At 40.8% G+C, this 142658-nt stretch overlaps 10 protein-coding genes across 10 annotated transcripts; 3 read left to right on the top strand and 7 right to left on the bottom strand.

Annotated features, from left to right (window-relative positions):
• Positions 1–23426: 23426 nt before the first annotated feature.
• On the top strand, positions 23427–27319 carry s1pr5b (sphingosine-1-phosphate receptor 5b). The gene is made up of 2 exons (XM_085356041.1): positions 23427–23503; positions 24824–27319. Exon 2 carries the CDS (start codon positions 25091–25093, stop codon positions 26300–26302), a length of 1212 nt encoding a protein of 403 aa, XP_085212167.1. The 5' UTR covers positions 23427–23503; positions 24824–25090; the 3' UTR covers positions 26303–27319.
• A 2884-nt stretch (positions 27320–30203) lies between these two features.
• Positions 30204–45079, top strand: keap1b (kelch-like ECH-associated protein 1b). The gene is made up of 7 exons (XM_085354922.1): positions 30204–30270; positions 33900–35093; positions 37558–37803; positions 38847–39523; positions 40659–40864; positions 43774–43950; positions 44780–45079. The coding sequence occupies exons 2-7, from the start codon at positions 34788–34790 to the stop codon at positions 45019–45021; spliced, it is 1854 nt and encodes a 617-aa protein (XP_085211048.1). The 5' UTR covers positions 30204–30270; positions 33900–34787; the 3' UTR covers positions 45022–45079.
• Positions 45080–50428: 5349 nt separating this feature from the next.
• LOC146630706 (volume-regulated anion channel subunit LRRC8C) lies at positions 50429–54955 on the top strand. The gene is made up of 2 exons (XM_085356040.1): positions 50429–50569; positions 52673–54955. The coding sequence occupies exons 1-2, from the start codon at positions 50429–50431 to the stop codon at positions 54953–54955; spliced, it is 2424 nt and encodes an 807-aa protein (XP_085212166.1).
• A 6278-nt stretch (positions 54956–61233) lies between these two features.
• On the bottom strand, positions 61234–63138 carry cdkn2d (cyclin-dependent kinase inhibitor 2D (p19, inhibits CDK4)). The gene is made up of 3 exons (XM_085356039.1): positions 63089–63138; positions 62578–62736; positions 61234–61632 (listed from the first exon to the last, which is right to left on the bottom strand). Exons 2-3 carry the CDS (start codon positions 62716–62718, stop codon positions 61279–61281), a joined length of 495 nt encoding a protein of 164 aa, XP_085212165.1. The 5' UTR covers positions 62719–62736; positions 63089–63138; the 3' UTR covers positions 61234–61278.
• A 662-nt stretch (positions 63139–63800) lies between these two features.
• On the bottom strand, positions 63801–71176 carry ap1m2 (adaptor related protein complex 1 subunit mu 2). The gene is made up of 12 exons (XM_085356038.1): positions 70987–71176; positions 68418–68574; positions 68216–68283; positions 67891–68021; positions 67608–67755; positions 66456–66582; positions 66199–66341; positions 65780–65851; positions 65230–65388; positions 64999–65124; positions 64039–64114; positions 63801–63921 (listed from the first exon to the last, which is right to left on the bottom strand). The coding sequence occupies exons 1-12, from the start codon at positions 71026–71028 to the stop codon at positions 63896–63898; spliced, it is 1275 nt and encodes a 424-aa protein (XP_085212164.1). The 5' UTR covers positions 71029–71176; the 3' UTR covers positions 63801–63895.
• An 8586-nt stretch (positions 71177–79762) lies between these two features.
• LOC146630703 (low-density lipoprotein receptor-like) lies at positions 79763–90107 on the bottom strand. Its single transcript, XM_085354920.1, has 18 exons — positions 89869–90107; positions 85827–85952; positions 85392–85514; positions 84709–85077; positions 84396–84518; positions 84157–84273; positions 83861–83983; positions 83613–83741; positions 83330–83501; positions 82959–83186; positions 82189–82307; positions 81944–82083; positions 81484–81625; positions 81257–81394; positions 80999–81172; positions 80474–80551; positions 80179–80339; positions 79763–80071 (listed from the first exon to the last, which is right to left on the bottom strand). The coding sequence occupies exons 1-18, from the start codon at positions 89948–89950 to the stop codon at positions 80033–80035; spliced, it is 2583 nt and encodes an 860-aa protein (XP_085211046.1). The 5' UTR covers positions 89951–90107; the 3' UTR covers positions 79763–80032.
• A 6220-nt stretch (positions 90108–96327) lies between these two features.
• On the bottom strand, positions 96328–103520 carry LOC146630702 (low-density lipoprotein receptor-like; the record flags this gene model as incomplete). Its single annotated transcript, XM_085356597.1, has 14 exons — positions 96328–96608; positions 96746–96868; positions 97459–97596; positions 97685–97826; positions 100049–100188; positions 100294–100412; positions 100528–100755; positions 100899–101070; positions 101182–101310; positions 101430–101552; positions 101726–101842; positions 101965–102087; positions 102277–102645; positions 103157–103520. Coding segments are annotated over 14 exons (2421 nt in total), but the record flags the coding sequence as incomplete, so codon positions are not given.
• A 347-nt stretch (positions 103521–103867) lies between these two features.
• LOC146630701 (low-density lipoprotein receptor-like) lies at positions 103868–106501 on the bottom strand. Its single transcript, XM_085356596.1, has 4 exons — positions 106445–106501; positions 104983–105085; positions 104284–104409; positions 103868–104067 (listed from the first exon to the last, which is right to left on the bottom strand). The coding sequence occupies exons 2-4, from the start codon at positions 105062–105064 to the stop codon at positions 103868–103870; spliced, it is 408 nt and encodes a 135-aa protein (XP_085212722.1). The 5' UTR covers positions 105065–105085; positions 106445–106501.
• Positions 106502–109424: 2923 nt separating this feature from the next.
• Positions 109425–126509, bottom strand: smarca4b (SWI/SNF related BAF chromatin remodeling complex subunit ATPase 4b). The gene is made up of 34 exons (XM_085354921.1): positions 126376–126509; positions 125681–125937; positions 124781–124913; positions 123709–124251; positions 123410–123508; positions 122920–123178; positions 121817–121943; positions 121472–121645; positions 121203–121376; positions 120935–121108; positions 120774–120821; positions 120190–120320; positions 117979–118036; positions 117759–117868; positions 117497–117644; positions 116186–116349; positions 116004–116070; positions 115814–115924; positions 115004–115246; positions 114800–114913; positions 114533–114640; positions 114234–114320; positions 113961–114007; positions 113701–113867; positions 113412–113575; positions 112931–113158; positions 112737–112814; positions 112418–112636; positions 112019–112281; positions 111484–111592; positions 111233–111334; positions 110750–110882; positions 110437–110576; positions 109425–110218 (listed from the first exon to the last, which is right to left on the bottom strand). The coding sequence occupies exons 2-34, from the start codon at positions 125894–125896 to the stop codon at positions 110183–110185; spliced, it is 4974 nt and encodes a 1657-aa protein (XP_085211047.1). The 5' UTR covers positions 125897–125937; positions 126376–126509; the 3' UTR covers positions 109425–110182.
• A 1597-nt stretch (positions 126510–128106) lies between these two features.
• atg4da (autophagy related 4D, cysteine peptidase a) lies at positions 128107–137333 on the bottom strand. The gene is made up of 11 exons (XM_085356037.1): positions 137029–137333; positions 134201–134471; positions 134010–134093; positions 133487–133660; positions 132464–132815; positions 132295–132359; positions 130747–130898; positions 130580–130658; positions 129806–129882; positions 129507–129626; positions 128107–128742 (listed from the first exon to the last, which is right to left on the bottom strand). Exons 2-11 carry the CDS (start codon positions 134418–134420, stop codon positions 128563–128565), a joined length of 1503 nt encoding a protein of 500 aa, XP_085212163.1. The 5' UTR covers positions 134421–134471; positions 137029–137333; the 3' UTR covers positions 128107–128562.
• Between the last annotated feature and the right edge of the window lie 5325 nt (positions 137334–142658).

The raw sequence follows: 142658 nt of genomic DNA, 5'->3' as shown, positions 1-142658 counted from the left end.
ATGTTACATTCCTGACATTAATTCCATGTTGTTAAAACATCATCACACAGATCTGGGTCACTTGAAGGGCTCTTAATCTAAACAGTAGACTCTTTGATGCAATCACAACCAGCGTCATTCCCTTGTTTAGTGTCAGTCACGGTCAAAGGTCTTCAGTGGCCAACTTTCACTCCCAGCATACACTCTGTCTTGAAAACGTCTGAACTGGTGCAGAGAGTAAGAAACGGGGATTTGAAGCAGTGATGGAGGCTTATCGTCAGTCTCACTCAGTTTCTGTCTGCACTTCTCTGGGCAACAAAGTCTCTGCCACCTAGTCTACTAGTATTCAGTTTTACCGTCTTTAAAGAAGTGTGTAATAGATGTTTCTAAGCAGATGAAAATGTGTTGAAGCAATTTTAGAAGTAGAAGGATGATTATCTTAGAAAGCTGCGCTGTTTTCCTGTTTCACTTCTTGTTTAAGGCAGCGCAGTTAGTTCCATTTAACCGGTGCTACGCTCTATGCAAACTGACGTCAACCACATTAGTATCATTAGGAGCATAAGCAACCTTAATGACTGTCTCATTAAAACTCTACAGACACCAATTACTCTTTGCTCAAGCCGTGATGTGGCAAAATTCTCCTCTAGATTCAAGATCCACTTAAAATGTGAGATTTATAGTTGAGTTGGCTGCTCAAGGAGCATTTAGCTGAAGAGATCAGAGCCACATAAACCAATACCACAGAAGAACACAACCAGCATTAACTAAGCGCAGATGAAGAGATGAGCTTGTAAAACCCACATTGTTTGACGCAGAAGAAACCACCGCACCAGCGCTCAGTAAAAAAAAAGGCTCACTGGCCTACTTTAGGTTTAGATTTTAAATTTGTGTTAGGGCCTTCAGTATTTAAAGTTTAAGGGTTTAAATCTCAATTTTAAGCTGTTCTCACTCGTTTTTTGTTCTAAGCCTGACAAAATAATTATTTTGTGTTGAAATGCTATTTTCTACACATTTTCTTTTTATCTGCCATCAACAGGAAACTACTGACAATTAATCACACCACAGTTTTCAAAATTACTACAATAAAGTCCTACTTAAATATTGAAAAACCATATTCTTGTGTTCTGAGGGCCTCTGGATGTCTGGAGTTTTGATCTCCTCCATACCTGCTTCATGCCCTGGAGGACGGGGCTGTGGCCCCCCCACACCCTCTAGCACATGAAGGAACCTTCTAAATACAAGCGCGCTCATGCTCATGTGTACACACAGGGACTTACACACACAAACTACACCCTTATTGGCTCCTACCTCAAAGCACACAGTGCGCTGTCGATCTTACGTGCTGCACTATAATGTTTAATATTTAGTATTTACTGTTATATTCCCATAGATCATCGTGATGTTGTTTATTATGTTGCTCTTTTTTTTTTTTTCTTCTGCTTGTTTTCTCTTTTTTCTTTCTCAACAGGCATAGCTGGACTGGCCATCGGGCATACCGGTGGGCCGCTGGCGATTTTTTGTTTTTATGGGCCAATCGATTTGTTTTTTTTTTTTGTTTTGTTTTTTTTTTTGGAAGGGTATAAATAATGAAAGGTGTTGGATTGGCCAATTGGTCATGATCGACTCTGGGCTCGACCAATTACAGCCGAGGAGGTCGGATGCACCCTCCCTCTTGTTTAGCAATCTTAATAGATGAACTAAAGAAAATGGAGAACAAAAAAAGGAAAGGAGGTGCAGAAAAAATTAGGGCCAAAAAGAAACAAGCCCTTCAGGCAGACGCTGCCAAATGTGTAAAAATAACTGAATTGTTTGGCGGTAGCTATGGCATAGCTTCCACAGATTTAGCAACATCAGCAAGTGGTGGAGGCCAGCAGGTGGATAAGGGAAAGGGGAGGCAAGAGGAGTAGAGACCCGAGGCAGCTGCCGGTCATAGTGGCAGAGGAACTGAACTTCAGGTAAGAAGTTATGACCTGCTGTCTATCTGTGTCAGATATAAACCAAGTTTAGTTGGAGTTTGTTTTCGTTGTGCTGACTTTTTACAGTCGCTTAGAATAACTGGTACTGCGTACTAGCTAGCATGACGGAGTTTATATACTGCTGGGCGGGTGCTATGAAGTTACTGATAGTAAATTTTATTTTATGCTTAAGGTTAGTTTCTCAAACTCCTCAAAAATCTTAACAATTGTGCCAATCCTTACAGGTTGCACCAGGCTGATTTATCATCAAAAGTGGAGAAGTCTGTGACAGAGGAGACAGAAGAGCAGGAGAGAGAGATGGAGAGATGACTTTATGTCATCCATGAGGGATGCATTTGACATATGTTTCACATATTATAGTCCAACAAGTTACTTATAGCAATTTAAATACGAGCAATCAGTTTTTGGCAGACAATCGCTTTTTGGCACAACACCGGCTATTTTTTGTTTCTTTTTATCGCTGTGTAACTGAGTTCAATTGAAAGCCTGCATGCGCTAGTACCTCTTGCCACAAGTTCCCAGAATCCTTTGCGGTTTTACCCCTGAATGACATCACATTTTTGGTGGGCCGGTCTCTAGTCAAAATGCCCGGGCCGATTTTTTTGTCCCAGTCCAGCCCTGTCAACAGGTGATCCAGGTGATTGATAGATGTATTTTTTGTCTGCTTATTTTGTTGGTTTTTGTTTTTTGCCCTTTATCCACGTCCCTCTTCTTTCTCCCCTTTCTTTTCCCCAGTCTGTCCCGTAATTAACAAGTAAAAATAAAATAAAATAAACAATAAAAGGTGAATCAAATAGACCATTACAGAGAGGCTGGGATGGTCCATTTGGTAAAGTAAATCCGTTGGGCATCTTTCTTCGCCTTTAGACAATAATTCTGATGGCAAAAGAGCCAAACGGGACAGGAAAAAAGAAAAGATAAACCATATTCTGTTTTATTTGATCCCAGCATGAAATAGTGCAGATAACCTTACTTCCTTTTTCCTGAGAAAAAGTATGAATACATGAGTTTTGCTTCCAATGAAGTTTCTCTGTAGGCAGGTACAAAAATAAGGGACTAAAGTTTTCATTCCCATACATGACTTCCAAACAGGCTCTTTTTTATGGGAATTTCCTCCTCCGTGTATCGATTGTATAATTAATATCAATAGATTATAGATGTAAAACTGAACTTTAACAAAGAAAAATGAACTCCCCCTTGTATATCTAACAATAGGTTGGTCCACTTTCTTTACTTCTTTACTTTGCAAAGGTGAACTTAAAACAAAATGAGCATTGTGACTGCTCATTTACACAAACAAAACCAGACTACATTTTGTCCTGAGCATTGAGTCAGGAGCTCTCGCCACAATTAAAATAACTGCAGAGGTTCCAACCCATTTTTAAGCGGTTTAGTATTTAGATCAAATTTTCAGATTTCCCGTGCCTCTTGGAGACCTACCGGAAAGCAATTACTGATGTAAGCAATTTACTGAAAATGCAGACCACTGAAAGCAATGACAAGAGTTTAAACGACATGAATTCAATCGCTATGGCTTTAAAATCGCGATGTTTCCGATAACCTGTGTTTCTTAAATCACAATCTCAGCTGCCATGATAAAGTGAGTAAAATAAGAGTTTAATTAATTGATCATATTTAATATGCATAAATTATCTTGGCTGGAGGCTTAGATTTAATGAGCTCGAATATGAAATGCTTGACAGACGAAAAGGCGAAATCCTGAATGATGACAGAAAAGTTAAAAAAAAAAAAAAAGCTCCCAAACGTCTGTGTAAACTGACAGAGGAGAGCAACAACAATAATAACTTTCCCTTGAGAACGCAGCTGTCTGGTCTTGGAAAGGTTTCCTGGCAGCAAACCTTGAAACAGTAGTTTATATGCTAATAAGATGCCAATTTCTCTGCACGAAACAATAGAAATCTTTCTCACTGGCAGAAACAAACACCGTCATAAACACCTCAGGACACATCTGTGAAACAAGTACAAACAAAGATCCGCTTAACAATGAAGCAATAGAGAAACATAAGCAGAATTTTCCCAAATCTGCTCTGTTCTCGATATGTGACTCAATCGTTGCCTTTTTCCAAGCCAAAAATATGATAACAGAATCTCTGTGTCCTTATCATTTGGACAGCTAATGGGGCCACAATCTATTTTATGCCAAAGAAAGGCTGCATGATTAAATGAAGCCCTATAAGCTCAGAGCTGGTAAAAATAGATATCCTTTTAGGGTATTTAAAAATCAACAGGGAAGATTCTCATTTTTCTATTGCGACAGAAAACACATCTCCTCATCTCAACTGTTGTGTCCTGGGAGGCTTTTTTCAGCACTCTGAGGAACATCTGGAGCCAGTCACTCCGCCGCTGGCTTGCAAGTGCAGCTCCTAATGGAACATGTGAATGTGTTATAAGATCCGGTTTGAACAGCTGCTATTAGCTCAATTACATATTTGGCTTGAGAGCAGCAACGTGCTAAGTCTTCACGCATTCTGGTTTAATTGGGTAAATTGATGTTATTGCCGCCCTTAAAGAGCCAAATCGGCCAGATACAGAGGAAAACAAAGGCGGCACGGCGAGTGGAACAGGAATGGGTGGGAATGTGATTAATGTACAAAGTGGGAACACATTGTCACAGAATACTGTTCAAAGGTGTAAGGTGAAAGCTGACAGACACTGTTGCTAAATTGTGAATTCCAGAGAATTTGCTAGGGTTTTTTGAGCCATTAACTCTAGCTGTCTCTCTAGCTCTAGGCAGTATTATAGCTACTCTCACTCAGAGAAAAACATGCCTTAACATATTCAAACACACATGCCCATAAGTGTGCCAAAGGTTTCAGTAAACCCCCAACTTCCCCCAGCTCCACAATGACTTGTAAGGTCAGCAGTGGTAAAGTATAGAACTTTAAAAACCAGTTAAGAGCCATCGGAAAATCGCATCTGTACTTAGGGAGTAGTTGAACCCGAACCAAAGCAAACAAGTAGTCCCAATTGGAAAAATATACAAACACTGCCTGGAGAAGTCATCTGCTTTAATCGCTTAATTGCCCTTCTATGTTCTTCTGGTATGATATTTATGTGCAGAATAAAAGTAAGTAGTAATGCCTCATTAATGCATGCTGAGTCTATGTTTTTAACACAGTATATTGCGTCTCTCAAAGTCAACGGCTGCATAATCCAGCGTTTGAAGTGAGAAAGAAGAATAAACAGAGAGGCCAAAAGAGAAGACCAGAAATGGGCATGAAATTTCCAGCTGCCCTGAAAGAACTGAAGTTTTGGGCAAAAGCCTGGAAGGAGATTTGGCCTTCGTCTGCTCTCTGTTTCCATAAGAGTCACATCCACCCATTCACCCAATGGCATTTTCAGCTGAACTGGACAGAGTAGCATTAATCATGGAAAACTGGAATCCCTTCCTTTGAAAATTAATGAAACAGATAGCTCATAATGTTACTGAATTTCCTTTCATAAGGCTTCAGTTCCACAGAACATATCCAGTCTAGCTTTATCCCTAAATCTATTTATTTTATTGATGCATCCAATTCATTATGAATGACAGCTAATCTAAACTCCTGCGTTATCTCTGTCTGCAAAATAACACACTGACATAAGAAAAACAGAGAGAAGTGGATACAGTGATAAGGTGAAGTGAAGATGTGGAGCAAAGGTTAAAGCTTAAAATCAACTAGTCTGTCTTATCATGTGTGACTGTATCTGTAAGCAAAGGTGATGTTGATATTATAAAGAGCCATGCAGACAGGGTGAAAATTTCCTTGTCATAAAGATAGGAAAGACAAAATAAACAGTCACCCTCCGATTAGAAGCACTGAAAGCAACATCCTTGTCGGTACACAACAAAATAAAAACAGTTAAAATCATGCACCCATCAATTCAGTAACTTCTAGAACCACCATGAGCAGTGGTAAAGCGACCCAATAGTTTTGTGTGTGACTTTATCAGTCTCTGTTTTTGTTGTGGAGTAATTTTTCCCACTCTTCTTTAGGATTCTGCTTCGGTTTGGAGGCATTTGTTTATGCACAGATCTAAATGTCCCATCACAACGTTTCAATCAGTTGTGGACTGTTCTTTGACTGGGCCATTGCAACAACTCAATTCTTTTTTCTTTTTTTCCAGTCATTCTGTTGTAGATTTGCTGGTGTGCTTGATCCATTTCACAATCAAGCTTTAGCTGTTGGCCACACAGTCTCATATTTGACTCTAGAATTATTTGATGTACAGAGGAATTCACGATCAAGTCAATGATTGCAAGGTGTCCTTGTCCTGTGGCTTCAAAACAAGGCTAGATCATCTGCCCTCCACCATGGATGCTTGATGGTTGGTATGAAGTGTTTGTGCTGATATGCTGTGCTTGGTTTTCCCCAGATTTGTGACTTTGCAAAACAAAGCCATGCAGCCATGTTATTGCTAGAGAGATGAGGCTTTTGACAGGCAAACCCTCCAAAGAAGCAATTTAATATGCTGACTGGGGCCTGTAGATTCTTGGATGTGGCTCTGGGGTTTTTTGCAATTTCTCTAACCTTGGAATAAATTTTCTGGGAACTCTTTTCATATCCTGCATCCATGCTGCAGACCAGTAAGCTTGTGCTTTTATTCTGCTTTCATAGAGGTGCTCACACTTGCTGACGATCAGTTAATCAAGTGCCTTTGATTAAAAGTATGTGGCTGCTAGTTACCCTCTACACTCCAATGGAAAAGTAAAGTGTTCTGCACACAGTCCTGTAAAAAAGGTATTTTTCACATGATCGCACCTGGTTAAACACTGCATGAGATGATCATGTAGTCCCCACACTCCTTTTTTGCTTTTGCAATGTACAATGTACAAAGTGCTGATGCTGGCATGAGAACTCGTGACTAAACTGATGAGAAAGAATTTGTAAAGGGAAAAGATGAGCCTGATCTGACATCTGAAAGGAAAGGGGAAGCTGCAGGAAAGAGTGGGCTGAGGGGAAGGAGACGCAGGAGAGAAGGGGGCGAATTGGGTAAAGTGAGAGAGAAAGTGGGAGGAAAGGTTTAGTGAGAACGGAAGCACAAAATAGTGGACTCTACAGTAAATAAACATCCCCCACTCCTGGTGGGGAAATAGCCCTCCGGCATGTACAACCGAAGGGACGCACACAGTTTGTATTTCATACCGCATCTCCATCTTGTATGCTCCTCCTCCTCCTCAAAGTTTCAACGATAATGTCCCTCTGAACTAGCAGCAAAACAAACTGCTGCAGAACAAGTAAATACAGACTAAATCTCCTGATTTAAATCAAACAAAAAGCTCTTGTAAGAGCCTGCTCTGCACACAGTCTTTGTCGCCTCAGTGTTGCAGGGGATTTTGTGTTTTCCAGATTAAACAGGCGCACATGTGAAAAAACACACAATTCGCTCCTAAACTCTGTAGAGAGCAGCAGTCAGAGAAGAGGATGATCAGAAAGGTTCAGGTTGTAGAGGGAGACACCAGATGACAGCATGAGAAATTATGGACGATCTTTTTGCTCTCCAGTCTAAACAAGCTTTAAAGAAGAGTGCCATTTCTCTTCAGGCACTGGCATATTCCTGGCTTTTCACCGAGAGACACGATCACAGCTCTTTCCCATGTTTTCATTAAAGCCGCTTTATGGGTGACTCGGGGAAAAAAAGTAATGTGCTTCTGGCTTATGTTTAAATTTTTATGCCTTCATCTCTGTATGTGTTTACCTTTTCTTTCTTTTTCCAGATTTGTCTCCCTCTCTTCTTCAAAGTGACTTTCTTTTTAATTATCCCCCCCCCCCCCCCTTGCCCTCGTAACCCCGTAAATGCCTCCTGACATCCTACTTTTAGGAGGAAGGTCCCTCATGACAAATCCCAGTGGGAATGTCAGAGGCCCATCAGGAAACTTGTGAAATCCATCTCAACTGGCAGGTTTTGCAGCTAAAATGCTAAAATACCTCTGGCTCTATGAATCCTTTTCGATGCACACATTAAACACGGAGGACTTTGCAATGGCAGACTTAGCACTAAACAGTAAAATGGTTTATAGCAGCTAGCAACTTCCTTTTCACCAAGCCTCGAGCAGTTATATGGGGACCATAGGGACCTATTTGGGAACAGCATGTTGGGCAGTGACTCGAATAATTATGCTTCTCTAAACAGCAAGGCCTATCAGTCACTGGGAAAACTAAAATACCCTCCCTCCTGTAAAGCACCCAAACAAAACACCAAAATAAGACATGGGTCTGAAACTCACAGTGACCCTCTGATCTCTGCAGTCCCACAGAGCTGACTGGTACTGAAGCCCAACTATGTGCAGACAAAATAATAAATACGGGATTTCAACGGTATTGTTCCCAACATAACTGTCAAAATCTCCCTTGAACTGGTTGCAAGTGAGATAAGACAGATTTTTATTTTTTATTTTTTGCATCTTCTGGATCATGTTCTACTCATTCCTCTGTAATTCACCATGGCTTATTTCATAGGTTTGGAAACTTTGGAATCCTGACAGGAATTTATACGTTCTGTGGGTTTGAGCAAAACTTTTGACAGTCTTGCCAAAGTGTTTGAGTCATCTTTTCAAAGCCAGCAATGTTTAGTTCAGGCATGTGAACCCCAGGACTGATGCTTGATTTGAAACCCCTGCTCTGACCCAGCTTGACAACTTTGATTGCAGCTGACGAACTGCAAGAAACTGATTTATCTGGAGACAAAGCAGCAAGTAACTTGATAGGGTTCAGAAATAAATAAAAAACAGTTCAATAAGAAGTCAGAATAAGAAGTATTTATGGGTTAAAAGCAGTTAAATCCACAATGAATTCTCAGCAGAAGGAAGTTGGACAGGAAACTTTTTTCTCTAGAGATTTCTTCTGTCCCCTCTGAATGTCAGCAGAGTCTATTTCTGATCTACTAAAACATAAGCAAAGGAGATGAGTTGCCTAAAAGATGCAAAGTCAAACATGGCTATAGAAGAAGAAATTATGTATGTGCATGGCTATATATGTGAATGTGCTGGCCAGAGTAGGTATGGTTGTGTTGTTGCAATCACTCAAAGTGAAAAAGGAAAAACTGCAGTTCACATTTAGAGCTTTTCTAATAAATTCAAATTCCCTCACTTTTCACCGTAGAGCAATTTAGCTGCAGAGGCCAGCTGGTTTGTATTCGTGTGCAATCTGGGGTTTTACTCATGGCACCCCATTTACTGAAAGCTGTACTGAACTTGCACTGCACTGAAACAGGACCCAGCTGCTAGTGTGCTTGTGACCTGACATCTAATTGGTTGCAATGGAACAAGCAGCTTGGAAATGTGGTTTCTGGGGGGGGGGGAGTGAGAGTGGTTTAAAGGGGGTAAGGACACAAATGACTGGCACATAGACGTGGAGGCTCAGAAACCGAACAAGTTTTAGTATTTGAATTGATCTAAACCGCAGGTAATTGTTTGCAGGAGCCGAACGACATCAGAACATCGAATTTTACTAATGGGCTTACTGAAAGAGCCGTGATGTCTTTTAAAAGATGCCAGGCAATAAGAGAGCTCACATGAAGCTTTACGTACGATGCAATACAGCCTTCATGTGCATGAATATGAATTTGAGTTCTTTTATTATTATTTTCCCTTCACACTTTTATCTGACTAAAAGTCACGAGTGTAAGATGTGACAGATATATCAGAGGGGGAAATGTGTGCTGCTCCTCTGATAACACCTCCCACTATATATCTGAACAAGCCAAACTGTTGTGTGTGTGCAAAACAACACAATCAGAGGGCAAAATGCCAAATACATTAACAGCATCAGGCCTGGGACAAGCCTTAGGCTTGCTACTGCTTTTTGATGTTTTGCTTCCAGCAAATATGTCATACAACAATGCTTTGAATGAACATTTTGGCACAAGCACTTCAAGATGCGGACGCGTTTTTTGTTTTTGTTTGGTTTTTTTTGTTTTTTTTTTTTGTTTTAAGTTCAAAGTTACATAACGTGTAACTGTTGTTCTGTTTTAAACAGAAACATGACCGTGTGAATAACCGGGAATCAAACTCTTATACAAATCCCATCAGCAACTTAAATTTGTTAGTGAAAAAACAACTGGGCCAATGGACATGTTGTAAGTTGCCCTCTTAAGGAGAGTCCACAGATATAATGACAGAGAATGACATTTAGCAGTTAAGAAGAGGGTCAAACTTTGAGGGGGATGATTCATAGAACTACCAAAAAAAATAAAGAGTAGTGACTGATATTTGACAGGGTGGAAAGGAAAAGGTTGTTACGTATAGGAGCCTGAATGATCTGTTAACAATAATGTGTCAGCTACAATGCACTGCACAGTTATTTTTCTTAAGGTAGGGATATGATTTGAAAGAACTGAACACATCAATTGTGTTCAGTTCTTTCAAAAGTAAAGAATTTGAGCAGTCATTTTCTGGCAGTTAGACACAAATGATGTTACAGAGCAAAGTAAAGAATAACAATAGTAGGAAATAAGACAGGACTAGCCTTAGAGGGCTAAGGCTAAGGCTAGACACTGATGGTGGTAGAAATGAAGCAGCAGGAGACTTGGATAAAGTGAAAATGTGAAGGAGGTGAGTGTAGAAAGCAAAATGACAGATAAGCACTAAGATTTAAACACACAGAACAGAGGCGGATTGTTTAGCAGAAGTTGAAAATGGATTAGCCAGAGAGATGACACAAAAAGTAAGCTTAGCAGTGTGGGATGTGATAGACTAGCAGAAATTTAAGTAGATATTTAAACAAAGATCCTCTTGAACTTAAAGCACAACCGTCATCATTAGTTTCACTATTAGCTAATATTTTTCAGTCATTAAAAGATGCAGGGTGAATTATAATAATGCATTTTTTCCACTTCTTTGTGCGTTTCATCATGTCCATTCCAAGAAATGTATTAATAATCATAACATCCTTGTATTGAAGTTATGATTATTCATCTTTCTATTTAGGCGGTTATTGTTATTCTCTCACTGATATATTCAAAACCTGTGCCAAACAATTAACCAGAAATACAGAGGAGGAATGGATACAACATTGACGGGTTTCAGAGAAGTTTGCAGTTATTCCGTACCGACAGCATAGAATTCTTGTTGAAGCATAAATTAAATTCATTAATAATAATGAATTATATACTTTTTTTTTTTTTTTGGCCTGTCCCGTTTGGCTCTTTTACCATCAGAATTGTTGTCTAAAGGCAAAGAAAGATGCCCAACGGATTTACTTTACCAAATTGACCATCCCAGCCTTGCCGTAATGGTCCATTTGATTCACCTTTTATTGTTTATTTTATTTTCACTTACTGAATACGGGACAGACTTGACTGGGGGAAAGAAGGGGAGAAAGAAAGAGGGAAAGAGAAACAGCTGAGAAGAGGGACGGGGGAGAAGGGCAAAAGACAAAAACCAACAGAATGGGCAGAGAAAAAAAATGCATATATCAATCACCTGGGTCACCTGCTGAGAAAGAAAAAAGAAAGCAAGCAGAAGAGAGCAAGAGTAATAGAATAAACAACATCACAATGATATATGGGAATATGACAGTAAATACTAAATGTTAAACATTATTGTGCAGCACATAAGATCAACAGAACACAGTGTGCTTTGAGGTAGGAGCCAAAAAGGGTGTAGTTTGTGGGTGTGATCACCCGTGTGTACACCTGTGAGCATGGACGCGCTTGTTTTTTTAAAAGGTTCCTTCATGTAATGATCTGCTAGAGGGTGTGGGGGGGCCACAGCCCCGTCCTCCAGGGCATGAAGCAGGTGTGGAGGAGATCAAAACTCCAGACATCCAGAGGCCCCCAGAACACAAGAGACCAAGGAAGACCAACAGAGGGGCAGCCGCACCACTGTCCCAGAAAGAGCTGAGGAGAGTCCCAGATGAGGGCTCACTCAGCAGCCGCGGAGCAGAAGCCAGGGGGAGTTGCAGTGACGCGCCCGTGAGCTCCGCCGGCAGCCAGCCGTGCCTGAGTGACCGAGCCCCAGGCCGAGAGGCCGGGGGCACCCCACCTCCGAAGTGGCCCGAGCGAGCCCCAGGCTCCAGGCCCCGATAAGCGGCCGCCAAGGAGTGAGCTGGTGTGTACCTGGACGCCCATCCCCGGACACAAAGAACCACCAACGCACCGATGTCTGAGGGGGTCCGCCACTGGCAGGGGAAGTGGTGGTAGGGGGAGATAGGCCTCCAAACCTTGGAGGGCCTGAGATGTCCCCAGAGAGGTGGCATCTGACACCCAACCTGACATATAGACGCAGACATACAGGCACACACAGATACAAACATCCATTCCCACCCTCATGCTCTCATATGCACTTACTCCACACTCAACCAACGTGGAGACAGACATAAAGAGACGTTGTACACACGATCACACTCCCCAAGCGTACTCTACAAACCGGGTCTAGGTGCCCCCGCCCCTGGAGGGGGGAACTGCACCCAGACCCAGGTGGTGTTTCCCTTTTCCCTGCGGTGGGGGGAGGCAGACCGCCCCGACTCCGCAGCAGCAGGAAGGCTCCACACTCCAGACTGCAGTCGGACGGCCAACTCCTCCTCCTAGTCCTAGCCCCCCTGCTCCAGCAGGTCGCAGAGAATGGGGGTGAGAGAAGACTCCAAACCTCCCTCCACCCGCTCATTGTAGTGTTGATGCATGTGTGTTCTAAGGTGCATTTAAAACCCAGGAGGGCTTGGAGCTACCTGCCAGAGAGCAGCAGGTAAGAGCATGGTCCCTCCTGCTAGCCCTCAATGTCTACGTGTATTTAAAATTGAGAGGTGGGCAACGATGCCAGGGGTGGGGTGTACACCCTGATGGTACTTTGGACTCCGTGTATCGTGCCCACCCCCAAGATCCTATATGTATGTGTAATGAGAGTGTGAGTAATGTGAATGTCTAAGTTGTGGGATAAAATTGAGGCAGAGGCAGCCAGAAGGGGACAGAGGGGGGGGTAGCCTCCTCTGCACCCTGGTGACATACCCCTACTCCAAGGCCCTGCATGTGTGGGTGGTTGTGGTGGAGCGGGAAGAGGGAGGCAGCTGGAGATGGGGAGGGAAGGAAGGGAGTGGCAGGTGACCCCTCCCTGGGGCCAGCTCCCCCGCTGACCCCAGTAGGCACCCCCATACTCCGCGACCCGCCAGGGAAAGGGGGCCCAGGCCCATCCAGACCGGGGCCCAGTGCAGCAGCGCCGCCCGGCCCCACAGAGCCCGGGACAGTCCACCCAACCCCACCACAGAGAAAACTGCACCCACCCCACCATCCACTCATCTTCCAGACTACATAAGACAATAAACACCCAGGCTGAGATCTTCCTCCACCTCTCCTGTATCTCCCCCTCCTGCAGAGAGAGCTCCTGAGGAGAGGAAAGCTCCTGCAAGATGTGACAATCTCCCCCACCAGTTGAAGAGCCCCCCAGGTGGCTCGACGCACCGGCGGCACCCTGCTCCAGGGCTGGGCCCCCATGCACCCACCCGCCCACAACCCCGGCAACACACCAACCAGGACCCAAGCCCCCGAGGCCCGGTCCGGGTCCCAGCCCAGAGACGGAGCGCCCCCAGAACCTCACGCCCATCCCGGACCCACCCAGGGGCAGCCAGGCTACCAGGTCAGTAACCCACGTCCGTCAGCACAGACCCTCCCCTAGCCCCGCTGCACGCAGCCGCGAGGAAACAGTCACCTGAGAGCCAACAGAGCCCCTAACCGGACATGACCGCTACCCCGGGTTGAGCCCCCCAAGGAAGATGCCTCCGGGGAACCCCCCGACGCCCTAAGCCTGTCCCTACCCCCACACCAATCACAACAGTGAAGGCGGGACCAAACTATGACCCCCCACCCCCACTAGGTGATGGAGCTGATCAAAGGAGCCCAGAGCAATTGATCTGATGTGGTGGCAGAGGCTGTATCAAGACTAATGTAATCTAATAGATAATTTCTATATTGGTTAGAATTAAGATTATTTTTATTTTTCCAGTTCATGAGGACTGTTTTCTTGGCTATGCATAGGGCAGTGAAAATCATATGGGCTATATTCTTTTCTGAAGTGACATTATCTAAGCTGCCCAACAAACACACTAAGGGGGAAGTTGGAATGTTACATTTCAGACACTTCGATAAGTCTTCACATATCTCGCGCCAAAACTTCTGAACTGGTGGAGAGAACCAAAGAGCGTGGATATAATTGTCCGGTGAATTTGTTTGGCAGTGTGAGCAGTTGTTGGTAGACGTAAAGCCCATCTTGAACATCCGATGACCTGTATAGTGCACTCTATGTAATATTTTGTATTGAATTAATTGAAGACTGGGATTTCTAATTAGATGAAAGGTTTTTAAGCAAACCTGAGACCAGAAGTTTAGGTCTAAGTTAACTGATAAATCCGCTTCCCATTTTGCAATAGGAAGTGATATTGATTTATCTGTTTTAGAAAGCATTCTGTATATTTTGGATAGTAATTTGGGGGGTTTAAGAGTAAGAAATTGAACCACACTTGGTGGTGTTTGTAGTTCAACTTGACCCGGTTTAAATTTCTTTTTTACTATGGATTTAATTTGTTGATATTCTAAAAATCTTTTCTTGTTGATCCCATATTGTGTAACTAGTCCATCAAATGAAATAAATTCTGTTCCTTCTAGTATATGTTCTAAATATTTGATTCCTTTACCACTCCAATCTGAAAAGTTTATCATATTATTGTTTTGTAATATGTCAGGGTTGTTCCAGATAGGTGTACGTTTGCATGGGATTAATGAAGACGCCATCAATTTTAGAAACTCCCACCATGCTGTCAGAGAAGAGCTGATGTTGATGCTTTTAAAGCATTCATGTCGTTGGATGTCTGAGCTGATAAATGGTAGGTCTGAGATCTCTAGATTATTGCAGAGTGCTTGTTCTACATCTAGCCAAGGTTCATCTAAGAGGGTATGTTTTAGCCATCCTGAGATAAACTGAAGCCTGTTGGCTAAGAAGTAGTGCTGAAAGTTAGGCAGTTCTAGTCCTCCTTTATCCTTGGTCTTTTGTAGTGTTTTTAAGCTTATACGTGGGGGTTTATTTTTCCAAAGGAATTTGGACATACATGAATCTAGAGATCTGAACCAATCTTGTGGCGGTTTAGTTGGGATCATTGAGAATAAATAATTTATTTTTGGTAAGACCATCATTTTTATAGCGGCAACCCTTCCCATGAGTGATATGGGTAGACATTTCCATCTAGCCAGATCATCTTCTACCTTCTTTAAAAGTGGGATATGGTTTAATTTAGTTAGATCTGCAAGCTTGGGAGAAACATTAATACCTAAATATTTTATATTTCCCGATTGCAGTGGTGTAGAAGAGGAATTATGGAAGGAGCAATTAATCGGTAGGACTGTAGATTTTGACCAGTTAATTGAGTAATCTGATATTCTTGCAAAAGAGTTTATCAATTCAATCACCCCAGAGATATTGGTTTGTGAATTTTGGAGAAAGAGTAACACATCATCCGCATAAAGGCTGATTTTATGTTCCATGTTCTTGCATTTTATGCCCTTAATTACTGAATTCTGTCTAATTGCTGCTGCTAGTGGTTCAATAAAAATTGCAAATAGTGAAGGGGAGAGTGGGCATCCCTGCCTGGTGCCCCTCAAGAGACAGAAGCTGGAGGATGTCTGGTCATTTGTTCTAACACAAGCTGTTGGGGAATTATATAATATTTTTAACCAGTTTATGAAAGAGGATCCAAAACCAAATTTGTGTAAAGTTGCAAATAGAAATTTCCAGTTAACTCTGTCAAATGCTTTTTCTGCGTCTAAAGAGAATATTGTAGTTTCTAGGTTTTTACTGTATGAGTAGTCTATCAAATTAAGTAATCTACGTGTATTTGTTGATGAGTGCCTACCTTTTATGAAACCAGTTTGGTCAGGATGAATTAAGAGGGGGGTTATTTTCTCCAGTCTCTTTGAGAGAGCTTTGCAGATTATTTTAAGGTCTACGTTTATAAGGGATATTGGACGATAGCTTGAGGGATATACAGGGTCTTTGCCTGGTTTTAGCAGGAGATTAATGTTTGCAGAATTCATATTTGATGGAAGTCTGCCCTTTTCTTTAATTTCCAACAACGTTCTGTAGAAAACTGGTGCTAGAATCGACCAGAATTCTTTGTAGAATTCTGCAGGAAAGCCGTCTGGACCTGGAGCCTTATTATTGGGCATACTTATCAGGGCTTCCTGGAGTTCACCTGGTGTCAGTGGTGAATCCAGTGCCATTGCTTGAGTGTCCAATAATTTTGGAAGAGTTATGTTGTCCAAAAACTGATCAATTTCTTTTTTAGATGGGTTTATTTGTGGTGAATACAACGTTTTATAGAAATCCCTGAAAATGTTGTTTATTTGTATCGGATCATATATTGTGTTCCCAGATGAATCTTGAACAGCACATATAGTTGTTTTTTCTTTATTTATTTTTAGCTGGTTTGCTAGAAATTGACCGGATTTATTACCATGTTCATAATTTTGTAGGCGTAGTCTTTGTACTAAGAATTTTGTTTTTTTATCAATTATCTCATTTAATTCTAGTTTTGTTTTGCGTATTTTGTTCAATGTTTCCTGATCTTGGTGGGACGCGTAGGCTTCTTCTAGTGATTTGATGTTTTTTTCTAATTCCTGAATATTTTTGTTTTCTTTTTTCTTTTTATGTGATGAGAAAGAAATTATTTTACCTCTCATCACAGCTTTCCCTGCTTCCCATAGAACAGAAGCTGATGTTTCGGGAGTGTCATTATAGTCCAAATATGAAGTCCACTCTTTTTTAAAATATTTAATAAAGTCTTCATCTTTAAGTAGTGATATATTAAATCTCCAGTTTTTTCTTGGCGTAGTATTATTCTTGTGCATTAGTGTTAAAGATACAGGACCATGATCGCTGACAGCTATAGGGTGAATCTCAGTGTCTGAAATGTCGTTCAGCAGTGAGCTGCTGACCAAAAAATAATCCAGACGAGAGTAGGAGTGATGGAGATGTGAGAAAAAAGTATATTCCTTACTGGTGGGGTGAAGGGAGCGCCATGCATCGCAAAGACCAAAGTCGCTCATATACTGTTTGATTATATTTGTGGACTGCCAATTACGCTGAGTTCCCGCTGTATTGAGCCTATCCATGTCTTCATTTAGTCCAAAGAATTATATACTGACGCTTCATATTAGGTATCCAGAACAGAGAACGCAGACTTCACAAAGTGCAAAGTTATGAAAATGCAGATGCAAAAGTTCTCAAAGTTGTTTCATGGCACATAAATGTGGCTAGGCTATGATTAGATTAGCATAGCTAATGCTAAACAGGAGAAATCTATTAGTGTGGCTCAATCCCTGTTAAAAGTTTAAAATCACATTGATCTTTTTCTTTATTACAACAACAACAACAATCTTTATTTATAGAGCACATTTAAAAGCCAAGGGCATGCCAAAGTGCTTTACATAAAAGAATAAAAATTACATATTGTATGTTTACTATTTAAATGAAAATATGTTATTTTTAAAAATTATTTCTTAGTGCCTAGTAAAAGCAGGCCTTCCGGCCTTATTGGTAAGCTAAGCTAATGACTACCTGGTTCTAGCTTAGTTTTAGTGCACGGATTGTCATCACATTTATCACAAGCTTCTTTCTGATGATGAAAAAAAATATCCAGCAGAGGTAAGTTGAAATTTTTAGTTCCCCAAATTTTAAATTACTTCCGAGTAAGTAGAAATTTTGAGAATTTAACACAGATTTTTAAGTTATTTTATTGAAATTGCCTGCTGCTAAAACCATAAAACATTTCTTATTAGTGAATTTCATTTGTTTGAAGCCTGGTTGAAAGTTACTGTCATTGCCTGCACTGAACTTAATCAAAAACAAATATTTAACACTATTAATGCCGTCACCATAACTTTAGTTTGGTTTAGAGTTAGGGTTTAGTTTGGTTTTATGAACATATGAGGAGCTAGTTCTTTAGGTGAGCTGAATAGTATGTACTTTAGGAATAAACACAGGAGGGGGAAAAAAAGAAGAGGAAGGGAAATTTAATTTTAAATCACTTCCAGTCACACTAACTTTACATCTGGTTGACTTAGTTGGTACTGTGCCCATTTTGCCCGAGTCCTTCTCTTTGTAAAACACTTTTTGAATGGAGATTTTAAAAGAGCAGAAAGAGAACTGGTGTGAAAAGAATGTGTGTTGAAGTCAAGATCACTAAATAAAAAAGCAGATTAAAAGAGGAAGAAAGAAATAAAAAGGAAAAGCTTTCAGGTCCGAGCTTGTCTCTGAGCCCTTCTTGTTCTCACCTTATCTGCGCCTTGGCTCGGCATTCTTACAAATGATTTCAGGATACAGAGAGAGGCCAAAGCTTGGATATCTGGGATTCATTTACATTCTTACTGGTTTGTGCTTTCCCTGCTTTCTTTCTTTTTTTCCAAGAAGATGGAATTTCAAGGGGCCTAAAAGAAACAGAGCAGGAATCATTCAAGCAAAAAAAACCTAAGCGTGAGCGTCCCACAGGGATCCGTATGGCTGCCGTGCGGTTGTAATGTCTTTGTCCGCCCATCTCCTCTGATTACCATCAAGTCTCTGGAGATATCCATGAGGGCAGAATTCGTGTGCATTCATGTGTGTTTGGAAAGATGAGTTTGAGCGTGTTTCAAAAAAATGTTTGGAAGATAATTCCGCTGCAGTTTCAATATGTCAGGATACATTTTGCAAATTCAGTATGAACTTTAAAAACTTTCTGTGAAATACAAGGTGTTAAATGATGACCAGAAAGGCTGATATAGTTAGCACACAGCAGTACTTTATTTCCACATTTTTCAGGAAACTGAATATTTGTAGTATTTAAATTTTTTATCACATAGTGTATGTAAATCCAAAATTCAGTATCTTTCCAACTTTGCTTTAGTCTCTACCAACTCTGAAGGGAAATTTCCGTTTTTTTTATCAGCTAAATGCTCTACTATGACTATGCCTTCATGCATCTTGAGCAGGTCCAGCAGCTCCTCAGTTTCATAAGTGTGCAATGAATCCAAGAAGCTCTCAAAGCTGATATAGTCCTCCTCTAGCCTCCTTGTTTACTGAATTGTCTGTATGGAAATCAAATCAATAACAGAAACAGCATGAGTCACTTGAACTATACAGTAAATAAGCATTAAGGTCATAGTTGCATTTAATGGGAACTACACACATAGCTGTATTGTAACTACCACTTAGGCAGTGTGAAAAATATTTGAAACAACTGGAAAATGTTGGCTATTTATCTTCATTTAAAAAAATCACATTGTACAATGATCTTAGGTATTAACTTGTTTGTTACACTTTTCTTCCTCTTTTTGGTCTCTATCACTTATCATAATCTGAGCTTGTTAAAAGATTTCACACAAATGTATCTCGGTAGTTTCCGCTTTGGTTGAATACACATAATACCAGAAAGCTACGCAAACAAATAGAACACAGGGTCTTTAGTATGTCTGCTTTGATGCAGGGCAGATGGTCCAAAGGGATTTCTAAACTATTCCACTGAGAACAGCTGCTTAAGGGAAATAGAGCTGATCCGAGGAGTGACAGTGAACCCAAACAAAAGCTGATGATAACACACTCCCAGTGCTTAGTCAAACTGCATAGGTGGATGACTTGACTGGTTTTGTCATGGTGAGCACCTTTTTTTACATTACATGTTGTAATCATAATTTATGATTATTGCCACCTGAAGTTTAAGGTTTTATGTATATCTATCTATTGATCGATCGATCGATCGATGTATAAATATATATATATATGAGTAAAAACTGTGAATAAGCCAAGTTTATAATTTAACTGAGGGTTTGACAGTTACCACAAAACCTTTTATTTTATTTTCGTCAAATAAGACATGGGCGAATGAATGCGTGAAAGTGTGATCATGCAAAGTCTAACTGACACAAGGCTGAAACATTTCCATGTCGGGAAACAAACCACAGTTTGAACATTAACTCTGGCATTGCAGGAATTAACAAAGCATCTTGATGGTTGAGTGGTATGGTTGCAACCCTTTGGAGCCAAAAGGGTGTCAGTATCTCACTCTAAACCCGGAAAGCTCTCAAATCTGGATCTCATTAGGCCTGTAGTCGGCTGGTGCTGGACTGAATGCAACCAGAAAGCAGCCACACTCACCCAACAAAACTTCAGCACTGAAACACAGCCAAGCCGAGAGAAAAAATAATGGATCACCAAAAGAGCGCTCAGTGACCTGAACCACCCCTGTAGTCGAGGATGGAAACTGCTGTATAAAACCTGCAGATTGGTTTGGATGTCTGTTTCTGAAAACAGAAGTTTACTTGCATGCATTCACAAACACGTGCAGGGATCTGCACTGGTTTCTTTTTGTCTTTGAGATGTTATCTGGTGTTATCACTGTAATTGGAGCACTAGGTGGTCATTTCCTGCAAGACAGGATCGTAATTGTGATGACTCATTATTCCTCACTGCTGCTGTCAGAAGATGACCAGATCGCTTGCACTGTCTTTCCCACAGCCTCCCCCATTCCTCAACAAATCCCTCCTTCTTAAGCAACTGGGCCCTGCTGCCACTTCAAAAGAGCAGAGATCTTCCTCACCCTTCACTGGCCCCTTAACCACAGCAAGTTGGCTGGAAAATCCAAATAAACAATGCAGTGATGAGAAAGCTGAACTGTCTTATGTCATGCAATGAGGGCATCTTTTGACTGGGTATGGAAGTGTATTGGAAAATATATTGAACTGGAAATGGGGAAAGAAGAGAGACAGAGTGCTGCTGTGTACATCAGTATTGCAGGGACATAAAAGAGAAAGGGGCACAATAGCAACTAATGAGGAATGTTTTCCTAGGATTACAGACCTGATCTGGTTTGCCTGATTTGAAAAACTTATCAGTCGATTAGGACTGAGGCCTGAGTGGTGATAGATTGCAGGAGGGTCAGTTGTGCGATAGCCTCAGAGAGACCCTAGCTTCTTGGCAGGCAAAGACCATTTAGATAGTCCTCTAAAGCCCAGTATGCCATGCTCATATCTTTTCCTCTTAGGTAATCAAAACCCCGTTCTGAATGCCTGACAAGCAAAAGCTGAAGCAGTGAAATAACGTCTGGGATATTTTAAAGTTTTATTGCACTGCAAAGAAGTAGGGCTTAGGTTCATGTGTAGGCCAAATTTCACCTTTACAAAGTGAAATATGTACTATGGTGCCATAAGAGTTACAGTATTTTCCTAGCTCTCAGACTGTAGGTGGTCCTTGTTTCCTCGATTTTCCAAGTGTTCATTAACTTTTGACAGAGATGTCTGTCCACACAGGCTGCAAAACATCAGGGATTTTAGAATATTAACACTACAGCTGAAACATCATGCAGACAGCTTAGAGAAGCCATTACTCCTTCGATAGAATCAAATCAGCCGGTTGGCTGCGGCCCAGTGAAATAAACCTCCTTTACAGATCCTTGTGGTCACATAAGTCAACATTAAATCCACACCCAAGTAGACCTGGTTTAGCTGAAAGTGTGTGTGTGTGTGTGTGTAGCCAGACATATATGTCAAAAATACATGTCAAGAGGAAGAGGCATGCAGTGTATGTTTCAGTTGTTTAAAAACCACAGCATATATAAAATAAAAGATCTCAAAAAATATGTATGTCAGCATTCAAAACGAAATGAGACATGAGCATAAGTGTCCTACACCCACACCTCTCTTTGATGTGTTTTCACCCACATAGGATATTACCCTTAATGATCTCCTGATAGGAATCCCCCCCTACATGCAGCGGTGCAGACAGCAGGAAGTGTGAGTAAAGCATGTAACTTATACACCAACGCATAAAAACATTAAGACCAGATAAAGTTTTGTGTGTTACTTGCCCTACAAATAGATAAAAGGTGCAAACACACTGGAAATAATATCAACATTAACTGGATGGAACAGAGGAATGGAAACCTGCTGATTTTGCAGTAACTCAGATAGCTCACAGTCATCTTTGTGAAGAAGAAAGAAGTTTATGCTATACCTGGAATAAAGTCATGTTTCTACTGCTGAGTATGCTGCCCCCTTTTTTAACAGCTGCATTTGAGTGACCACTGGTTCATTAATGCATGTCAGCGTGTGAGCAGTCACATTTAACGGCCTTTATCAGGTGAGGCAACCCTTAATGCTATCAGTACACAAACACATATTGTTGTGTTATGCACTGCCCACATGCTGACACAGATATACACAAAGAAGCTTGCAAATCCTATAGCTAAACCAGTTATATTTGCCACACCAAACAGGTTCGGTAGAAGGTAGCCTCTGTTTGAATACAGTGGTGTAACGAATCAGAGGAACAGACGGATAAAGAGCAGGAATCTGAACTGTCAGAACCTATGGGCAGAGAAAGTTATTTGAGTTACACAGCTTTTTCACATGCATTCAATCACTTTCAGTGTTTCTCCTTCTACAGAGCAGTGTGTGCATTTGCACAACTCCAAGTGTCAGCTTTGAAACCCACAACAAACCAACAAAAGTTTTGTTTAACTTGCATTGCTTCACACTTACCTCTCCCCTGCTTTGTTTAGCTCTGATAAACGGTCTGCAAGCCCTGCAGGGGAGGTTTCACAGGTAACCTGCTGAAGCGTGTCAAAGCATGCTACAATCAGGTTCTGAGAACTGGGATGTCACTGTGGGCTTGAACCATGTGAATTAGATTCCTTTCACTTCCCTCACTGTAAAAGTAGAGTTTTTAGAACAGATAACATGAGACGGCTAAATCGAATTTCTGTGGAACTTGCCAGAAAAAAAAGCTCGATGTCCTTATTTCACTTGGCCCAGAGTGGGACTGTTGCTGCAGTGTTCAAAACTGGTTCTTCCAGTTTTTTTCCAAGTAGTTGCAAAGTTTCAGTGTACGAAATGTATCTGAAGAGTTGTAGCATAGCAGTTATTCATGGGAACACATAAATACTTAAAAATGATTCTAATTATGATTATGTATGTGTTAAGTCAGTGTTCTCCCTAGTTTTGGATTTTTTTCCCTTTATTTAACAGCACCTGTAATAATAGCGGTAACACTTAAAGGGAAATGAGGGCAGTTTAGATTTTAATCAGAGACCCAGAAACATTTCCTATGTTGTCATTATGTTTTCTATATTTAATGAGAGGGCAAGGCTTTGTGATGAAATAAGAAAAATTCAGTTGATATCATCCATTTATATTTGTTGGTTCATCACTAACACAACATGAACCTTGAACTATAATCACGACTACCGATGTCATATATTGAGATTCACAGAATACAATGAAATGTGATAAAGATCTCTGCACCAGCTCATCTGAAGCGGCACACATCTGCATGTATTCTGTATGTGTTCACGCGCACACACTATCTGTGCAAATGTGCAAGAGTGAGCAAGAGAGAAGAAGAGAGAGGGAATGTAAGGGGGAGAGACAGTTCAGGCTAAGACCAACCCCCGAAGCTGATGCATGTTTCAGCTAAGGTCGCACTTCACTCCCTCTGCCTCGTCAGTTTGACTGTGACTTACTTGGTGTGCTTGTCTGGATTCTGATGACTGAACAGCAAATGAAGTGCAGGATAAAAGTAATACTACAACATTTCCCAGGTAATTTCTTTCGTTCTTTCTTTGTGTTTCCCATGTCTGATTCAAAATTTGACAATATTGTTACCATTTTTTCTTTAGACACTTTGTTTTAGTTGAAGTTGAAGTTAAGGCTTGTTTATACAGTTTAGAACACAGGCTTTATATTTTCCTGATTTGCGTAAAAATGTATTTGTAACATCTTAACCTTGCTTTTTTTTTTTTTTTTTGTATTTTTTATCACTGTCATACCAGGGATAAGCAAGGATGCCAAAATATCTTAACTAACATTTATAGATATTTCTCTCTAAGTGATATACAGGGGAAAAAAAACATTTTTCCAGGAAGTTTGAAATCTTTGAAAGAAAAAAAGTGCTTTAGTTATCGCATACAAATGCTCATAGTGACATCATTTGACACAGAAATCCTGGTATGCTTTTATAATCTTCATTCATACTTTTCTACATTATGTAAATCATGACTGTACAATGGAGAGAGCCGACACACAGACACTATGCTCATGTTGCATTCATTTCCCAAATTCTTGCCAGTGAGCTAAATGAGTTCAAGCCTCCAGAACATTTGTTAAATGTTAACACATGACTCAAGAAAAAGGGGGGAAAAATCCTTCACACAAAAAGAGACTGAAAAGAATGTAAACTTAATCACCCCTGACTGTATCCAGCCTAATGGCTAAATCCATCAGTGTATTTATATTGGAATTGGCCAATGGCGTAAACTTCAGACGTGCTGTTTCTGTATTAAACTTTGAGGGTTTAAAGTAGATTTGCATATGTGAAGTTAGCTTCAAACACACGTCATGTACACAATGAAAATGAGCTGCATGTGTGTCAAATCAAACGCACACAGTGTGATGGTTCTTGTCTAACAACCTTAGAGTAACTGGCATTTAGTTTATACACAGCTGCAAAACCTAAATGTCCGTCTGACATTAAATTTACCCCTCTGCTCTCTGCATCTTATTCAGCCCAGCACACACAAACAGCAATAGTTACTTTCTCTCATCTGTTTTAGTGAATAACAAGAGGTCAAGCCTAAGTTAAATGAAATTGAATATGCATTCATACTTGCCTGTACATGTATCTGTCAGACGATGCAGCAATAGATTTCATATGTTCAGCCTACACTTTGGTTTCTTTGGATTCATCAGATTTGATGCGCTCAATCTTTTTGGGCCAAATGTCAGATTATGGAACCAGTAAATATCCACTTTAATATGTACATTTAAAACTGTGACAATTTTAAGCAGTTATTTTCAATTTCACTGATTCTGCATTTCATCTTGCCATCATTTTTATGCTCTATTCTCATGTCTTTTTGCAGTGCATGTCTAAGCTCTCTAACCAGGCAGAGCTCAAAACCACCCTCTGCTGGCAAAAAGGGGCAAAGAAAACATCTGAGGATCCTGGAGGATTACACTGTATATGCTGCATGTAATCCCTCTATGTATTGAAAGGGCTCTGGCATTTTCTGTGAGAGTGGGTATCCATTTGATAAATTCTTCACCACTCCTACTACTGAAAGCATATCATCAAAGATGACTTTGTAGCTACTGAGTGCACACAGAATAGAAGAAAAGCAACATCAGGCATGGAGGCTTTAAATTCTTCCAGTAGAGTGACTTCAGCTTCACCCCCCACCTCCACTACTCCCTCATGTTCATGCTACCTGCAGTTCTTCTGTGAATACCAGGACAAATCTGTCATTGAAAAGCATTACAACTACACTGAGAAGCTGAGCAACCGTGATAGGCTCAAACCTGAAAGCATTGCCTTACTGGTGGTGTGTGTCCTCATCATCCTGGAGAACACTGTGGTTCTGCTTGCCATTTGGAGGAATAAAAAGTTCCACCTGCCCATGTATTACCTGCTGGGAAACCTGACTCTGTCAGACTTGCTGGCTGGTATTGCCTACATGGTCAATATCCTCCTATCGGGAAAAAATACTTTAAAACTGACACCAGTGATGTGGTTCCTCCGGGAGGGAGGGGTCTTTATCACTCTGGCTGCCTCTATAATTAGTCTACTAGCCATTGCGATTGAACGCCATGTCACTATGGTGACCATGAGGCCGTATCATGGGGCAAAGCGGGGACGCATGTTGGCACTAATTGGTGCGAGCTGGGCCGTGGCAGGGTTTTTGGGAATCCTCCCAATATTGGGATGGAACTGCATCCGCAGACTGGACCAGTGTTCAACGGTGCTCCCGCTTTATGCCAAAAGCTACATTCTGTGCTGTGTGTCTGTTTTCAGCGCTGTGCTCTTGGCCATCGTGGTGCTTTATGTGCGTGTTTTCCGCATCGTCCGCACCAACACACAGCGCCAGCGGCTCGGCTTGTCAGGCAGCATAAGGAAGGGCTTAGCCAGGAAGTCAGAGAAGTACATTGCTCTCCTCAAGACAGTCACCATTGTCTTGGGAGTCTTCATCGCTTGTTGGCTGCCCCTTTTCATTCTCCTCCTGATAGATTTTTCCTGCCCCATCCGTGGATGCTCTGTGCTCTACAAGGCTGAGTACTTCCTGGGAGTAGCCATTATCAACTCGCTCCTCAACCCCATCATCTACACACTGACCAGTAAGGACATGAGGAGGGCCATTCTGAGGCTCCTCTGTCGGCCGTGTCTAATGACGTCGGATGGGCAGGTGAAGAAGATTGGGATGCCATTCCTGGAGTGCAGTTTCAGTAAAACTGAGGTGGCCTCCCAGAAGTTAGAACCGGGTCTGGAGACCACCATTTCGTCTGGAAATGTCATCACCACTCCATCTACAATTAAAGCCCTATACCCCAAACTTTTCAAGTCATAAAGACTTTGACTGACTGTGTCCAAAATGTGTAAATGGGTTTCCCGCTCAATAGAGGATATGTAGCACATACACTATTGAGAAACAGTTCTGTGGGTTTTTTTTTCAAAGAGACAAAGAAAGGGGGGCGTATGAAAGACGATGACTCACCTTTGACAGTGTGGCGCAGTTATGGCAATATAACTGAATCACCGAATTTCATTTTGATGAAGCATACCAAACCAGAGAGCAAAGGATGTATTTCAAATGTGAACACGCAATGGTTTTTATGTATATGATGCTAGCAATATGTCTCCTTTATTAATTTGCACTGACATATGCAACCTTGGACTCAATTATTTTCCTGGGCTTCTGTATTTTGTGTGAAGCTTAGAAGGATGCTTCTGTAAACTCAAAGAGTGAAAGACTGAAAACTATGTACTTGCTGGAATAATATGGAGGCTAACGTTTCTCCTCTTGCAGTTTCTTAAGTGCCTTAAAGTCAGAATTAAAACTCCTAACAGTTACAGTGTGTAATCTGCAGACACCTGGATTTCGCTGGTTCGAAGACTGATTGTGTGCTAGATTTGCACGCGTAGATGTTTGGTTACACATATCTGTGTATGTGATGCAAAGGAATTAAGTTGACAGGAAAGAGGTGGCACCCTTCTTGAAATTACTGAATGCTGAATGCAAATAAAGTATGTGGGAGAGGAGGTGCGGAATTAAAACCCCCTGACAGTTTTGAAATGACAGATGGTTAACCTATCTGCGGTAGACGTGGAAAGTTGTTGGGGTCGTGTCCAGTTTTTTTGAAATGTCAGCCTGACATCTGCAGTAAAAACTGCTGCATTTACAAAATGTCAGCATACTTAGCATGGGATTAACTGAAAGATAATGTTACAAGTAATGTTTACTTTCCACTGGCTGACAGCTTAACTCCAACTGAAACCAAATCAGCTGCAGTTGCATCATGTCAAGGCTTTACATTGCAGCTTGTGAAGAAGACAACCTTAGGAAAACGTTCATTCAGCTGCATCACAATTTTTATGGATTAAAATATTTCTGCCTTTGTAAGTTACAGATCATTCTAATCTGGTATAAATTTACCGAGCAATTGTTTCAGTGCTTCCTTTCATCGTTCATCAAGTTAACAGAACATTTCAGTTAAAGGTACTGAATGATTTTTTTTCTTACGTCATTCAAGACTTTAATTGATTAAATGAGGTTGTGGGTTTTTTGTACTAAAATGTATGTAGTGAACTTGATGTATTTGTGAGCATATTTTATATATCTCTATTGTAAATTATATATATATTTTGTAACAAGAAAACGTTAGCAAAATTTGTGTTTCTTTTCATAAAAGAAATAAAGTGTTTCTCTAAAACATTCCAATGGGTTTTCAATTTATTTTCACTGTTAGTACCCTGCAGCATTCTTAAGTGCATCAGTGTGTATTACTGTGTTAGTGTAGCTGTGGTTAAGCGAAGAAGTATCGCAGGAAGTCAGCCTCCCTCATTTCACATCTGGTAATGGCATTGACCTATATACTTCAACTTTAGCCCGTCTCAGTATGGCTTAACCTCCACACAATGCCTCTTTTAAATAAATACTTCTTAACCAGTGGTTAAGAGTTACTATCACCTCACACTAATCTGGCCTCCACATTGCCAGTCATAGTTAACAGCCGTGTAATCTCTCTACATGTTATGTATCCAGTTAAGCTACAATGGAAAGATACTGATTGATTTGCAGAAAACTAAAAGAAGCTGCTAAATGGTTTTTCAGTTGTTGTTGTTGTTGTTGTTGTTGTTGTTTTGTCAGGCCACTGTTAAAAAAAAAGTCAATAATGCAAAGCACGTCTAGTGTGACAGACAGCAGATTTTTTTCATGTGATTTTAACTGTCTTTGCCCTAAAGGCATTCTGCAGTCAACCATAAACCCGTCTTCCAGGGGTTTGCTGTATCCACTGTGCCTGCTGGCAGAGGTCATCAAGTCAGGGAATCTTTCCTGTCCTCCAGCTTGATTTTTACTGCAGCAGACTCAACTGTTCGAAGTCATGACCACCAGTGACTTATAAATAAAAGAAGTTGGTATGTGGTTTTTCAGGGTTTTTTTTAAATGTCACACCACTGTTAGAAATAAGCTGTCAATAACGCCCAGCACACCAAGTGTAATAGTGCACCCAATGTAACCTTTAATAAACACTGAACAGTAAGTTTTTGTTTTGTTTGTTTGTTTGTTTTCCTGTCAACCAGTGATTAAGAATGACTATCGCCTCACTCTCACTGGCCCTTCACATCGACTATAGTTAAAATAAGGAAAAATTACACAGCTGTTATGTATCCAGCTAATTTAGCTCCTATAGCAAGAAAACTGTTTAGTGCCGGCATTTATGTCTACATTTGTCTTATAATACTGCCAAAGTTACAGTTATGAAGACATGGTTTTTAATGCTAACATGCAAATCTGGTAAAGACTGTTGGTTGATTTGCATGAAGCTAAAAGAAGCTGTTAAGTTCTTCACTTGTTTTTCAGTTGTTGTTTTTTTTTGTCAGGCCACTGTTAAAAAATGTCAACAATGCAAAGCATGCCTAGTGTGATAGATAGCAGATATGTTCTTGTGATTTTTACTTTCTGTGGCCTATAGACATAAGCCCTTCCTGATGGTGCTAGAATAACTCTGATATGATTTGTACAGTGCAGGTGTTCCTCCAGATGTTTGCTCTATCCATGAGAACTGTGCCTCCTGGCAGAGGTCAACAAGTCAGAGAATCTTTCCTGTACTCTGGCTTCCATTCTGCTGCAACAAACTCAGCTGTTATAAGTTAAGACCCTTGATAGTCCCTTGATGCCACAGGCACAAATGAAAAACCTGTACTTTTCCTTGCTCTAGCAGAATTTGGGAAATTACAGAGCTGGGGAACTGATAGTCCAAGTGTGAGTGCACTCTTAACCAACACTTGGACTATCGGTGTATAGGAAGCATCCATCTAGAAGAGCAGTTTGGTGCCTCAAGGCTTACTTCAGCTTTTTCCTCTGATTGGATCTTTACGCAGACACACAACAGAGTCTTGGGGGAACTCTAAGTGGTGTATGAATCATGACTTGTCATTTCATATCTAGGATTTGCCAGTCCTTTCAGCGTTAAGGTGTATAGATGGAATGTTATCATGGACTGCTTGATGTGATGACTGGTGAACTGTGGTTGCAGAGCAACAGGGCTTAAATGTCTTGGTTATATTATGGCAGCTCGTTCCACGGGAGTAAACTCAAAAGTGAATGTTTATGCTTGCAGTCTCACAGTTAGCTTTTGGTGCCACCTTTTGGCTTTTAGGCAGAACATCAAATTCTGTGACCTGAATTACGTGTTTTGGAAGGCGGGGAAAAAAACCTTAGTGGTGTGTCAGCACTGCAAACAGATTCCTCCCAAGCTCCTGTGCTATGTAGGAGTCATTCATGTTTTAAAGCAGAACTGCAGGAACATTATAACCATGTCTCTAGAGCACACACCATTATGTCTGAGCAACATAGTGATCGTTAAACAATGCCAGTTTAGTAATTTCCTGCTGGGGTTTCAACAATTACTCATACAGTTTTAAAGCAGTGTTACTGCATTATTCTAGTTATTTTCTCATAATGAGATCCCTTTTTAAGTTGCTAAAATAAGTACCTGTTTTGCAGTTTTATCCTCTATATGGTATTTATAACAGATTTTGATTGACGTTAATGCTGCAGTTTTTGGCTCCCTGCCAAAAATTGGCCCAGCTTTTCCTTCGTTTTAAGAATTCCTTCTCAATAAAAGCCCCCTCCCACGGGGAGCGTTTGTCTGCCATTAGTAATAAACAGAGGCGGGCCAACGCTTTGGTGGCGAGCTCTTATTGTGAAGGCGAGATGAGGCCGGTACAATGCTTAGTCACGCTGAGTTACAGCTTTCCCCTCCTTTCTGTGTGGCTCGGCAGACCGCGATGGAGGAATTGTTCTAGACTACGGTAATTCTCTGTTATTCCAAATTTAAGGAGCCATTAGTGATTAATGTCAGTTGTTTGGACATATCTGGATTTTGTGCGGGCGGGTTAGCAAGAATATATTTTGATATCGCTTTGTTAGCACGTTTGTTACGAGCTCGGCTCACAGCCGTTACTCTACTGTCTATTATTAGGAGCCTATTTTGCTGTCAGCTCTGTTTCCGAAACGTTTGACTTGTTGTTTTGATGGGGATTACGGCTCTTTCATCGTGAGACCTTCTGAGTTCACCGTCGTTGCAAACCCACCAGAAACCTGCAGCCGATTTTTCTTGCTCTCCTCTACCTTTGCATGCCAGGTCTGTGGATTATTTTTGTTTTACAAACGCAAGCTCAGAAATGATCCTCGTAGAGGACACACGGTGGCTTCTTGTGTGCTCTTCATGTCAGGTAAATGGCGCGGAAATCCAAGTCCATCAGGGTTTATGTAAAGGACTGGCTTCACTTCTGGGTCATGTTTTGGTACATCCAGTTCCACTGTTTGCTCGGTGAAGAGTTCACGATGAGTCACCGAAGAGAGCTGGTTGCCAAAATGCCCGAGAAACGCGCTGGACTCTGTACTTGTGTTTGTTTCACTTCTGGCTCGATTGCGTTTGCTGGCTTTGTAGCACAAAATAAAATAAAAATCGCTGACACAGCTGTAGGTGTAGCTCAGATCAAACTGTTAAACTTGTAGAGTCCCTCCAGTTGTAAGACACCCAAGACCTGTAGGCCTGAAGGGTGGCACGCAAACCGACGTGCGGGGTCTCTGTCAGGGGTGAGTGTGCATCTTTATTACTGTGCTGTTGATGAGCCAACTTTCTTGTCAAGATTAGGGTTGCAGTGGAAGATTTTTAGCAGCATCAGCATAAATCGCTGGTTTATCGTTCACGTTCGTCTTTTAAAGATGTATACTGGACATTTTCAGTTTCTGTTTGAGTTCGTCCTTTAGTAAGGATTTACTGCTGCCAACTCCTTGAAACTTCCTTGTTTAGTGTCACCGTCGAGTGACAGTTTAATTGCACTTCTAGAACCTGTAATGAACAAGTTTTTTCATGTTAGAGGAGTAAAACCCTCCAGATGTTTGCTAGGAGTCATTTGGCTTATGGCATGTGAAATTTCAGGATTTCCCACATGTGTAGGTTATAAAATGTCTTAACAATAAATGTTATCATAATACGTGCAGTGTTTGTCAGCTGATTCATCAATTGATTGATTCAACAACAGATACTGTCTTTAGAGTGGCTTGGACCCAGTTATACCTGTCGCATTCATCATACCCAAAAACGTGTTTTTATTATTGATGAAATGTCAGAGAAATGCAGCAGGTATAGTGTGGGACTTGGAGAGCTTGTTTGTCAGTGAGTCGTTTCTGTCTGCTGTGGAAAGTGGGCGAGTTGAGCAATATGTTCTCCTGTGAAACTATTTCACCCAGAATCCTGGAAGGGGGGAGGCACAGCAGTAAATGTGAATCGCGGTGTGTTTCATATTACAGCGAGCTTAACTGGCTGACTTCCTCATGACGAGTTCCATCATGGTCACTGACGTGTTCCCATTTGTTGGTAAGATGAAAAACTCTCAAACTGAGTTTGGGTTTTTTTCCCCCTTAATCTTTAATGATTGCAAAGAACACGGTAACCTATTTGCAGATTGGAAAGCTACAAGGTCATAGAACCTGGCCTTTTGTTTTGCGTCCTTTTATCAATGCTTCACGTAACGATCAGTGTGCGTGTGTGTTTGTGTTGGTGTGTATACACAACTCACGGGTGCTTTGTTATATAACTGAACCCTCACAGCAGCATTGTTGCTGAGTAATTCAGACTCTTCCTGATCAGAGGGCTCCAAACAGACATTAACCACATGTTTCTTGTATTGTACGTCAATGTTGCAGGCAGTTCATATTCTGAAAAGAAGAAGTGGGATTGGAATAAAAATGAAGGCATTAAATTTTCAACTTAATGGGTTCAACGTAGTGGATCTGATCCCACATATTACCTGTAGAAGTATTTGTTTGTAAGCCAGTCTGCAGAGCCAGAGCCCTCTCCTCCTCCTGGATTACTCCGATAAAAGTACCTCTTGACTCTGATTAAAAGATTGTTTTGTTTTCTTAGCCTAATTTGGTTTAAACATGTCTGGAAGATGCTGCAATGGATGTACTTGGATTCTGCTGTTGGTTTGAACAAACTGTTCCCTCTGTTCAAACCCCCAGTGGATTGGCAACAGGGCAGAGCAAGAGCACACTTACTCATGCTGGCCTGTTAAATTAAAGCCTAATTTAAGTCACGGCGTTGTCCTTCAAAATGAGCAGCACTCCCTAGCTGCTGCTTACACACTCACTTACACTTACTTGCTGTTTTGCTTATATTGTTAGCCTCTCTATGTGGACGTTTTTTACTTTTAAAAGTACTGAAAGTAATAGGTAGGATTCCAGGCACTTGAGTTCCTCACCAACAGTTTTTCTTTTGCGTGTTTCACTTCACCCTGTCTTTTATCAGCTGTGCACACTACCTGTGTGTGAAGCGATGCCAGATAAGGAGAAACTATCATGACAAATGAAAACGCATTAGGCTACGTCCACACTAGCCCGGATAGATTTGAAAACGGCGTCCACACTAGCATTTTCAGTCATTTTCACGCAAAAGCAAGTGAGAACTAAAGAATTTGAAGAAAAGCTATCCGGAGCATGTACAAACTGATATTAATCTTTTTTAGGGCTGTCAAAGTTGAGAGCAATCAAAACAACTGCTGTATAATGCACTCGGCTATCTTTGTTTAATTGCTCACATGACTGCATCACATGACTAAAATGCGTCATCGTTTTAGAAAGTCTGCGTTTTCGAGTGTCCACACTGCGACGGGACAGCTCCGTTTTGAAATGTATGTGTTTTCGAGAGCATTTTCAAAATGCTGCGTTTTTTCTTGAGGAAAACGCCGTCTCAGTGTGGACGGGAGGTCAAAGCGGAGAGAAAACGCTGCGTTTTCAAAACACATTAGTGTGGACGTAGCCTGACTTTGCATCTGCCCTACTTAAGAGCACCTGTTGGATAAGCCCTTACAGCTATTGTAGTACTCCCTTTGTTTTTTAAATTGTCTTGGATTGCAAACAGAATTAGTAAAGCAATGTTTTAAATCAAGCCTGATAAGTATTTTTCGTTACTCAAATACAGTGTATTAAATAAACACTGTTCCTGGATTGGTACCCAGTACCAACACATACCTTATTATTGTATGTTGAGTTGAGGTAATCGTGTCGTATCAGAACTGGGGTAAAAAACAAAACAAAACTGGATCCGTGCATCAGTATTGGCGACTGATAGAGAGAACTAGAGTTTGGGACTCATAAAAGCAGAAGATGGTTTTTGTTTTTTGTTTTTTTAATGAGCTGCATAGTCATCGTTACAAAGACAAAGCCTTGACTGTAAGTGGAGTGCATGAGGAAGAATGACAGAGAATTATGTGTCACTGCATTGATAAAGTTTTGTTGTATGAGTTCATAGGTAAAGAATAGTGCTGAATCACTCGCTATGCAAGGCATTGATGTACGTATGTAGACCGAGCAGAGAAGCAGAGTTTATCAGTATGAAACAAACACATGCTCTCTCTCTTTCTCTCCCCAGCTGTCAGCTGAACCAACTGCTTCTTAGTAAGTAAACAAACAAATAGGTGGGCATCCTCAAGGAAGGCTTCTCCAGAGAAAACAACGAAACACCGCTACCACTTCATTCCTAAAGGCTCAACTGCCTCACCTAGAGTCTCGGACGCTGAATAGCTCTTTTGAAGACAGCTTTGATTATTACTTTTTGTAACAAAGCAATAGATTTTATTTTATTTTTTTATCACTGTGCAAGATTGATCTGCACAGTTTGTGAATCTGGCACAGCTCTTGAGTTGTTTGATTGAAGACTTTTTGAGCAGTCAAAATATATTTGATTAGAAGGCTCAGAGGAAGACAAGATAACAGAGACGTACTGCAAACTGACTGTTTATATTGCTGGGTATGATTAATACGTTTCTGCTGAAATAATAGAGAAGTGGAAAGGAAAGCAACTGTGTTGCCAACACAAACAACTGATCTGAGTCTGGAGCAGTTCTTACTTTGCCTGCTATTCTCTAACTCTTTCTCTGAAAAGTTAACCTTCAAACAAAACCAGAGGGACCCTTAATTCAAGGCATTTTAATTATGTTGGAACTGCAGCATATATTAGTACATGCAGCCATGAGTGGCAGCCTTGCATTCAACGCTCTAGTAATGCCATAATGGGGCGAATGGCTGGACTGAAGTACTGAACATAGCAAGGAAATCCCCATGTTTTTATAAACCAGACATAACTCTTTTACTCATAGAAAAGTCAGGAGGGCCTGGAGCTTTCTGTTTGGCTGTCTACCAAATTCCTCAAATTAAATTCTTTTATTTCGACCCATGCCTGCATGTGGTGCAAGGATGCCCCATAACGCCGTCCACTGTTCTTGAGAAGGCGACCAAAGAGGAGGAGAAAGGGTAGGAAATGACGGAGTGTTTGACAGAATACAAAGCGCTGGTGACTCCGTCCACGCGCAATGGTCACCGCGTCTTCAGCTACACGCTCGAGAGCCACACGTCAGCCGCCTTCGCCATCATGAACGAGCTGCGGCTGGAGCGGCAGCTGTGCGACGTCACGCTACGCGTGCGCTACAAGGACCTGGAGGCGGTGGACTTTGTGGCTCACAAGGTGGTGTTGGCCTCCTCGTCCCCGGTCTTCAGGGCCATGTTCACCAACGGCCTGAAGGAGTGCGGTATGGAGTTGGTGCCCATCGAAGGAATTCACCCCAAGGTTAGTCTGTTTTATCCTTGCCTGAATGTTTTGTTTGATTTGTACTCATTTAAATGTAGCTGTATTATTGTGTTTATTTGTTGACTTCCGAATAACTAAATGGGAATCGAGTTACTCCTCTTTCAGCATAAACCGGCCTCACATTATTACAAGGAAAATCCAGTATGTATGGGATAGAGCTGGGCGATAGAACGATAACGATATGTATCGCGATATAACTTTTACTCGATAGAGAAATTAAGCTATCGCGATAGACCTCGCCGCTCTTGTTCTCTTTAAAAAAAAAAAAAAAAAAAGGTCAGCCGATCCAAATTCAGTAGCGCAGAGCCGAACCAATCACAGCCGCAGCGTCACGTCGCGTGACTTGTTACGTACAGCACAAGTGCCAAGCCGCACGTGTGTTTGTTTGGGAAGCAGCCAGCGGGTAATGGAGCCAGCGCGTAATGGAGGAAATGAGTGTGCCGACTAGAAAAATCAACCGAGCGTGACCGAAGAGAAAACAGATGATGGTTCCAACGCCGGAGAGATTGTCGAACGGAAGAGCCATAGAAGTTCCGTAGTTTGAAGGTATTTCGGCTATTTCAAGTCTGACAAAAAACAGAGTAGCGTGCACTGTAAATTGTGCCGAAAGCAAGTCTGGAAATACAATAAACTGGTGCATGAGTCACACTGTGCGCCACGTTATTGTTTCGGTGAAATGAATTTCTACAATACTGTTAATTCTACTCTCTGCAGTGTTTAAATGCTTACATATACACACAGTTACTGTCCCTCCACACATACGACTCGGTTCTGCTTCTATGCCCCAGCTTTGTTTACTTTTTCCACCGAGGCTTCTAGACTTCTGATTGGCCAACATTTCTGCACGGTTAGGAATCTAGCGCCACCTGCTGCTTTGGCATGTTCATAGCAGCGTTTTCCTTCATTTCTGCCTTTATGTGTGGACGGGATTATTTTTTAAAACGAAAACGGAAAATCTCAGTTTTCAAAAATACCCGTGTACGTGTGGACGTAGCCTCAGTCTCTAACTGGAAGCGCTAATTCGTCATTCGGCTTTTGTCAGACTAAAGTAACTGTTAAAACTGTTTGAAAAGCTAAGCTATACAACAAGGAGAGATTGAGAATTTCCTTTTAGTTCTCAGTTTATTTGATATTGACAAAAGTTAGTCAGTTTTGTCTGTTCTTCTGTAAAACAAACTAAGATTTATTTTTAGAATTAATATTTTGTTTCTAAGTGGAATTGACAATTTAGTCTGTTTCATTTGTTCTATTTTGAAACTTAAACGCTTTAGCGGCTGTCTTTTGTGTAGTTTGCAATATTTGCCTTTATTTATCTGAAAAAGTCATGTTCCTTAAGTACATCTACCCTGTTGAACTTATTATGGGAAATAAATATTTAAAAACAAGCTGCTGATTATTTCACATTTTACTTGTGAGCAACGGCACATTTAAATCTTACAAATATAGTTATTTGGCTTATATCGTGATAGATATCGTTATCGCCTGAAATGAAAAAAACATATCGTGATATGAAAAAATCTCATATCGCCCAGCTCTAGTATGGGAATTGTAACTTTAAAACCAAGCTGTATACCACAATGGGCTTTTCCAGCATTGTTAGAAAAAAATGGCTCCACTCCCACAAAAATCCTGCACTGCTTTAAAGTGAAACAGAAAGTCAGAATTGCTTTAAAACCATACTCAGATGATCATACCTTTATAGATAACACCATCCACTGTTTTTCTTTATCATTTATCTTTGTACAAGTGCAATTAAAAGTCAAAACTAAATGAATATCAGCCTTACATCACACTGATTATTAACCAAATGGGTTATTCCAAGCATCTTGGAGGGTTTGCTACGATGCCTGCCCTTTTTAGTTGCTCTGTAGGACTCCTCCTTGTTGCTATATGACTGCATATTTGGATTTTACATTTTCTACATCACACTTTATGATTGTTAATGTCTTTATCTGAAGTGCTTAAAACATTTTTACAATACATGTAATTTATATTCGGAAAATGTGTGTACCCATGGATTGAGTGCATTTCTCTCTTTTCTTTTTTTTTTTAATCTTTTTTTCCATGAGCAAATAATATGTTCAAAGTAATTATGAGTCATATGTAAAAGTGCATAAATATTTTTCTATGGTACTCAGGACTGAAGTTCCACCTTTTTAAAAAGTAAGCTCTCTCTCTGTAAAACAGGTATGCACAGTGGCTAAACAGTTTTATCTTGACTTCCTTTACTTGCGTTGGGTGTTTACTGAGCTCACATAGAGTGTGATCGAAACAATATCTATGACGTGATAGCTTGTGAGATGCTAATCTGTGTTCCTTCCTTCCAGAATTTAGCATAGCATTAAATAATTTTTCTCTCCAGCTTCTCTCGCTCTAATTTTCTCATCTGTGCACTGACCTCCCACAGTCCAACCCCTTACGTTGTGTCTTTTCACCATTTCAGGTAATGGACAGACTGATAGAGTTTGCCTACACAGCCAGCATCTCTGTGGGTGAGAAGTGTGTCATCCATGTGATGAATGGTGCTGTCATGTACCAGATAGACAGCGTGGTCAAGGCCTGCTGTGATTTCCTCGTCCAGCAGCTTGACCCCAGCAACGCTATTGGCATTGCCAGCTTTGCAGAGCAGATCGGTTGCACAGAGCTCCACCAGAAGGCCAGAGAATACATCTACATGAACTTCAGCCAGGTAAGGCTTAAATAGCATCTCGAATGAAAGCATTTTCGTTAGAATCACTGAACTGCATTGTTGGGCTGCACATGAAGTTGGAGCCACTCCTTGTAATTGTTTTTTCCTAATTTGTGGCGCTTAAGTAATGATTTTGTAACTTAGATATCAAGAATTAAACATTCTACAAATCTGTTCAAGTTTTTGGGGCAGGAAATCTGTGTGTAAAGTGTTTTGAGGTCTGAGTAAACAATGTTTCACTTGCTGCATTGTGGTTTCTTCTGGTGGGTTCAAGCTATGAGTCCACTGGCAGACTCATAGCTTGAATTCTCTTCACAAGAAGGCCAAGAGAATTCAAGCTATGAGTCACGATGACTTGTGAGTATCTATGTGGGTTTACTGGTGGCTGAAGCATAACTGACTGCAAAAGATGATGATACAACACAGTACAAGAAATGAAAGGACAGTTAATATTTCTCCCTCATAAGGAGATAAGATCAAGGGTAGGTCCAGCTTATGACAAAGACGTGTCACATGTCTGTCTGTGAGGTTAAACCTATAAATGGTATAATATTCAATACATGCCTGCTCACCAGAGATTTGACTTTTTAAATATATTGTGGCTGTCAGGGTAGGAAACCAGTTTTCCTTTGTTAGAAAGAGATTATTTGTTGCAAGAGTTTGTTTTGTCCTCACCGTTATGTTATAATTGATCAAAATAAGCAAAAACCAACTGATAAAGATTACATGATTGATCCATAATTTAAAATAAATCTGTTTGTATTTGGAACAGACTGTGCACAGTTTAATTGATCCGGCAGTTACTTTAGGTAAGAAAATTAGATGAGAATTTGCTGCTGGTCTAGATTCCATTCAGTCATATATGTCTGGATTTTGGACTTATGCAGCTGTCATTAGCTGTCTGGAAACTTTTAGCTCAGAAATATTAATCAGTTGTTTGAAAAATCTTTCCAGTTGTTGTAATTACTCACACCAGGTACTTTATTCTTTAACAACACGTGTATCATAAAAAGTTACTTTAAATCTGTACTCCTGCTTTCCAGGTAGCAACCCAAGAGGAATTCTTCAACTTGTCCCACTGCCAGCTGGTCAACCTGATCAGCCGCGACGAGCTCAACGTGCGCTGTGAGTCCGAAGTCTTCCAGGCATGCGTGGCCTGGGTGCGATATGACCGGGAGAACAGGCGACCGTATGTCCAAGCCTTACTCCAGGCTGTCCGCTGCCATTCCCTCACCCCCAACTTCCTGCAGACCCAACTTCAGTCTCTGGACTGGGACCCACAGTGTAAAGACTACCTGGCTCAGATCTTCCAGGACCTCACCCTCCACAAACCCACCAAAGTGATTTCTTGCAGAACTCCCAAGGTGCCGCAGCTCATCTACACAGCAGGGGGTTATTTCCGTCAGTCGCTCAGCTACCTGGAGGCTTACAACCCTTGCACGGGAACCTGGCTGAGGCTTGCCGACCTGCAGGTACCCCGAAGCGGCCTGGCCGCCTGTGTGATCAGTGGGCTTTTCTATGCTGTTGGTGGAAGAAACAACGCGCCTGATGGTAACATGGACTCAAACGCTTTAGACTGTTACAATCCTATGAACAACTGCTGGCTGCCGTGTGCACCCATGAGCGTGCCCAGGAACCGAATCGGAGTCGGGGTCATCGATGGCATGGTATATGCAGTTGGTGGATCACATGGGTGCATTCATCATAATAGTGTGGAAAGGTAAGTCAAGTTGGCTAATAATGGAAGATGGTATTACTTTTATTACACAGACCAATTCTGCCTATTTTGAATTTATTCTTTTATCAATTATGTGTGTTTGAATGTAGAAAGAAAACCAGCAGTCTTTTACTGGTTGAATAGTTAAGTAACAATTACAGTATGTGGTCAGCACAGGTCATTTTAATGAAAGGCTTATGGTTGTGTCTGTCAAGAGAAGTAATCGGGTAACTTCCTGGAAACATTTTACTTCCTGCAATTTATTTTTAGATCACACAAAGCTGCTGTGAGGGTGTTTGAGTCTACAGGGAAATATTTTTGTAATATTAAACTTAGTGACAATTGAAAAGAGAAACAAGACACCTTTTGTTTCTCTCTCAATCTAAGCTTGGCACGAAATGCTTGTACGAACATTGTTATATGACCAGATCAAGAAGAACTAATACTCATTCTTTCTCAGATTGCTTAACATCTTGAGATAATCCTGCCGGATGCAGCTTTTAATCCACACCTGTGAAACGGCAGCTTTGTTTAGGTGCTTTCTGGTGTTGGGTATGAACAGTGACTTAACAACATACATTTTAATAAATAATAACAAAAAGGGAAGCGGAGAGCCCATCAAGTCCCATGAGAAATATCCGAGGTGCCGTATTGGCCTTGCTCTGACTAACCTTGACATAAACCTGCCCCAGATTTTTCACTGCTACCCATTTAAAACTGGGATTACGTACATTTTAATTCAAGGCAGAAACTTTACCCAAAAGTTGGCTTTGTTCCTAAAATAGAAGATCTTACGCAGGTAGCCCACAGTCTCGGTGAAAGAGGAACATGTCCAGCCAGTCTGAACAATCATGTAACATCCGAAAGCACATATGACGCACTGTAGCACAACGGCTAACCACAGATACTGAGGAATGAAACTAATGAATCTGTGGAGCAGACTCCTGGCAGTGGTTCATTCATTGGGATGATTAGTTACAAGAGTTGGTTACATTTGCGATTTAGAAACCCGATAAGTAAACTGACTAATGTTATTAGTTGGCAAAAAGAAAACGGGAATTTAAAGCTCGGAAATATAGCGATAATTACTTTCTTTTCAAACTATGTAGCCTTCTTAGTTTGTGTTGGTTCTCCACAGGTATGATCCAGAACAGGATCAGTGGCAGCTGGTAGCCCCGATGTTAACACGACGTATCGGTGTGGGTGTGGCGGTCATCAACCGGCTGCTCTACGCTGTGGGGGGGTTCGACGGGGCCAACCGGCTCAGTTCCTGTGAGTGCTACAACCCTGAGAAGGATGAGTGGAAGACCATGGCTCCGATGAACACGGTCCGCTCCGGAGCTGGTAAGAAGGAATTGTAAAGCTGCCTCCTAATGATGAAAAACGTTTCTGAAAAACAATCAATTTACACAACTGCCCGTGCAGTTTTCCACCTGTGATTTGTAAAGATTTGCAAGACTTCCTGCCCCTGCAGACCTTCCTGTTTTTGCTAGGTAGACCCAAGCAGTACTTAAACCAGACAGCAAGGGCAGCTTAATAGTGAGGCAAAGCAAATAAACAAAGATTTCAGGTAAAAAGCAACATTTCTCAAAAAAAAAGAAAAAACAATTGAGAAATTAGACAGAACCTATAATAATCTTGCAGTAGAGTGTATATGGAAAAAGTGAAGCCAAAATATCTAGGCATTTTATTGACGTCTTTTGGCAAGCTTTGAGATGTGAAATCCAACTGGACTCTGGGAAGAAACTAGTTACCTCAGCAGTTATTACTCATATCTAGAGAACAGACCCAAGACTTTGGCAGGAAGTCTTTATGTATGGATGCTTATTAGTACTCTTATTGTTACTACTTTCCATATTTTGGTGTAAAATAAACAGAAGCGTGACTGTGGCCCCTTTTGTCAAATTGGTAAGCTTAGTTTTGTGTTACTTTTTTAACTTCTGCGATAAGTTATAAAAGGAAGAAGGTGTGTTTTGTAACGTGCATCTGGGGTTAACGACTGGTAACATGTCTGACCATGTCAACACTGGTTATCGCTCTGTCCACAGTTTTGAACAGCGTGTCCTGTCAACCGTGACCAAAAAACTCTCATATTTTAACAATCAAATGCTGTTACTTGAAACCTGTGTGAAATTCAGTGATTGTGTGGGTCAGTCAAACTTCGATATCATGTAAATCATGTATCTGTTTGTAAAAAGACTTCCATTTGAATAGAAATCTAAGTGAAAATGGCCCTAAGCGACTTTTTTCTGTGATCTCAGTGAACTTTCCTCATGACTTATTAAGGCTCAATCGCTAGTTTCAGCTCAGACTAAATCAAACATACAGAGATCCAGAGATAACTCCTCACTTCTGGTTTCAAAACATACCGATGGAGACGGTAAAAATGCTCAGGTTGAGGTTTTGAAACTGGACTTCCCAAACCAATGAGTGTCATTGCTCTGGCAGCATCCATCTTCTAAACTGTGTGTGATAGGATAAAGGTGTCCATGAGATATTTTGGCTTTGCTACAGTGGGCAAAATCTGCTATGTTGTCAGTCTCTGCACAGAGTCAATAAACAAGAAGCACTCCGAGCACAATCCCCCCCCCACCCAAGCACCTCACCATTTGGGCACTATTTAAATTTTAAGGGATTAGTATTGTGTTTTGTATTCATTCATTTTTAATTTTTTTTTTTGGATTTCGTTAGTTTTCAATTTGCTTAAAAAAAATAATGTTTGTAGTGCAGTAGAAATTAAATGTTGACAATAAAAACATAGGTCAGAAGTCCAAAGAAAATTTTATCTTTAAAATCTCCATTGATCATACCTTATATGATTAAATGTTTTAAATAGCTCTATGACCTCCAGATCTGTGTGTTGACCTTGAAGAGGTCAAATTTGACATGATAATTAAAATCTTTATGCTGGTACTTCATATATGTTGACACACCACATTTGTAAGTAGGGCTGCACGATTTTGCATAAAATGAGAATCACGATTTTTTTTTTTTTTTTTTTTTTTTTTTTTTTTGGCTTAGAATTGAGATCACGATTCTCTCACGATTTTCTTTTCCAGTATAAATATTTATTGCACTTATTAACTGCACATCAACTTCGTAACAGTTGAGACTGAACATAAAAACAATAAATAAACATAAAAACAACAAATGTCTCACATTTTGTTGTTGCCACAAAATGTTGTACTGCTTGAAATTCCGTCTCCACCGTTCCTCGACACTGCGTGTATAGAGCAGGTAGTGCAACAATAGAAAAATAGTTGCGGGACGGCACTCGTTTGTCTAGGGTGTTGATCATTTTCCTAAATCCCTCGTTTTGCACAGTGTTGATGGGAGCCATATCTTTGGTCAGGTGATAAGTGATAGCCTCCGTAATTTCTTTGTGCCTGCGGGAGTTCGACGGGTATGGGGAAGCGCTGTATAAGGTTCCCATTATTGATGTTTGGGTGGTTGACCGGGACGGATTTTCTCCAGTCACTTTCTCGTCATCCCTGACGTGCTCTCCGTTGTTTTTTCCCTGCCAATTTTAGCAGCCAGCTTCTGTATCACGTGGTATAAGGCTCCGCCCTTGTCATTTGTTGAGCAGGAAGAGTGAGCGCTTGTTTTCATGCAGATTACGTCCCGGATCAAAATGCGGTACAGTCATCGTCTTTTTTTTTTTTCTTTTTTTTTAATTGTTGTCATTTGGAAATAAGATCGCACATAAGTATGAATTGAGATTGCGATTTTTCTAACGATTAATCGTGCAGCCCTATTTGTAAGGATCATAGTTTCTAAGTTATAAGGATTCTTTCTTTTCTTTTTCTTTTTTTCTCTTCTTTTTTTTTTTTTTTTTTTTTTTTTTTTTAAGCAAATAAATCATTATGTTGACCTTTTAAGATCATGGTGGATGTAAGCCAAATTTGAATGGATTGGTAACATTTTACAACCCTCACACAAGTGTTAAAATAAACACAACCTCCTTGGCAGAGGCAATGATTTTTCTTAATCAAGAAACGCATTAAAGAAAAAACAAAACACTTATGTGGGGAGTGTGTATGCCTTTCTTTGTGTGTCCTTAAATACATGGTTGGCCTGGAGTTTTAATTGTCTTTTCCTTTTTTTTTTCTTTTTTTTATGATGGCAGTCAAAACAAAGCTACCTGTGACCGTAGCGTAGACGTTACTCTTTTCTTCAGCCAGTTCTGGCATGTGCTTACATGTGTCTGCCCACATTTAGTTTGAATAAATGAAACAGTTGACCTTTTCTTTTAGGCGTGTGTGCACTTGGCAATCAGATCTTTGTGATGGGCGGATACGACGGCACCAACCAGCTGAACACGGTGGAGCGCCATGATGTAGAAACCGATACGTGGAGCTTTGCTGCCTCCATGAGGCACAGACGCAGTGCTCTGGGAGTCACTGCGCTGCATGGACGCATCTATGTGTTGGGTGAGTAATGTAGCTCGTAGAAGCCTGCTGAGAAAAAAGCAACGATTTGATTTACAAAATATGTTTTAATTATTATACCGATATCAATGCAATTATTTTGTTCACCTCCCACATTTACAATCATTGGGTGTGAGCCAGTACTCATTTAGGTCACGAGCACCACACCACAGCATTTCATTCAGGTTGAGGTTTGGACTTTGGGATATTACAACACCTTCATTGTTTACTTTTTCAGCCATTCTTTAGTAGCTTTGCTACTGTTCTCGCGATCATTGGCCTGTTGCATGACCTCGTTTTGGCCAAATTTCAGCTGTCAGGCAGATGGCCTCACACTTGACTCTAGAATACTTTGGTAAACAGTACTTTGGTCTTGTGGCTGTAAAACATGCCCATATCATAACGCCTTCACCACCATGGACGGTTGTCTTGTGGTTTGTTCAATTGCGTCTTTGCAGGTTTGTTTGTTTGTTTTTATTTAGTTTTTTTGGTTTTCACACACTGCTTCTGCGTTTCAGTTTGTGTTAAATAAATAATGCCAGAGTGTGTAATATGTCATGTGATGTTGTGTTTACCTAGGAAGTCAAAATTAGAAACAGGGTGTGCTTTCTTTTTAATGTGTCTGCGTATTAAAACTCTTTGTAGTGTAACCGTTAAGTGTTTAGATGTATTTTGCAAGGCATGATTAACCTTGGGTAACTTGTTCAGTTTTTGTGACTATAAAATGTAAATATTTAAGTTTTTATGAGTCACAGTAGCAATAACTAACTCCTATTTACTCACTCCACTTAGTGTTTGTTATCCATAGCTCAGATCTGTGCTGTGCTTACAGGAGGTTACGATGGCAGCACTTTCCTCGACAGTGTGGAGTGTTACGACCCAGAGCAGGACACTTGGTCAGAGGTGACCCACATGACTTCAGGCCGCAGCGGCGTGGGAGTGGCTGTCACCATGGAGCCCTGCCAAAAGGATTTATTGCAGTGTCAGGCATGTGACGGTGGAAGAACCAGTGGCAAGGCGGACCCTTCGGCAAATGCACGCGAAGATCTGAGCAGGACCCAATCCACACACTGACACGCATCTCAAAACTGACCTGTGAAAACTGGTCCTTTAAATTGAGTATCGTTATAAGATCCAGACAGTCTAGCTTTGTGCTCCAACGCGGCATTTGAAGCCCTCAGCTAGATCATCATTTGTAAAGTTCAAGTAAAGGGCTCCATAGTAAAAAGGTCACTTTACTGGCCCGATGAGTCATCAGGGGCTCTTTATTGCATTTAAAGAGCAAACTAAATCTGATAGGTGAAGGAAATACTTCAAGCGATCGATTATGTAAACAAAACGTAGCGTGTGCGTGTGCGTGTGTGTGTGTGTGTGTGTGTGTAGGCAGCAATCAAAGTGCCATTACAATGCCTGTGGGCATTATCACTATGTCGGTATATTCTCCTGAGGTGCTTGTGTGGGAAGGCACAGGCTGAGTCACTGTGTGGAAATTAGTGTTAACCCAGAGAGCCACAAGATGAAGATCGTACAGTGGGCCTCATGCAAGAGCTTGTTTGACGTGCTTATACAGACCATCTTAATTCAGTCCAATAGTTCTTTACAAAATCACAATCTGCACATTAAAAAAGAATACATAAATAAATAAAGAAGAAGAATTTAAGCTCCTGATGTTGGATATATCCAGTACTAGCAGTCCAAAAAAACTGTGTAGTAACAGGTTTTTGATATAGCACAGGAACCATTATTTCCCTCCTGTTTATTGTATATGACAGTTATTTGCTGTTATTTTTAGTAGTAATGTACATGTTTAAACTCACCATCTGTTTAGAACTCATTTTTTTGCAAATAATCTATTTTTATTTAAAGTGGACATCCTGTATGACGCCTGTGAAGGCACGCGGAAGATATTTAAATCGGTTGTTGTTGATCTAAGCTGAAGACAGATTCTGCAGCTCCAGAGCTCTTATCCCACCTTAAATATTTTCAAGAACATTTTGGATTACTGGATCACACACAAGAATATACCTGTGATATAAAAGAGGGTTTTCAAGCAAGCTGGCAAGGTGGTTCCAGTTTTAAATCCAAGAACAAACGGCCTGTGCGAGGCATTTGGTGTTGGTGTGATCCCTCGCCTGCAACACCAACCATGACGTGTGCTGTTAGATTCCAAGAAGAAATACTTTGGCCTTTCTTACATGACTACCTGAGGCTCTGCTGCAGGTTTATTTTGGTAGGCACGGCTAAAACTAGCAGTCCTGCAGTAAATCCAGCTTTCACAGTGGGTTTCTACTGTTTTGTTGCCTTTTAGTGATCTTACTGGGGCAAAATAATAAACGCCTGTCACTTTGGTGCATAACACTTCCACAGAATCACCACCTTTTTATGGAACCACTTAATCAGAAATTACAACCTTCATGAAGGTAGGATTTATTGCAGGATGTCATATTATAGAGCATTACATCTAGTTAAGTGTGTATAATCATAAACTGGCAGCTGAGTTTCTGTTCCTTCAACTGCAGTCATTATGCAGCTGTACGGGTGTGGGGGAAAATGTGCATGCACCTGCCAAATTGTATAAATTGTCATCTCAGATTATGGTAGAAAGGATCTGCTTTAAGCAAGTGGTTCTTGCATGAGGCCCACTGTGACAAATTCAAGTGTTGATACAAGAGTCTGCATAGTAACAAATGTGTTCTTTAACTGATTGCATAAAATGTGAAACTTTAGTAAAATACTGAGCGATGCTTCTTCTCGGGCTCCACGATTGTCGTCCAGTGGGATCGGTGTGCAAAGCGCCAACAGAATGAAGAAATTAGTTTAGGCTGTGTTGAAACATCTCACTATTTGCAGACAGAAATGAGACCCTCCCGCGCGCAGTAAACAATTTTTTTTGGACTTTCACATCCTTGAGACCTCAGACACAAATGACCATGTTTGTGCATTCGTGTTCAAATATTGTATACTAATGATTAAAAAAAAAAGGGGGGGGGGGGGGGGGGAAACTTGCTTAAAAAATGTATTTGTAACAGCGGTTTAAGCTACAAATGTTTTTAAGTGATGTTTTGTACATTGATATTCTACAAAGTCTTGTACAGGAATTCAGAGCTCACTTTTTTATTTATTTGTTCAGGTCCTTTGTGATTTTTCTTCTTCCTCTAAACTGACATCAGCTTTGTATTAAATTGGACTCTGGTGTAGTGTTTTAATAACTAGCATGCATTGTAACAAAGTAGGAATGCCTGTTAATGCAGATTTTGGATGTTTGTTTAAAAAAAACCCAAAAAAAATAAAACAAAAAAAGAGAAACCAACGCTTCACCTTGAAAGGGACCTTTCCCCCCCTGTCCAGTGTTTGGATTAGAGATGAAAATATTTAAAAGCATCTGCTTTGTACATTTCTCCCCCCAAGCAAGACCTACCCTGTACAGTAATGCACTGTTAATTAAAATGTGTTTATTGCACTGCTGTAGTCATGTAATAATTTTAGTTCTGATAGTTGCTGGGTTGTGTGTGTTTTGTTTGTTTTTTTTCCTGTTTTTTATTCTTGATGTTACGTTCATTTGTGCTGTTTTCAAATCACTAGTGGCCACTAGAGGGAGCTAATGCGCCTTCATGTCTTCTTGTATTTTATTTCTACATTTACCCTAAAATAAAGTTACCAATTTACGCTTTTTGCTAAAGATGGATGCTCCCTGCCCACTTTGGTAGGTACATCTGATTAACTACTTATTAATGCAACTATCTAATCATACGATCACGTGTCAGCGTCCCACTACATTCGGGCATGAACACATGGTCTGCGTGGCCTATTGAAGTTCAAAGTGAATGTCATCAAGATGATTCTAAGTGACTCTGAATGTGGTGTGGCTGTTGGGGCCAGGCGAGTTTTTTTTTAGAAACTGCAGATGTGCTGGGATATCCCCCAACACAACCACCTTTAGCGTTTACACGGAATACAGCAAAAAAGAGGAAATGTCAAATTAGCAGGAAAAAACACTTGATGCAGTAACTAATTTAGCACTTGTTACAACCAAGATATGCAGAAGAGTATCTTTAGTAGAGGCGAAATGTTGAAGCAGATGGGAACAAGAGCAGAAACCCACATCATTTCTCCTCTCTTGCTCTGATGATTCTTAATTTCTGCTGCAAAATTTGTGTGGTGGGGTCAGAATCTCATGTAAGCAAGCAATCCTGCTTTCTATTTATGTTCAGGCTGCTCGTGATGGTGAAGTGTATACTTTGAGCCCCAACTGAGCATCATTTAAACTCCACATCCTACCCATGCGTTCTTTCTGACCATGTCCATCTCTTAATGACCAAAGTGTACCCATTTTCGACATTATCCTGATTTTAGTGGAATAACCTGTAGGATGTTGAGCTTAAATAGTCTCAAACCAGTTTCCTGAAAATGACAATGAGTTTGCAATTCTCTGATGGCCTCGGCAGTCACCAGACCTCAATCTAATAAGGCATCTTTGGAATGTGGTGGAACTGGAGATTCATATCATGGACGTGCAGCTGACAGTGAAGGTGTGATCAATAAGGACCCAAATGCCTGAGTAATGATTTTGAATCTATGCCATGAAGGATTAGGACATGGCAAAAAGAGCTTCAGCCCAGTATGAGCAAGATGCACCTAATAAAGTGTGCGTGTAGATACTAGTGTGCAAAGTCTCATTTTTATGATCTTTCTAGTGTGTTTTTCAGTGAGTCAAAAGCAGGTATGTCATTTACCGACCACCCATGATACCTCCCAACACATCTAATTTCCTGGCTAAACCCAGCAGGTGGATAAGGTAGACCACTGTTTACACTACCGAGAAGTATTGTGTGGGCTTACAAGAGTATTAAGACTTGGCAAACACAGGCCTAAAAAACACAGACTTAAAAAAGAATCTTTGAAGATATACAGTTGCGTCATCAGTTTCTCGTTGGAAGAAAATATCTTTCAAATATTGCAGATGGAAATTTAAGCAGTTAATAGGCCTCTAAACTTTTCTGCTTAACACCCGACGTCAGATTGTAATAAGAAATGCACGTCAAACACAGGAGGATGATAACTTTGTGATTCAGTTTGGGCGGAAAGAAAGTCACTGCGGTAACTTCCTCTCTTCCCTTCTTCTCCCGAATATTACCACAGCATGAGTTTACAAAAATGTCAAGGTTACGCAACACTAATCGAGGTGTGGCTGAAAAATAAGGAGGCTGTTCCTGCTTTGTCTTGCGTGAGACCAGGAGCATTATTTAATAACCATGCCTTCTTATCATTTGAAAGTCATACGATAACAGACCACGTGCTTGCATTCTGATGGGTTTATGGGTTGTTGATTGTTAGGACCGGTATCTTGTATTGTGATAGGTGAAGAAATGTCCGCTTATACACTTTGATCTATTAACTCACCTTCTACACATTGAAGAAATCTTCTGTTCAAGTTTTAGCATTCACTCTCTCCTAGTTTTCCTGAAAGTAAAAATGGGTCTGGAGTCTTATGGGTTAATTTCATATAAAGCCTCATTTTAAATTATTGCTAGGGGCGCAAATATACACTAATTGCAGTAATCACATTAACTACGTATAGATTACTTGAAGTGTGCCTCTGTAAAGTCAGCGCTCACATGCGTTGAACATGCTCGCTGACAGTGGTTTTATTTTGAAAGCCTCGCTTGTTTGTGCCGCGTGATTTCTCGCGAGCTTCACACCGGTGAGCGCCTCTGAAAGTGATGAAAAAACTCTGGCCACTGCCACCGGACACCAGAGGATCCTGTGTGCGCGCAGGTATGTAAAATTAATCTTGCTGACGCTTGCTTCTGTTTTACTCTGTTGGGCGAAACTTCTGAGATAATTTCAAACTTCAGTGGAAACTTAATGGGAGATAAGTTCTCGAGGTTATACTCGTTTGATTTAGGAAGTAGCTTTGGAAGTTCACGAATTACCTGCGCTGTTAAATGAAGACAACGCCGCAAGAAACGCCACTTTTACCTCAAATTTAACACAAGCAGCGATGTTAAGAAGAAATTAGCCAGACAGAAGTCTGCTGCAATGATTTGTATTTGGTTACCTGTGTGTGCACAAATGCGCACAGCTCACATCACAAATTAACAGGCTATTTATCTCGTCTTGATGCAGTAGTATTGTTATAAAACAGTGGAGCTTCTGTCCTTCTTTTTCTGTTTATCTATTAAGGTGGGCTTCAGGACACAAAATTGTTTCCATTCTTTCCAGAGAGAGAGAGACTCTCTTTGTTGTCAGACTAGTTCATCCTGTTTGAATCCCCCTTTGAGCGCAGGAGGAGCGTCCATTCATTCAAGGTCAATAAACAGCCAAAGCTCATGTGTGTTCTTTGTGTCATGTAACTTTAAAACCTTTGACAAGATTTTCTCTGGAGACTTCTCTGCATTGAAAGCCTGTTCCAGCTTCATTGCTCAAATCCACTCGTTCCTTTCCTTTCGTCTCCTTTCATCAGTGTGGAGCAGCAGCCAGGATGATCCCAGTGGGTGAATTCAGATCCCTCGGCACAGAGCCCAGCTCGAAGTATAGGGTCCTGAAGCCATGGTGGGATGTTTTCACAGAGTATCTGTGCATTGCTATGCTCATGATTGGAGTCTTTGGATGCACTTTGCAGGTAAGGTGTCTACACTTTGTGTCCATAAGTTTTCAAAAAGTAAAACCAAGTCATCGCTGACCTTGTCTGTCTCATTGTAGATGCCATGATAATTCCTGCATTATCTGGCCACCCAGTCACGCAAAAATGCATGCACTACAGCTGAAAGAACTTGTTTCTCCTGACCCACTTTGTGCACATTCAGATCACAAACTGGCTGCTTAATGTGTGTCTCTCATCACATGAATATCATTTCTGTGTCACATTAAAATAGCACCAAAGTAAAGCAAAGGGACTACAGTGTAGTCAGCGCTAATCAGATATAATAACATACAAATATCACAACTTGTTTACTGCAGATTTTCTAACTGTTGTGTTTTTCAGAGCAGAAGCATCAGTTTATTCCTCTAATTGTACTAAATTGTTGTTTAAGCGTAGACACCAACAACAAATGGGCATTACAGGGGACGCATTCATGAAAAGAATTGGTCACAAAGCTGTCTGAATTGCTGCACCATCTACACAGTCTGTTTGGCGAAACTGAATGTGTGAAAATAATTCAGCAACCAAAGGGGTTCTCTATAGTCTGACACTCATTAGAATATTTATTATTTATTACTTCTGTCAGTGTAACATTTATAAAGTAATTATGGATTTCAACCAAGCAATTAAACATATAACCACCACCTTTACAAGGATGGTGTAACACACACATTTAATTTTAAATTAAAAATATTAAATCATCTGCTATTTTCGACCAAAATTTTCACAACTCAAAGTTTATCCAGTCTGGTTTCTTTCATTTACGAAATATCTTAAAAATCTACCAGTAATGAAGAAATTTTTGTACATAGTACATAGTAGTTTGTAGTTAGTTATAACTAACTCACTTTTCACATGCATTTCTCAGTCTGCTTTAGCCCGTCTACCATTGGCCTAGAATACAGCAGCTAGGCTGCTAACAAAAAACTAGTCAATACTCATAACAAAAGGCCATAAATAAAGCCATTAATTATTTTTGGCCTTTTGTTCTTCTCATATGTGTATACATAAGTGTGTATGTAGGAATGAATGAAAGACTGTGTGTTTGTAAGTATAAATATATACTTTTATTCTTTCATCTGTTTTTATCCAGACTGCGAAGCACTTTCTAATTGTGGATTTTAGTGTTGTGATTTCTTCTTCAGACATAGGTAATCCAATTAAATGTAAAAATAGAAATGGCAGAATTAAATCTCCCTTTCACTTAGTGCTGTTAGACACGCTGTGCTCATTAACCTCTGCAGCAGCACAAAATCTCGTTAATTAAAAGACAATAAAGAAAATATTCCACTACAGTGGAATCTTCTGCTTTGGTGATGGATTTTTCTTGCTTTCCTACAGCAGCATGTTAATAGTGACTTTTACTCTGAAATGAAGAGGTGGAATGGATCATCCCTCCAAGTAGTGTCATGTCTGATGTCATGGCTTGGAAAGTATAAGCCAGTTTCTGATTGTTGCTCGTCTGTTTGATGACGCATCAAAGGGCGGAGGATTTCGTGTATTTTTAAACCCCTATCTGATTTTATCATCTGCAGTTTTTAGCTTGTGCATTTAGGCTTTACGCGCAAGGTGAAACCTGTTAGTTCATCACTCCCAAAGCGTAGCATTATACACTAAGTGATAAATTGTCAGTATATTACACTTCCGGGAACCCATCACGTCCCTATATTACAAGATCAGAAAAATGAGGAAACATGAGAACCGTTTGGAATGAATCTACAAGTGTGGGTTTGTTTTACTTAAATCACTTTGGAAAACACTATCTAACATGCTGGTTGAGGTTAGGGATAGAGTTAGGGTTAGGGCTGGAATACATGGCTGGAACGTGTATTACCGCGGGAGCATCATTCTGCTAGATTTCATCCATAACCTGGCACGTAGCATAAGAATGCGGAAGGTCACCTTTCGCCTTCCTCAGGAACGCCTCGGGATTTGACAAATCGTGACTATGTTACGCCTGAGAGTGAGAACGAGCGGATTAGTTTAGGCCTTGCTGTTCTCAAGTCAGAAATACTTGAGTACCAACAAGTGAACCGGGCTTTGTTTTTATCACGATATTATTATGTTCTTTTTTTTTTATAGCTCACCCAAGACAAGATTGCATGCCTGCCAAGCCACTTCACCAGTCCAACACCAAAAGCAATTGACTGCAGCAACATCAGCAGTTATGGGGACAATGAGAAGTTGCAGAACACACTGGTGACCCCGGCGAGCCCCATCATAGTGGAGGTGTTTGGGCGGAAGAACAATCTGGACATTCATCAATACGTGTTCGTCAACAACTATTGCTATGAGAGGTCTGTTCACTGGTATGCAAAGTACTTTCCGTACCTCGTGGTTATCCACACCATAATCTTCATGGTAACAAGCAGCTTCTGGTTCAAGTTTCCTGGGACATCTTCTAAAATTGATCTCTTTGTCAACATTCTTGACAAGTGCTTTGACTCACCCTGGACCACAAGAGCCCTGAGTGAAGTTTCTGAGGAAAGAGGCGAGGAGAAGCTAGTCAACTGGAGGAGGAACACTATGACTAAAGGCTCCACAGAAGGACAAATCGATGAGGAGGAGACTGTGGGCCTTCTTCGCTCCTGCTCTGTTAAGTCTAATCAAGAAAAGAAAAGTGCAGAACCGAAGTCTACCCTCTCTTTGTTGGATAAGAAGGAAGGAGAGCAAGCCAAAGCTCTATTTGAAAAGGTGAAGAAGCTCCGAACTCATGTGGAGGAAAAAGACATTTTGTACCACATGTACGTTCTGCAAACGTCAGTAAAGGTCATCCATTTTCTTTTGATTATTATTTACACCGCATTGCTGGTACCTAACATTGAGATAGTTGTGCAGTGTTTGGTTCCGCCTGAGCTGACTGGTTTTGATATCTATTGCTGTAACCACAACAAAGCACATCTTTTCTCCAAGCTTGCCTACTGCTATATCTGCTTTGTGGCCGTATTTGGACTTCTGCGTATCTATACCCTCTACTGGCTTTTCCATCGACCTCTAAAGGAGTACTACTTTGAGCAGGTCAGACTGGAGACCGGAATTAATGACATACCTGATGTGAAGAATGATTTTGCCTTCCTCCTGCATCTTGTGGACCAATATGATGCTCTTTATTCTAAAAGGTTTGCTGTCTTTCTTTCCGAAGTCAGCGAGAGCCGCCTCCATCAGCTTAATCTAAACTACGAGTGGACTGACAAAAAGTTGCGCACGCGTCTAGCCAGGAACACCAGAAACCGTCTAGAGCTACACCTGTTAATGTTACCAGGGCTTCCAGAAACCGTTTTTGAAATTCCCGAACTGGAATCACTCAAACTCGAGCAGATGAAGAATGTCACCATACCGGCTAGTATAGCAAAGCTAGAGTCTCTCCAGGAGTTATCAATGGTCTACTGCCCCGCAAAGCTCCAAGTTGCTGCCCTAAACCACCTGAGAGAACATTTAAAGATTCTATATCTAACCTTTGAGCATTTAGAAGAGGTTCCTGTGTGGATGTACACCTTACACTGCCTGGAAGAGCTCCACCTGGAAGGTCCTTTAACCAACGAGGTGTCCAAAAGTCCCATTCTGGATTCCTTTAAAGAGCTTAGAGCTTTGAGGGTCCTCACTTTTCGCTCCAAACTTACAAAGATCCCCTCCAGCATAGGAGATGTTGCGTTCCAGTTGCAGCGCTTGCGTATCTACAATGAAAGTGTCAGGGTCCAGGCTTTAAGCATCCTGAAGAAGTTAACCAACTTAGTTTCACTGGAATTAGTGGGCTGTGAGTTGGAGCGCATCCCAAGTGCTGTCTTCAGCCTGAGCAATCTGCAGGAGCTGGACCTGAAGGAAAACAAACTCACTACTGTGGAGGAGATCCTGAGCTTACAGCACTGCAGGCATTTAGTGACACTTCGGCTATGGCACAATAAAATCTCATACATCCCTGAACATATATCTAAGCTGCATACCTTGGAGACACTGGACATTAGCTGGAACAAGCTAGGAAAGCTTCCCTCTCGGCTCTTCTACTGCACCAAACTCCGGCACCTTGACATCTCTCACAATCAACTCACTTCGCTCCCTTCTGAAGTGAACATCCTGCAGAGCCTGCAGTTCTTCTCCGCAGCTTTCAACTCCTTAGAGACAGTGCCAGAAGAGCTGTTCTCCTGTAAAAGGCTAAAAACGCTGATTCTTGGTAACAACCGCCTTTCACACCTCAGCTCAAAAGTAGCCAACCTTGCCCAGCTGGTCCGGCTGGATATTAAAGGAAACCGTCTGGAGTACTTACCTCAGGAGATAGGGGACTGTCCCCTGCTGAGTGGGCTGATAGTAGAAGATAACCTGCTGGATCAACTGCCATCAGATGTAAGAAGCAAGTTAAATAAAAGCTGAGTGTGTGGAGCTAAGGTTCGTCACATACTTGTGTTTTCTAATTAAAGAGTGGTGGGTGAGCTTGAAAAAACATTTTTGATCCAAATATTTTTCAGAGAGAAGCAAAAGGAAAACCCAAACCACAGCTGACCACTAAAAGAGAACCAGTAACTCTAAAGCTGAAGACTTTCATAGGACTGACCTAAAGAGGTGCTTGTGAGAACACAAAGGTCTAACACAGTTGGATCAGACGGTCTTTAATCTACCAGGTGCCTAGCACAAAGTCCATGTGATGTCAAATTGTGCCATATGCAAACCGCAAACTGCATTAAGTGGACATCATGAAGGCTGCCTCCCGCACGCTTTCTCCAGGCAGCTTAAACCACACTGTGTATTTCTAGTAGGGAAAACACATCTGTGGACAAATGTGGAAATCCTAATTGTCCCAGTTTTGCATATCCATTAAAAAAAGATTTAAAGACTCTATTTAAAAGCAGTCATAATGAAATGATTCATATTTTTTGATTTTCACATTTTGAAAATGTTTTTTATGTGTTGTCCTGAAAATAGAATCTTTTTTTATTAAGTTAAAATGTGTAAAAACACATCTACATTTAATTTTTACAAAACTTGATTTTTACTTCAGTAGATGACACAGAAATGTAAAGTGGAACAAAAAAAGTGTTGTAATTCAAGATCAGATTAATACTGTATGTGGGGATGAAATAAGAGCTATAAGTATTTTACAGAAATAAAACAGTGAACAAGCCTTAACCTTCAAATGTTTTGGGACTGCACCTCCGTTTGTTTACTAAAGACCTTTGAACCGTATCCTGCTTGACGGGTTTACACAGCGTGAATATGCATTTCTTACAGTGTGGTGGTTCATGTTGCTCCGTTTCAGTTCCAAAACACGTGGAGGGAGAAAAAGCCTTTCAGTAGCTGGATAAAAGGTGTTCATATCTCTGTTTACACATTCAGTCAAATGGAGAAGTGAGTGAACTCATACTGGGGTGGTATGAGGTATATAAGGTAAAGGTTCACTCTCTACAACAATGACTGTGCATGATGTGAGTGCCAGTGGTAATGGCTGCTGTTTCCACTAATGTTTCAGCATAATACAGGTGATAATTGGAGGTGATGTCCAGGCAGCAGAATTTTAAAAAGCTGTGGCACGTAACATGCAACTATGGAAACTTGCTAACTTGGATGACTAGGCTGATCTGTTTAAATGCTTTAAACTGGATATATTTTTACTTCAAATCTTGTTTTTCTTTCTTTTTAAAAAATTTCAAACATCCTTTATGCAAAACTTTAGATGAATGGATTCTGCACTTTTCCTTCACCATTGTTTCCTCCATTCACATCTCATGTTCAGACGCACATAAAACCGGTGCTTCCTGGAAACAGCTTCCACTGCTCAAACGAACTGCAGTCGGTCATGTTCTGGCTTGTGTGACTTCTTAATATGTTTGTGTCGATCAGCACACTCACTTGCCCTTGATTCAAGGATTACTGTGTGTGCTATTTTCTGTCACATTAAGGAATTGAGATGTTTTAGGGAGAATTTAGCACTTATGTTATGAAGGGAAATAAGTTGCACAGTAGGAAGTAAGTGATTTGTCAATAATTTCTCTATTTCTTTAACCCTTTCACACATAGTGGTCACTACAGTGGACAGCTATTCAAAGGCTGTTTTCTTGTATTTGTGTCAGTGTTGATGGTATACACATAAACCACTACATTGGACAATGATGTGTCAGTCCATACACATCTGTTGTCCGCCTAAGTGGACATGTAAAAAACTCTTTGAAAAGTACATGTTTAAAAGATTGAAGTTCAAAAATCTTTTTTTCATGCCTAATGATGAATAGAAATACTTAAGAAAAAAAATTCTGAATGAGGATTTTCATAATTCATTCATGAAAGGGTTAAGTCTCAGTTAAAGTTGCAGTCAAGTAGCAGTCTAAATGTGACTAATAATTGACTGGAAAAAATAGCAATACAATGTCTCCAAGACGGTTGTTGCTTTGGGTTGTGAGGAGTGTGCAGAGAGCCACCGGTTGGGCTTGGTGTTTACTTTTGTAAAATCGGATTATTGGGTGTCTCAGCTATGTGTGTTTCTGGTAAAGGTTCACATTCAGTTCCTGCAGGCTGTGATTTTGTGCAGCTTGATGAAGTGAGAAGCACAGCAGAGCGTGTAACAGCTTCCAGTGACTCATCGTTTGGAATCTCACCAAATGCCAAAGGCCAAACAATAACAGTTTCAAATGAAAAAAAATGAAGGAAGCACTTGATTTGCAGTTCTCTACATCTTACAGTCTAGTAAAAATTGCACACATGGGAAGCTCCTCCTTTCATGAGCACGAGAGCATTTTTTAAATATGAAACTAATCCCTAAATCCTTTTAAGCTCTATTACATTTCGTAAATGAAAGAGATTAGAGATCTGAAACCAACTAATAATCTTAATTACTGATTATTTGACATATTATTCTAATAAACAGTTTGGTCTAGATCTGAATAAAGCGGTGTTACAAAACCAAAGTGCTCCAGTTCATTTCACCAAATATCTTGTTTTGTTGGACCAAAATTCTAAAATGCAAAGAGTAAATTCAGATGTTTTATGTTTTAAACAAATGATCAAACTGCTAGTTAATTATGCAGATTTATTTTCTTGGCAACATAATCACCACAGCTGTAACAGAGGTCAGGGGCAGTCGTTTGGTATCGATTCAATACCAAGTAAAACCCAAGTAAAACACGACAGTCAGCACAAAAAAGATTCATTTTTCATAGTGCATGTTTGAGGTATATTGATTTAAAACAATTCAGTGGGCAAATCGCAAATATCGATCCGATAAAAATACCAGTGTTGGTATTGATACTGTTGAAATTTGGATTGATCTGCCCACCTTTAGTGAAGGGCATTTGTGGAGAAGTGGTTTATGAATCCGTGAAGCTGTGTCACCCCTAATGTCTGTCACCCCTCACTGCTCCTCTCCGCTCTTTAATCAAAATCAGAGAAACTTTATTAATCCCAGAGGAAAATTGAGTATACATACAACTGCATGAAATGAAGTGTAGAAACAGAGACCGATCCCCATCTGCTCCAGTCTGCATACCAAATATCCTTTGGCAAGATACTTACCCCGATGCATCCACTGTGCATGTATTTAGATATAAATAGATATTAACAGACATATAAATATAATATAAAAAGACACAAGTATTAACAATAAATACACTTTAATCCAAGCAAAATAGAAAAACAAGAAGTGTGAAATCTTAGTTATTACGTTAGTTCGGTCAGACATTTGGATAGTTTTCCTTGTGTCATCTTAATTTACACACATCTGCATGTGACTGCACCAGTACGCTGATTCAGGGTTTTCTTGTTTACTCCCACTATTGTTACTGCTGCTTGTAAACCTGCATATTTCTCCCAATCTGTGGATTAACCCAGCCACATTCAGGAAGTGCTTGAATGTAACAGCCACCCACTCAGTCAGTGAAGTCGCTGAGCTCTACCTAGTGGCTGGGCTGTATATTTAACCATCCTGGTTTTGTAACTGATTTATATGTTAGGGTGAGAAAATATACTTAAATATCTATTACACAATTTAAGGGCGTGGTGACGAAGCAGACCTCTGAGCGGAAAGTTGCTAAACTATCTGGGAAAATATGGGTGGTGAAAGACAGCATTTTGAGCAGAATTGCTCCAGTAGACTTTACTCAAACATCAGAGTCTGAGTCTGGATTAGCGCTGCTGAATAAACATCACATTCATTTAATGTTAAAATATTCCTTGAAGATGAAAAGATCAGCATTTAAAAGTAGGCAGATATTATCAGCTGTTCTAAAGCACAGCACTTGGTTTGTTTTTTATTTCATTCAAATGGAAATTTGTGTGTTTTCTATTGAAAAAATTTTGATTTATGTGATCGTTCTGTGACATCATAGATGTCTGCATAGTGAGCTGTGAGCGCAGCAGTTCAACTGTATCTCCTTTCTTGGCAAGTAAAGTTGGCCAGCAGCACACAAGCAAACAAAATGCCCATTGTACCACGAGAGCCCCGAGCACAAACATCAGCAAACTGTGCCACTGTTACCTACAAGCTCCAACAAAACAGGGCTCTCATTCATTTCTACTTCAGTTCAGCTATCTTTGTGACCTTTGTGAGACTTTTCACTGCGCTGTACATTCCAGCGTGGAGTTATTGCAAATGTCCTTGGTGGATCACCATAAGGACGTCTGAGCGGTTAAGACTGCATGAAAAGATGCAAAGAAAAGCACACAATGATTGATTAAATTCCTCTTTCAGTTGTGTTAATCTATTTTGTTTTGGGGGTTTTTGGAGGATTTTTAAAAACATGAGAAGCATCGGGAGTCACGGACAGAGCCGGGAATTTTGAGATAGTGAAGAAAAGATTATCTGTGGACTCTTATGTTCCAGCGACAAGTAGGTGGTGTGGTGATGCAGCGGTTAGCAGTTTTGGCTCACAGGAGAAAAAACAAACAAACTTCTGCACGTGAACCTTCCTGAGGCCTGATGCGTAGTTTGCATGTTTTTTCTGTGCCTGTGTGGGTTTTCCCCCGGCGCTCCAGTTTTCTTCTACAGTCCGAAAACACACATATCTTGGTGATTATAACTGTTGATTTTAAGTTCATGTGGATGTGCAATAGATAATAAATAATAAGAATGGATTGCATTTTATATAGCGCTTTTCAGGACCCCTCAAAGCGCTTTACAATACCACTATTCATTCACTCTCACATTCATACACTGGTGAAGGTAAGCTACAGTTGTAGCCACAGCTGCCCTGGGGCAGACTGACAGAAGCGAGGCTGCCATATTGTGCCATCGGCCCCTCTGGCCATCACCAGTAGGCGGTAGGTGAAGTGTCTTGCCCAAGGACACAGCGACCGACCGGCAACCTTCCGATTACAAGACGAGCACCCAACTCTTGAGCCACGATCGCCCCGATAGTGGGTAGAATAAACGTTTGATATGAATATGCTGATAAATGTGTCTTTATAGTGTAAAGCATTTGGTGTGGGAAATGCACTATGTAAATGCCAGTCCACTTCCAAGTGTTTTTTTTTTATTCCTATTTTACTGAACAAAAGTAAAAATATTCATTTTAATCCTCTTGCAACCGTGATAATTTACTCACCCCATCCCCCTTCGTTCTCTACATCAGGAGTGTCAAACTTATAGGTCACATGCAGTTCAATCTCATTTTAACAGTAAAATCATTGCACCGTAACCTATTTTAAAAAAAACTAAGTGTAAATAAGTACTTCCTTAAAACATTAAACCTGAAATAAATCTAGCCTAAGAACAAAAAATAAATTTACTTACAGCAAAATTTCTGTTTTTCAACTTTCTATCATTAAAAAAATGTTTCAATCAAACTCAATGAACCAGGTCAGCATGGCTCTTTGTTAAAAATTACAGAGTAGGAGTTTTCACCAATTTACCCAGCATCCAGTGGTCCAGATTGTACCCCACCAGGCCAGTTCTGACCAATGGCCACTAAAGCTCAGAAATTAAAATAAAAGTAAATCACTTCCTTTTTAGCCTTTTGTTATGACACCCTAAATTCACACACACCCACACACACAAAAAGCTGAGATGACCTGAGTGATCCCAGTGAGCAGAAACCCAAGAGCAGTAGCTCTTACTAGCCAATTACAGAATCCAAATCAAAATGAAAAGACAGCAAAACTTCAAGTTCAACACTTTATTTTGTGCTTTCTTCTTCAAATAGTGAAGTGAATAATCTCACTTAGATTTTAAAAGTATTTATATAAATAACATTTCAACAAATCACAATAAGGGTTGCTATTTACAAAGAGGAATATTCAATCCTATTTTAACAATAAATAGGAGTAAATTCAAACTCTAAGTACATCTAATTAATAGAAACACAACTATGCAAAGCAATCAGGGTGCACAATGTCAAGTTTTGTAAATTAAAAAAACAACAACATACAACTGTTACAATTCTTACACAAAGGAAATAATTAGAAAACACTGGGGGCGGGGGGGGACTATCTACAAATGTGCACTCCCAATTCATAGGGAAAACAGATATATATGTATATGTTCATATAAGGTGCCTAAATTGCACTGTGCAAAAGAGGTGTCTACAGTATATAGCCACCCATCCACTGAAAATAAGCTGCCAAGACAATATGTCCTGTCACATAATAATGCTGAGCCACTGTTAACAAAAGAAAAGAAAAATCCTTTACACAGCAACAAAAATCAAGTTACCAGGACTGAAGCGAAACAAAGTGTGAGGTTAGGGTTAGGCAAAATACACCCACTTTTCAGGCTAACTATGAATGTGCGAAAAAAGCAAGTCAATCATATCCGGCACGCCTGAAGCTCGGGCCACGTCTACCGCTGTCTGACCGCTGACGTTGGCGTGTTTAAGGTTGGACCGTGGCGCCAAATACTTCACAACATCCCGGTGGCCTTCCCGGATGGCGATGTGAATAGGAAGCGCGCCACTCCTGTCCGGGATGTTTACTGAGGCGCCGTACTCCACCAGAACCTCCACGGTGTCAAGGAAGCCTGTTCGAGCTGCGTCGTGGACAGGCGTTATCCCGTGCCTGTCCTGGACGTTGGGGTTGGCTCCTTTTTCTAACAACAGGCTGGCAATCTTGGAGTTCCCCATCATCATCACCTGTTGAAGACATTAGAGGAGAGGTGAGGAGGGTGCACTCTCAAATTCAACACCAGTGTGCAACCCTGAGAGTTTTTTTTTAACAGTCTTGCATCAAGCCGGATTCTTTTTCAATGTAATAAACACAAGCAAACAAAGTAGGAAGAGTTAGGCCTTTAGTACATCTATGCAGGAAAAACAAATCATGCCAATACAGCAGCCCTACATTAAATTTTACACCAGTGTGTTGCATTCATCTAGTGTTTCTGTTTTTTTTTTTTGTTTTTGTTTGGGGGGGGGGGTTTAGAAGAAAATGAGTTAATGTTAACTATTGCACTTAAATAATACTTGAAGTCAGTTATAAAGCATAAATATCAAACAGCTTTTTAGTTCCACTTCTGAAATTGAGGGATTTTTAATATATTTTATTACATATGAAACATCTCAAACTCAAAGTTTCGTCACCCTGAGTTTAGAGAAATTTTGAGGGACACTTTGTTTTCACTAAATTTGAACAGTGAATTAAATAATAAACACAATAACTGCAGGCGACATCCCTGTTCGGGGTCGCTCTATAAATGTTGAGGACATATTAGGTGGACTCCAGTGTGAGGTATCACTCCTATTCACTGCTGTTTATAACATGACTATAACGCTAAATACAGGCCATATAACTAAACGGGCTGTGGGGGCAGAAGCTTTCGCTTTAACTTAAATAATTTATAATTTTACTGTCTTTACAGACACCTTTATTGACACGCTTTATTCTAACATTAAAAACATGGCGCTACAAGCATATTCGAGAGAAGCGGCTGGTAATTTTTCCGCAGGCCATCGTTACAAAAGAGAAGGAGATTATTCTCAGACCGTAGGACGAACTATGTTTGTCCACCAAATGAAATGTGGGCTGTTAATACTTCTGTATATGTTTATAGATCTCACGTGAACACTTGAATTGATCCTCACCTGTAGGGCAGTCCTGCTAAACTCATTTGGAGTATCAGGATGCACTCTGCATTCCTCCAGGATACTCTGCACCTCGCTGGTGTTCCCTTTGGCTGCTGCCGCCGTCAGAGCTTTGCCGGCATCCATCTGACTAAGGACCATTATAGTCTGCCTTCCTGCCTGCTCGGAGAGAGACGTACCACAGTTACGAGGAACGCAAAACAAACACGATAAGAGGGAGAAAAAAACCCAAACTGAGGCTGGCAGGTTATTGTCGCCTACAGCTAACGTTACTACAGCATCCGGCTAACGTAAGCCGTAGTTCCCCGCTGACGCCATGTTATATGACTCCGTGCTTACTATTCGGAGTTCTGCCGGCCGCTTTAACAAAGCGTACTGCTGAACAACACAAATATAAGCTCTACCGCCAGAGGCAAGTCAACTGAAAGACACAAACAACTAGCCTCCCGGCTAACAGCTAACGTTAAAAAGAGAGCTAAAAAAAAACAAAACGAAAGCGCATTCAAGCTACCTGGTTTACTTCCACAATATCCAACGCGTCGCCAAGATTTTCGACCCCGCTGTCTCCACGAACCAGTAATTTTTAAAAGTAATTAAAACAACATACGTTTATCAACATTACAAAATACATTTGCGCGCTGAGCGCTATACAGCGGTGTCTCCAGACTACAATTTACAAACATTGGGGAGAACATACGCTGGCCAATCGCAGCTCGCCAAGAGGGTGTTGCGCTTCCATATATGGTAAATCGGGAGGAGTTACAACTCTGTTACTACGCTGTCACTGTGGTAACAGGAGCATTTGACCAATCGGCGCACACGGCTAAGAAAGCGGGCGATTCGTATACGTTGAGGTCTTCAAAGGGAGTTCATTCAGATTTCTAACCTTCGAGTGTATTTCTCCAGAGGCAAGTGTGGAAAAAGGCGGGTGTAAGCATTTAATTTTGGGCGGAATTTAGCGACTGTGATTGCACAAAGCCTTACTACAATACGATGGCAAAATCCACCTTGTGTGGTGTTTTAAACTCAAGAGAAAGACAACGTTTTTCATTAACACCAAGGTTAATGATTACAAACTGTTCTAAGTGAATCATTTTATTAATTTAATAATTAAATAATTTGCAGTGCTCACACAATAGAACATCACAATCAAATTGCTCATGGATTTAAAAAACACAAAACAACACACACAAGGATCAATGTTACACAGAGCAGGTGAAAATTTAAAGACATTCTTTCAGTCTAGTTAAAGTGATCATTTATGCTCCTTAGGAAGTCCTTGAAGTGAGGAAAATGTATTCAAGTTTCTCCACAGGTGTTACACATTAGTCCTCAGCTGGTAATCTAAAAAAATAAAATAAATAAAGAGAGTTAGAAAGGTTAAAATTGGACTCAGTTATTGCATCTGGGTAGGTCACTTCCTGCTTGGTAGAACCAAAGTCCAACAGACTACTAATATACCTCCACTTTGTGTTATGTAGCGGACCCACGGTAAAGCCTGGTACCCACTTTTTTCTATAATCTTCATATACCGCACCTGGTGGAAAAAAGCAGCAAGACACATTTGCGTAGTTAAAGTCCAGCTTCCCACAATCATTACACCAATTGATACTGGACCAAAGGGGTGAACTACGAAGTGAGATTAATGGGTTAGTGAGCTATGCTGAGCTTAAAGAGCCTTCTGTGCCAGGAAAGTGGCTCACTTTATGCCTGGCTAAATCACGTGTTCAGAGGTTTTGCTTAAAACCGGATGAAAGTGCGATCTTTTATCTACAGCATGTTTTAAGTGCGTCATAGATTCTCTGCTGGGGAACCATTTACATTTAATATTTAATACTTTAGAGTCTAAATGTATCCAGTTTAATGTCCAGTCATCACCTTAGAAATGAAGAGGATCGCAAAAGAAACTTACGGATAAATCAATTAAATGCTTATTTTAACCTTCTCTGTAATTGCTAGATTAACAATTGCCTGCAATATTGCATTTTATTATTATATTTAGATTTGTAATTGCCATGTAATTATCGTATGATTGTGATAACGTCTCTGATTGGAGTAGGATAGTAGTCATTTTGTGTGGAAGAAAAGTCACACGACCCATGAAACACACCTTTTTGTATGAGCGAGCACAGACGTTGAGGCAGAAAGCCCGGCTTAACAGAGCTGATAACTGCCAACATGATACCCATTATCTCCAACTGGGGTTTTAGGTTTTGTTAAGTCAAGTAAGACAAAGAAAGCCTGGCTGTGTTGAACTTTATTCATAGTATAATAAGCAGAATAGGAAGCTTCCCGGGTACCACTTAGAACTTTATAATGCATAAATAATAAAAACAGTATACAGGACTTTCCATAAAGATGCTTTGATTGTAGTTTAGTCACACTACTTGGGTTTTTTGACGTTAAAGGAAACCAACACACCTGTATTCCTGAGACTGTGAAGTATGGGATTTCAAATTTCACAGTTATGGGAGGTTTGCTCTCCGCCTCTTCATTCTCCACGCTGGGCAAACCAAAATGAGCTCTCATGAGAAACTCTTTACCTCCCTGCATGGATGGACACACACAGTAAAAATGTGTAAGACACAAGAAAGCATAACTTTAGTCTGCAATCCAGTCTGCAATAGTTACAACATGTTGTGAATTTCTTACAGGAAAAGACTTGATGGTCCACACAACCAGGTTCTTCTCAGGCACATATTTGGCATTTCCTGTGCTGGTTTTGAACTTTGGCGAGTCTGCATCACTGGGGACAGGGACCCTCACTTCTACGTTATTTGCCACCGACTGCTTTTTAAACTGTCCCTTTGCCTGCAAATACAGGAATGTTATAGTAGGATATCTTATGAAAGTCACCTTTTTCCTGTTGTTTAAGGGAGACTGCCCCGTCACTGGACAGGCAGCGTAAGGACGTCATTGGTTTTTGAAACCGAACAAAGACAGTTAGTTACTGATGGTTAACAGGGAGTCGTGTGATTGTTGGTTTGTTTTTTTCTAATACTGTAGGGTCTTTACCTTACGATATGGAGCACTTTGAAGCAACTGTTTCTGTGAAAATCAGGCTATAAATACAATGGAACAATGGAAATCACTTTTTGCTCTAACAGTTTGTCTCTAGCAGGTTTGGGGCTAAACAGTTAAACCATAGATATAAATGTAATTGTGGTTAAAAAAAAAACCCAAATATAATTGAGTAGAGTACCTTAACCATAATTTCCACTCGACTGTGAGAAAATTTCTCTATGACAGATTCGATCCATATCAAAGGCTTCACCTTTAAAAGACAAAAGGTAGAGTTTAGTTACACACAAGTTTAACATTTTATCTACTTAACATGCAAATAATTCTGTTTAAATGTTAATTTAATCCACGTGTTAATGTATAGTACTGTAACGCTCACATAAGTTTGCTTTCTTTCATTCACTTACTCTGTTTAAGTCTTTACACTGTTTCTTTTCCTTATCATGTGAATTTCTCAGTCATTTTTATGTATTTATTTATGTAACTAGTACAAGGAAGTAATTCTATTAGCAACTTCTACAGTGCACAAAACATAAAGATTAATAAATGCAACAAATATCTGAATTTCATATGAGTATAAAGTAGTGAGCTGGACAATACATGAGTATTGATGCGGTAGGACATGAGTTCAGACTCCCCATCTGGAGGAATGAAGGAGATTGTTCGATCGCTCTCAAAACGTGAGAGACGGACACACTGATGGAACTTCACGTCCTCCATCATCACCGTCTTTCCTTTGTCACCTGAGCATAAATCAACACAGAGTACTTAAAGTACAAATAAACAGCACCAACTTGTTTTTCCTCTAAGACTGGGGTAACACAGTGATAATGGGTACACAGAGGTCGCATACGTACGTCCAGTGAGGCCAAAAAGCACTCGATCATTGAGGCCCAGGCGCAGTTCGGGCATCCCCGACAGCATGGTTTTTAGCTTGATGCTGCCCACAATGTCACTGCTCATCACACTGCCATTAGCATTCACCTAAACAAATGACATTATTAAATCATTTAAAAATGAGTTATTTTGACAAATATTTGAACAATTATTAAGGAGAAGAAACGGATTTAAATAAAGGATTTTGACTTTGTCACAAAAAGTATTTTGTCACTTAAACTGACAAAATACATCAATGGCTTCACTAACACACTGCTAAAATTTAAGGGTACATCACAGTATAATATCAGTTACACATATCAGTAACAGTTACACACCATAGCCTCGGAGGACTAAACAGACTTCATCATGCTGAATGCTGCTAGGTGCCAGGTTGAAATTCAGGTCACATGCACTACTACGTTTTGCACTTACAGTTTGTATAGTTTCTAAGACTTTAAGACTCTCTAAGACTTGTTTTTTTTCTTGCTTTTTATATATACTGCCTATTTAAAAAACATAACTTTTTTTGCATGTAGAAGAGTAAAGTGAACAAGTCAAATTCCTTGTTTGTGTGGACAAACTTGGCCAAATCCTCAGACCCCCTGCGAGACCTTACACTGGTGCAGTGGGCCCTGGGTTACTCGTAGTGCAGGACATTGCCTCATCTCATGAGACATGATTTCCTGGAATATCAAAGCCAGACCTGAACCCAATCAGAGCATCTGACAGCACTACAGACTGTCCAAAAGCTAATTCATGGACTACTCGAGTTCTGGGAGGAGATACCACTGGACACAGTACCAAAATGTGGGAGCTATATCAGCCCGTGATTTCAATCTTTAACCTTAATTTTTGGGGTGACTTTGAATCCACCCCTGAAATGTGTATGTCAGCAAAGATTTTTTTAATTTGAATATTGCATTCATCCAGATCCAATGTGTAATTAAAGTGCTCCCTTTACAAAAATGTAAATAAGCAGTTAGTCCTAAAACTAACTTAGTTATAGGACTAACTATAGAACTGAATTGAACAAGACTTCAGAAATGAATCAATAATGTAGTCGTTACATAACCAAACCAATAGTTAGTATGCAAGTCCAATGGATTGAGGAATCCTTCCTTTCATCTTACCAATACATTGATGGACTCGATGACATCAATGAAGACCTCGTTCTTTTTGTACTTGATACCCTCTGACCTCCAGGACACAGCATTGGTCACAGTTGTCGGCACCTTGCTCTTTGCTACTTCAAGCTTGGCACCTTCCTGAGTAATGTACCTACAGCAGAGAGGTGAAGATTTGCTGTCATGCAACACCAGACTAGCTTTTAAAGATATATTTAAAAAATGTGTGTGTGTGTGTGTGTGTGTGTGTGTGTGTGTGTGTGTGTGTGTGTATGTTGAAGATTCTCACTCTTGTAGTATCTTGCTGTCAGTAGTCTGAGGGAATCCAAAGTCCATAAGTTCATCCAGCAGCTCATAGACAACCACAAAATTATCCTGAATGCTCTCCTCTTCCAGTTCTTTAAAGTACTCTGTGAACACCTGTGTACGGACATGCAAACACCGTCATTATCTGGACAGGATTTGAGTAACTGCCAGAATTTACTCTGGATTACAGCCATCTTTGACTGTCATGTTTCACTGATGTCCCAAAACAACAAAACCATTTCTTTGGAACCAGGATGCACAGGCAACAGGAAATATTTACATTATTCACCACACCAGGCATCACTCACCTCAACTAGTTTGTAGAGAAAGGCATACACCAAGGAAGCGTTGGAGTTCTTGTTTGTTGTAGCAACAACTGTATCGAGATCAGGTCAAGGAATGTTATGAAGTTAAAAACACTGCTGTAAAAATCAAGGACTCATCTTTTCATATGATTGCTAACGGTCATTGCCTGCAAAGGATGTCATTAAACACTTAGGACAGGGATACGGTAGAGGTTGCTGTGTTTGATCCACATGAAGTGAACGTTGCCGTGTGACATTATGGGACAGAGAAGACCTTCCTCTTCATGCTGCATGAGCAAAGGCATGAAGTGGTCTATCTCTGACATGTCCACATCACCTTTGTAGTTCCGACAAATCAGCACCTGAAGAAGGAAGCATACCAGCACGTGGTTACGAGACAACTGTTAATATAGAAATTACTACTTATGGAATGGCTTCTAGTGTCATTCTGTTAAATGATACGAGGACAATGGATATCAAAATAGCAGAGTTTCAAACAGACCCTCAACTGGAAAAGCAATTAGAGAATGATTGGATATAATCACAATAATAACAACTGATCTTGTGATTCTCAGTAAAAAGAACTAAGCTCACAGATTTTAAACAACACTGATGAGGAAAAATATTAAAATTGTCTTTATTTTTAAGAAATACTCTTCTTTCTCTTTAATTAAAAATTTCTCAGATTAATTATCATTTTGTCCCTAATAGTGGGACAAAGTGATAAAAATTTGTCACAGACATTAAGACAAGACTCAGACATCGACCTTTTTTTAAGGTTCCGAGTCTTATTCATAATATTTCTCATACAAACATGTAATCTGTTAAAACACCAAAATATCCATAAATATCCTTTAAAAAAAACAAAACAAACCAAGCCTTTATCTACCAGAAATTTACACAAATTAATCCATCTTTAATTAAACATGGCTTCATTTAGACATTTAAACCTAAAAATTCTGATGTGTGAATAAAAGTAAACAAGAAATTGGAACATGGCCTTACTCAGCGTTCACATTCCTGTTTAGGAATGATATGTACATTTAATATACGTTAAAATACACAAACAACCAAGATGGGCAGAAATGTGAACATCAGAGGGACAGGACAAGCTGAGCACTTTGGAAGCAAAGTTAGAGAGGTGAGGCTGAGATGGTTTGGAGGGCAAAGGATGTTCAATATGCAGTTGTCAGACAGAAAGAAGACAATAGAGAAGGTTCATAGATGTAGCAAAAGGAGACATGGTGAGGGTTGGTGTGACAGATGAGGATGCTACTGGATAGGGTGAGATAGAGGCAGATGATCCACTGTGGCAAACTCCAAAGGAAGCAGCCAAAAATATTGAAGATTCTTCATGGAAGTAAGCACCTGGGGAAAAGCATATCGTCGAAACTTTTGAACCCTGACACCTGCATATTCCTCCCTTAACTGATCAGACAGGAAAAGAAATTTTAATGATCAGATTATGAGATAAATAAAATCAAACAGGCAAACTGCATTTTCAAAAGACAAAACCACTAAATATAAGAAAATACCAGTCATTAGTAAAATAATAGCAGAAAATTAATGCTTTTAATCACCAATATGGCAGCACTTTACAACAGATGCTGAGACAATAATTACAATGATTAGTTACAATGTGACTATTATTATTATCATCATCATCATCATCATCATCATTATTATTATTATTAGTTCTAGCTATAAAGTAGACAAAAATTCACCAGCATGCAGCCTGTTTCAGTTGCTCCTGCTTTTCTTTTTTTTTAAAATTTTTTTCTAGTTACTTATTTCTTTGTCCTTTAATACTCTCTAAGGAAATTATGTAAAGTATTCCGATTCTAATTCTGAAGTGGTTGCTAATCTACTCTAAATGGAAATAATCATCCTTTTTTTGCCCCTTCATTTTAAAAGTATTAAAAAAAATGGAAAGCTCGAAGAGAATAGTATTTTTGATAGCTCTGTATAAAGTTAGGATCCATAAATATTTTTCTTTTAGTTGTTGATGGGACTGATTGTGTCATGACATGTATAACAACAGTCTAATTCACCCAGGTCATACATGAGAAGGACATATTATTATCTGGTGATGGAACCTTAGGTGTAGGGGAATAAAAATGTAAATAAAAGTTTTTGATGATGATTTGTTTAACCAATCAGAACCCAGACCCCTCCAAAAACAGAGCTATATTTGGTACATCCCCTCTCCATCTCAGTGTCGACTGGCCTTGGAAACGACACATGCAAAACCAACCAACCTTGAAACTTGCTGGTGAAAAAATAAATAAAAGAATGTATGGATTGAGCTTGGGTTGGAGTAGATAAATAGTAATGTCACCGCATCGCACACGCAACATGAAGCCACGAGAAACATTAACTCGAGGGTAAAGTTACATGTTCTGTCTGTCATGCCAGAGTCATGCAGGCTCCTGTGTAAACATAAACGTGACGGTGACACAAACTATCTACCTGAAGGCTACATGTGCTGCAACACGCTTTCGCTTCCATTGTTTAAAGCTTAATTTGCATTGCCATGTATCCGGAAGTAGAAAACTAAAAGTAAAATAAAATAAAATAAGAAATATAAGAAAGAGTGTGTCGCACGGTCTGTTATAAATTTTTAACAACGCGTTTAATGTTTAACAATTAAAAGAGCACCAAAAAAATTCAACCCAGCAACCAAAACTGGTTGCTGTGTTGTTACTTATTCCTGCGCGCGTGGCAGGAATAAGTAATTATCAGTTGTCTAAAATTAGCTCGAGCTTTGCTCTTACCTTTCCCTTCAGATCCAGCACAAAGATAGCGGAGGCGGACATCGTGTCTGAACCCGGAGGACCAACAGCGTGAGATTTCACGAAGCGCCGAAACTGAGTTTAAAGCCTAACTCGAGACTTTTTGCTGCAGCTTTGTCCTGAAAATGTCAGGAACCGTTTAGGCCGGGCTGATCGCGGAGTCCACGGTGTCTTTTTCCTGAAGGTCCAGTGACGTCACAGCATGCAGGTGAAACATTAACTAGCTCACCTGAGTAAATGAAGTCCAGGAAGGGTGTGCTCCCCGCTTTAGCCGCCAGAGTGCGCCACAAACCGACAAATCATAGCAGGCACCGCGACAAGTGTGTGACCTCGTGACCTCTGTTGATCGAGAGGTTTTTCAGCGTTGATCCACCCCATCACCCCCTCCAAATGCTGCTTCATATTACAAGTTAAAAAATAATGTCATAAACTTATATCTGGAATTGGGTTTTCAGAAGCAGTAAAAGCAGCACTTCTTAAGCACACCTGATTATTCACCTGTGAAGATTGTGGGTAGGTATGATGTTAGCTTAAATCTTAAGTCGCAAGTAACATTTTCTTATTTTAAGCATTTTCTTGTTGCTGTGTGACTGTTGTACAAGTTAAAAGAAATACTTGTTATTTTATTTTATTGTATTTTATTGATGTAATTGTGGTTTTTAAGTTATCGGTTGATTGTCTGTAGATCGATGGTTGGATGTGTTGTGTTGTTTTTATCTGTGGACCCCAGGAAGAATAGTTATCGCTGCGGTAACAACTCATGGGAATCTGAATAAAGAAAGAATAAAGACTGAAATTATTATACTTCTTCTTCTTCTCATAATGATAATGATAATATTAATAAAAGTACTTTGAAAGTTGAAAAATTCAAACAGAAGACCAAAAATAAAATTAAAAGTATACAGATCAATTTTTAGACTCAAAATTCAAAAGTCATGCAAAACATCTATCCATGTCTATAAATATTACATGTAAATACAAATTTTTACAGCAGCACAAACAGAAAAGCTGCCAAACCTGTTGTACGACTTTTTGTTTTCTTTTTGCTAAAAATCTAAGCAGCACCTATTGAAGTATGTATTACACACTGGGGATTTTAGACTTCGTTAGTTAGTTGGTTATTAGCTTATTGGTGATGCAGTGCTCGGCGCTGTCACCTGTTTCGACCCTTCTTGGGCTTTCTGCCTAGAGTGTTTGTCCTGCCCAAGTTGAAATCTTTTTTGGATTCCTCCATAAGTCCAGTTCACCCCCTATCAGATGAAATATTCTCCAGCACACCTTGGCTCTACTTTTAGTGTAGTACATGCACTTATACTTGGAATGACAGGTATTGCACAAATTTATGAGCCCTATTAAGAACCCCATGAAGACAGAAATCCAATATAAACATATCTGAGACACGTGGTGACCTCGGCTTATGCTTGTTGCTTTTTTAAAGATTATTCTTCTTTGATTTGTTTGCAGTATTTCTTTCATTGTTTAAGCTTGATCATTCTGTATTCACTATTGACATTTATAATATGACATTTCTTCTCTTAAATGACACCTGTCAGTACTTCTTCAATGATCAAGCTATGTTTTAAATGAACAATAGAAACAAATAGTTGCAGTGTTGCAGACAAACAACACGTTGGGTGTTATTAATCCCCCGAAGATTAAATCCTGTTCTACGTTGATCTGCGAGTGTGGCATGCTGTCTTTAGCTTCAGGGCTGTACAAACATTTTTCTGCTCACATGCTTCGGGAGCTCGGCCTCTCCGTGTGGTATTATGCCTCAGATCTCAGCCTCCACTTATCATCTGTGTGTAAAGAGGCTTGCCTTAGAATAACATGCGCGTGTGAACATTTGCATCAGGACACCAGATGGAGATCAGTCGTTTCCAGTATCCCACTCCTTTTGACAATATAGGGTTGGTTCCTCTTATCTCGTCACTTTTTTTTCCTAATGATAAATTACTTTATCTTAGCTATAAAAAAGAAAGGCACACCTTAGACATGTTGCATTCACACAGGATATAAGATACAGTAGAAGTGACTCAGAATAGGCTGGTGCGCCGATATTAGTCATTTTATATGATGCATTTTAATTAAAATTGTGTGCCGCTACAGTTTCTTAGCACTGTGCAGCTTTTTCCATTCGAGATCTAGAAATGTTTTTCGTTTTAGGTACCAGCGTCTCTGCGTCTTCATTTAACATTTAGCAATGAGCAGAGTAGAGTATGTGTTTGGCTCTCCCTTATTAGTTGATGTTATCTGAACTATACAGAAATGACAATGGCAGAACAGAAACGGCTGCAAACATAGGGAAGCAATAGTCAGACGAGAAGAAAAATAATTTCCTGCTGCTTACACACTTGACAACAAAACAATAGTATTCCCACTCCTAATTGTATTAAAATACTTCAGATGTTTTAATCTGCATCCATTGGAAATTGTGTCCATGTCAGCTTAAGGAAGTGAGCATGACTGAGGGTTGGTTTTGACCTGAAATGTCTGCAGAATCTAAAATTCAGCAGAGCATTAAATATTATTTGCAATGTTGTAGCCAAAGTGGGATTTAATCTTAGATCCTAGCTTTTTATCTTTGAGTACAAAACAAACAAATAAATAAATAAATAATTAAAACTTAAAAATGGTTTTCTTTGATTTGGATAGAATTTTTTTTTCTTCTCTTTCACCTACCTTTTCTGCATTTTGATGGCAAAACAATCACTCACAATGCCCTAATGTTATTAACATGATTTGCTGTGCAGAGTTTTCCACAGTGCCATCAATAGAAAATGGTCATCGTCAATTTTAACAGGGTTGATACATTTGTCTTACTATGACACTGGAAATATATCTGTTGCGTATATCTAAAGTCTCAATTATTTTAAATCCATTCATTTATATATAAAATAGAAACGGTCTTGATCATCCCTGTCTTAATGTGACTTAAAATCAGGAGCAAATGTAAGACATTTCAGCAAAACACCACTCAAATTAAACCACTTAATCATTGTGATTAATGTTAATGTAAAATTAATATTAATTAATTTTCTTAACTGATGCTCCCATGATATCTCCAGATACAGTAGGGTAGTATTTTGTACTATGCAAGATACCAGTAAAACTCACCTGAACATGGTAAATATACAGCACAGCAATAATAATTCACCATATTTAGGCATTAGCTAAGCATAAGAGTTAATTTCTTACTTATAATGACTCGAGATTTGTATCCTTATCTCTCCACAGGTGCTAGAAACATTAGTGAGCTTGGATGTGTGAGATAAAGTGTAATACAAAATCATGATTCTATGGGAAACACCAAAACTTTGACTGTCAACACTATGCGAAAGCAAACGGAGGCTGCTGGGATCAGGGCGGTTGAACTCAGCATGGTGGCTCGGGGGGTGAAACTAATATCATTGAAAATAAAGGCTGTGAGTGCTAGCTTTGGACCGGATGTCGACTGTCCAGCAGAGATGTACCTGACTTTGCACTTTTCTCCTCATCCAATGGAGCCTCTTCATTTTACAGTGTGTTAAAACAAACAGCTTTCCATTTTACAGCACACGTATCAGCCGAGAGATAGCAAACCCGTTTGGCCTCTACAACGTCAAACAAAAGCAAAACAGGTTGTTGCTGTTACCTTGCCATCGGGACATTTGGTACTCTGTTTGGTAACCTGACAGGGGAATATCTGTCCTCCATCTGTCACCCATCTCCTCCCACTGCCGGTTTTCGTAAACACTCCCCTTTGCTTACGAATCAGTGGTGTGAGATTGAGCTCCACCCTTTTTTTGCCACTAGGCCAATCGTAAGACAACAAACATATGTAAATGGTGAGGCGATTAGAAGATGCAGATGAAAGCCAGCATAGCGGGGAACAGGTGTCACTAGTCACCTGAGCCCCAAGGGTATCTATTGTCTCCTGGGTATACAGACAATGGTTCTCCAGCAAACTATCCGAGTGTCAACAGTGATGCTGGTGGCGAGGGAAAAATAAGGTTTAGTTTTCTGGATATGCTGTTTTACCGTACATGCAATCAGGCCAAATCGTTTGATTTAAATATGCAACCACAAGCTGACTGAAAAGCAATTGTGCAAAATATAGAGATGACATTTGGCCTCGAGCAGATGTGAGACTGTTGGGTGTGGAAATTTTCAAGTGGAATGTGGATCCCAGTTCTTGACAGACAACATACCACAGCTTTCCAGTGAGTCAACGTGACGATGATGCAGCATATACCATCGTACGAGCAGGGCCCAAACGTGACGTCAAATCACACTTTAGTTCTCTTTATGATATGCCATAAACACAGTCCTAAAATAAGTCCAATAATTATTTATGTTATTTATCTTTTGATGGCTTACTTTGTGTCCTGGCAAAGAGACATCCCTCTAATATGCAAACAGATAGATAGTACAGTAGGTAACCATCACACGAGTAATACTTGTGCTGCATGCACAGTCCATAAAATTAAACCTTTATGACTTAGTTTTAATCATGTCTTTACTTCTCTGTTAAAATCAGCCGAGTATTATGAGGAAAACTCACTTAACTTCCTTCTGTCCTATCATGATGTTACCTTTTAGCTTTTATAGAAAGACCTTTTTTATTGTTTATTGTGCAGAACACAGAAGTATACCACATATATGAATTGGAACTTATGGGTTAGCATGACTGTTACTCTCTTTTACTCAGCATACCTTAGAGTAGTGCTTTCACAACACAATGATACAGTAAGGAAGTGAGTGAGTGTATATGACTTGCTGTAATTTACAGTCTAGATTAGATAACGGGCCCTTTTTACTAACTTCAACACTTTGCAACAAAATACAAAACTGTTTATCTGAGTTTATCAGCCCCCACAACTTTCGCTAAACAATCTTTTTGCTGTGAGGCAGCAGTGCTGATCACTGCACCTCTTGTTTTAAAAACTTAGAGTAACAATGATGTGAAACTTGAGTTTTGACTCACACCCTATGCTGCAACCTAGACACATCATTAGTGGTGTAACCTCTGGTTTTTCAGGTCTTTCAATATGATCCGCCCTTGTCTAGACAACTCAGTCAGGGGTAACCAGTCCCAACTTGTATAAAGGTAGCTTGTGGGTTCACCCTTTTGGTCCACAACAATCTTGGTGTCTTTTCAGCTGCATCAGTGATGTGCCTGATGGCTATCTTGCTGTGCAGTTCCCTGATCCCCAGTAGCTTGATAGACCTGTAGAGTGGCTCTCTGGAAAACTGTTGGCTGCTGACCTCATTCGGGGAGGAATGTAAGCTTCCCTCTTCCTCTCAAATGCCACTGACATCCCATCTTCCCAGCGAGCAGTCAACTCCAGGAGGACTACCTGCCTCGATGGCTCTGTCATTAGAAGAATGTTAGGCCTGATGACAGTCACACCTATCACCTGGTTCATTGTCTGCTCCCCTCCACACCCTGTCGCATCTCAGCCGTTCTGCTCAAGTGGGTTCCCTCAACACCTGCTTGGATCACTGCCTGGACCACCCAGCTTCTGTCTTTCCCTGGTGTTCTTGAGTATTGACAAGTCCTGCCTATCCTGTCACTACCAGCAAACTGTGCCACAGCCACTCATTAATCTGATCAACAAACTCTTTACGATAAATTTACAACACAACAATACCAACAACACTCTGGAAATTAAGCCAACTGAACACAAAAATAAAAACTAAATAAGATAAAAACAAATGAAAAATAAGTCTCATACCACAGAACAAATAGTGTCATAAACTGATGGTGTTTTCCTAAATATTTCCAGTTTGCATCTTTTATTTCTTTTTGTCATTTTCAGTTTTCATCTCCTCCCCGACTATAGAATTAGATGCCGAAAGAGGCGCAGGCTTCATCAGGCTGTTACTTAACAAGTCTTCATGGTCTCTGTCATTGGTTTATATACTTGCAGTGTGTCTTAATTTTTCCATGAAGTGGACTATATCAGTTGGATGAATTATTCTAGTTGCTATTAAAGATACAGCACCTCTTCCTTAGTGACCAGCACTAGTGTTCTCTGCACCCTTTTAATACACAGAGGAGAACCAGAGTTATGTAGGAGGGTTATTAGATTTATGAGGGGATGTGTTTTGGTTGTTCTTGTTTATTAGTGTGTCGGGCCATCTTGGACTCTTCAAACAGTGCTGCACTTTCTTTCCTTTTCTTTAATGACTTAGGCTGAATTATGCATGTGTACTGCTTGACCACAGGGCATTAAGGATAATGCGTTTGGCCATTTATCTTTAATGGATATCCATATGCATATGGGTAAATAGAGAGCAATTCCACTCGGAAATTCTCAGTACAGAGATGAAAAAAAAAGAGTTTATTTTCAAACTTAATTTTTGTCCATTAAGATGACAAGACAAGAATATAAACCACCAACTCAAGTCCCATTAGTAAACTCTTTGCAGAATTAGGACAGCCATTAAGTTCCCGGTGAAAAATAAGCATTAGAGTACATGGATGCATTATTCTCTGCTGTGCTGTAACCGAATCAAAAAGCTGCCCCTGTCTGTTGTAATGAATAGAGGGTATTGGCTTTTCTTTATTTAAGTGTTTTAAACCACATGTCTCTCTGTAAAAAAACAAAACAAAACCCAACAACAGGTGAAATGACGCTTATTTGAATGTGATAAAAATGATTTGTTTATGTTTGCTTAAGGACACAAAGTTCCCCATTGTTCTCTGGAAAAATACAAAGAATAGAATTGCTGGATGAGAGTTTAATGGTTATTAGCTGCAGCACTATTATACACTGTGTGTGCTTATTTTATTGTGTTTGGAAAGTAATGGCAGCATTTCTAGGCAACAAAAGAAAAACAGGGTCAACAGACATCCATTGTATGTTGTGTTAAATAATTAGCCCTGGCAGTGAAGGGCAAACATTCAGCCAGGTGATCAGCTTCACATTTAAATGCTTTAAACGTCCACTTGAAAAAAGAATTGGGCTCGAGGATGAAAGATTTTTTTTCCCGACTATTATAAGTCTCCCTATGTTCATCATCAGGGGTTTTTCTTCAAATTACAACCTTATAAAAATGGTATTAGTGAATACGTCCATTGTGGATCCTCTTTAATTAATACACCTCACTCAGAAACCTTCAAAAATAGCTCAGGTTGTTCTTTGGTCTAAGTACAAGTGTCCCCAGGGTTGAAGGTGCTTGTGTTATGAGGTATGTTGTGTATGATATAATTTTAATCATCACACTAGGGCTGTGTAGTACTTACAAACCTACTGTCAGCTTCTTCTTATTCACAGATGGATACTGTTTCTGATGCAACCCCCGAGGGACTTGTGTCTCCTCCTGAGATTGAAACACAATGGAAATTTCTGGCACAACTTCACCTATTGCTAAGTTTGTGGAGAAGAGCAGAAGAGGTTGGTTGAAGCTACAGCAACAACTTTATTACTTGACCAATGCAGATGTCGTCATCCCAGAATTGAACCAGGGATATTTCCCTTGAAATGTGTAAACCATTACACTACAGAGGCTCTCAATGTAATGGTTACACTATTTTTTCACCTGTGAGAAGTTTATGGAGTTTATTGCACTGCATTTCCTGAGACTAGAGTACTTCAGCACCACATTCATACATGCTATCTCTTTTTTAAAAATGAGCCAAGGGAGACATTAGAAATATTTCCTTTTTTGTATTTTATTAAAAAAATACCAACACAACCGAAAAGGAAAAAAAAAAAGATATGTGCATTTAACAAAGAGAAGAAGATATACATACATTCTGAGTTGAATGAGAACATTATGCTTTGTGTACAGTCGTGCTGTATGTGCCTCAATCCCACAATCAAAACAAAACATCACAGTAAAAGAAAAAGAAAAATAAGTTATCTGATTCACGGCTGTATTGAAAAAGCAAAGGAGTAAGGAATAATAAGTTTCTTCAGTGCTGCTGTGTAAACCTTAAAATGCTAATAAGAGTTCTCAGGTGTGGTGACTTGTCCGGGAAACTGAGCAGCGTACGCAAAGGTTTGACTGACATAACTTAAATAACAGCTGCACGACGTAGAGGTTAGCCCACCTCTATTAAAACACCTCACTTAACATGTAGTAAGTACCACATTCACAGCCAGCAGACAACAATCAAAAACCGTAGCTCTCATATTTCCATAAATAAATAAAATAATCTATTACCTATTTACAGTGTTTCTCGATTAAAATTTACAAACGTAAAAAGACGACACCAAGATATATTTACAGAAAATATATACAGAAACAGTTCATAGAGCTGTGTAAGAAATCATCTACAATCACTTTTACCTTAATTATCTTCATAGCAAGAAACAGAAAAAAAAGAAGAAAAAAGGATTTTCAAGCATTTTCTTCATTTTGGTTAACTTCAGAAAACGTAGCAGCTTTGGTGATTTACAGTGTAAACCATATGTAATCCACCACACTCATATCTTATGGATTCAAACAGAAAACATTAGAGATGACGGCAATATAAATGACTGACTGTCAAACTCTGTATGCAGGATAACAGAAGGCTATATATGATGCTGTGAAGACTATCAGTGGAGTGCGATTACTAAGGCATTTACTGTATGTGCATCCATAAACTTCACTAACCTAAAAGAGTGTGACTGGAAGGCTTACGGGAGTGTTAAGACAACATGGTTTAGGCTTTTCAAGTTAAGCTCGTAAATCGGCACCTAAAGGTGTTGTAACAATCTGTATCTTTTTTTTATCTATGTTTTTTAGGCATAAAAAACATAGATAGCATCAAAAGAATCACGGCTCCAGGACTAAGAACATCATCTACTGAAACTATCCAATAGTCCTTCATTTAGTAATAATTTAGTGGTCGGACTGCTTTATGCCCTATTTTCCTAAGTTTCAAAGATTGTTTCCTTTTCTTTCAACCCTTTTGCAGGCTTGGACGGCACAGTGCTGAGGTCAGAGACATAAGCCACACAATGAGGTCAACGGAGAAAGGGAATGATGTTGTTAAGCAGCGGTTCTTGTTTCCAGCACTTCAAATAAAACGAGTTTTTTCTTCATTGGCAGGTCAAGCCATATCCGTGTCATCCATGCTCAGCATTTGCCGCTGGAAAAAAAAGGAGCAACATCGTATGAGCAAAGCTTTCAAACTGATTAATTAATCTTTTTTTTTTTTAGAAACAATATTTCTAAAATGGTTTTAGGTTAAGATACCTCAGGATACACGTAGCCGTCAGAGCCATTCCTGCAGATGTGTAACTCATCCTCGGTGGTTTTCTGGTACACGGGGTTGTCAAAGTGAATGGTGTTGGTGTTCTTCCTATGCCAGTGTCTCCAGAGGTACATTGCTCCAAATACCAGAAGAGCCAAAATCACTGCAGAAGAGAAGAGTTACAATGCCATTCAATGAAAAAGAGAGCAGATTAAGTATCCTTGAGTAAGTGAGCAGGTTTAAGATATCATGTTTTGTTTCACAGAGAGCTGTGAAGAGCTAAAAAGTAGGACTTACTCAGTGGCAACACAACGTAGAGAGCAACAGGGTGGGAAGGTGGGGCTTCTTCAGGCTGCACGGCTGCTTGTCTGTCACCTGCAAAAGCAGAAAATAAATGTTTTCTTCATACAGTCTCTTAAAAAACGATAACATCTTATTTGACATGAGCCAGAAGACAGTTAGCTTAGCGTCACACCCAGTGGAGTGAGTCTAGGAAGTTAGCCATAAAATTACCCATAAAGATATAACTCAACATCATATCACCCAATAAATAAATATCATTCAATAAAACTACTACTGGTCATTTCAACCAGGCAGTAAGTAAGTAGTTAGCTTTCTGTTGTTGTAACAGTTGTAACAGTGCCAGTATACAGTAAATGTCAAAATAATAAATTCTATTTTGGCAAAAGTTAGAAAAATACATACATACAATATGATACCAAAAGCAGCATCAGTGTTTTTGGCCACAATTTAAAAAAAAAATCATAAATAGGATGAGAACAATAATCTGAGTGTCTAAAAATGTAAAGAAAGTTTCTGTACCTTGAGCAGTGACGGCAGGCTTCTCTGTTTTCTGATTAGGCTGCACAGCAGAGGTAGTTGTGGGTTTCTTGGTGGTTGTAGTTGTGGTCGGGTCTGGCTGCCTGGGTGTAGCAGGATCTGTGGGCCCTTTTGGTGGGAGCGGAGCAGCAGTTTTGGGAGGCGCAGCTGTGCTTTCTGCAAAATAAAAATAAAGGGTTTAATTTCAGGATTTGATGTCAAATTCTATCTTTTTTAGTAACAAGAGGAGCGGACGTTTACCTGCCACGCATTTCTTCATGTCAGGTCCCAGGACCATGCCATCAGGACAGGCACAGGTGTATCTGGGAGACTGTGGGTCGTTCTGAGGGGCAGGTAGGCACAGGAACTCACAACCTCCATTCGTGCACCAGTTCGAACCTAAAATAAAACAGGGAAGGCATTAGAAAAAAAGATTCTAATTTCACAGATTATTTTTTAATATCTCTAATGTACAAATGTTTCCTTACTGGCTGGCTGCTTCAGGTTGTGGTGCAGTATGATGTCTTCTGGCTGGCCCAGGTCGTTTGCCAGCTCAGTGATGTCGCTTCCTGTCAAGCGGTTGGCACTAAACACAGCAGCGTTGTTCATGTCTGTCCAAAATACTTTCTCCTGTTTTTAGAAAGAAATACAACTTGAGTTAAACCGATTAAGAATTAGTGCGGTGCTCAACAATTGAAGCTCTGGCTTTGTATGTTAAACCATTTCAGATAAAAACCCTCCGTGAACTTTGTTAGACTTGGACTGGCTGGTTTTAGCAATTTAAGAAAACAACTAGTGTTGCCAATAAGTCAGGCAGATTTGTGGTTCCCGTCCTGCAATCATTACCAAAAGGATTCATCCTTAGTGGCAGTTTAATCAAATAACAACAATCCCTTTGACCTTACTGAGTCATAGTTAATCTGGGAATACACTGCCTTCATCACTAACCTCAAAGACTGTCAGGGAGAGTGGGTGGGAGAGTTTTTCCTCATTAATAATGAGACTGTGTCGGGCCCCTCCATTCACATCGATGCTGGAGAGAGAGTGCAGCTTGGAGTCCACCCAGTATAGACGTTGGTTGACCATGTCTGGTAAGAAAATGAAACACACAAATAATAGTTTTGACTACGATATTTTCATTACACAGTAAATAAAAATCACTGCTAAAAATGCATTCAGGAAGCTGTGCTTACCCAGGGTGATGCCATTCGGCCACACAATGTTGTCTTTTACTAAAGTAGTGCGATCTGCACCGTTCAGCCCACTCTTCTCAATCTTAGCTTCTTCACCCCAGTCTGTCCAGTACATCAAACTAAAGAGGACACAGTAAAGAAATCATGAGGCTAAAGACAAAACGCACCAGTTCATGTCAAACTATAATAATACATTTTATTTATAGGCGCCTTTCAGACCCTCAAGGTCACCTTACAAAAACACATGAGCAATAGCAGCAAAAAATATATATTAAATATGGTAAAATAAAATTTAGACATAAACAGTCATAAAAGTATAAAGGCAAATATAAAAACTGGGCAAGGTAAAAATGGACTCAGACAGATCAGGTGTATGCAATTCTAAATAGATGAGTCTTGAGACGTGATTGAAAAGTGGTGAGACAGTGTGTGGTCCGGAGAGCAAGTGGAAGTGCATTCCAAAGTCTCGGGGCAGAACAACTAAAGGCTCTGAGTCTAATGGTAGTCAGGCGAGCAGGTGGAACTGACAGAAGGGAAGCTGAAGAAGAGCGGAGTGTACGGAGGGGTGAGTATGTATGGAGAAGATCGGATAGATATGGAGGAGCAAGGTTATGAAGCGCTTTGAAAGTGAGAAGCAGGATCTTGAAATTGACACCGAGGTAAATTGGAAGCCAATGGAGCTGTTTAAGAACAGGTGTTATATGTTCAGTGGATCTAGTGACATTAATCTAAGGAAACGTACTCGCTGTGATGTCTGTTTAAACACTTACTTGTTTACTGGATCGACTGTGATGGCTCGTGGCTTGTCCAGGTCCGTTGCGATCAGGGTCTTCCTCATACCGCCATCCGTTGTTGCTACAGAAATAGTCTTCAAAACACTGTCAGTCCAGTAGATGTTGCCATGGATCCAGTCCACCGCAATGCCCTCTGGGGCCTCTATCCCACTTTCAACCACCACATTGTGGTGAGAGGAATTGCCAGCCACATCTATCATAGAGCTGTTTGGAGGAAGGCAAGAGTGGAGAGATTAATTTCATCTTCATCATGGTTCTTGAATGAGAGCCACTCCATACTATGCAAAATGAAGCAAGAAACTCATAAAGAAATGTAAAAAAGAAAGGACACAGATAAAGATTCTTACCTGTAGATTTTCTTCAGAGACAGGTCAGACCAGAAGATCATCTTGTTTGGCATATCCATGTCGAGAGCCACTGCGTTCTTCAGCTGTGGGATCACACGCACGTACTCGCTGCGGTCCACTGTCAGCTTCCTCACCTCGTGTTTGATGGTGAAGTACAAGGTGGGCACTGAGCCTGGTGGAGGCAGAGGAGGACAGTTCGGTTAAACTTGCTTGTCTTGTCTGAAGGTTGCGTCACAGGATCAAGCGTTAAGTGGGTTTAAGTGGGCTTTCTTTCTAACATTACCTGATTCAGCCTTGCAAGTTTTGGTCGCAGGGTCAATCATATAGCCCTCTTCACAATCACACTTGTAGCTGCCTGGCAAGTTGATGCAGATCTGAGTGCAAGTGTCTGGCTCAGCACATTCGTCAATGTCTGCAGAATTGAAGAAGTTGGCTCATTTGTTTGTTTCTATTGTGCACATTGTTAAATGACATGTTTACGATCTGTCTGGTTCTTAAGAGGCAGAATTTTAAATGTCTCCGTCCGCTCACCTTCACAGGTTTTGTTGTCCGCCTTCAGCCTGTATCCAGCAGGGCAGGAGCAGTTGTAGCCAATCTTCAGATCGTTGCAGTAGTGAGAGCAGCCGCCATTTCCGGTCAGACACTCATTGTTGTCTGCAGAGACAAACAGGCAAAAAGCTTTCAAATAATATTCACGACAACCAAATCCTTAGCTGACCGGGAATTTACTCATTCAAACCACAAGCTATGTAGGTCAAGTCAGGTATTCTAGTCATATTTCCCTACAGGCTGGCAGCCATGAATGTGTACAAGATGACTTCACTTACCACACTCTTTCGCTGGTTCATCAGACCCGTCCTTGCAGTCGTTCTGCTTGTTGCACACTTTCTCCGTGTCGATGCACTCCCCACTGCGACACTGGAACTTGTTTGGGCCTTCACATACTGTGGAAGAGACCAGGGGAGTATGAATGAGACCGCAATGTAATCATGTGGGACTTTCTTTCTTTTCAAGAAAGAAGCTTTTGATTACAGTTTGTGGGTGAAACTGAATGAAATCTTTTTACCTGTATCACATTCAATCTCATCAGTGAGGTCCCCGCAGTCAGCACGTCCATTACATTGGAGGCTTTTGTTAATGCAGGTGCCGTCCTTACACTGGAACTCATCTGAGCGGCAAGTGGAATGAGCTGGAAGAGAAGGAAGAAGGTAAATGAACGAAAACACAAAAAGAGAGATGGAGAGAGAGAGTAATGGAATAGAGATTAGAATAAGAAGAAACATAATACCAGTACCTCCAGAAAATATTTACTGTCAGTCTCCATTAAAAATGTAATGTGCAGGTTGGCTTTAACAATAAAGAAATTTTTAAAAACTCACTGCAATTAGCCTCGTCCGAACGATCCTGGCAGTCGAACCCTCCGTCACACTTCCAGTTGCCAGGGATACAGTCCCCATTCGCACACTGGAACTCGTGAGGTCTGCACGTCTTCTCTGGCTTCCTTCCTTCACAGTTCTGGGGCCACTCGTCAGACCCATCGGAGCAGTCTCTGTCTCCATCGCAGCGCCATATCGCAGGCACACACATTGAGTTGTTGCATTGGAAGGAGCGAGAGTTACAGGTGGGTTTGGGACAGGACGCCTCATCTGAGCCATCTGAGCAGTCGTTGTCGCTGTCGCAAACAAAGCTCTTGGATATGCACTGGCCATTGGCACAACGAAACTCACGGTCGTCACACTGCTTGGCCGCTGTGGTGAAACATGAGAGGAGGATAGGAGTTAGAAATCGATCAATTATGATATCAATAACAACACTTATTACATATTTATTTATATGTATTAACTAGACTTCAGGATTATAAATACACTACTAGTATTAGCTTTTTTTTTAAAGATTACTTGACTTTAAGTCTGTTCTTCAAATCCCTTTTGAGATATTATTATTATACATTGAACAAAATTCATTCTTGCCAAAAACACTTTCAGTTAGTCGTGTCTTGTTTGTGGATGCTTTAGCATGAACTTTGAGGTGTAGAAAAACTCGGCTCTGGTAGAAAACTTACTGCAGTTTTTCTCATCAGCGCCGTTAGTACAGTCGGCTTTGCCGTCACATTGCCAGTCTTTTGGTATGCACTGGCTCGTGGGATCGCCACAGTTGAACTGCGAATCCCGACAGATTTTGACTCCTGAGGAGAGAAACATGAAGCGTGACTCATTTCACGTGACCACAGAGAGACACAGCTTTTTGCTATTATGTCGTAAAGCTTAACAATCATTTACTTGTAGAAGCTGCAGTGACTTTGTTAATGTGTTTCTGATTCCCTGTGGTGACAGTTTGATCCAAAACTTTTTTTTAATTTGAATTATAAGTTAGTGAACTTTCTGTTTTTTTTAAATATTTTCTAAATATTAAAAAATTATCAGGAAATTGGTCAGTCAAGCATAAAAAAACCTCAAGAATCCCAAGTGTAAGGTGTAGCTGATATGTGATAACATACCGCAGCTAGCGGGCAGCTCATCACTTCCATCACCACAATCATCAGTTCCATCACAAATCCACCTGCGGGTGATGCACCTCCCATTTCCGCACTTAAACTGATTGGCGTTGCATATGTAGGCTGCATCTGTGAAAGACAAAAATCACAACTGGAGTTCAGTGTGACGTGAGGACAAACTGCCACCCTGGTTTACATTCAATATCACCAGATCTTCTTATCAGCACTCATCAATTAGCTCACAGCTTATTGGCCCTAAAAAATGTTATTACTGTGCTGTTGAATGACTGAAAAATACACACGGAGGGAAAAAATTACAACTGAAGGCCACTGAAGTTCAGACAAACAACGGTGTAAAAAAGAAAACAAATCCAAATGTGCTAACAAAGGAAATTTGTTAATGTGTTACTCAGAGTCAAAGACAGTGAAGTACGGATAAGTGATGCTGTAAAAAAGGGAGAGAAAAAACAGGTTTTTCTTATTGCTTCACTCAGGAAATTAACAAATTAAGTTATTGACACTGTGTCTCATGTTAGAACTAATCAAAGTGACTTCAATATAAAGTATTTGGACAAAGAATTATTCCCCCGAAGTCATTCACATGCAAGGCCCAGTTTTTACAAACTTAGTCAAAAGATATAGACAAAAACAGAAAATGTATTCAGTCTCGTTTCTCTCTTCAGCAAAGAGTTGTTTATCTGGGTAAATACCCTGGTTTATGTGGCTTAAACGTGTGCCACATCAGATGTGTACAGATGGACCATGGCAAAGCATCGTTTCATGTAGGAGACAAACGTTTCACTACTGTGTTTAAAAGTTTAAAGCTTTGCAACCTTAAACTGACCATGGTTTCTTTCAGGCTCACAGGTCGCGGCGGTCACCTCAGTGAAATAGCCATTAAAAAAAGCCGGACACTGCCCCAAATATGTGTCATCCTCCATCCCCTCCTGAGTGCCTGTCCCTCCTGTGACCTGGAGGCTTAGCTTATTGTCAGGCTATCCCTTTAAGACAATAGCATGGGAGGAGTTGAACCATCACACCACCAGTTGCTGATTGGTCCCAAAGTGGCATTCCTCATAACAGCATCACCACAGTGACCCGCAGATGGAGGCGGAGGCTCTAAACAGAAGAAATTCTGTCATCCCAGAAGTGTAAATGAGTGATGACGCGTTACAAAAGAAACAGAACAGGTCTGACTGATTACGATAAGTTGGTGCGGATGGTTATAGCACAAAGAGAGGATGCTTTCTCAACACTTGATATGTGGCCAAGGGTTGCCTCCCTGCTTTTCTGGCACTGTGAAAAGTAACACTGAATTGAGAAATGTACTGTATTTCTTGTCTTGCTATTTTAGCAACATTTAGTTGAGTCTCAGTTTCCCTTAAAGGGGGGAAAAAAACGCTCTGCATGTCCACTTCTGACACAAACGTAGGATGAAGCCTGGCAAACAGCCAGCAGAGGTTCCAGGAACAGACTTTCCAAAACATACTAAAGAACTAACGCACATAGAGCACGTTATTCAGTGCTCATTTTACATCTACAGCAAACTTTAAAGAACTCGCACTCATTTCCCCTTTATGAAGCAGCCATTTAAATTGAATCCACTGAAAAAAAAGGAGGAACCAAAGCAGGTTAAAAGCTGCTTCTTCCCGATCTTTAAACTTTCAACCTCGTCCCCATGGGTGGAAAATATAAACTTCCCAAGCCTATGTTTTCATTTTCCACTGCTAATGTTTCCCACAAGTCTCTTTAGTCTCTCATTAAGACTGCTAAGTAAAATGAGGTTTCCATGAACTCTTTACCGTAAGTCTTTCTCAGAGACAAAATTAAAGTTTGCACCTGGCTGATGACAGTGATATACTGGTAAGTTCTCTCCGTTTTGTGTTTGACATTTTTAGACCTCAATGTTCAAAAATTCCCCAACGGTTCGTGGCCTCGTTTGCCACTTTGTTCATAACATGTCATAAAGCAAATTTGTGAACACTGCAGTTTAAATAGAAACTGATCTTTATCACTTTTAGTCAGTTTATAATCTGAAAACTAAGTTCAGAAGTATCACTACTGCATCAAAAACTACCTCTAGTCTATCTAGTCAGCTAGAGCCTTAAAACCTAAGACCACAAACTGCCAGTATGTTTACTAGTTTGAACAGGATGTCAGACAGCTCAGGTAGAGCGTACTTTGTTTCTGCAAGAGAAAGTGCACCCTCCAGTTTCTATTTATACCCACAGTATAAACCTTCAAAGCCACCAGACCTCACACATACAACACTACCATACAAGGCTATTCAGGCACTACCTTAAACACATGCCCGGCCGCTATGGTTCAGTTCAAAATGTAGTAAAGCTGAAGCTTGTCTGACAGCAGAAACTGGCTTTACAGAATCAGTCACAATGCTGAGTGACAACAATCATCCCTTGTGACTACATGAGACTTTGTTCTCTAACAATGCATTGCTGTCTTTCTGTGGTACGTGTCTGCAATATACACACACCAGAAGCCTTCATAAAGAGAAGGTTTTATTTATTCAATCATATACCCAGCAGTTAATTAATAACCAGGATGGATATCCATCACGAGGACCGGCAGCACTCACTTGTGCATTAGGTCTGGATTTATGATGATTAGTCCGGTCATGTAGCTGCACTTTATTGAGTCCAGTGGAGTCATTGCCTGATAAATGAAGACAGTAATGTGCTCGAATGACGTTAGATTGAAACATGCTTTGAACAAGTGCAAGACTTGATAGTGAGGTGGCCATCTGCAGAAGAGCAAAACTTGCAATGCTTTACTTTGTAACCTTCAAATAATTTTAGTATTTTAAGCCTATGAAAAGACTATGTTAATGCGTGAATGATTCCTATACTCTAAAGCTGGAGGTATTTCTAAATGATAAATAGGCAAGACTATAAAGTGTCTCTATTTGTGAGTCACTGCATTGTAAAGGTTTCTTCTCCCATGTAGGAAAACGAAGGCTTTTATTACACACACACACAGACATGCACAGCTATACATACACTAGCAAATATGATGAATGGAAGCGGAAATCTGAAAAGCTCTTGTTGGAGAGTACAGATTTTAGGGAGGGTTAATGAAGCAGGGGGCAAAATTGTGCTGCAGAACATTGATTCCTCCGAGGGAGTTCACTCATTCAGTGACCATGTTTGAGGACGACAATGGTACGATGTAAGGATCAGCCCGAGACTTAACATGGCACAAAAGCCTGAATGCTAATGATATGAGGGAACAATTAAACACGTTTTAAATACTGAATCTTCATTAAATGAATGTTTCATTCCCTTTTTAATGAATGTTAATGTTTCCTCGTGTTAAATATTCAATTTAAGCCAGTTATGGGATATATCCGCCTTTTTATTATCTGCTTTGTTCAGTTAATTCTCTTTAGTTCATATTTGTATTCAAAGGTTTCTGCGTCTCTTCTGGCTCAGTTTCCCCCATTTTGCGTCACAGTGGAAAACGTAGGCTACATCCTGTCTTCTGTGAGGCCTGGAAACCTCTGAGTGTCCAAACTGTCCATTAACATGTACATTAACTCATTCTTTATGCAGTCAGTAAAAGTACTTCGAAGCTATTTCCTCGGATACTTTTCAACAAATGTGCGCAGCTACAGTAAAAATGCAGACTTTCTTGCATCCAATTTCCTGCATCCCGCTTGAAGGAGGAAGCCTCGCCTTTCAGCCGCACCCTCCACCCCTCCCAGCTCCATTCGTTGACAACGGCCTTTTTGGGCCACGCCCACCCGAAACTCAAAGCCGGCCGGCAAGTCGAGCATGGTTGGATGTTCTGTTTCATTTTACAGCGAAACGAACCAATCAAAACGCCGTGCGTACATTCATTCATATATGCAGAAATCGTAAACCACGTTGTGGAATTATCGTCAAAATTATTGACTTGTATATCTTTATGTACCGATACAAAGAATCAGGTTATTACACCTTTCATTAAAAAAAAGAAAAGAAAAAAGAAAAGAAAAGAAAAAAACACGAGAAAGGAAATGCAGTTACCGTGAAATCTATTTCCTTACCTGTTTGAGGCAAACAATGAATAAGCATCAACAGACACCAGCAAGCGGACAGCCCGGCGAGTCCCTTCCAAATCCCAAACATGTCCCGTTTCTTCTTATATTGTCAGCTACAAAATAGAAGTCAGCTGCGCGCACAGATGTGAAAAAAGAAGGAAGAGTTCGCGGTTGTATCTGTGCGTAAAAAGAATCCGGAGGAGACAGAATCACAGAGGAGAGTCACCCAGTGCTGGTCCGTGAATGTCGAGTGTGAGCAAAATATATTAAGGAGCCCGTGTCACATCTCACCACTTTCTATGAGGCTGGCACGAGGGCGGTGCCAAACCAGTGGTGTGATGTTTGAATTTGGCCTTGAGCATTGCTTGGGGGTGGAGCCTGCTGGTTCCATCACTCCACCATGAAAAAGCATAGCTTCCTCCTGTGTGTGTGTGTGTGTGTGTGTGTGTGTGTGTGTGTGTGTGTGTGTGTGTGTGTGTGTGTGTTTTAGAACGTATAATATGTCTGAAAGGAAGAGGAAACTCTGACTGCACAATAAAGTATCTATCTGTAACACATTGATAGCACCTTTTACAAAAAAGCCACAAAATATATCACATGCAGTCTCACTACAGCCAGACTGACTGTGATGATAACACTTTGGTAAATGAAAACAACAAAAAGAGCAAGTGTGAGAGTGTGCTACAACATGTGGAGTTAAATAGTAGCAAGAAAGACACAGTGATGAGAGCCACACACATTTAGAGTGTGGTTGTTGTACAACTTTCAGCCCCCTCCACCACCACCCTTTTATTCAACCTAAATTCCATATTAAAAATTAACCAGACAATTCATGAATGATTCTAACACAAAAATGACTGAAAAAGCAAAATAATGATGATAAATAATTCATATTAATGGGCCGAATGCAGCGCAGATATGTACGATACATATCTTTGTACTCCATCAGTTTCGCTGCAGCCTGACCGCTCTCCTGATCATAATGCCTTGAATTGTCGGGATGCTTTAACGCTGACAAACTGCCATACTTTAGCTTACTGTATTAACCAGGTCTATGCAAAGGTTATTTGTGTCAACAGTCACTGTTCGATCTTCAAGCGCAGGCAGATCATTTGCAAAGCAAAATATCGGCTTTATAAGTGAAGCACTTTGTTTGCTGCAGAAAAAGCTGCAATTTACTGGAATCGGTCAGGTACTCTGGGGGCGAGATGCCTTCTTCCCTGGAAAAAACTCTACAGCCAAGAAAAGTGGTCTGCCACATCACCGTCTGCTCATCCCTCCCCATAATGCTGCTTGATGTAACTCCTAAAAATTGAGTGTCTGGTTATACAGAAAAGTGATTCCAAGGTTTTCCTGGCATGTTTTGGGGAAAATCACATTTTTAATAGGTTTGAGATCAGTGCCAATGACGAAGAGAGAGTTTTGCTTCAGAATACATGGACATGATACATATGTAGAAGTCAAATCAGGCAGATAAAATGTTTTAGTGTTTTTAAAGTGCTGTGTGTGAGTGCTCCCAGAGTAAGAAAGAGGGAGGAGGAGCTGGGCTTGGCTCCTTGTAGGGGCAGGGAATAATCTGTGGGAGGCATTCCTGGAATGTAAAAAAAGCAGCTGGATTACATATTCTGGTTCCCGGCATCCCCACACACACTGCTAACACACACAGAGGTGCAGCTCTTAAACCATGTGTACACTTTAAATAGTGCCTACATCATGGCCGGTACCTTTAGTCAAACATCAACTCTACTTACTTCCGTAGAGGCCTGTGAGTCATTAGAAAGGCTCCTTAATAATGACTTACAAACCCCATTTTGTCCCCTAATACAAACACAGTATCACCACTGCTGTTAACAGGTTGGACCTGTTCCACTCTAGTGTGACACTGGGCCACCTGGACCTCAAACTGCTAAATGGAAGTAAGCCATTATTTTATTTTATTTCAGAACAATGTCAGTGAAAACATTTTTTTCTAGCATATACATATTATCATTATATACAGTTGTTGTAGATTTGGAACATACAGTGGTACCATGACTGGGGGGAGCATGGGTGCAAATAAACCATATGCTGTTTCTCGTTGCTTGTTGCCATTAACATGATCTTGTTCTTTGACATAAGAGTGGGAATGTTATCCAGCATCACTCAGTCCTAATTAATCAGCAGCTTTCTGAATTATTGCCAACATTCTCCATCTTATCCTGATGACTACTGTGTCTCCAAGTCTCCCTATCTACAGTGTTGGTATTCTGTGTTCACACCCTGATTGCCAATCACTGATTCGTACCCTGAATTGATATTTTGCTTCCCTCCATTAGCAAACATATTAATAGTTGAAGATACCAGAGATGGAATAAATAGTAGACTAGTTCCTATAAATCTTCCCTGCTCTGTGAATTCAGGCAGCCTTGAATTCTTATTGACGCTCTTCTACTAAAGAGAGAACTGGACTCAGTCAGAAACACACCACATCATTAAATGCCTTGAGTTGTGAAAATTACGAGTGTCTCAGGGCCAACAAAGCTGATAAGTGTGCACATGCATACGTAATTCGTGTGCACACTCTGATGCCCGAAGGCCAGATATGATGACAAAGCAGCTAATGTCTAACAGGTTCCAGTTAAAATACAACTAACAAATCAGAAATCGGAAGAGTACAGACACACACGCTCACACACTTACACAACTTTTTCCAAGAGCACGGGTGTGTCTTTATCTCAGTGTTGCGTGAAATTTTTGCAACTCACAGTCTTCCCCTAATTCAGGTCTGTCTCTGAACATTTGTGGTTCTGAAATCATATAACATTGTCAGCCAAATCGTTTTTCTACTTAAAATCAGCACTTCTCTGTGCTGCCTGTGAACACAGTGGAACTTCCTTTAGAGCAATAAATTATTTTATTGCTGACAGAAACGCAGAAGTATAAAAGTTATTGTGAAGCCATTAAAGGGAACTCTTCATGGACTTGGACTTCAAGCTTCTTCTGACAAAAAGCTCTTATTATAATTTAAAATTATACAAGGAAAAGTAAATAAATAAAATTACACACATATGTCCATGTTACCAGATATGTGTGCTGTTTGTGTGACGTGTATGTTCACTGCTTTGTCGTGGCAAAGAAGCCCAAAATTAGTGTGAATTACTTTTCCACTGCTACTGCTGCTGCTGCCCCTCCTCCCTCCGCAGATGTTAACAGCTGCTTTTAAGTTGCTGCAGGGGCAGTCCAAGGGTTTCTAGAAATAAGGAAAACTAGTTTGTCCCCTTCCTCCTCTCATCCTTATGAATCAACAATGTGGACCTTCTGGAGTCTGCGATGTGTACATCTCCTTAGGCATACTGTACATTCAGGAGCAAACATTTTAGGGGAATAGCAGTGCCGTTTGTCATCTGCAAGAAGAGTTTCTGTTTTGATTTGCTGGTATCACCATACTTGGAGTGAGACTGTTACAACATCTACTTTTAGATTCTCTTGGATGCTTTGACCATGGTATTATTAATAAGAGGATTAAAGGTATAAATGAACTGAAGGACTCCTGATTTTGTACTTCTGGGATATTATTTTTTTTTAACTCACTGAAGAAAGCTCTTTGGGTGTATGGGCTTAAAATCACAGCCAGATCTAAAGAGCATGAGTGTGAGTTCACTGGGTCAAGCCTAAAATATTTCTTCTATTTGTATGAGACTTCCTCCTAGTGGTGAAATTGGATAATTACACCTTCCCACGTGTTTCATGGAGGGAAGAAATAAATAGTTTCCCCTGAGATGTTTCTTACTTAGAAGACTAAAACTTATAAATACTTCCAAAACTCACTTATTGGGATTTCTTCTTGTTGGCCTCCAGCTGTTAGGAATACAATCTAATGGAGTAACATCATCAGCAACTAACTTTTCAGTTCTGATAAATGTGCCAATAATGCTGAGTAGTTGTTTATACTGAAAATAATTCTTTAAAGTTCTTTGCCCAGCATAATCTAAACTTCACACAGTCTCACACTAAAATAAAAACAAAGCCGTTTAAAAGCTCAAATGAAAAAATGCCTTTAATCTAAAAGTATGCCTAATCTATGTCTCACCATATTATCGGCCCCTTAGTATCAACTGAGTGTCAGTTTAGATCATTTCAAACTGGTTTCCTGAACATGACAATGAGTTCATGTCACAGGGTGGAATGGACAAAGTTTAACTTAGTATTTTTATTTCCTTGCATGTAGTGTTTTGTTTTATTCTTTGATTTTTATTTATTTTTAACATGTAGTGTTTTATTTTGTTGGGTTTTTGCATGTTTTTGTTTTGTTATGTGATTTGTTCCGGGGAGATGCCCTCCTGATCATTAACCTGGCACACCAGAACGAAGAGTCAGACAGGACGACAACGATCCTGTTGGTTTCTGCGCCGTTTTGTCACGGTCTGCAGAGGCAGGCCGTGCGGTGGTGTGTGTAATGGACCCAGGAGCGTACACAAGTGAGTAGACGGGAGTGAGTTTAACAGAAAGCGAGCCTTTAATATGACTGAAGACCAGGAATACAAACACAGCAGGGATAGCGTGGCTAAACTATAACTAAACGGGGAAAACTAATACTGTGACAAACTAAGAGAACTCTGAGACAAAGATGATCACAAAAGACTGATCGTGAAAACATGGGGGTGAGAACACAGACGACGCGACACAGACTACATGAAACACAGAGACTAAATACACAAGAGGGATGATCAGGGGAAGTGGCCACACATGGGAACACAGCTGACACAGATAAACATAACAAGACATGGCAGGAGTAAACAACACTGACGGGAGACTGTCAAAGTAAAACAGGAAGTACACAGAGGTGCAAACAGGAGGAGAGAGAGAGCACGGGCATAGTGGGCTGGGGAAACATGGAATGAAACACAAGGAGGGGAGATGAGGGCTCACAGATACATAGAGGGGCACACAGGGGATAAAAGTCACAAGGGGAAGTCAAATAAGGAACAACATAACAGGACAACTCAGGAAACATGACCTAAATAAGGAACGAAATACAAAAATACAAGAAACTAAGAATACTGGGCCCACATGGCCCAGGACCATGACACGTTTGGACTCTTATGGGACTTGATCTTCATGGCTGAGGCTAGTGCATTTTAGCTGTATTGTTTTAACTGCTTTTAATGTTTTTAACTTCATTTTTCTGCCTGGCCAGAGTATTTTAGTGCTTTATTTTTGTAAATAAATTATAGTTTTAACAACTTGAGTTTATATTTACTACTTCCCTTGGCTGCTCCACTGCTCTTCCCGTCAGAAGCGTTTCCCTTCTGTTTTAAACTTATCACCCGTTAATCCTCTATTACATTAACAGTACTCAAATGGTCTCCACAGCTACCAGATCATCCAATGAGGCACCAGTGGGATGTGGTGACATGGTAGATTTGCAGGATGGATGGGCAGCTGACAAATCTGCATCAACGGTGTGACACTGCCACGGTTTAGGTTAGAAACCCCAAACAGTGATATCCGCATGGAGCAAGATCTCAGAGGAATGCTTCCAGCATCTTGTTGACTTTATGCCATAAAGAATTGAAGCATTTCTGGAAGCAAAAGGGGTCCAAGCATGACATTAATGCCCATGATGAGTGTATGTAAACTACGCTACATGTGTGGTAGAAGAGGTAACTAGCTATGTGTCCATAAATTATAATGATTTTGCAAGCGGTACATCCGTGCATTGAAATTATAATCTGAAAATACTCTATGCAGTATATCCAACACCACACAGCCACAGAGAGGAGCCAGTGTCCAAAATCCAAAGCAGAAAAAGTGCAGAAATAATGAAACTGTTCTGAAGTCCCAAAGTCACCACACATCAGCAGAAGAACAAGTTACAGTACTCATGTATTACAACCTTGTGATTCCTGAATTCTACAATCAGCAGTTGTAAGTGCTCATACTGGAAGTGTAACAGGTAAGCCGCAGCAGCAAGGTTTTTATTCTGTAAAGTAGTGGAGAGTGACTGGGCCTCAGCTCCATCGAACCTCAGACAAATAAGAGCTTCTGAGAAGTCTGGAAACACCCTGCGTACACAGCTGGCTGGCTTTCCAACCTAAACAGTCAGAAACATGTGATGTACACACACCTCAGGAATCACAGCAGGTCCAGAGACTGTTGTCACAAAACATCATCAAAGTGAGGCAGAGGTGAAACATCAGCTCTGTTCATATCCAGAGGATATACGGAAGGTCAGGCAGCAGCTTAAGACTGTGTTAAAACACAGCTCAGTTGGCCTTCAGTGTTTATTTCCTTAAAGGTGTGAAACAATACTGAGTAAAGCACAGACTTCAGGTTATATAAGGAATTATTTACAGTTTGTCCAAGAATTAGAAAATACAGGTAACTGATTTAAAGGAAGCTAATGTTTTAATAGTGAAACTTATGATGGCAATATTTGACCTTAAGACCCATGTTTGACATTTCAAACATTTTCTGTAACTCAGTGAGTGTTACATGGTTATGTTTATTCCAAGATTTGGTCATTTGTCCTCCTGTTGGCATCCATAAGTGGATACGACAAAACAGACAATTGGTGGCAGTATAGTAAAATGTAGTATTAATATTGGTCATCAATACCAATGCATTAACTTTTTATATATAACTTTTTATACAGGTCTTGGTGGCAGGTTCAATCTCATAGCCCTCTTCACAATCACACTTGTAGCTGCCTGGCAGGTTGATGCAAATCTGAATGCAAGTGTCCGGCTCAGTGCATTCATCAATGTCTGCAAACAAACAAATAGAAGAAAGAACTTGGCATCTTTGGATTCTTAAAAAAAGTAGTTTCTAATAAACTTTCTTAAATCACGTTTATGACCCATGGCCTGCTTGTTAGGGTGCAGAAATGTGTCTGTTAGCTCACCTTCACAGGTTTTGTTGTCTGCTTTTAACCTGTATCCAGCAGGGCATGAGCAGTTGTATCCAATCTTTAGATCGTTGCAGTGGTGAGAGCATCCGCCATTTCCGGTCAAACACTTGTTGTTGTCTGCAGAGACAAAGAAATATTTTAAATAATATTCATGAACAAAAGATGATTAGCCAACTGAAAACTCACATGCAGAAGCTTTGCTAATGTGTTTCTGAACATAACAATCAATGATCAGTAATATTCAGATAGGTGACACATAAAAAACACTTATTTAATCTAACACCGCATCTTTAGTAAGTCTGCTCTTTAGCAATGAATATGGCCCCCACTTCTTGTATGGTGCCTGACAACATCGGGACATGCTATTAACGACTGATGTCATCGGGTATCTCCTCACAGATCTGGACCAGGGCATCACTCAGCTCCTGGTCAGTCAGAGGTGCAGTATGGCTGTGTTGGATGAACTGAATCATAATATCTCCAGAGCTGTTCTTTAGGATTAGGCTGCACAGCAGAGGTAGTTGTGTGTTTGTTGGTGGTTGTAGTTGTGGTGGTCGGGTCTGGCTGCCTGGGTGCAGCAGGATTTGTGGGACCTTGTGGTGGGAGTGGAGCAGCAGTTTTATCTTTAAGGGGAGGTGCAGCTGGCTGAATTTCAAGATTTGATTTTAATTCCATCTTTTTTAGTAACAAGAGGTGCAGATGTTTACCTGCCACGCATTTCTTCATGTCAGGTCTCAGGACCATGCCATCAGGACAGGCACAGGTGTATCTGGGAGACTGTGGGTCGTTCTGAGGGGCAGGTAGGCACAGGAACTCACAACCTCCATTCGTGCACCAGTTTGCACCTAAAATAAAACAGGGAAGGCATAAGAAAAAAATATTCTATTTTCACAGATTCTTTTTAATATCTCGAATGTACAAATGTTTCCTTACTGGCTGGCTGCTTGAGGTTGTGGTGCAGTACGATGTCTTTTAGCTGGCCCAGGTCCTTTGCCAGCTCAGTGATGTCGCTTCCTGTCAAGCGGTTGGCACTAAACACAGCAGCTTTCCTCATATCTGTCCAAAATACTTTCTCCTGTTTTAGAAAGAAATACAACTTGAGTTAAACTGATTAACTATAGACAATCATTCTTTACAATACAATTATTATAGTTCTACAACTTGCATAGTTCATATTTCATATTTCTGTATAGTTTTCATATTTATATCCTGTACATAGCTTGTACACTCACTACAGCCTCTACATACTTATAGTTATAGCATATTCATAACCAGTGTTGATCAAGTTACTTGAAAAAAGTAATCAGTAACTAATTACTGATTACTTCCCCAAAAAAGTAATCCCGTTACTTTACTGACTACTTATTTTCAAAAGTAATTAATTACTTAGTTACTTAGTTACTCTTTAAAAACACGATTTACAACCTGAAGAGGTGATAAAGCGATAGATCTTTCAGCCCAATTCTACTTTTACTGCATAATCCATCATACAAAATGTAATCAAATGGAAAAGTCTCTTTTTAAAACTTGTTTTATTAGTTTTAATCTTTAAACTTTATGCATCAAGCAAAAATTGAATTATATGTGTGGCACACCCAAAATGCATGGCCACTTTTGTGTTAATCATTTAATTTAATTTATTTAATTTGTTTATCAGTTATTTTCTGTGGCTATTAATATCCAAAATGACTTTGACAACATGACCAACCTAACCAGTGCATTATTTTGTCACATAAACTGTATAGAAGGTACAAAGAAATGGAGCAACACCCCAGGCGGAACTATTATTCCAAGACAGGTGCAACCCGGTTGCTTTAGGGGGATGGACTTCCGCCCACGAGTCAGATGCAATCTGAGAGGCAAACCGAGTGCACTGTCTTCATTGCTCCTGAACTTTACCTGTGTTTGCAGGTTGGTACCTGGTAAAGAAATACTACCACTGTTTGTACATAACAATGTTTTATCTCCATGTTAACTTGTGAAGAAGTAGAACAGTACCTGTAACACTTATGGGCACTGCCGCGCGGTCGACTCGCATCAGTGTGAGACAGCGGCGTCAGGCTGCGCAGGCCGCTAGCAGAAACGGCTTTACCTGTGTTTGCAGGGATTTCTTCTTTGTTATTGTGGCACCATTCCTGGGGCCCGTAACATATGCAACATTCTCTGACTTGAATAAATTAGTTTAACATTTAAACCTATTTTCTGCACATTCCAGCACATAAAATAAAATATTTTTTGTGTTTACACTCAGTCTTTCAAATAGATGCAAGTAAAACACAGCAGAAAATAAATAAAGTCAAAGACTCAGCGGTCCTGTTGCTCTATTTTCACCTGTAAAGCAGGAGTGGCATAGGCGGAGGTTTACCCTGGTGCAGGTGTGCCGCGGTCAGTTGAAGAATCCGCAACTTTCTCTGTGAGTTTCCCATTACGTCATGGCGCACTCGGTGCTTGCTTGGAAGTTTAGGGTTTTTTTTCGCTGTAAAAAGAAGTTTTCTTCCCACGCACAACGGACGCTAATGTTTTTGTCACTTTTTATGGAATCAAACTCAAAGTAAGGTCAGTACTTCCACGCTTTAAACGCTGCACGCTCATACTCTCTCCCACAATCGATATATGATCCACTGTTGATCTGCACACAGCTGTTGTCACTAACAGCGCACTCGCTTACGTCACTGTCGTGAGACATTCTCGCAAAAAAATCACGGTTTTAGTAACGCAGTAACGCAGCGTTCCTACGGGAAAGTAACGGTAATCTAATTACCGTTTTTGCAATAGTAATCCCTTACTTTACTCGTTACTTGAAAAAAGTAATCGGATTACAGTAACGTGTTACAAGTAACGCGTTACAGCCCATCTCTGTTCATAACATACCTTCATACTGTGTACATTGTAACATACCTATAATAGACCCATTTTTGTAACATATCTATATATCTTATTGCTAATATATATTTTGTAATATATCTATTGCTAAAGCACTTTATGGATGGATGCAAATGCAATTTTATTGCGTTTGACAAAAAAACTGAATTCAATTCTATTGTATTCTATTAACAATTAGTGCGGTGCTCAACAATTGAAGCTCTGGCTTTATATGTTAAACCATTTCAGATAAAAACCCTCCATGAACTTCGTTAGACTTGGACTGGCTGGTTTTAACCGTTTAAGAAAGCAACTAGTATTGTTAATAAATCAGGTAGATTTTTGGGTCCTGTCCTTTTCCTAACAATAACAACAATCCCTTTGACCTTCACTGAGTCAAAGTTAATCTGGGAATACACTGCCTTCATCACTAACCTCAAAGACTGTCAGGGAGAGTGGGTGGAAGAGTTTTTCCTCATTAATAATGAGACTGTGTCGGGCCCCTCCATTCACATCGATGCTGGAGAGAGAGTGCAGCTTGGCGTCCACCCAGTATAGACGTTGGTTGACCATGTCTGGTAAGAAAATGAAACACACAAATAATAGTTTTGACTACGATATTTTCATTACACAGTAAATAAAAATCACTGCTAAAAATGCATTCAGGAAGCTGTGCTTACCCAGGGTGATGCCATTCGGCCACACAATGTTGTCTTTTACTAAAGTAGTGCGATCTGCACCGTTCAGCCCACTCTTCTCAATCTTAGCTTCTTCACCCCAGTCTGTCCAGTACATCAAACTAAAGAGGACACAGTAAAGAAATCATGAGGCTAAAGACAAAACGCACCAGTTCATGTCAAACTGACACTAATCTAAGGAAACGTACTCGCTGTGATGTCTGTTTAAACACTTACTTGTTTACTGGATCGACTGTGATGGCTCGTGGCTTGTCCAGGTCCGTTGCGATCAGGGTCTTCCTCATACCGCCATCCGTTGTTGCTACAGAAATAGTCTTCAAAACTCTGTCAGTCCAGTAGATGTTGCCATGGATCCAGTCCACCGCAATGCCCTCTGGGGCCTCTATCCCACTTTCAACCACCACATTGTGGTGAGAGGAATTGCCAGCCACATCTATCATAGAGCTGTTTGGAGGAAGGCAAGAGTGGAGAGATTAATTTCATCTTCATCATGGTTCTTGAATGAGAGCCACTCCATACTATGCAAAATGAAGCAAGAAACTCATAAAGAAATGTAAAAAAGAAAGGACACAGATAAAGATTCTTACCTGTAGATTTTCTTCAGAGACAGGTCAGACCAGAAGATCATCTTGTTTGGCATATCCATGTCGAGAGCCACTGCGTTCTTCAGCTGTGGGATCACACGCACGTACTCGCTGCGGTCCACTGTCAGCTTCCTCACCTCGTGTTTGATGGTGAAGTACAAGGTGGGCACTGAGCCTGGTGGAGGCAGAGGAGGACAGTTCGGTTAAACTTGCTTGTCTTGTCTGAAGGTTGCGTCACAGGATCAAGCGTTAAGTGGGTTTAAGTGGGCTTTCTTTCTAACATTACCTGATTCAGCCTTGCAAGTTTTGGTCGCAGGGTCAATCATATAGCCCTCTTCACAATCACACTTGTAGCTGCCTGGCAAGTTGATGCAGATCTGAGTGCAAGTGTCTGGCTCAGCACATTCGTCAATGTCTGCAGAATTGAAGAAGTTGGCTCATTTGTTTGTTTCTATTGTGCACATTGTTAAATGACATGTTTACGATCTGTCTGGTTCTTAAGAGGCAGAATTTTAAATGTCTCCGTCCGCTCACCTTCACAGGTTTTGTTGTCCGCCTTCAGCCTGTATCCAGCAGGGCAGGAGCAGTTGTAGCCAATCTTCAGATCGTTGCAGTAGTGAGAGCAGCCGCCATTTCCGGTCAGACACTCATTGTTGTCTGCAGAGACAAACAGGCAAAAAGCTTTCAAATAATATTCACGACAACCAAATCCTTAGCTGACCGGGAATTTACTCATTCAAACCACAAGCTATGTAGGTCAAGTCAGGTATTCTAGTCATATTTCCCTACAGGCTGGCAGCCATGAATGTGTACAAGATGACTTCACTTACCACACTCTTTCGCTGGTTCATCAGACCCGTCCTTGCAGTCGTTCTGCTTGTTGCACACTTTCTCCGTGTCGATGCACTCCCCACTGCGACACTGGAACTTGTTTGGGCCTTCACATACTGTGGAAGAGACCAGGGGAGTATGAATGAGACCGCAATGTAATCATGTGGGACTTTCTTTCTTTTCAAGAAAGAAGCTTTTGATTACAGTTTGTGGGTGAAACTGAATGAAATCTTTTTACCTGTATCACATTCAATCTCATCAGTGAGGTCCCCGCAGTCAGCACGTCCATTACATTGGAGGCTTTTGTTAATGCAGGTGCCGTCCTTACACTGGAACTCATCTGAGCGGCAAGTGGAATGAGCTGGAAGAGAAGGAAGAAGGTAAATGAACGAAAACACAAAAAGAGAGATGGAGAGAGAGAGTAATGGAATAGAGATTAGAATAAGAAGAAACATAATACCAGTACCTCCAGAAAATATTTACTGTCAGTCTCCATTAAAAATGTAATGTGCAGGTTGGCTTTAACAATAAGAAATTTTTAAAAACTCACTGCAATTAGCCTCGTCCGAATGATCGAGGCAGTCGAACCCTCCGTCACACTTCCAGTTGCCAGGGATACAGTCCCCATTCGCACACTGGAACTCGTGAGGTCTGCACGTCTTCTCTGGTTTCCTTCCTTCACAGTTCTGGGGCCACTCGTCAGACCCATCGTCGCAGTTAATGTCTCCATTGCAGCGCCACACCGCAGGCACACACATTGAGCTGTTACACTGGAAGAAGTGAGGGTTACAGTTGGTTTTGGAACAGGAAGCCTCATCTGAGCCATCTAAGCAGTCGTTGTCGATGTCACAAACAAAGCTCTTGGATATGCACTGGCCATTGGCACAACGAAACTCATGATCTCCACACGGCTCGGCCGCTGTAATGTGATAAGAGAGGGAAATAGGAGTTAATATGGGTATAAAGGTGGAAAACACATCAACAATAAAACTTTTAAAATACATTTTTTAACTTATATTAACAAATTTTTTCCTACTGTAATCTACAGGTAAAAAGCACACAATCCCAGTCAAGTCTAGTTTTTCGCATCAGTTACTAAGCTTTCTTTCTGGTAATTATATTGCAATGCACTGCTGCTATAGTCAGCTTTTCGACCACAGTGCCATTTCTCTGCGACACAATGGTTCACATAGTTATGAACTGCTAAACCATTTCCCAACATGTTGTAGCTTTCATTAGTACCAAAGCAGCTGAAGCGGATAAAACAGCCCCTCTGCTACTTAACTGACCAGATCAATTTCCCAGAAGTTTAAATGACTTGATGCTGATCTCTGATTAAAAAGAAGAAATGATCGTTTTTTGTCTCAAAATGCAGGTAACAAGGTGCTCAAAGATACAGTGGGAATTGTATAAAAAGTAAAAAAGCTCACTGCAGTTAGTCTCATCTGAACCATCCTGGCAGTCAAACATTCCATCACACTTCCAGTTGTCTTTGATACAACCCCCATTCACACACTGGAACTCATGAGTTTGGCAGTGTGTTTTCTTCTCTGGTTCCCTTCCCTCACAGTTCTGGGGCCACTCGTCAGACCCATCGGGGCAGTCAATGTCTCCATCGCAGCGCCACACCGCCGGCACGCACACTGAGTTGTTGCACTGGAAGGAGTGAGGGCTACAGGTGGTGTTGGAACAGGAAACCTCATCTGAGCCATCTGAGCAGGTTTCGTTGCTGTCGCAAACAAAGCTCTTGGATATGCACTGGCCATTGGCACAACGAAACTCATGATCGTCACAATATCAATAACAACACCTTGAGTCATTGCAATGGAAGGAGTGAGGGTTATAGTTGGGTTTGGGACAGGAAGCCTCGTCTGAGCCATCTGAGCAATCGTTGTCACTGTCACAAACAAAGATTTTAGGTATGCACCGGTCACTATCGCGACGAAACTCATGATCTCCACACAATAACAACACTTATATATTTATATGTATTAACTAGACTTCAGGATTATAAATACACTACTAGTATTAGCTTCTTTTTTTTTAAAGATTACTTGACTTTAAGTCTGTTCTTCAAATCCCTTTTGAGATATTATTATTATACATTGAACAAAATTCATTCTTGCCAAAAACACTTTCAGTTAGTCGTGTCTTGTTTGTGGATGCTTTAGCATGAACTTTGAGGTGTAGAAAAACTCGGCTCTGGTAGAAAACTTACTGCAGTTTTTCTCATCAGCGCCGTTAGTACAGTCGGCTTTGCCGTCACATTGCCAGTCTTTTGATATGCACTGGCTCGTGGGATCGCCACAGTTGAACTGCGAATCCCGACAGATTTTGACTCCTGAGGAGAGAAACATGAAGCGTGACTCATTTCACGTGACCACAGAGAGACACAGCTTTTTGCTATTATGTCGTAAAGCTTAACAATCATTTGACTTTGTTAATGTGTTTCTGGTTCACTGTGGTGACAGTCTGATCATTTCCTTCATCATGCACATCATCCAAAACTAAATATTTTTAGTTTTGTGTAAGGTGTAGCTGATATGTGATAACATACGGCAGCTAGCGGGCAGCTCATCAGTTCCATCACCACAATCATCACTTCCATCACAAATCCACCTGCGGGTGATGCACCTCCCATTTCCGCACTTAAACTGATTGGTGTTGCATATGTAGGCTGCATCTGTGAAAGACAAAAATCACAACTGGAGTCCAATGTGCCGTGGGAGTCCATTCATACCTTGCTGGGCATTTGTAGTAACGTGTCGGACATGTGCAGAAGAGGCATAGCGGATATACTGGACAAAGGATGTTGAAAGTACAGCTGCCAAGCAGGAGGAAAAGAGGAAGACCACAGAGAATATTCATGGAAGTAGTAAAGGAAGATGTGCAGAGGGTTGGTGTGATAGAGGAGGTAGGATAAGGTGAAGGCTGATGATCTGCTGGGGGGGGGGGGGGCTGATAAAAGAAGCAGCCGAAAGAAGAAGACAACAGTGTGTGGGGTTATGAAGCTAAACTGTGCCAAATATAACCGTTCACCATAAAACTATTTGACACTATAAGCCAAGCAAAGTGTTTCTGACTAACAAACAAACATCTGTCCTAGAGGGAAAGTTTTTTTTTCTTTTTTGCATGTAAACAGATGTACTCTTGGTTTTATCACACTTCTCCTTTCTTCATAAGTTTTAATGAAGCACATCAAATCTATTACAACACAGGAGGAAAGAAAGAGTTGGTGAAAAGTTCAATTTCTTACCAGTTTCAGACGAACAATGAACAAGTGTCAAAAGACACCAGCAAGCAGACAGTCCTACGAGTCCCTTCCAAATCTTAGACATGTCGTCTTTTATCTTCTTTTTCTTTGACAAGAATAAAAAGATGACTGTGAGCAAAACTATATAGAGAGCCTCAGTCACATGAGTGTTGCACCAATCCCAGCTGGGGTGTTTGAAATTGGGAGCAAGCAGCGCTGAGCCCACTCAATGTGCTTATCTTCGTCCCAACCAGTGGGTTTTCCTCTCTCTCTCTCTCTCTTTCTGTGTAAACTGACAAATACCAATGAATATACCTGTATGTTTTATAATGTTGTGCACAGATTTTAAAGGCGTTTTTGGAAACAGGTTTTTTTTATTGGCAAGAAGAGTTATTGCTGTAACACAGGCTAATAGGCAAAATATAAAAGAATGTTTTTCTACATTAGCAACAACACCCCCGAGAGTAAAAATCACTTTTTCTTTTTTAATCAGAGGTAAACATTCACTCTTTCAGAGTATCCGCTCAGGTGATGATATGGACGATCACATTATTCAGGCAGTACTATGGAGACAGGGTATCTTCTCCGGGAGGTGTTGGAAGGTGGCTGGGGCACTAAGTAAGCCAAAAGGAAATGTGTCAAATTGGTAAACACCATGTGGAGTGCTGAAAGAGGTCTTTGTCATTAACTTTGAAGATAAGGGAATCTACCAGTAGTCATTTGTTAAATCCAGTGTCATTAAAAAACACGGAGTGGACAACAAGTACAGGAGACTAGATGTGAGTGACACTGGCTTCAACATATACACACACGCTAGTTCACAATAATAACAACAGGGCAACACCAGGCACTCTGCGACTCTTCCGTTAGCTCCATCTCTACCATTGCGTTCAGTCCTTTCAGAGTCACCTTTTTCTCGTGTGAGTAAGATCGTACCATCTCACAGTCATTGTAACGTTGTATGAGATTTGTGTTTCCTAGCTAAGGAACAACACCCAATGACAAACCTACAACTTGGTATCATCTGGCCTCTGGACCAGCGAGAGATGGTCCTCAGAAAGGAGATGGCTGAGATTTGGAACCTGCGGCCCCAACTCATCTCTGTCATTCACAGGGCTCACCAGAGAAACAGGCTCCACAATCTTACTTGCTTTTAGGAGACCGAGGTGGTAGATTTGTTTCTCTCTGTCCCCTGATAGACAGATGCATCAACACACTGTCTGTAGATGCATCTACATGAATGACTGGGCGGGTCATCTGCTTCTATCATTTTATGCAGATGAAGCTGGAAATTGGTGACAACAGCACAGACGACACCATCATACCCTCCCTGCACCACTCGGGGAGCAGTTCCGGGTGCCATTGATTAGCCACTCTTGCTTCGCATGATTTACAGACATTTGATGCATTTAGGAAACAACTGATGATTTATTAACTGTTTCCCACATGGAGTAACAACACTCACGTCACTTTCCTCAGCTGGCACTGCTCCCTCAATCACTCCTCCTGGCAGCTGGATTAGAGATTCTGCTACACTCACTATTACAACACGCTGGTAAAACACAGAGTTTCACAAGTTTGTTTTGTTTGAGTTTGAGAGACAGACTGCCTCTCCGGTTGACCTTTGAGCTCATAAATCGAGCTTCCTCTCACTCATTCTGCTGAGGGTTGCACTCGGCACTTCTTCACTCCAGCATTTCATTACATCTTTCTTTTCTGTCTGTTTCCCTTCATCAGTGTTTTGTTCTGTCTACTTTTCTCTTGTCTTTCTTCTTTTCCCCGCACTGGTCGCAGCTGGCCCTTCCTTGAGCCTGGTTGTACCAGAGAAACGGGAGTTTTTTTTCCTTCCCACTGTCACAAAGTGCATGCTCACACTGGCTGGCTTGATTGTTGGGGTTTCGCCCAATTCTGTAGTGTCTTTACCTCACAGTATGAAGAGCATTGAGGTATCTGCTGTTATGAAATAGCGTTATATAAATAAACCTGGCCTAATGTTGTTTTTTCATTTTTTTAAACAGCGTAAAAACTAATGAATTTAGACAAAAACTCACAATGTAATGAAATTATACAAGATAAAAATACAAAAATGAAGCAAAATACACACATAAACAGTTTGGGTCATCAAAGCAGAGCCAGGTGAAAAACAGCTCAGCTCCCCTCTCAGCAGATGTTACATGTAACAGCTAATTTTAAGTTGCTTAAGGGGTAAGGGTTGTGTAAGGGTAAGGGTTCCTGGAAATCAGGAATATTGACTCATCCTCGTACTTTCCCCTCTTCCCCTTAAGGCTGTGGCTACACTGTAGCTGCCATCACCAGTGTGTGAATGTATGTGTGAATGGGTGGATGACTGGATGTGTAAAGCGCTTTGGGGTCCTTAGGGACTAGTAACGCGCTATACAAATACAGGCCATTTACCATTTATTGACATACAGTAAACTCACTGAGCTTTAGTTTTAACCAAAAAACTCGCACATCTCAACCTGTGACTCCTCTAAGCATGCTGTACATTCAGCATACTTCTGTGCTGTTTGCAAACAGTGCTGTTTGCCATCTCAGTGAAGAGTTTCTGTTTTGATTTGCTGGATCATACTTAGAGTGAGATTTTGGCAGCACAATTCTACTTTCACATTGTACTGGATGCTTTGAGCAGTAAGAATAAGAGCATTTTATGAATGCTCAGAAAGACACCTGATTTTATAGTTTAGGAATTAAAAAAGAGAAAAAAAAATCACTGAAGAAGCCTGTGGGACTGTTACAACACAGTGCTAATTTTACATTATGTTTGATGCTTTGGCCATGGTAAAAACAACTGCATCTAAAACTCACTGAAGAAAGCTCAATGGGTGTATCAGGCTTAAGACAACTGACAGACCTAAAGGGCATAGGTGTGATTTTACTGTTCTACTTGTATGAGACCTCCTACTAGTGATGAAATGGAGTCATTACACCTTACAGTTGATCCTAACAGCAGGTTTGTTTGGGTCTGAAGTTAAAAATCTGCTGAAATGAAAACTACTGCCGTAGCACTTTTAGTTTGTAGACATAGGATTTAAAGAGTGTCAACTGAGACATGTAAATACCCCCAAAACCTTTAACTCAGACGAACTTACTGGCGTTTATCCTTCTGGGCTCAAGTTGTAAGAAAAATAATAAATATAGCTGATTGCCTGACGAGCAGCTGACATTTGGCATTTCAACATTAAAAACTCGTGTTTTACTTGTGAATTTTGCCTCGAGTGTTCTGAACTTTGACCTTTACAAAATACAGTCCACACATGCCTTAATGTTAGTCATAGACTACAAGGAACACAGAACTGGGCTATCCAGTGAGCAAAGACCACTTAATCCTGCTTTCTTTTTTTTATGCTTGTTAAGCCCCTTTAATATATGTTATATGGGGCTATGCAAATAAAACCAAATTGAACTAATCCATGTAACAAGCCCTTATATGTTAGTTAAAGTGACGCAAACTATCAATTACCAACATACGGACTAATTTTGATTCGTTTAACCACAGCACTACATCACACACTGTCAATAATTTATTGTTTTGTTCCAGGTTTTAGCCACAATGAAACAACACAACACAGATGCAAACACCGATGCTTTGGTTCACTCTGGTTACCTACTGTAATGAGATAAGTACAGTACTGAATTTGCAAGCTGTACATACATGCATTGACATTATAATCTGAAAATACTCTATACAGTATATCCAACACCATACGGCCGTGAGGCATTCACAAACAGAGAGGAGCTGACGTCCCTCTGGTCCTTTGTCTTAAAAATTAAAAGCAGAAAAAGTGCCGAAATAGATGAAACTGTTCTGAAATCCTAAAGTCACCACACAACAACAGAAGAACAAGTTACAGTACTCATGTATTACAACCTTGTGATTCTTGAATTCTACAATCAACAGTTGTAAGTGCTTATACTGGAAGTGTGACAGGTAAGCAGCAGCAGCAAGGTAAAGTAGGGTGTTTTTATTCTGTAAAGTAGTGGAGAGTGACTGGGCCTCAGCTCCATCAAACCTCAGACAAATAACTGTGGTGTGTTGCTAAAGAGCTTCTGAGAAGTCTGGAAACACCCTGCGTACACAGCTGGCTGGCTTTCCAACCTAAACAGTCAGAAATATGAGATGTACACACACCTCAGGAATCACAGCAGGTCCAGAGACTGTTGTCACAAAACATCATCAAAGTGAGGCAGAGGTGAAACATCAGGACAGTTTGTCCAAAAATCAAACTTAATGTCTAATAGTAATAGTCTTGATGATAACATTTGAAGCTCCATATTTGGCATTTATAAGCATATGCAAACATTTAATGGTTACATAGCTGGATTCATGTATTTGTTAATAACTGTGACATGGCAGTATAGTCAAACGTAGCTCTAAATCAATAGAATATCTTGATGTTATAACCAATTAGTAAAAATAGGTACGCTGAGTCATACTATACTGGTCACAAATATACATTAAATGTTTATATATAGCTTTAAATAAATGCCAAACAGTGGAACTTTTAAAATAAAGTGACATTGCAGTACATGTTTCCATTAGACTAGAATTTGCCTCACACAAAGCTTCAGGGCATTTATCTGAAGACAGGCTGATGAAGACTCCTAGCATGTTATCTCTACACTGTTATCACATATAATATCTAGATAATTACTGAAATAGGTCTTAAATATTGGTACACTAAAATTAAAGAAGAGATCTGTTTTTAATTATAATTACACATTTTACTTAAAAAAAGATGACAATAAGGAACTTTTCCCACCTTTGCTTATTACAAACATGCACGTCCTGCTCTGTGTAGTGGGCAGCAGCTTTTAACTTGTTTATCAGAATACACCTTTATGTTACCGCCTCATGGTTTGCTGACACAGCATCTTTTGCTGTTGTGTTTTTTGTGTGCTATTCTCTTCATAGTTGTCACCAATGAAGCAGTAATTAGATTATATCTGTATACAAATATCTCAACACTCCCTGTGCAACATATATTTTATGGTATATGGAGCCATCTGATGATCACGTCTTTGCAAATGTACAGAAAGAAACTCCTCTTCTTCGACTTCTCTCGAACATATTTGACTGAGGGTGGATGGAGTGGACCGAGGCATGTTTTATTACTTTAGAAGTGTTGATTGATTTGGTGGGATATCCCTTTATACACCCTTCTCTCCTAATTCACAGTACAGTTCAGGCCTCCTCATCGGTGGCACTTGGGGAGCGCTCCTGAAAAAAGGAAACAGAGATATGTTTTAGTTGACTGGGAAAGACTTCTAGTTTCACACATTTTACAGGTTTCCTGAGATATCCTGCAAACTAAGAAACAAAAAAACCAAACGTGTATATTTGTGCATCTACCTGCACTGAGCAAAAAACTATCAACCCCATAAAAATTCCCCACACAAATGCTTGCAAGGTTTAAAGGAAAATGACAAAAAAGTTACCTCTTCCTGCTCATCCTCAGAGTCATCATCACTGACGACCGGCTTTGCTCTGGTGCGTCCCGTCCGTCTGCTGCGTCCCTTCCCTCGATCTCCACCTTTATCCTTCCTGCTCAGACGGATTTTCACCTTCACTGAACGGGCTGGAAATCAACACACATGGAAAGAACATGTTGTCAGAGTAATCATACAGAGAATTTTGAGATGTTTGCCAGAGGACATAAAAGGACAAACTCAATCTAAATCAGTTAGGACACAGTCAAATACAACTGAACAGTTTCTCCTCTTTATGCACGACATGCACAGGCATGCTCACATTCGGACTCTGATCCTTCCTCCTGCTCTTCCTCCTCTTCTTCACTCTCCTCTCCCTCACTTTCCTCCTCTTTCTCGATCTTCTGCCTCAAGCTGGTGAATACCGACTGTAGAACGATGGAGTCCTCGTATATCTGCTCATAAACACAGCGGGCAGATGCTGATTATGATCATGTGGCTGCAGGGTAAAGCATTCAGCCTCAACACATCATTTAAACACTAATCATTTATCAGCAACTAGTAATTAAATGTCTGATACATTGCCCTGCATGATGAGTTTTCCGATGAGGTCTTTTATGCCTTAATGCGACCTCAGAGTGCTCGCTTTCGTCAGCTTTAATCAGGCTTCACTTTCAACTGTAATCCATCCACAGGAACTAATATGTACCAGTTAAATAACACAAATTCTGATTCAGATTTGTCTTGTGCAAGTAAAAAACAAATAAAACAGCAGGTGTTTTTCTATACAGCACATCTGTCTCACCAGCGACCCCTCCAGGTTGAAGGTCTGAGCATTCTGGAAGAGCAGCATGACGTCTCTCTCCAGGTCACCCAGACTGCGGTAGCGATGACTTCGAATCCTCTCCTAACATTGAAGACGCAGCACAAACATTGGGTATGTAAGCGAGAGAATAACACACCAAGCGAGTCTGTTAACCTTTAAACACGTTTTTTTTTTAATGTGCTCTGCTGCAGGAATGAAAACATGTTACAAATAACACTATTTAATCTTACCTTGATCTTCCTGAAGTCTACCGGCTTGCGGATGAGTTCGTAGTACTCGGGCAGCTCTTTTCGAGACGGCAGCTGGATGAACACCTCGCTCAGCTGACGCCCACTGGCGCTGCAGGACATGACATTATTATCACGAGACCAAATATCTGAAATATGTCTGCAATATCAATCCAATTGATCATAGCTCTCAAAGCGAGTTTGCTGTTGGCTATTTATTAAAAGTGTTACAGGGTTTTTTGCCACCCCAGACACGTGAATGTGTTTAGTCCAGTCAAAATATAAACTGCCACCCCGGTCTTCCTAAAGACCAAACCTAACAACTGCTATCAGATCCTCTTATCATTATATACATTTGGCATAATCTTCAGTCTCAGCATTCATGAAATCACTTTGTGACATCATGGGGGCTACAATCTGGGGTTTTTACCCCTTTCTCATGACACAAAGAAAGCCTGGCAGGTTGAACTTTCTTTCTAAATAGACTAAAATGACTGAAAAAAAGTTTCAGATTTTCCACAATCACAATTTCTGCTACCTGTCTTTGTATTTGATGACAGCGTCCACAATTTTCTTCATCTTTTTTGTGAGGGTGGGAGGATTTGGTGAGAGTTTTTCGACAGGTGGCCGTCCCCTCTTCCTCTGCCTCTTCCCATCATCATCTTTATCCCCCCGTCCACGTCCCCCTATGGAAGAGGAGGGACCAGGGAGATCCAGGTCACGGTCTCGTTTCCTCTTGCGGGTCGTCTTTTTGTGCCGCACCTCTTCCTCCATCTCCTCCAGTGTGCCTTCCTCTATCGCCTGAACAGGGAAAGATACAGAGTGAGAGATTAGCATATAAGTGTTAAAATCCCCCCCCACAAATTTGCCTTTTCCTCCAGAAAGCCAGTTAGTTTAGAAGCCAATTTATATCCTGAAATCTTTGTCTCAGGTGCACCTTGAGCCACTGCTTCTCAGTCAGCGAATCGCTGTAGTCCACTTCCTTCCGTTGTCGGGAACCTCGGCCAAACATTTTCTCCTCCTCTTCCTCACAGGTAAGTCGCTCAACCTCAGCATCGTCCTTCATGATCCACGTGGGCAGCTCGTCCTCCTCCATCAGCCGTGGTTTTCGTCGTGGGTTACGAGCCTCCTCGCGGCGTCGGTCCAGGTCCATACGCTACGGAAGCAAGAAGAAGAAAACACAGGGAAAGATGTGGGGACACAATATTATTGCGCGGTTGAATCTTTACCTCACATTCAAACACACAGAAACTCACCATGAACAGCTCGAACTCCTCTTCACTCCTAGCAATCATCTGGTTGACCGTTTCATCATCTGGCACCTCATCCTCCTCCTGAATACAGCAGACACACAATGGCAGGTAGAGCAGAGGAAAGCACACTCTTTAAATTGTGTGTTGGCGATGCACGCACACACATTCATGTGTAGGCACACGTCTTGACCCCAGACCTCGTCTTGCTCCTCGTGCTCCAGGATGGCCTGCAAAAAGGCCCTGCGCTCGTGGCTGGAAGACTTCTGGTCGAACATGCCGGCCTGAATAACTTTTTGATCCACATTTAGTTTGTATTTGGCCGCTGCCAGGATTTTCTCCTCGACACTGTTGACTGTACAGAGACGTAGCACGCGTACCTCATTTTGCTGACCAATGCGGTGAGCTCTGTCCTGTGCCTGCAAGTCCTGGGTAGGAGAGAAAGATAAAGAAATTTAAGCTGTGGAGCCCAAACCTTGCCATTTCTGCTTTCACTGTCAATAAATTGTGAACACTACAATATTAAATACTGAAACCTAAATATCTTCCCCAGTATTCTGAGGACAGACCCTGGACTTTTATCTTCAGCCTCTAAGTGCAAAAAAAAAGGCAAATCAAAGCTGATATGAGCTTGAATGCTGATTTGATTAAAAAAAAAATCAATATAAATATGCATCACACCTGATGTGGGTTCCAGTCGGAGTCAAAAATAACTACAGTGTCGGCAGACTGCAGATTGAGGCCGAGGCCTCCAGCCCTTGTGCTCAGGAGAAAAATAAAGTACTCTGACTCTGGGTCATTGAATGTCTTCAGTAACATTCCTCTATCCTCAGCCTTTGTTGTGCCTGAGAGGTATGAAGGTGGGAAATAAGAGGAAATGCAGGCAATAATTCACAAAAAAGATAAACCAAAGGGAAACTAATAAAAAGGGGACAACAAGAACTGATACGCATACAGATCAGTGTCTCACCATCCAGACGCAGGTATTTGAAGTTACGGTAGGCAAAGTAGTCCTCCATGATGGTCATGAGTGAGGTCATCTGACAGAAAAGCAGCACTTTGTGGTTTGTGGCTCTCAGCTTTGGCAGAATTCGATCCAGCACCTCAAACTTTCCCGATGCCCGATACAGGTCAGGACTGAGGGAGCGAAAGGAGGATATTTTTTTTACAAAGGCTGCAGTTTGTTTGTGTGTGTTTGAGATCAGGACCTAAAGAGGAAGCAGTACTTACCCCTGAACTATCCCACCAGAGAATCCTAAATGTTCAGAGAAGGATTCCTACAAACACAATGTACAACCGAACATTTCAGTTCAACGGTGGCTTTATTTTGATGACTGTTAGCTCACTGACACATCAAACAGAAGTCAGAAATGGCTGCTCTTATCCTCAGAAATTCTCTTTATTATAATAACAAAGAGAACCTCTGATGATAAGAGCAGGACTGAGAAACACAGGCAAATAACTACAGACAAAGTATTTATGTGTCGGGCTCGTCAGTGTTACCTCTATTTGCTGAAACATATAAGGGTGATTGCAGATCTTCCTCAGCTGCATGATGGTGTTCATCAGTGTCTTCGTGCCCCCTTTACCCTATTGACCGTGATATGATAAAAATGTTTTTACTGCTAATAACTGGGAAGTGTGGGGCGTGGACTTGAAGTACATGCAAAAAAAAAAATCCAACATGGAAAGAAAAGCGTCTGGACTTTCTTTCCAAGCTCCTTAGACTACGATGACCTGGATGACTGAGAACCTTCACAGACATAATACAATACAATACTTCAAATTATGTGTTCCTTCACCTTCTTGTCTTTCTCTGATCCATCAGTGAGCAGGACTCCCTTGGCCTGCATGTGCCTGTAGAGGACTCTCTGAAGAGAAGACATGTCACACTTGATCACATACTCCACCTGAGGGATAGGAGAAAAACATGTGTTTCCATTAAGCATGAATGCACAACATCAGAACAGAAAACCTTCATTTTCTATACGTCTCCTCAAGAAATGATGCTAAAGAAAACAAGAGCTGCTTAAACGGGATGTTGCCTTTACAGTGCGTGTGAAACATGCCTTTTCTGGAAGCTGTGCCTCCACCTCCTTCTTCAACCTCCGTAACAGGAAGGGGCGTAGCACTTTATGGAGACGACGAATAATCAGAATTGTCTCCTCTTCATTAAGGTCCACCTGAAGCGGAAGAAAGAGAAATTTCACACTCTTATTTAGCAAAACAGACCCCTGCTGCAACCTCAAAACTCTTCCCATATTTCTGCACACCTTCTCTCCAGTCATAGCGAAAGGGGCGTTAAACCACTGTTCGAAGGTGCTGCAGCACTTGAAGATAGTGGGCAAGAGGAAATTGAGCAGCGCCCACAGCTCAGGAAGTTTGTTCTGCAGCGGCGTCCCCGTCAGCAAGACGCGCCGCGGAGCAAGGTAATGGGTGTTCAGGACCTGGGTCAGTTTACAGTGGTGGTTTTTCATGCGGTGGCCTTCGTCTACAATCATGTACTTCCAACGGATCTGAAGGAAAGAAGAGGATCACGTGGGCGAAACCACAGTGCCAATACCCTGTATCACTGCTCCTGTCCAGCCACATCAAACCAATAACTGAAAGTGCGTAAAAGGAGGATTTTTTTTTGTCCACTTTGTCCTGATGACTCAAGTTGGCCCAGTCCCAGGCTAGTACCTGTAACCATCACATGGGAAAGCCTTGCCTGAAGCGCAACACCCACCTGTGAGCACAGTCAGGAACCCTATATGACTACATGAGTGCATAGCAGCATGATGGTCACAGAGGACAGTGGGAGACGTGGTTTACAGGTCGTGTCAGTGTGTTGCAGGACCTAGGAGAGAGAGCACTGAGATGCAGGGGGAGGTCAGATTGGCCAGACTCAAAAACTTTTAGAGGATTTGGGGGGATTTAAGGAGCCAAAGACACAAAAACCTTAAGTAAAACAGAAGTATGATAAATAAGGTATGAAAAGAAACAAAATGTTTTTAATCTGTAAAGGAAAATCTACGCCATCACAGCCTCAATGTGTTCGCTCATTTCCTTGAGTCCGTGTTTGTCCGTGCAGTCAAACTCACCTTGGCCAGTACTTGTTTGTCCTTGATGATGTACTCATAAGTGGTGAGCAAAACATTAAACTTGCCACTACGCAGCTGAGGGACAAACGCTCTTCTAGCAGCAGGAGACCCCTAAAAAAAAAGGTTCAATATCTCAATAATTCTTTAGAAGATTTTAAGATAAAGACAGGCACGCCCATTTTTGTGTTACCTTGTAAGACACTTTAACGACTGATGGCGCCCATTTGTCAAACTCATACACCCAGTTAGAAAGAGTTCTGTCAATGAGAGACAGCTTACGTGTAGTTAAACAATTTATTACCGGTACATTCGTCTTTATTTAAGTGCTGTGCAGGACTGAAACACTGTCATAGCAAAAGCGTGCGAGCTCACGAAAGAGGTACAATGATGAGGTAGGGTCCGTTGAGCCGTTTGTGATCCATGAGGTATGTGATGAGAGCGATAGTCTGGATGGTTTTTCCCAGACCCATCTCATCGGCCAGGATCCCATTCAGGTTGTTGTTGTAAAGAGAAACCAGCCACTCCAAACCTTTAATCTGAAAGTCAAAAAAAAAGGAGGGGGTTATTTATTACTGCTTTGAAATCTGAGAGACTCTGTTTCCTATGATGTCCCACTTCAATGTAAAGTCCTACTTTTTAAGAATCTGCCAAAAAGGACACTCACATAGAAAATCGTAAAAAAAAACATCCCAAGAAAATAAGAAAACATTAATGTGGGCATTAAAGAAATACTTATTTTATTGAAACAAATAGAATATTGATGGCAATGGTATAAGAATCTATGGGGGTACACCTATAGTAGTTTTTGAGTGCATGCTGGACAGATGGCTCAACAAATCTATAAGATTTAAAATTAAAGAAAGAATTAATTGGGTCTGAACAAATTTGAGGAGAAAGGCTAACAGAAAAGGCAAAAATAATAGATAAGTAGTGGAAATAGTCAAAAGAAATTATGAAAGAATAAAATAGAAAACGTTAGCCCCCCCAATAGACCCTATGACAGCTGCCCCCCTAAAGAGAATAGATAGACGGATGCAAAATAGAAAAGCCTATATTAAAAAATTCTACCCCTTCCATCCATCCATTTGCTTCCACTTATCCTTTTCAGGGTTGCAGGGGGCGCTGGACCCTATCCCAGCTATCATAGGGCGAGAGGCGGGGTACACCCTGGACAGGTGGCCAGTCTGTCGCAGGGCTAACACACAGAGACAAACAACCATTCGCACTCACATTCACTCCCACATTCACACCTATGGGCAATTTAGACTAATCAATTAACCTATCCCCACTGCCCACTACCCCTCCGCCTCAAATTAATTTGAAAATCCTACCTTGTTTTGTAAGAAAGAGCGTTTCTTTGTAAGTCAGCAAACTTACAAATTCAGCAGAGGATCAAATAATTATCTCCCCCACTGCATTTTGTAATAAAAAGCCTGAAAACCACTGAATTATGGCAACCTTCAAATTAATTCGCCTTTTAATGTCTCTATGTCTTTAATTAATATGGCAACAACCAGAAGAAGAAGCAGAGTAAGTGCATAATTTCCTTTGGGATTATTAAAGTATTCTGATGAAGTATAAACAATATCCAGTCCTGACCAGCGTGCAGCTAAAGATGTAAAATGTCTGAACTGCAGGATTTGTCAGTGCTTCGTGTACTTGCTTGTGCTTGTGCGTGTTCACCTGATACTGTTTAAGCTGCCCATTTATCAACAAGCTGGACTGTTTCTCCACCTTCTCTGTGACAGCGTGAGCCACAGAGTAATACGACTGGAGTCCTCGAGCAAACGCTGCACCGCTATACTCATCGTCCACGTCCTGTTTAGCATTTCTGTAAAATGACACGTAAAGTCTTAATCAGTCACAAAATTAATGACATTTGGTGGAATTCGCTGTATTTAAACAGCACATACGTTGCACAAAAATGAACGTTACATGAACTCACTCAATGATGTGTCGGACGTCCACCTCTGACACATCTTCACTGTCTGGGTCTGTAATCTTCATCTTGTCCTCTACTGGAGCTGCCGAAGGCTGAGGCTCCTCTTCTTCCTCCTGAGAGACAGCATGTGAACTAAAAGTTGCTTTTAACTCCCACTGGATGAACGAATATGAAGTGGCTTCAAACACATCTCACAAAAAAATAAAAAAATAATTAAACCAACCTCCTCCTCTTCCTCCTCCTCGCTGTCTTCACTGTCTGAGCGGGGAGCCACCTCATATCTGGACAAATTTACATAAATACACTTTGAAAAAATTTGTCCCTTGATATTGTCCTTTAACGCTGAAAGTAGCTGTCAGGGAACGACAAAACCGCTGAATGACAAATAATGACAAAGAGAAGATGTTGCTGTTCTTGAACATTTTGAATAAGTGGGGCAGAAATGTATATATGAGACTATTTTGTTAAAAACTAAATTTCTCCAACTGATTTAATCATCCGTAAAGCTCAATCTCTATCTGTGCTGCGGGTGTCGTTATGCTCAGCTGTGTCATTTTAAGTAAATGCTAATCACTTGTACAGTTAGTATGTGGTTGTGTGAAATTTTGAACAATTGGACAGATCGCCAGTCTATCGCAGGGCTAACATACTGAGACAGAGTCAAAGGAGCTTGCAAAGAAAAGCGTCTGGACTTCTTTAAGTTGCTTGAAGACGTTTCACCTCTCATCCGAGAAGCTTCTTCAGTTCTAAGGTCAAATGGTGGAGAGTCCCAGATATAAACCTAGTGGGAGTGACCCCCCACAGAGGGACAAAAGGACCCCCTGATGATCCTCTAATCGCCTGAGCTAAGGTGTGAAAATGGGTGTGGGTCTGGGGAGGGAACTCAAAACTGGATTATAGATGGTGTCAGGAGAGTCTTCTCCAAGCATTTCAGACCCAGCAACACACTCAGACAGAAACTGGTTCACCCGAAAGACAAAACTCCTAAACACAAACTTAACAATGTGGTGTATGCTGTACAGTGCAGCGAGGAATGCCCAGACCTCTACATTGGAGAGACCAAACAGCCACTTCACAAGCGCATGGCACAACACAGAAGAGCCACCTCCACAGGACAAGACTCAGCAGTCCATCTGCATCTTAAGGATAAAGGACACTCTTTCGAGGATGCCAATGTTCACATTTTGGACAGAGAAGACAGATGGTTTGAAAGAGGAGTGAAAGAAGCCATCTATGTCCACTGTGAGCGACCATCTTTGAACAGAGGCGGTGGTTTATGACACCAACTCTCTGCCATCTATAATCCAGTTTTGAGATCCCTCCCCACACGCTTTAACGCCCACTCACATCCTGGGCCATCTGACCTCAGGAATTCGCATGATAAGGTGGGGCCAGGTTTCACAATGAGCTCACCTGAAACTCTGGCTGATTGGGACCCACACCCATTTTCACACCTTGGCTCATGTGATTAGAGGATCATCAGGGGGTCCTTTTGTCCCTCTTTGGGGGGATACTCCCACTAGGTTTAAATCTGGGACTCCCCACCATTTGACCTTAGAACTGAAGAAGCTTCTCGGATGAGAGGTGAAACGTCTTCAAGCAACTTAAAGAAGTCCAGACGCTTTTCTTTGCAAGCTCCTTTGATTACGATGACCTGGATGACTGAGAACCTTCACAGACATATACTGAGACAGACAACTATTTATACTCAAATTAACACCTAAGGCCAATTTAGAACCACCAGTAAAACTAACGTGCATGTCTTTGGACTGTGGAAGAAGCCGGAGCACCCAGAAAGCACCAACAGGGAGAACATGCAAACTCTAGACAGGAAGGCTCCAGCCAGCGAATTCAAACCCAGGACCTTGTTGCCACGAGATAACACGCCGCTCTTCCACCCCTTAACTAAAAGTGTTGTCTGTGCTGTGTGTTTTGTCTGTCCTAGACATAGCTTTTCACCAGATTTTTTTGTCCTTTGGTGCATTAAAAATAAAAGTAATACGCATATCTATACTCCTCAAAAGCTGTAGATCACTGCACATGAACTGAAATCAGTTAACAAAAGAAAAGAACAAAAGACAGGCTAGTTTGATGTTTTTTTTCTATGAAAAGTGTGGAGTCAACTGAAGAACCTTTGTAATGTAACGACATAATTGCAAGTGTAATGTAATTACAGTTTTAATGAATTTGAAATGAATTACACCCAACAGGCTGTGTGATATCACCATACCCTCAAACATCAAAGAATGATCCCTCTATCCTTGATCCTGAATGTTTGTGTTAAGATCTACCTAAGAGACTGTGTTCAGTATAAGACGTGCAGAAAAATTAATAACCTGTAAACATCATCTCTCTGGGCAATTGCATTAAAACATTTATATGTCTTTTCTATAAACATTTGCACAAGTTCCTTCCTCTTTGCATCCAGACTCACCCAGGGTTCATCTCCAGCCAAGTTTCCAGCTGTCCAGCTTTGGGAGCGTCCACCCCTGTCAGGATATTCCCACTGTCCACGTGGATGACCTTCACCGGCAGGTCACTCATCTGACTCGTCTCATCTAGAGGCTGCAGGAGTAGAGAGGGTTTGTTTAAGACTTTAAATGCCGACAGAGATTCAGATGGTTAATCACTGGCGCTGCAGCTATTTGATCAAACAAACAAGTTCACAGTATCAAGCAAATTCCCAATTATTTGTAATTCAGTACAACACGTGCTCTATAAATATTTTTTACAGCGAAACCACTTTGCTTTCTTGTTGTGATAAAGTCCAGGTGTTTATCATTGTGCTCAGTCAAATAGCGGGTGATATTTTGCTTGTTTTCCGAGTAGCAAAAGGCTTTTGTTTGGTCTCCTGTTGCGGGTTACCATGTCATGTGATGTCAGCGCCGTTTGTGCCTGATGAGAATCGAGCTGAAGAAATGATTCCCCGCAGTGAACAGTGACTTAAAACTGCAGCTTCTACTCCTGTACCATGTCTTTATCTCTACAGTCTTCATTAAGGCTTCTGCATTTGCTCACCTCTCCATCAGGACCCATAGCAGGAGTCTGACCCTCTGCATTCTCCACCTGCAACATAAGGGAAAAATAAGTAATCAGGTTATACGTGACAGAACATAATCAGAAACAAAAATCAGTGTTACGCAGACTTTACAGTGGAGTGTCTGTGTTTGTCGATGTACCTTCTTCTTTTTCTTTTTCTTCTTTTTCTTCTCCTTGAGGGCCTGTGCAGCTTTGTGAGCTCGGACCAGCTCTGTGAGGTTTGCAACGTACTCGTCGGTCTGCTGCAGCAGGTAGGCCAAGCGCTTATCCTTCTTCTGGTCGATGAGTTTGCGGTAGCCCTCCTCATCCTCAGCCTGGGTAAAAAATATGGTACAATGTGTAGGAGGGATTTGTGTACTGCTACGTTCGTGATGGGCATTAAGTGATATTATAGTTTCTTCTTTTTACCATGAGCCTCCTCATCCTCTCTTTCTCAATACGCTCATTCTCCTTCTTCTGCTCCCGCTCGGTGTTGGCGTGGTAGGTGGCCACAGCTTTGGTCAGTTTCTGGATTTTGCCTGTGATCGAACGGTGGTACTCCTTGAAGTCTTTGGCGTGCTGAAGGATGCTATTGAGGTACTCCTTTGTTTAGATTGGATGAAGGACAGAAAGAGATTATCAGTGAGAAGCAAAACTTTAAAAAAATATCACAGTTAACCTCGAAGTTTGGGCTCAACCTGATGTTTTTGTCTACGTTTGCGTTCTTGTTCAATCTTCTGCTGTTTCTCCAGTTTCTCTGTGATGCGGGCTTCGCGGAGAGACTGTCGCTTGCTTCGCTTGTAGGCCTTGGCATCAAGGGCGGTCTCTAGAGCTGTGTCACGGCGCATACACACCACCACCTCTTGACGCAGCTTTTAGAGAGAGAGAGACACAATAGAAAACACACAGAAAATGTAAACTCACCAGCAGAACCATCCACACTGAAAACACACACACAAACCGTAATGGTCTCTGATTCACCATAACTGCCAACGATGCATTACTGTTAAGGTTCGAGGTGAGGATGTGACTGTAGTGCATACCTGTCTCTGGAAGTTAAGTAGTCGCAGGGCTTTGAGCTCTATGGTGGCTTTGGTTCGTAAATCACCAGCCAGAGAACCCGGTAGATTCTCTAGCTCAGCAATGCGATGGGTTATACGAGCTTGTAACCTGAAGAAGCAGGTACAACGAGTAGTTATATCCCAGAAAAAAATGTTGTTTGTGCAGGAGCTGATGGTGAGAATTATGAAACATCAAAACCACAACTACCATAGCACACAGAAGAGAAAAGGTACTACTGAGATATTAACAGCCTTTAGTCTAGGTGTGTAGAAGTATGCTAACACTAACATTGTGCCATACAACTAAATAAGAACTAGAAAACCAAAGTTCCCTTCAGAGAGAGGGGTGCATTGAAACCAGGACAAAAACAAAATCACTTTGCAACTGTGTGAAGTGTTTGAGGTGTTGGAGTCGAGAACTTTGCCAGTGGAGTGCCGACATCTTTAAAAGATTTACAGATGACATGCTAGGTCCTTACTCCAATGAGCTGTCAATCATTTAAATAAAAGAACTGATGACATATTACACAACGCAGAGGCAACTTAGTGCAGGCACGAGTACTCATGTATGGGCTTTGAACTTTAGCTTTAACTTTGGTGTGACTTATGCAAACAAGTTTGAAAGTCATGAGGTTTGTGATCACTGCCATCTGTTTGTCTCCTGGTCAGAAAGATTACATAGAAAGAGTCGAGCCAAATTTGTGGGAATTTGGTGGAAAGGCAAGTGGAAAAGGAAGAAATGATTCAATTCTGGTGTGGAAAAAAACAGCAAAACTGGGTTTGATAGAAGATTTGCTTCCCAAATGTCGATGCAAAAAAATGATGTATTGTTTTGTACTTTTGATTTTTTTTGTACTATATTATAAACATAAGATAGAAAATATACAAGAAAAAGCTTGTGGTAAATATTATATGCTTTAAAAGTTTTAACACAAAGTAAAGTAGGCCATCTCTAAATATATGTACTGATTATGGTACATATACAACCCTTAAGAGTCAGATAACTAAAGCTCAATTTAGCTATTTTGTTCAACAGATAAATAAATGGGACAGAGGATAGCGCATCCCCCAAAAGACTTGGTTACCTGTACTCCCTCTCCTGCAGTATCTCCACGGGGTCGAGGCCACAGGGTTTCTGAATGGGTGTAATGCGGTTCTGTTTGGCATGGTAAGGCATCATGGGAGTAGGCTGCGCAGGCTGGCCGGGAGACTGGGTCTGCGGGGGCATCACCGGGGAGGCAGCCGGCGGAACTGAAGGGGGAGCAGGAGATGGCCGGCCAGTGGGCTGAGGGGGGATGAGTTTTTGTGGAGCGTTGGAGGGGGCTGCTGCATTCACCATGGGGCCTGGAGGAAAGTGTAGTGAGGAAAAGTCACTGTGGTCTACACAAAATGATGAACGTCTAAAGGAAAATTAGGAATTACAGCAGAACTAACACTGTACGACAGCATAGTTCATCTCTTCTATCAGCACTTAGTCGGCCGTTTTTACACTAACAGCCTAACTAGGTTTCAACAAAGATGCTCCTAGTGAAGAGACAGTCAGTTTTCACAAGGTCTTATAGCAGCACCACGTACCTTCGGGCCATGACTTGGGAGGTCCATTAGTATTTTGACCCTGCATCCCAACTGGGGTTCCTGATGGGCCGGGGGGAGGCATATTTGGACCCATCATTCCTAAGAAATCAAAGAATGCAGATTGAATACGGCTGATATCCATAACAAGGCCTTGTTAAAATTTTAGAAACAATACTGTGGGAGATTTATGAAACGCTGAGGAAGACTTAAAGTGGAGGTGTGAATTAGTCTTCTATGTATTCACCCTCAGGTTATAAGAAACAGTACTGCTATTTCGGACATTCCTCATGCTTGCTCACCGTGACCTCGGCTGTAGCCTGAGCCCATTGGCCCTGGCCCTGGTCCTGTTGGACCACCTCCTGGCCCTCCTCCAGCTCCGGGAGCCAGACTAGGCATGGGCTGCTGCATCCCTGGCATTGGCCTCTTTCCTTGGACAGCTATTTGAAGGTGGTCTGGGAGGGGCTGTCCCCGGGCTAGCATCTTATAAGCCATGATCTGGGCTCTAAGTTGGTGAAGCTGGTTCTGGTTAAAGGGAGTTGGACCACCAGGACCTCCAGGTCCCGCAGGGCCGCTGGTATCAAGGCCAGGACCAAGGCTAGGGACACTGGGGCCAAGACTGGGTCCAGGGCTTGGACCTGGTCCAGAACTGCCTGGAGGGACGGGTCGGTTATTAGGACCCAAAATGTGCTGATCTCCACTGGAGCCATCTAATGGTGTAGAGGCAGAGCCAGGACCACCAGAGGAAGAGGAGGAAGATGATGAGGGCATAAGGGGCCCAGAGGGGGGACCATTTGAAGGGATGGGACTTGAGTGATCAGAGCCACCTAATGGAGAGTGGTAGCCTGGAATACACAGAGAAAAAGGCAGGCAGGTAGAGAGAATCACTCTCTACGGGTCCTCAAAGGAAAATTTGATAATAATCTTACAGTCTTCAAGCCAAGCACAAAACACAAAACTTATCATCGTACCAAACCTGAGGCAAACTCTAACAAACAATAAATTATTGTCTAAATTTGATCAAATCCTGGATTATTATTATTATTGTTATGATTATTTCCAGGAGATTGTTAACTGTGATTCACCACGTTAAGCCTGTCTATATCCCATCCTTACAGCACAGAGCAGGCTGTCTTTGTCTGAGCCAGACTGAGCCATGACAGTTGTATATCATTCAGTATTTCAATAATGAAACAGTGAAACGGTTTTCATGGTTCATGTTACAGCTGGTGACAACAGAGACACTCCCCTCTGAGCCAGTCAGGACACATAGTCACACCACTGCCGTTAAGTCATGCTTAAAAGCCGTCACATGTCTTACGCAATGTAGGAATTAAGCAAATTGCTTAAGAATGGTTTAGGTAACATGCCTACCTTGTGAGTGTTGGTCTAGAGGACTGGGTGGGGGGCCCATACCACTGTGCCCGCCCTGTCTCACTGACAGTCCCTTCATCTGACTTAAACGGCTCTCCTCACTCAAGCTTTTCTCGTGCAAACCCTCCATGGGCTGTGGGAGGAATCAGACAGTACTGAAGTTAAACACTATCAGTTTTGTCAAAAGTCGCCATTGCAGAGGATTTGCAGAAGTTTCACTGAGTTAAAAAGCAAATACCAAAGGCAAAACTTAAGTAAGCAGAAGCATAGTTATATGAAAAAAAAAACATGTAGAGTAAGAGCAGTTAACCAATGTCAAGTCAAACATGTTCGATTTTTGGGTCAAATATGGAAGAGGAGCATTGATTGCTCACAGGCACAGGTGCTACTTAGTGCATATCAAGTTTTCAACTCTCAGTGAATAATAATGTTTAGAAAAAAACACTGAAATAAATCACGTACCCGTAGTTAGTGGAACAAATCAATGGTTTTCTTAGGTTAAATATTTCTGATACATTCTCCTTCAAGCTTAGCTAGTAGTTAATCATTTATTTAGTGAATAAATATTAGATAATATGTGTGTCTATTAACATTATACTGATATTTAGATCTAATAACTACAAAGAGCAAAATTAAGCATGATGAAAACATCAAATTTAAATGAAGATGGAAATCTGAAGATGAAAATGCTTGAAAGCTTTGCTGTACATGTGCATCATCTACACTTCATTCTTAAGCAAGTGAAATTAATGTTTAAATCCTTTCTGTTTAAGAGTCACTGTAAATATGTAGCAATGAGGTTTAAAAAGTAATTGCTGACAAACTGCGGTTCCCTAAAGGACGGCAACACGAGCAGCTGCTGAGAGCGTCTCACTGGGACTGCTGCCTGAATGCCCTTACTTTGTGCAGAGGGTGCATGCTGTCCGGGCCATATCCAGAGGGCCCTGGCTGGGAGTGTCCAGAGGAGGGAGGACCAGGGCTGGGGCCCATCATACTGTGAGAGGAGCCTGGGGAGGGTCCGGGGCTGGGGCCAAGCATAGCCCCAGGAGAAGGACCCGGACCAGGGGAGGGACCAGGGCGAGGGGTGCCTCCCATGGGGGGATCAGGTGTTGACATGATCGCCTGGGATCTCCTGCTCCTGGATGAGCAGGAGGGACCTGAGAGAAGGAAGAGAAATGACAAATTTCAGTAAGAGGGCAATGAAATATGCACCAATTACTTATCTGAGAAGGAAGTAATAAGGTTTTGGTTTGGACAATTAAAAAATCATGGCAATAAAGTCTGCATATGACTTCAGCTGCATTTCTAATAAATGATGAGGGTGCACAGTCTTTGCGGGATAGGGGTGAATTTTTGTCCAGCCTATCAGATGTAGACTCTCTGCTCGCCAGCTGCGCTGCACCAAATCACCCGTTGCGCGCATATGCAATTACAGCTGCCGGGTCTACCACTGAACTTGAGCTGAAGACGGGGAAATACAGTAAATTATGCACAAGAGCCCGTGCTGCTGAGAATCTTTTCACTCTGGCATGAAAGGGTGTCTCGTTAAATATAAAAAAGGGGAATGGCGGACTGTGCTTGTGCGACAGACCTACCCGCATCAACAGGATTGGCAGTCCTGGGTGGATTTCTGCGCTCCCGAGCTGATATTTGCGGGTGATGAAGGAAGATGCAGCAGTTGTCGCAATTAGCCTACTCACCCTCTTTGTAATCTGCCTGCAAGCGTTGATTTCTTTCACCGACGTGGCTCGAGCGCCCCCCTCCACAGCTCCTATGACCGAATGTCTAGTCACGGCCGCACGGCAGCGCGCATGCGTGCGCAGAGACGGCAAACCTGTACTCGGCGTGCATCAACCCTGAATTCTTGTTTGAAAATCCAAAATAATCGTGGAATATTAAATGTCGAGATAACCTGTGGCTAGATTTCACCCACAACAGTGAAATCGTGAACGGTGGCTGTGAACACAGGTATTAGAATCACGCGACTTAATAACTGCAACCTTCAAAAGCAACACACACAACCAAAATACACCGTTTTCTGCAGTGCACATTTGGCATTTTTAATTTTGAGAATTTATTGTGAGGTTTTGCACTTTTCATTCATTGCCTGCTTTCTTTTAAATATGCAGTATTATCCCGTTTTTTTTAATTTAGTCTCGATTCTGTAAAGCACAAAATAAAAAATAAAAATAAAAAAAATACATACTGCATGCTTGTTTTCCCCCACAATTTAAAATACAATAAGTGGTGTCATGGTGGCGTAATGATGTGGAGGATATTTATCATATATTATTTAAATGTCACAGCCTGCCTTGGTGTTGTTGAACTGATGATAAAGTCACTGTACTCATATCGCCTTCAAAGTCCAACATCTTTGAGATGTGGTGGAACAAGAGATTCAAAACCTACAAATCTGCATTAACTGTGTGATGCAATCATGTGATATGGACAACAATCTCAGGAATGTTTCCAGCACCTTGTTGAGGGCTCCAACGTGGTATTAACAAGGTGTGAGTAATGAAATTATATGCCACATGTTACTTCAGCATCTGCTGCATAAACTTTACAACAAGCGTATTTGCTCTGACCCTGCTAACTACAGAACATTGAATTGATCATTTCCCATCGCTCTCGTTCCTTTGACAGCGTATATACCTGCAGTTCAAATCTACACAAAAAAACCGCAGTAACATGTACTGTAATTCCAGTGTCTGAAGTTTAATCAGGACAATAAACTCAATAACAGTAGTAGTGCAACTTGCAGTAGTAGCTTTTACAGAAAAAGGGGACAAACAAAAACACAGAGACACTGCAGCAGAAGTCTGAAAATCAAGCAAACAACAAAATAAATTTAAAAAAAAGAAAAAAAAAAAAAAAAAAAAGATCTCCATTCAGCTTCGGTTTGTCTCATTACCTTGGCTGTGCAAGGTAAAATCTAGAACACGTACATAAGTAAGAGCTGGGTGTTTTACTTTGCAAACATGTTTATATAATAGTATAGCGGGAATGATTTAAGCCACAGTTTGACAGGCAAAAATACAAAAGTCATCTCCAACTTTAGGCATTGTTTTTCTTTATACCTGACCTTTAGTTCTTTAAGCAGCAGGAACAATGTAACAGCAGATTTCTTGCAGATTTTCATATCCTTAATGAATAAAGAGTCAGAGCTGAAAGTGCATGGGCTTGAGACCACGATGTCTAAAAATGAATTTACAGCTGTTCAAGACGCTCGTGGAAGAATCTGAAATTTATCTGGGATGTGACACGGCATAATCCTTAACACAATTTAAAAGACAAATAAATTACACTAACAAAACACTCACTCGCACACAAAACACACATTCTTAAATCTAATTAATTTAAAGAATAAAAATTAAAAAAAATATTCAGCAGAGGGAATGTGATATAATACAAGTCATGAACAATATCGGGCAGACGAGTGAGCCAATTAAAGATGATGCAGACACCACTGAGGCTTTTTTTGACGTCGTCTGATAAAATGAACCAAGAACATTTCAAGTACTTGAAAACGTTTCTATCCATTTTGAAGTCACCTTCGTCAGGTAAAGCAGTGCTCCAGCCAGTAGTCACTAATGCCTGTTAGCTTATAACGCCACCCACACAGAGGTGATGACAGCAGCCGTGTTGACCAGTGAGGAAGACAAAGCACAAAAGAGTTGTGCCCGCCTTGCAGCCGCAGCATCGACAGAATCAAGTCTTTTAAAGGCAATTGAGTGTCCACTTCTGCCCCCTACAGATGGGAGAGCATCGTCCTCAGAGCTTTACAGGAAGACAAACTCTTCACTGCTTCTTCTGTTGTTGCTTCTGCCTAGTCTCCCTGGAGGCAGGATATGAGCTGGAGGTCCACTGTGATTGCTGCTGTGACCCTCAAGTCCATAATCCTGACTGTGGCCCTCCACAAAGGTGAAGACAGGATACTTCTCCTTCGACGATGACAGAGCCTGGAAGGACAACAAAGTCCAGTTAAAGCAGATAATCTTAAAAACAAAACAGAATATATCGCACGCAGAGAAAAAGAGGAAAAAAAAAATCAGTTTTTGACATTTTTCTTCTTCAAACTATCATAACGATATCTCCCAATTTATTATATTTAAATTTGTTTTGGGAAAATATTCCAATTTTGTTCTCCCACAATGGTAAATAATACTTCTAAAAATTAATGCATGAATTACTGAGAACACTTCAAGACTGGGCCAAGCTCTAGCAATGGTGAAAAATGTAATAATTTTAATGCAAAAGCCCAAACAAACCAATTACATCCTTGGCACATATATTATTTGAATGGAATATGAAGATCTACATACAGTACCTGCTTCGATTGTGTAGCACTCGCTTTCTACATTTGCTCTCGTATTCAACTGACTGTTAGGCATTACAAAGAAAAGCAGCCAATTCTCATGTTTTGACCTCAACTCAGAAAAAATAAAATCGGAAATCTTTGCTTGAAAAATTTGTGCAACTTGAGCTATTGAAATTGTATCTGTGCAGAAATGAAAACAGCAAGATGATTATTCAGCTTTCTGGAGCCGAAAGTGATGGCTTAATATTGCTTTTTTTCCCTCCAAACCAACTCAAACATATTTAACTGTCAGAAACAGGACAGATTTATCTCTACGAAAGAAAGAAAAAAAATGCTGCTCATTTCTAGTATGTTGTATAAATTAAATCAGAGCCACAAAAATGTGAGGAGGTTGCAAAAACTCACCTCACTGACAGCAGAACATAGAGACTCAAAGTCCTTCTTGTTCTTGGCGTAGAAACCGATGGTGCAGCTCGGATCCATACGGTTGAAGGGCATCTTTTTAGGAGAGCTACAGTGGAACGACTGCAGAGTGGTAAAAGGAGACATGGGTCATACAATAAACAGATCAGAGCCAACTAAGCAGACATGTTATCTTTAATGACCCGTGAATGAGTTTGAAGTCATATGATATGATCCCAGGAAAAAAAAGGAGATAAAAGCCAGACAGACAGAAGAGAAGAGTAATGAAGCAGGCAGCAAACCTCCAGTGAGAAGTTAACTTGACTGACATCGACCACTGGCTGGCAGTAGTGAGGATCCAGATACAGCAGCTGCTCATCTGCCAGACAGAGAGGAATCCAAGTATAAAACAATAAATCAAATAGTTAAATGATGAATAGTCTCTCATACTTTTTATAATTCAGACAGCTTGTTCCTGCTGACCTTTGTAACAACTACCACAGAAGCCCAAAGCTGTAAGTTACAAACTCTACTTCCTTAACAAACCACCAAAACATATGTATAATATTATATTAGACATTGATACAAAAGGCACAATTTATATTTTTAATTTCAGAGAGGCTTTGTGATGGTTCATACAGGAAGTTTCCATTTGTAGTGTGAAGATTTATTTGGGATGTGCTTTTTTGCCTTAAGGGTTTTAAACCATTGTCAGGTAGCAGTTAAACACATTAGCAATCAGCTAATAAGCGACAAAGTGACAAATGACACCACAGTTTTTAAAAGCACATTTTACTTATGCTTCTAGATATCCTAAGTTTAAGAATAAAGTGTCGTGAAGAGTAATGCAGAGCGTGATAAGCAGAAGTAGCAGTTCTGCACCAAAGCAGCGCGTCATTATCCACACCTGAGAGAATGTGTGGCTCCTGCATCGCCACTGCAAGAATAATACGGGTTGCAGAGGAGCATAACAGCAAAAAATGTCAGTTCTTCCCTAGCTGCCCTTGCTTCGGCTGGATTTATGCAAAAAGATAAAAAAAAAAAAATGTACAGAGTATGTTTTTGGCAATCCTCACCTTGGAAACCAATGAAATACAGCGAATGTTTTGGTTTGCCTCCGATTATTCCAATACAGCATTCCAGTTTCAGGAAGTTCTGAGAATGAACACAAATATTTTTAATATGAGTTTAGACACTTAAAATCCTTTAGGAAGTGGGGTCAGGCACTGGATGGTTAACAGACCTTGACACAATCGATGTAGGCTGGATTGAGGGCCTCCCCTCCCAGCCGGACAGGGACCAGTATGATAACAGACTTCCAGTCCTGACTGGACAGATCGGAAGAAGTCTGATTCAGTGACCGATCACACAGATGCACCACATCTTCTTTGTACACTACAAGGCACAGAAACAGTGAGGGTTAAAACAGGCATGATGTAGAGAGCAGACACTTTATTAGGTACACCTAGTTAGTACTGGTTTAGACTCCCTTTTGCAATCGGAACTGTCTTAATTATTTCCGGCACAAATTGAACTAAGCACTGGAAACATTCAGAGATTTTGGTCCATACTGATGTGACAGCATCACAGAGTTGCTGCAGATTTGACAGCTGCACATCTGTAATGCAAATCTCCTGTTCCACCACATCCCAAAGGTGCTTGGTTCATGTGAAATTTAAGGCTACGTCCACACTAATGTGTTTTTGTTTGAAAACGCATTGTTTTCTCTCCGTTTTGGCCTCCCGTCCACACTGAGACGACGTTTTCCCGTCTCGATGACGCATTTTAGTCATGTGGTGTAGTCATGTGACCAATTAAACAAAGATAGCGGAGTGCATTATACAGCAGTTGTTTTGATTGCTCTCAATTCTGACAGCCCTAAAAATGATTAATATCAGTTTGTACATGCTCCGGATAGCTTTTCTTCAAATTCTTTAATTCTCACTCGCTTTTGTGCATGCGCAGGACTGGAACGTAAGCGTTTTGGGTCGTTTCAATGTGGACGCACAACTCTGTGAAAACGACTGAAAACGCCAGTGGAGGCGGAGCGTTTTCAGACGAAAACGCAGTTTTCAAATCTATACAGCCTATCCGTAGCCTAAGGTATCAGTCGGTACTAAGAAACTATCCCCCACACCATTACACCACAACCTGACAGGATCGATTTTATGTTGTTTATGCTAGACTCTAACCCTAGGATCCAAATGATACAGGAAAAAATAAGACTCATCAAGCCATTCTTCTGTTGTTTTGTTGAGCTTGTGTGACTTCTAGCCTCAATTTCCTGTTCTTAGCTGGTAGGAGTGGCCCTGGCATGATATTCTGCTGCTGTAGCTCATTACCTTCAACGTTCAAAGTGTTCTACATTCATAGAGGCTCTTCTAAATACTTAAATTGTAATGAGTGGTTATCTGAGTTTCTGTTGCCTTCCAATCAGTTTGAAGCAGTCGGGTCACTGTCCTCTGATTTCTGGTATCCACAAAGCATTTTTGGCCAAATAACTCCTGCTCACTGGATATTTTTCTTTACTTTGGATCGTTCTCTAAAACCCAGAGATGATTGTGTGGGGAAATCCCAATAGATCAGCTGGAATATTCAGACCGGCCCGCCTGGTGTAAACAACCATGCCACATTTTAAGTTTGTTAATCCCCAATTCTGATAAATGCTTTTAACTTTAGATGTACAAAAACACTGACCGGTGAGTGTATTTACACTCTTAGTGCAAAGCAAATATCAATCTGCTCTTTTCTCATTATTAAGCTAAACAAATATCTGCTCTATAAATCTCACCTGTACAATCCTGAGCCACATATACAGCCAGGTTTGTGACCACAGATGTTTTGTCCACTGCTTTCCTGAAAGGGACAAGAAAACAATTCCATAATTCTGGAAATGCTTAACAGCTGTGTAAATGATTTCAGAACACAGAAAAGCCTTGCTTGCAAAAACGAGCCCTTACCGTAGTATGTGTGCGACTACAGAGGGGCCATACCAGTCACCAGCCTTCTTCCCCGAACCTTTGCCAATATCCACCAGCTGGTGAACGCCAAAAGGTGCTGGGGGCTGATCCCCAAACCAGGTAACAAGCCTGGAGTGGATGTGCTCTTGCCTGTCCTTTGTGGACTCGTAGACCCTTTTCTTCTGGCTGCATCTAGGTGCCTGACTGCTTGGCAGGGATTTCTCAGGGGTGCTGGAACCTCGTGGAGAGCCAAAGGAGGGTATTGGGACCCCTCCAGCCCGGGCTGGGGAACGTGGACGGAATACCTCAAAGTCCACATCAGTAAGCTGCTGAGACTCTGGCCAAACCCAGTCTAGAAAAACAGAAACAAAATGTATTTATTTTATTTTTTTTCTTCAGACTTTAAACGATCAGAGGATGTTACAGACATGAGTATACACACAGAAAAAAAAACAGTATAAAACTGTGTATAAAACAAAAGAACGGAGTTAGAGAAAGGATGGGTTGTCAGTTTTTGAGTCAACCATAGACTGTATATAAAAGATGGACATGGCTACCATGTGGGAACCTGTAGGCGAGATCCCAAACCTGAGGGTTTTCTCCTTGCTATCATAGTGGTGGTTGATGTGACTGAGAAACCGAGGACACTGCTCACTCATCTGGAAATGACACCTAACTTTTTCTGTAACTGACCGAGGGGTGACGGGCGACGAACTGGGATAGTAAATTAAATGGTCTTTAACTGGCCAGTTCCAGAGTACAAAGTCAATGAATGACAAATGTCACACTGAGATTAGCACAGGTTATACCCTGGTGAATTCATAGCTTCCTGCACCCTCTACTCAGGTATCTCTCTTGGCTAAACCAGAAATGAGACACGGACCATCTTTAGCTTTGAGTTATATGTGAGGACACATCTTGGTCAGTGCCGCAACCTAATTTTTATGATATTTTATATTCTTAATGGATGAACACTTCTTATGTTTAAATGTAAAAATGTGTGTACCAGATGGAGAGTTCTACCTCTGGGCATCAAGTGAACCAGGAGCCCCTGTGCCAGCAGCATCTGCCCACTGCGCAGCATGCAGCCCCAACCACAGTCTGTTGTCCAGGTGGAGCCCTCCAGCTGAGGGAACTCTCTCCTATAGGTCAACCAGATCCTGGACACAAACGCTAGGCGGAACCGCTCCACCTCATCTGAGAGGGAGTGAAATAGAGAGGTGGAGCAAGAGACACACAAACACACACATATTTAGAGCTCTAGCACTTTGTTCAAGCATTAAGCTGTTTGTATTACTAATTTTAAATGATGAAAAAGCTCAGTTATGATACCTGCATATAATATTTTGGAAATAAAAGCGCAGGTTTTGTCTGTTTTAGTTCCTACTGCTCAGCTTTCTCATGTCAAATAAACATTTAAATAGGAAACGGTTAACCAGTGTGGTTAGCCACAGCACACATCACTACAACACCTGGGGTCTATTCTTCTTTACGTTTCTCTAGAGAGGAAATAGTTTTAAGATGTATGAATACATTTAGCACTTACCTTCACTGTTAAGCAGATAGGAGTGACCCAGGACAGTCACAGGAGACATCTTGTTGAAGGAGGTTTTAGACTTAACAGTCCAGCCTGCAGACAGAGGCGCAAAAAAGATTCTCAAAGCAGAAATCTCAGTACTCCTCTATATAAACAAAAATCCAACACTCAGTCTTCATTACTTAAAACTGACTACAAACCATATTTGACATTATTCCATGCTGACATAAGTTTGGCCTTGAGTTTGTCCATCTCGTCAAGCTCCCCGGCGGCTTCTCTGCTGGCACCTTGAGTTTGTGGAGGCCTGACTCCAAAGCTGCCCTGCCGCTCCATGGGCTGCTGCTGCCTCCCCCTGTCCACCAGCTCATCTTGCATGACTCCCCCTACGTATTGTGCTGCACTCGGGGAAACTGAGTTCATGGCTCCGAGACCTCAGAGCTTACCTCTTGTGCTCCTCATTGCGACACAGAACTGATGAATGAACGAAAAAGAGGAACAACACAAGAATCTAGGTAAAAAATTAACTACTGATGCATCTTGTACTCAAAACGCTTTTACACTCATCCTGCCACTCATATACTTATTAACTCAAATATTTACTTGGATTTAAACTCATTTTAAAAGTGGCTTTTCTTCTTTGAATACACAGCACACAGTTACACTGGATTTTTCCTGGCTCTTAATTATCTGTGCCATCTTGTTTAACAGAAGTCTGAAATCTCCCTGTTATTTCTAGTTTATAAACACAAGTGGATTTTATGTTTCATCAAATTAAACTGTAGGTTTGAAAAGCCTCTTGAAATATTTATCTCTGAGTGCTGAATGTTTTTCATCTTCTACATTGCCGTTGTCACATATATCCAGTTATCAACGGATAGACGTGACATTTGTCATCCATGTGATGGTAATAAGTAATAAGTTTCCATTCTGTAATCAGAATGCTAAATATACATTTACTGATGCCTTTTGCTTCTGGTCAAGTACCACCCACAGGTCTTGAAGTCTGGCGGTATAAGAATACTGATAATCCTCTGTAGTGCCTGGTGTATTTCCACTCAATAGTTTTGTTTATGCTGACATTCTACCTTGATGTAAAGAGCAATTTGGAAAAAAAAAAAAGTAAGATTCAGAGGCTCCATGAATCCTGTACTGATCATTTTCTATGGTATTTTCCTTTTATATATTGATTATTAGCCTGTAAATTTAGAGAAACTTTTCATTGTTTAGCAGATTCTAACTAAAGTACACATTTTCAGTTTCAACACTGCCTTCAGAGATGAGCACCTGTTTCTGGTTTGTATGCTCTAACATTTTTTTTCTCCTGAAACCTGGTTGTGTGTTTTCTGTTTGATGTAATAGGAGGACCAGCTGTGTTGGTGGTTGTGGGGAGTGTTGTCTTGTTTTCATGTTTCATGTTGCTAAAAACAAACAAACAAACTCAACCCAATTTCACTATTGTTAAAACGGAATTGGTAACAACCAAAGAGGCAGAGTTTGCACTTTGGCAGATAAATGACTAATTACATAAACCATTAGGGTAAAAGAAGAAGTCAAATTTTTAGCTGATGTATGCGGGTATGTAATTGCAACAAATTTTATTTCCCCTGAAAACATCAAAGTCATTCATTAAATAATACTTCTTATAAGAAGGAGGATTGTTATCCATGGCTAATCACTTTCTAACATTCACACAATAAAACTGAAGTAGGACGTACAACTCTGGATTCAGTGCCCAAGAACACTTCCGCAGGTAGACTTAAACGGTGAAGGAACCTGCTGACTGACAGATGACCCACTGAGCCACCTGAGCCGCAGTGACTAAGACAGAGAGCTGGAAACGAAAAGACCCATTCTATGTCCAACTTCCACATTTACTATAATTGCTGTATTCTTTTATGTAAATGTCACTGGTATTTGAATATCATTTTAATGTGTGCCCCTAGATATTTATATTTTTCTAAAAACTCTGTAAGGTCATTATTAATAACTACTGAGGAAGCTGCTTGCTTTTGCACCTTCTTAATCACATGTGCATTTGAAGCCTCCCTTGTGTATTTGTATCATCAGCTTGTATAACTGATTGAACTGTTGCCAGGATACTATTGCGAAAGAGATGTTTAATCTGAGTTGTCTGTCTGGTTAAGTAAAATAAAAACATGTTTGTATATGCACAATTTTCTTTTTAGTCCTCTTGCATTATACAGTCTGTCAATGATCCACACTCATACTTTCTGCTGAAAACAATATGCTTGCGTTTGAGAGATCTGATAACAGCCTAAGGACCTGAGCAGTTCACAGGTTTCCTTGTTTCATTATGGATGTTTAACTCTAGAAAAAAAAACAAGAACAAAGTAAGATCCTTCGTTTTTTAACATCTGTAAGTCAGAATCAAGGGCAAACAGCACAAAGAAACATTAAAAAAACCCAAACTGTCAGAGTAAATCCGAGTAATCATCCACAGCTGCCCATTTGAAGCACCGCAGCAATTTCCTAATGTTGTAAACCTGCTCAACATTTGGCAATAAACCCCATTCTGATTCTGATTCTGATTCTGATTTCACAATTTGAAAAACACTTAAGGAAAGTACCAGAGACCTTTTTCACCCTGCCCTGAAACTGATGAGTAGCACTTTCGACAGGGAACAGAGAGTATTACGATGAGTACTAACTGATCCTGCTGATGGAAACGTTTCTATGGTAGAGAAGAAAAAAAACACTCATCATGTGATAACCATTTGACAACCGGTATGTCGGGCTTTTCAACGTCTGTAAAAGTCATCTGATGATGATGGTGGCTACCATTTTTCATCACCTGTAAGTCAACCGGTTTATTAACCATAATCTATTATAGAAACACTCTCATGACACGACCAGTGTCAGGGTATATGAACGGATTCTGACCAGCAGCCTCACTGTCAATTCCCATTTACTGCTCTGGTCACAAAGACTCACCAGCACTATAGCGCATACCTAATTTAAAAAGCGTCTTTCACCATTATTAAAGAATCAAAGGCCAGCAACAACATACCTGATGTAAAGGTCGGTTAAGCAGGTCGGTACCCCGTAATAGAGCCACTCATTTCGGATATTTCCTCCCTCCTGGCGTACAGCGGCAGCCTGAGACTAGCTGGCTGAACACGCTAACTTCTGCAGCTAGCCCCGGCGTTAGCTCTCTAGCACTGAAGACGGAATCCCCGAAGAGCTTAATGCTTTTATAATAAAATACAGTTAATGTACGAATGGTAGACTTCCTCCCATTTAACACAGAAAGTCATTTATCTACACGGTTACGAAAATAAGCTACTACATAGCGTCTATGCTGCTCCGTGTGACAGCTCCTGACCGGACAACATTTACTTCCTGTTGTCCTTTTCCGGCGCACCACTATTGGTTGAATTAAATCCTGTAGCAAATCTGATAGGATAATATTGCACTAATGCGCAGTGCACGGTGCCATTGGCTAATAATAAGTCCTGTAGTTATGCAATGAGTGACCTGGTTAAAAAGTATGCGTTACTAAACATAAATAATAAATTTAGGTACAAACATGCCAACAATTGAAAAAAGTTAAAATAATAAGTAACATATAATTTTGGTTTATATATTAGTAAATAATTATGGTGTAATTAGTTACCTTTGTGCAGCTTTCAACCAGAATAACCATCATACATCCAAAATCCAACAAAAAAAGTCTCAAGCAGGACCCAGTAAGGAATTGGCAGAAACGCCAGCTACTGATAGATAGAGCAGTTTCTTGAGGCTGTAAGACCAGGGTGAGCACTGTAGACAGTCCAGGTGTTATGCCTGGACTGTCTACAAGAAAGCCTGTGAATCAGTCCCTCATGCATGGATCCTGGAGTGCCTAGAACTATACAAGACAGGACCTTAAGAGCCTTCTTTAGGAAAGTCACCATCAAGAGTGGGATTTACCAAGGAGATGCTCTGTCCCCACTGCTGTATAGGCATAGGCCCGAACCCCCTTTTAGCCAGAACATTAAGAAGACTAGATATGGATACAGACTACAAAAGGGAGCAAACATTAGCCACCTCCTCCATAAGGAAGGAATGAGTCTGAGCACTAATGAGTGTCAGAACCACCATCAAGGATGAAACAGCAAGGTCCATGAGTACACCAGGATGATGGTCACAACTGATTATGTGAGAAAGAAGAGGAACCATCATGGAATGATAAGCCTGTGCAGGGAACCCTGCGGGACTTCTTAATACAGACAGACAAACTAGTGATGGCTAACCAACTGGACATAGTAGTGGTGGATACGCAGAGGAAGACAGTCATAGTGGAAGATGCAGCTGTACCAAGTGAAAGCAACATGAGGGAGAAGAAACATCAGGAGCTCAAGAAATACCAAGGGCTAAGATGTGTAGGGTGAAGGCAACAGTGGTGACTGTGGTAATCTGATGACTGCCAAACAGGGGAAGTGGCTCCAGCAGATCCCATAAACGATATTCGAGAGCTCCGTCCAGAGCAGTGCACTGTGCAGGACTCTCAAGCCCCCAGGGCTTTGGTAGAAGACTCAAGCTTTAAGGATAAAGAAGGGTAAGTAACTTTATACTATATACTTATAACATATATTTTTAACCTGTCATCCTATCCCTGGCATCCTCCTGTGTCACACCAATCCTCTGCATGTCCTCAATCACTGCATCCAATCTTTTCTGTGGTCTTTTTCTCCTGCTCTCAAGCTCAATATTCAACATTGTTTGTCCAGTATATTCACTTACCCTCTGCTGTACATCTAACCATTTCAGTCTTGCCTCTTTAACTTTCTCTTGAAACCCCGCAGCCTAATTTGTCCCTCTGACATACTCATTTCTAATCTTGTCCATATCAGTAACTCTTAATGAAAATCTTCTCTGCCTCCTGTCTTTTGTCAGCATCACTGTCTTCAAACCAAACATCATAGCACACACCACTACCATCTTTTAAATGAGTAATATATTAACAGACCTGTCATATGTCTTCAAATACATATGGATACATTTTCATGTAAAAATAAATTACCTCCAAGCATTTGATTTTCAGGGGTTAGACTGATGGTTATAACATTGCTTAATTAATTAGCTATGAAAGTAATAATTTATTGCACCTGTACAGCTGCACAGCTGTTATAGGGCAAACTGCAGACAGGTTGCCAGTTTACTGTATCACAGAACGGTAGACCACTTAACCTCACATGCATGTCTTTGGACTATGAGAGAAAGTCAGACTACCCACAGAGAACATGCATCTCTACACAGAAAAGGCCCCAGCTGGCCTGGTTAAGTCAGACCCAGGGCTTTCTCATTGTGAAGCAACAGGACTAACCACTGTACCACCATGATGCCCTAGTTCAAGCACACTATTTTGATTTAATTTATCCTTATTCTAAGAAAAGAATTCAGTGCGAGTATGCACAAGTAGTGCAAGTATTTGTTTAGTTCCGTCTTAACATGGCTTCACGTGTGGAGGTTACACATACATCATGCCCTAGACTTGGTCCCTAAGGTTAACTGGTGATTCCAAACTGACTGTAGGCTCAGATGTCAGTGTGTGGTTGTCTGTCTCTGTAGTGGCTCACAGCTTGTACAAGGTGTGCCTTTTTTCTTGCTCTGTACCAGCTAGGAAATTCTCCAGCCTCCCTGCAACTCCAAAAGTAGTAGAAAATAGATGGGCCTTAGACACTTAAAGGATGTGAATGTTTTCTCCACTAGTCAATGACAGTTTTGTTGACAGAAGATTCCAATCCATTTTATTTTGTTAATAAATGCAGCTAACTGTAATCTTGATAGTCTTGGTAGGATCAGAGGCCTTTTCATTTGCAAAGGAATCAGCTTCATAAACCTTTTCACAGCTGGAGAAACACAGAGATAACTAATAACATTAACTATGACTTTATTCCAGAGATTATAGCGCTGCCGCAGCTGTGAAAGGTTATTAGCTACACCTGTCTTTGACGGCTCTAAATGCTCTAAAAGAAGGTCTATTTTTTTTAAAAATGATTCATATTTGCCCCTTGGTAACACCCTTTCATAAAGTAGGACACTGAAGTCAGAATTAACAACACCCACCAAGCTCTCCTATTAGTAACAGCTACGATGACATGAACATCTTTTTTCAGGTGTAAAGAACTTATTAATAATTACCTGCACGCTGTAGCCAGAGGTGTGCTTACTGTGAGAAATGCTGCTGCGGGATTAGAGGTTAAAGCCAAAAAAGAGTGAGATCCTGCAAGTTTTGGAACAAAAACTGAATTTTATTCCACGTACTGCACTTCAGGTGTCTGCATTTAGGTCACACCTATCACAAACAAAAATGCCGCAGTGGTACAACTAAATACACTTCGAGTGAACAGAGAAATGTGGAATGTTTTTATACTTATCAGACTTTTGTGTTCATTTGTAGAATCCACATTGTATACAGGATAGTAACTTACAAACAATATCATCAACTCAAGATTTTTTTTTCTTTCAAATAAAGTGCATTTCTACTACTCTCTCTGTCAACCACGGAAAGAAAAAGACATTTTAAAACATGTATAATAGACACCACTGATCAGCAAAAGGCCTGAATTTTGATACAATAACTGCAGGAGTTTGTTTTCTTAATCGGGTGATTTGAGATGACCTGATGACTCCTTTATTACATCAAGGTATAAAAGAACTCCTTGCTGTGAATATAAGACAGTATATTTAAAAACGTAACTATTCACAAAGATATAATTAACAGTCACAACGGAAAATTAATAATTCATGTTTCAAGTGTTCATTTTATAATTACTGCAAATATTTTGTCATTAGAACTTTAAATGCATATTTGGTAACCGTATGGCTAACAACAACCATCAAATCAGTGCTCTGCACTTCATCAAGGAAACACTCACTCCAATAGATTATGATATTTCAAATATTTGATATTGATGCTAACCACTGGAGGGCAGTAGAGTAGTGTGTCAAATGGGAAAAGAAATCCCTGCCAAGCATGTAAGGCATGGGATATGTTTTCATATTCATGAATGGTTATGTGAAAAAACTGCTGCCAACACAGCAGAGATCAGCCTCCTGGTTTGTAGCTCTATGCAGTCTTAAGCTCATTGTTGCAGATTTCCAGGCAGATACAACAATGTAAAGCAACAAGCGGCTGCTCTTCGTTAAACTGTACACTGAACACCCAGTCGGAAGTGACCGAGACAAACTTTCACTAGATATGTTGTGCAGATGAACCACTTGTTTGAGGTTTGGAGGTAAAAGTACATTTTAATCCGTGAACTTCTGCATTGGTGTCAGATTTACATGCTGTTGTTGGCTGAATCAGTTTCCCTTTTATGTTTTTAGAACCTTGAATATCTACAAAAAATCTAATCACTGGCAGAAAGTGACAATTAACAATCACATCTGGATTAATCTGTTTAGCCACCTACTCTCACACATGGATTTGCATAAGATTATGTACACTGGATAGTCACGAATTACAAGAAAGTGACTATGACCAATGAGAGAGGAACATCTTTTTGTGTGTGTGTGTGTCTCCTGTGAACATTTCCCAGCATTCCTGCTGAGATCACTGACAAACACTTTTATCTGTACGTTGCACAGCAAAATGTGAGGATTATATTAATCAGTCTGGACAAGCTAACTTGTAAGTACCTAAATACAAAGTCATTCTGATTACACTGTAGATAGCCTGGTTTAAAGAGAACGGGCTCGATGTGATATTCCATGTATGCACAAACCCTACTTTTGCTATAGAGCCCTTTAACAAGTAGATTATAGTATGCTACATCCATGACTGCCTGCTTTTTCAGATTTGACTGAAAACAACACACGGGGTTCACTGCATATGTGCATAATACATTTTTCTATGCCTTAACATGCTATAGTCTCCCAAGCAACCTTCACTGTGCCGGTTTGATTTGTTGGGGAAGGATTTCCTTCCTGCTTAAAAAATAAAATAATACTTTAACTGTTACTGGATCCTGACTGCTCATTTTGAGGAGAATTTTCATGCCAATGACCCTCGCTGAGTCTGCCGAGTCTTTGAACAGACACAAACATGGTCACACGCTTCTTAATCCACTCATAAACACACTTGTGTCCTAATTCGTGTGACCACAGGCGTATGGATTTAAATGCATGAAAATCAGCTGCTGACACGGCTGCTTCCTGTGGCGATGTGCGAGTGTGTGTTTGCGAATGTGGCAGCAGCCAGAGATGGAGTGAAGAAAAGGGCTGCGGTAGCCCATCCTGCGAAGGAGAGATAAGCGCCGAGGTCTGACGTTCTGGCCTTCAAGAACCACCAGAAATTGTCCCAGGGTAGCTAAACGCACATGCGCTTGCACACACAAACACACACACACAAAATCCCCTACGACAGAGATTGCGAGACTGTGCTCGCTGTGACGTCCACTGACAGAGTGCCTGCTTTGGCTTCGTCTGACCGTTTAACTCAGGAAAGTAAACTGCTGGATGATGAATAAAGAGCTCAATTATCTTCTTACTCAGTAACTGTTTGATGTGTCAACTTTGATTTGACTGTTTCACTGCTTTGGTTGACGAGCAGTAAAAAAAAAAAAAAAAACAAAATCAAAAAAAACCCAAAACAAAAAAAGGGCTGGCTGAAAGAAAAAATAGAGTGACTGGATTTGGTATTCACAGTATTCA

The sequence above is a fragment of the Diplotaxodon limnothrissa genome, linkage group LG6 (assembly GCF_057381915.1).
Source record: "Diplotaxodon limnothrissa isolate DT_005_m linkage group LG6, D_limnothrissa_male_GT1.1, whole genome shotgun sequence".
Lineage (NCBI taxonomy): Eukaryota > Metazoa > Chordata > Actinopteri > Cichliformes > Cichlidae > Diplotaxodon > Diplotaxodon limnothrissa.
Note: the sequence above shows the minus strand (reverse complement) of the source record. Positions and strands in the feature narration are given on the sequence as shown.

Excerpts from the sequence above, each read along its gene's own strand:
- LOC146630701 (XM_085356596.1), bottom strand. The coding sequence starts at position 105,064 with ATGTCTAAGATTTGGAAGGGACTCGTAGGACTGTCTGCTTGCTGGTGT. Across the intron at positions 104,410-104,982 it reads TCATTGTTCGTCTGAAACTG|ATGCAGCCTACATATGCAAC; the intron begins GTAAGAAATTGA and ends TGTCTTTCACAG. Across the intron at positions 104,068-104,283 it reads TGAGCTGCCCGCTAGCTGCC|GAGTCAAAATCTGTCGGGAT; the intron begins GTATGTTATCAC and ends TTCTCTCCTCAG.
- smarca4b (XM_085354921.1), bottom strand. The coding sequence starts at position 125,896 with ATGTCAACACCTGATCCCCCCATGGGAGGCACCCCTCGCCCTGGTCCC. Across the intron at positions 124,914-125,680 it reads GCATGCACCCTCTGCACAAA|CCCATGGAGGGTTTGCACGA; the intron begins GTAAGGGCATTC and ends TTCCTCCCACAG. Across the intron at positions 121,109-121,202 it reads AGAGGATGAGGAGGCTCATG|GCTGAGGATGAGGAGGGCTA; the intron begins GTAAAAAGAAGA and ends TTTTTTACCCAG.
- ap1m2 (XM_085356038.1), bottom strand. The coding sequence starts at position 71,028 with ATGTCCGCCTCCGCTATCTTTGTGCTGGATCTGAAGGGAAAG. Across the intron at positions 68,575-70,986 it reads TGCTGGATCTGAAGGGAAAG|GTGCTGATTTGTCGGAACTA; the intron begins GTAAGAGCAAAG and ends TTCCTTCTTCAG. Across the intron at positions 66,583-67,607 it reads TCGAGTCCATCAATGTATTG|GTGAATGCTAATGGCAGTGT; the intron begins GTAAGATGAAAG and ends TCATTTGTTTAG.
- keap1b (XM_085354922.1), top strand. The coding sequence starts at position 34,788 with ATGACGGAGTGTTTGACAGAATACAAAGCGCTGGTGACTCCGTCCACG. Across the intron at positions 37,804-38,846 it reads TCTACATGAACTTCAGCCAG|GTAGCAACCCAAGAGGAATT; the intron begins GTAAGGCTTAAA and ends CCTGCTTTCCAG. Across the intron at positions 43,951-44,779 it reads TGGACGCATCTATGTGTTGG|GAGGTTACGATGGCAGCACT; the intron begins GTGAGTAATGTA and ends CTGTGCTTACAG.
- s1pr5b (XM_085356041.1), top strand. The coding sequence starts at position 25,091 with ATGGAGGCTTTAAATTCTTCCAGTAGAGTGACTTCAGCTTCACCCCCC.
- LOC146630703 (XM_085354920.1), bottom strand. The coding sequence starts at position 89,950 with ATGTTTGGGATTTGGAAGGGACTCGCCGGGCTGTCCGCTTGCTGGTGT. Across the intron at positions 81,626-81,943 it reads TCTCCCTGACAGTCTTTGAG|GAGAAAGTATTTTGGACAGA; the intron begins GTTAGTGATGAA and ends TTCTAAAAACAG. Across the intron at positions 80,340-80,473 it reads CTACGTTGTGTTGCCACTGA|TGATTTTGGCTCTTCTGGTA; the intron begins GTAAGTCCTACT and ends TCTCTTCTGCAG.
- LOC146630706 (XM_085356040.1), top strand. The coding sequence starts at position 50,429 with ATGATCCCAGTGGGTGAATTCAGATCCCTCGGCACAGAGCCCAGCTCG. Across the intron at positions 50,570-52,672 it reads TCTTTGGATGCACTTTGCAG|CTCACCCAAGACAAGATTGC; the intron begins GTAAGGTGTCTA and ends TTTTTTTTATAG.
- atg4da (XM_085356037.1), bottom strand. The coding sequence starts at position 134,420 with ATGAACTCAGTTTCCCCGAGTGCAGCACAATACGTAGGGGGAGTCATG. Across the intron at positions 133,661-134,009 it reads CTATCTGCTTAACAGTGAAG|ATGAGGTGGAGCGGTTCCGC; the intron begins GTAAGTGCTAAA and ends ACTCCCTCTCAG. Across the intron at positions 129,883-130,579 it reads GTATTTCATTGGTTTCCAAG|ATGAGCAGCTGCTGTATCTG; the intron begins GTGAGGATTGCC and ends TCTGTCTGGCAG.
- cdkn2d (XM_085356039.1), bottom strand. The coding sequence starts at position 62,718 with ATGGTCCTTAGTCAGATGGATGCCGGCAAAGCTCTGACGGCGGCAGCA. Across the intron at positions 61,633-62,577 it reads TTAGCAGGACTGCCCTACAG|GTGATGATGATGGGGAACTC; the intron begins GTGAGGATCAAT and ends TGTCTTCAACAG.